Source organism: Cupressus sempervirens, chromosome 2, assembly GCF_028749045.1.
Source record: "Cupressus sempervirens isolate cs-2001-9-10 chromosome 2, ASM2874904v1, whole genome shotgun sequence".
NCBI lineage: Eukaryota > Viridiplantae > Streptophyta > Pinopsida > Cupressales > Cupressaceae > Cupressus > Cupressus sempervirens.
The window spans coordinates 599,140,891-599,275,368 of NC_143119.1; the positions used below are offsets into that span (position 1 = coordinate 599,140,891).

A 134,478-nucleotide genomic window follows, 5' to 3' on the forward strand; every position below is an offset into this window, starting at 1 on the left:
AGGAGAGAAAAGGAAAAGATCAAAATTTTGCTAAAGATGGTAAACAAGGTAAAGAAAAAATTCATTCCTTCTGATTACCAAGTTATCTTGTTGAGAAAGATGCAAAATTTGAAACAAAAGTACATGACTATGAAAGAGTATGTCGAGTAATTCTATAGATTTGACATCAGATCTAGACATGTGGATGATGATGTTGAGAAAATTACAAGGTACATAAATGGATTGAGATTCAGAATTCAAGATAAAATATGTTTTGTGGAGTTAGAAAGTATGGAAGAAGTATATCAATATACCTTGAAAGCTGAGGAGATCTTGACAAAGAAGAATGAACAAAGATAGAGAGGTAGATGTGGTAGATTCCAGAAAGGTAGAGGTAGATCTTATGGAGAAAGTGGTAAGTCTAAGAATTTTGTGTAGGATAAAGGCAAATTTGAATGCAAGAATCATGATAAAGACAAGACTGAGTGGAAAGGTAGTAGCTCATACTAAGGAGGTACTAGATCTTACCAAGGAAGGGGTAATTCTTATCCTAGAGGTGGTTTTCATGGTAATTGTTTCAGATGTGGTAAAGAAGGACATAGATCTTTTGAATGTAGATCTTCTAAAAGTGAGGAAAATAGTAGAAATGTTGTGATTCAAGAGGACATTAAGAGTTCACCAAGTGGACCTGAGGCTGGAGAAAATTTGATGGTGAGAAGAACCTTATGTAATAAGGGAAGTGATAAGGAACCTATCCTTATAAGAAGTCTTTTGAAGACCAGATGTAAGATGAATGGAAAATATTGCAAGGTGATCATTAATAGTGGAAGTTCTACAAATTTGGCATCAGAAGAGTTGTTTACAAAGTTGTAGTTGTAGAGGTTAAAACATTCCAAACCTTATCATGTTTCATGGATCAAAGATGAGAATAAGATATTGGTAAGTGAGCAATGTATTGTGAAGTTCAAAATTGGACATTACTTTTATGAAGTTTTGTGTTGTATTATGCCTATGGATTGTTGTCATATTTTTTTGGGTAGACCTTGGCAATATGATAGATATGATGTGCATGATGGATGATTGAATCAATATACTCTTTGGTTAAATAGGAAGAAACAAACATTGTTGCCTTTGATTGAAAATCCAAATGAGGTTAGTTATACTACAATAAAATTTTGCATGGTTAATGGAAAGCAATTTGAAAAGGAAGTAAAGAAGAATCAAGTTTGTTTTGCTATAGTTCCTAGAGGACCAAGTGTTAGTAGTAATGACCAAGCAACAAAAGTTGGTATGAAAGAAAAAATTGCTGAATTTCTGAATGAATATAAAGATATTATTTTTGATGATATTCCTAATGGTTTACTAGCACCTAAAAAGAATGGAGAATGGAGAATGTGTACTAATTCTAGAGTTATTAACAAAATCACAATGAAATATAGGTTTCCTATGCTAAGGATGGATGACATAATGGATTGTTTGGGTGGAGCAAAGTATTTTACCAAGATTGATTTGAAGAGTGGCTATCATCGTATCAAAATTAGAGAAGGTGATGAATGGAAAACTACTTTCAAGACAAAAGATGGTTTGTATGAATGGTTGGTTATGCCTTTTTGTTTGACTAATGCACCTAGTACTTTCATGATGTTGATGAATGAAGTTTCAAAAAGATTCTTGGGTAAGTTTGTGATTGCTTATTTAGATGATATTCTAATATTTAGTAAGACTAAGGAAGAACATCTTGAGCACATTAGACAAGTATTATAGAGGTTGAAAGAGGAAAAGTTGTTGATTAATCTGAAAAAGTGTTCTTTTATGCAAGAGCAAATTGTGTATTTTGGATTTTTGATTTTAGCTGATGGATTGAAGATGGATCCTAAGAAGGTTAAAGCATTTTTGGAGTGTTCTACACCTAAGAATGTGGGTGAGGTAAGATCATTTCATTGTTTGGCTAGTTTTTTAAAAAAGTGTATACAAAATTTAAGTTTTGTTTGTAATGCTATGACTGAGACAATGAGAGTAGATAAAAAGGAATTCAAGTGGACACATGGAGTTGATAAGAGTTTTGAGACTTTGAAACAAAACGTTGTTGAATTACCTATATTGGCTTTTCTTGATTTCAACAAAGTATTTCAAGTTGAATGTGACACAAGTGGTAATGTAATCGGAGTTACATTAAGTCAAGAAGGTAAGCCTATTGCTTTCTTTAGTGAAAATTTGAATGATGCTAAAAGGAAGTATTTTGTGTATGATCAAGAGTTTTATGCTATTATTCAAGTATTGAAGAAGTGGATACAATATTTTATTTTTAAGGAGTTTGTGTTGTATACTAATCATAAAACTTTACAATACTTGAGAAGTCAACATAAATTGAATTAGAGACATATGAAGTGGGTTGAGCATTTGCAAAATTTTACATTTGTCATTAAGAAAAAGAGTGGAGTTACTAATAGAGTTGTTCATGCATTGAGTAGATGACATTTTTTGTTGACTCAAATGAAACTTGAAGTTCTTGGTTTTGATGAAATGAAAGAATTGTACGATGTTGATCCTGATTTTTCTGAGGCTTGGAGAGAGTGCAGAGTACCAAATCTAACCAATCACATAAGTAAGTATGATGAGTATTTTATTCAAAATGGTATGTTGTTCAAAGGAATTCAGTTGTGTATTCCTAGAAGTTCTATGAGGTGGAATTTGATTAAGGAAAAGCATAGTAGTGGACTGGCTAGACATTTTGGAATTGATAAGACATTGAGTTTGCTGAAAGAGAAATATTATTGGTGGAAAATGTATAAGGATGTTTAGAATTTTGTAAAGAGTTGTGGAGTTTGTCAAGGTGCAAAAGGAGTGAGTCAAAATACTGGTTTGTATACACCTATGACTATTCCTGAGAAACCTTAGAGTGACATTAAAATGGATTTTATTCTTGGATTACCTAAGATAGTGAAGGGGTATGATTCCATATTTGTTGTAGTGGAAAGATTTTCTAAGATGGCTCATTTCATACCATGTAAGAAGATATCAGATGTTGAACATGTTGCTGAACTTTTCTTTAAAAGAATTGTGAGACTGCATGGATTACCAAGAAGTATTATTTCTAACAGAGATAGTAAGTTTGTTGGTTATTTTTGGAAGACTTTGTGGAAGATGGATACTGAGTTAAAATTTAGTTCTACATTCCATCTGCAAACAGATGGATAGACAGAGACTATAAATAGAATCTTGGGTAATTTGTTGAGATGTTTAGTTGGAAATAAGCCAAGTAATTGGGAGATGGTATTGGCACAAGTTAAATTTGCATATAATAATATATAAATAGGAGTACAAGGAAGACACCTTTTGAGATTGTTACTGGAATGAAGCCTAGAGGAGTATTAGATTTGAGAGATATTATTGGTGAAGAAAAGAGAAGTGCTACAGGAGAAGAATTTGCTAATTTTATGGAGTCTTTACATAAGAAAGTGAAGTTGAGCATAGAACAAAGTAATAAGAAGTATAAGGAGAATGATGATCAGTCTAGGAGACATCATGATTTTCAAGTTGGTGATGAGGTAATGGTTCATTTGAAGAAAGGAAAATTTTTAGTTGGAGCATACAGTAAGTTGAAAATGAAGAAATTTGGACATTGTAAGATCTTGAAGAAATTTGACAGTGGAAATGCTTATGAAGTTGAGTTACCTGATGACATGGATATATCTCATATATTCAATATTGCTGATTTGTATAAGTATCATGAGTCAGATGATAAAGTTTTTGTATCAATGGAATATCCTAAGAAGCATATTGAAGAAGTTGAATAGATATTAGACAAGAGAATTGGTAAGAGCACAAGAAAAAAAAATTATTATAAATATCTGGTGAAGTAGAAGAATAGACCTATGGAAGATGCTTCATGGATTTCTCAATCTGAGTTGGATTAAGCTCAGGTTGTGACATCCCAATGATTTAGGAGAATATTTTCTTCCAACCTTAGTTTTTTGATGTAAGAGCATCTTGGATTACACTACTATCCTGCATGTTTTCAGTTTTTATTTTGTTGTTGAAACTGTGTTTTCTAGTTTATGGGTGCCTGTTCCAGACTATATAACTAATTTTTCATAATGAATGAAGGGTTGTGTGCTTTAGGGATTGAAGAGGGAATAGATTAATATCTATGTTCCAAGGCACAATTTTAACTCCTAATAGGTTAGGAGATATCACAATTCTCCCATAACATCAATTTCTGGCAGTTCTACACGACAGTTTTTTGTGCTCAACTTTTAGAATAGATGTGCACTTTTCCCTAATGAATTAGACTTTGTGCACTTAAGTGGTTGTAAAGGACCTAGATATATATCCACAGTTCAAACTATGAGTTCCAACTCTATCAAAGCTGGGAGATATTGCATTTTTTCTCGAACATCAATTTTAGGAAAATTAATTGCTAATGCAGGCCAACTTGTGTATTTGATGTTAGGTTTATTTTCATTTAATATTTGTTGAGGACAAACTTGTGGCTTCTCCATATTCTAGAATGATCTGTAAGCCATTTTTTCTAGTATAAATAGAGTTTTTAGTCTAGCAACTAGGGCAGTTAAGAGTTTTTAGGTTGTTTTTGAAGAGGATTTCAGAGCAGAATTGGAAAGTATGAATTTGTTGTTGATCTTTGTGTATGAATGTATTTTGTATTTGGTTGTAACCTAGAAGGTCTTATAGCTAGGAATTTATGTTGAACATTTGAAGAATCAATGAAATTATTTTACTCTTCTTCCTCCTTTGGTTGCTCTTTGTGTTTTCTTTCATTGTGTTAACTCTTGCATGGTGGTTTGGAGAGTTGGGTGTGCCCTTGGCCCTAGTTTTCCCTATCCTTCCTTGTGTTATATCAAATACTTGATTAAAATTTTAAATATATAAGAATATTGACTCTCTAAAAACCATCTAACAAGTGTCTCATCATTCCCTTAAACAAGGAGAGACTTATTACAAAACTAATGACTAAGTGTGCTGATTTTATGTTCCACCTTTTTAGCACTCCACTCAAATGCATGATGTTTCTTTATTATTAAAAATTAGATCAAACCCTTTTACCATGTTATTCTAATATTTTTAATCTTTTCAAATCATTTTGAAAATATGAATTTCATTAAGAAACCTAGAAGTTATGATCATTTTATTGAAAGTGGTTTCCTACTGCTTGAAAATGTGCCACCTTTTACTCAGTCAAATTCTAATCCATGGTGATCATAAACTATTTCAATGTAACTCAAACACTAAAAAGGGTTTTTGCACCTTATTTTCAGCTTTCAAAATCCATAAGCCATTCTTAATTTTATTAAGAATTCAGTGAGATATGTCTATTTTCTCAAACTAACTTTTGACTTTTTCGGCATTTCCTACAACTGCTAAATATTGACAAGTATCAACTTGCTTCTTCTTCTCTCTAGCGGCATGAATGACTCAAATACCTCAAAAAAAATATGTTAATCACCTCAAGATAATTATATTTCAATAATAACCACTTATCATAATAAATCATCACAATTTATCATTAACTAGCTACACATACAAATGCTAATCAATAAATTATTTATCATAGTTAATGCTTCATAAATCAAGTTAATGTATGGAAATGGCCTGTGAATACATTGAAACCATCGGGTAAAGTGTTATAGTATATAAATATAAATATGACATTTAATAGGTTCATCAATAAGTATGTAGATAAATGGGTTCAGCTCCTACCAAGATCATCAAATGCAATTTATGCAAATGATCATAGTTTCTATGTTCCATATGTTGGCTCTTGATTTAACAGTTTTGGAAATAACCAAGAAACTAGACCAATACATCTAAGGCTAGCTAATTCCTATGATGGATGCACTTAACTATAGTCTTGGACCAACTATAAGGATAAATCCTTCTTCTTCTTCAGGCTCTGTTAGACCTAGGTAGGTGGACCTCAGATTCTTTATATGGTACCAGTGTAAAGGCATACAACTAAATCTAGAAAATAGATAAAATCCCTTGATCTTCTATGTTTATGCAAGCATCCATGGATGAAATAGCTACTTAATAGAGCACATGAACCTGATAAACTAAGTGAGAGAAAATTCTTTTAATTCTTAAACACAAAGGAAAGACATTCGATTAATATTTTTATCTGAGCATAACCCAAGCATGCAACAATAGAGAACATGTATCCCTCAAATTGACCAGTCCCTTATCCATTGGGCATCAACCAAACCTTAACATGCAGATGGATACCTAAATTATACTCATATATTCATGCATGTGATCTATCTATTTGACTTGCAAACAGACATCGTTCTTCATAACAACTTTCGTACTTATTGTAAAATCCTTCTGGTGTAACCTGCAACCCTATCAATATAAACAAGCATTTACTTGGCTTCTTTGTTCCACAAAAAAAATCATCCTGATATACAACCTTAAGGGGTTACAACTGAGTTCAAGACCTTAGTTCTTAAGCACAGAACATTGCAAGTAACAGAAGCAGGAGATGAGAATCAGAATGAAACTAAGAAGGTTAAACTCTTTGCATTAATTTCATTGAAAATAATACATCATCTATATATCAAAATTTAGAACAGAACACCAAGAATGACTATATAATATGGAATGCTTCAAAAGTGATATAATATGTTGTTCATAACAAGAGAATATTGAGAAAAATTGGTATCACAATTGTGAGAAAACTCAAGAAATTGGAACCAAACTAGTCTCACAATCCACCTAAAATCTTCAAAGAATTGGAACCCTTACAATAAGTAGAAAAGGAAGATATATAGGAGAGAAAATCTTTCTAGGTCTCTAATCTAAATTTGACATGTGTCCCACTAAAAGAGTCTTCAATCCGGAGTTGTTGAAACTTAACTTCCTCATCTACTTGCACTTTGAAAACCATAAGTGATGCCAAAATATCTTATATATCCCCACTTAAAATATGAAAATATCTCATGAAGGAATATCAAGAAATCATCACAATCTCTACTGAGGCTCCAAAAATCTGATCTCAACATGCCACATTTACTTTGTCGTGAAAATCAACACTGTGTAGTTGCCAGAAAAATAATTGCTTCAACCACCTCCAAAAACATTCAATTCATCCTTACAATTGCTAGAGAAGTCAAATCAGATGAAAATATATCTAAATCTAATTGCAATTTCATCTACAACATTAAATTTGTACTTTTTCTTTGTATAATTCCTACTATAATTCTCCGGATCACTGGATAAAAATTTTGTGCCCTAGCTTTGAAACTTCATTATGCTCTGTTAATTTCTTGCAATTCTATAGTTCAAATAATGGCGAGATCGTAGATTATATTCGAGAATTGAAATCACACAAATGAGCTCTAAACCAAATTAGCTTCCAATTGCCGTTACCTCCAAATTTCAATCATCTTTAAATTTTATTCATAGATTTTCACCACATTGGGCAGTTTCGCATTCCTTAAATTTCTTACATCTTAAAATAGCGGGTAAGAGCCAATTGTTGATCTTTGAAAATTCCTACGATCACAGAATGAAAACTAGGCTGACTCACATTTCCTCTTAATATGCTAGTGGTCAACCCAATAAAATAACTCCATTTGTACCTTTCCTCTACTGTTGGTGTTTCAAATTGGGCCCACGGATGACTGAGGACATGTGTCATCAACTCGCTACCTCACTATGCATAACTTTTGAGCACCTTTCTATAGTGAGCTAGTGATAACCATTGATTTTGCTTTGATCTTGTGGCAACATTTGATACAACCCTTAAGAGAACAATGGTGGGTCCGTCACTCACTACCTCACTATGCATAACTTTCGCACATCTTTCCATAGAGAGTATTGTTGATTTTGCTTGATCTGACGATTTAGAATCATTTACATGTTCTATGCATGGGGAGTGGGTCCAAGATATTACTGTCGCTGAATTGGCTTAACATGCTAGCACACATATATATTATTTAATTTCCAATGACATCATTTTTCCTTGACTCTCTCATGTTTGTCATTTTTAGGCATGTCGCTACCTCATTATCGATGAAAATCACAAACTTCCTAGTAACGACATAGCGAGCTCTGTCGGAGTCAAATCTTTCGGCCTATAAATGCTAAGTAGGATGCCACCATGTCATTTAATCTACACAACTCATTTTTGATGAATCACTTGTTTCTCATCTCTTTTAAAAATTTTGTTACATCACAACCTTTTGACTAGTCGCTACCGGCAGGTCGCATAGATTTTTTGATAGTGACTCAGCGAGTTGTCAGAGAAACTTCAATTCTGGTGACACCATTTGTGAATTCCTCCTCATTGGTCCTTTTTGACACTGACAATCCTAGGAAATAGCACATTACCATAATGCCTTCATATTAATATAGTTTTTTTGACGTCAAACTTCACTTTTCAGCACCAGGACATAGTTCTCTGATGGTCACTACATTGCTATAGGAAACAACCTCGCAACTTTTTATAGCTAGTACGTGACATCCATTGATTCTAACAAGATCAAATGGCAAGATAATATTTTTCAAAAGGAATCAACAATGACCTTGACGTAGATGGGAAACAATATTCAGTTGTTGTTAAGACTTTTGTGCCAAAATAAGATTTAAAAGGCAAGACCTAGGGTTTTACATATTTTAAAAGATATCAAAAATACGAGACCAAAACCTAAAACTCTAGGACCTAACAAAAGAACTCACATCTAATTTTTTCACCATGATTCCAAGAAAAATTAATATGTAAAAAATCAAACCAATAGTGGCTCTATCTGGGGATGATAGACTACTTGAGTCTATGCAAGAATTCAAAATCTTTGGGAGAGAAGACCACATACTTGGTACAAGGATGACAACTTTTTTAGAGAGCATAGAGCAACACATAGAAACAAGAAACAAGAAACCTAACTGTATAGAGAGACTATTTATAGGGATTTACAAAATATACATAATGTACAAGAAAACCAAGAACCCTAAAACTATTGTTCATGGAAAACAGATACTTTTAACAAAAGTACCTCTTCAAGAATTGTCCATGAACTAGCAATTCAAGAATACCTCCAGTTAAATCCTTTAGAAAATATGAATCTTCTCCATTTTTATCACAAATGTTATATGGGCCAAACCAAATTGGGTCAAATTTACCATGCTTTTCTTTATCTTCCAATCTAGCATTCCACATCAGTACCATGTCACCTATTTCAAATTTCTTGTTACTGGCTCTTTTTTCATATAAATGTTTCATTTATGATTGCAACTTGGCATTTTGAACAACAGATTCTCTCCTCATTTCTTCTAGTTGCAACATATCATCCATTCTGAGTTGCATCTCATCAATGATATCATCTTCATACAATTGAACAAATCTATACATCTCTTTGAGATTATTTTATGGAAGTCTAGCCTGTATACCATAGACCAAATCAAATGGGGCACATCCAATGGCCTTTTTCACAGTAACCCTATCAGCCCACAGAGCTAATGGCAACTTTGAGTCCCAAGCCTTCTTGTTTTCTCCTAAGATCCTCTTGATAATTTTTAATGTACTCTTATTACTTGATTCTACCTAGCCATTCCCTAGAGGATGATAAGGAAAGGATGTATATTCTATAATGCCATATTTCCTGTAGAAATTTTTATATTCCTTTGATCTGAAACACATAGCATTATCAGTTATTATCTTCTATGGACAACCAAATCTAGTTATAATATTATTTAAAATGAAGTTGATCACCACCTTACTTGTTGCATTCTTAGTAGGGACTGCCTCAACCCCCTTGGTGAAATAATCAATGGCCACTAGGATCCAAGAATTTCCACCACTAGATTTATTTGTGATCTCACCTATAAAATCAATTCCCCATTATTGAAAAGGTGCCTGCACTTCAACTGGTCTTAGTGGTAAATTTCTAGAAATTTTCAACTTTCCCCCAAATCTTTGACAAGTATCACAAATTTTTACAAACTCATGAGTATCTCTAAAGAGTTTAGGCCACCAAAAACTAGCTCTCAAGATTTTATGGGCAATAGCTTTTACCATATAGTGACCACCAAATACACCCTCATGCATTTCTTTTAGGATCCTTTTAGATTCATTTTCATCTACACACTTCAAAAGTATCCCTTCCATATTTCTCCACCATAATTGACCCTGTACTATAACATACCTTATAGCTTGCAACTTGAGTGATCTTTTCTGGTTATCTGTTAACTCTGATGGAGATTTCATGTTTTGCAAATAATAAATTATGTCTTTGTACCAGTCAGAGATATCCATATCACAAAGATTGTCTTTGCAACTATCATCAAGCTGATTTATTTGGTTTGCCTCTAGATTAGCTTTTTTCATCAACTTAGCCAACCCTTGACCCCTTACCAATTTAGTAATCTGAATATCAATGTTAAACTCTTGTATCCTATTATTCCATCTACATCTCCTACTAGATACTTTCTATTGTGAAAAGATGTCCTTCATAGCAGTAGTAGGAAAAAAAGCAATGATAGTAGCTCCCATCAAGTAACACCTAAAAGCCTTAACTCCTTTCACTAGTGCATATGCCTATTTTTCATTCATGTCATACTTAAGCTCTACTGCTTGCAAAGACTTGTTGAAGAATGCAATAGGCTTCTCATAACCTTCTTCATTTTCCTCTAATAGTACTGCAACAACAGTGTGAAATGAGGCAAAAGAAAATATATACATTGGTTTGTCATAATCTAGAGCTCTGAGAACAGGGGCATCTTTAATAGGTTGCTTAATTTTTTGAAATGCAATACTAGGTTCACCCTCCCATTTTATCCTAGATCCCTTCTTTAGCATTCTTGATATAGGCCTACTAATCTCTACAAAATTTGTCACAAATCTCCTAAGAAAATTGATCTGTCCAAAGAATGATTGAATGCCTTTAACACCCTTGGGTTTCTTAATATTATCTATTGCTTCTACCCTTTCAGGGTCAATCCTTACTCCATGCTTGCCAACTAGATTTCCTAACAATTTTCCTTCAGTGACACCAAAGTTACATTTCCTTGGATTTAAAGATATTCCATATTTAAGGGCTCTGATAAATACTTTTTCTAGGTGCATGCAATGATCATTTTCATCCTTGGAGTAAGCAGTAAGGTCATCCTAATACACAGCCAAAAATTTGTCAATAATATCAGCAAAAGCCACATCCATAGCCCTTTGAAAAGTAGCTCCAGCATTAGTAAGCCCAAAAAGCATCTTAACATAAACATAAGTACCCCATGGAGTAGTGAAAGCAGTTTTAAACTATTCTGATTCTTTAACAACTACTTGATTATAACCTAAAAACCAATCCATCATTGACATAAGCTCTAAACCAGTGACCCTTTGCAACATGGCTTCCATATTTGGCAATCCATAATTATCTTTTAAGGAAGATAGATTGAGATTTCTCAAGTCAACACATAACCTTATGTCTCCATTTTTCTTCCTGACAGCAACTAAATTGGATACCCAAGAAGAATGTCTGATAGGCTTTATGATCCCAGCATCTCTTAACTTGATCAATTCTTCTTGCATTTTGGGAGCCAAGGTTGAGTTCATTAGCCTTTTTTTTTTCTAAAAGGCTTAGCATCTGGTTTCAAAAGGATTTCATGTTGAAAAAGATCTTCCTTATAGGCCTTCAAATCATCATATGACCATGAAAACACATGTATATATTTCCTTAGCGGGTTTATTAAATCTTTTCTAATTTTAGGAGGCAATTTCTTACCAATATATACCTTTTTAGGTGTTTCCTAAGTTCCCAAGTTCACCTCCTCTAAATCCTTGGCACTATATCCATTAGTTTCCATTTGTGACCTATCTTGGTTATCAACAATGGTTTCTAAAAAAACCAGACCCTTTGGAATTTTATTTGTCTTCAATTGCACAACTTCCTGCCCAAAAATTGTATCTTTTCCATTTACATTTTCTACATAAGCTGCACAATCAATTTCTTGTCCTGACAACATATGCTAATAATTCAAAAATCTTAGAATATCTTTATCATCTTGAAACACTTGCTAGTTCTGAACATTATTAGGGATAGAAGGTCTAGTTTGAATCTCAATTTTAGACACACCAACAAATGTGATATCATCAGGTTTTATTGCTATATTTTTTAGTAAATCTACCATTTTATTATTTTTCCTATCCTTCCAAATTATTCCAAATGCATCAAAACATTCAATCATGTCCCACACTGCATTTCTATACTATTTCAATCTTTTATTCTTTGATACAAGCATTTCTTACTTGGGATACCACCAATTCAGAATCTCCTACAACATGTAAACACTTTATCCCATGCTTATGAGCTAATCTAAGACCTAACAATGAAGCCTCATACTATGCTATATTGTTAGTACAAGGGAAACTTAAAGTAAAGGAAAATGTATATGTTACCTTGCTAGAGATATCAACAAAATGCCTGCACCAAATCCCTCTTTGCAACATGCACCATCAAAAAATGTAGTCCATAGATCACCCTTGTCTATTTTTGTGTCAACTTCCACTTCTAACTGAGACTTATGCTTAGATTTCCTCAAAGTCAAAACCTAAGCTCTGAATGCATTAATATTTGTATCCACAAAATTTGTCATGTTTTCATCTTCCTCTATCATGTATATACTCTTAGGTTCCCTATTTTCTTTTATCAAGTTTCCCTCAATATTAAAAGTAGCAAATGAAAAATCACACTGTAGACTCCCACCTATAGCAGCACTCCACTTTCTTGATAACAGCATGCCATATTGAGGTGGAATATCAACAACCAATACACTCATAGTAAGCTCTTTGTCAGGGTAGGTTGTTAATCTATATGGAAAAGAGTTTATAGTGCCTATAACTATCACTTCTCTTTTATCCATAGCACAACATCTTCCTTAAGTAGTATCCACCTTTAAGCCTAATTCCTTCATTATTTCAAAAGGCATCACAGTGTTGGAAGCACAAGAATCAATCATGTAGTTTTTTAATGTTTTTCCATTTACTAAAATGCTCAAGAAAAATGGTTCAACATTTCCCAAACACTGATTTACAAAATTATCTAAAAACATTTGAGGAATTTGAGAGTCAACTCCTTCAGCTTCATTTTTCTTTACTTCTTCTTTACTGCTTTCTTTGGAACTGTGATTTTCATTACAATCCTAACTTACCTTTACATCAATATTTCCCAACCATGTTATAGCTTTATTTCAATGTTTAGGGATTCTTAGCAATTCAGACAATGGAACCTTAATAGTAATTTGAGATAAAACAACAAGCATATCTATGGAAGAACCAAGAGGATCATCATTAGTCACATTCCTTTTCTCATCTTGTTTATCCAAAATGTTCAGATCATTTTGATGATTCTTATCATGTTTTGTGATGATCTTTGATACCTTCTCATCTTTTTTTCTACACATATTATTTGGAAACTCCATATCTTTAGGATTTCCTCCTTTCTTTCGTTCCCATCTTCTATTAGTAATTTTAGCCTTCACAAGAGGAGCTTCTTTGTAAACAAATCTTGGGGTGATTAGCACTATCTTTCTTAGTATTATTCATAGTATTACTAGTGCTAGCATCACCAACAGATTTGTTAAGATCTACTTTTAGTGAAGATGAAGACAAGAAAGAAACAGGTACCTTAGTAGTATTCTGTTTTGCATCATTAGATCCATCATCATCCTTAGGCATAGCTATCAACTGCTTCTTGGTAATTTCTAGGAATTTGATCTTATTGTTCATCTCAGCTATAGCAGCCTCACTTTCTACAATCTCCAATCTCTTGGCTAAAGCATCCCTTTCCTTTCTTCTCTTTTCCAATTCAATATCAGAAAGTGACATGGAATCATGGATGTGAACTGTCTTTACTAGCTCATTGATCTTAATACCAATCTCCTTTTGTTTTCCTTTGTCCTTAGCCCCTACAATAGGTTCCACATTTTTTACTCTATTGTTATCAACTTCTAGAGTAGTATAGTTCCTAATTTTCTGTATTACAAGTCCCTCTAGATTCATTTTCTGAGTTTCCAACAAATTCTGCTCTTGCCTCTTAAGCTATTCAACTTGTCCCACAATCTCAAGCTTCCAGGCACTAGCTACTATCTCATTTTTCTTCTTTAGAGCAGTGATTCGCCTAAGTAATTCTTTCTTTTCTTCATAAGCCTTCGTGATCTTTTCTTACCTTTCCTTTTCAAATCTCCTATTTATAGCTTCTTGCTCAGCAAGTTATGCTTTCAAAATTTCATTCTCATCAAGATCAGGGATAGTGAATTCAAACCCAGATGTTTTCTCATCATTAAAACTTTCAGGTTCTAAGTGTCTAGGTCTAGCCCTTTAAGGGGAATAATCTAACATGAAAGGGTTTGTGCTACACTAGAAAAGATTGTTAGTAGTCCTATCCTCAAGACCAAATGTATGTGGTTACACAACCTTTCCCTAACATATCGTTTCAAGGGTATTATAGAAATTGTCATCAGACAAAACTGGATGAGATCTCAAACCTTTGGAAAAAGGTATCTTTTCAACAGTAGAATGGTGAATGTTATCCTTCCCTACTAGTTGCTCCTATGAATAGTTTTCTTTTTGCATATAATTTCCCTTCATAGCCCAATTCAGGGGAATAATCTAACATGAAAGGGTTTGTGCTACACTAGAAAAGATTGTTAGTAGTCCTATCCTCAAGACCAAATGTATGTGGTTACACAACCTTTCCCTAACATATCGTTTCAAGGGTATTATAGAAATTTTCATCAGACAAAACTGGATGAGATCTCAAACCTTTGGAAAAAGGTATCTTTTCAACAGTAGAATGGTGAATGTTATCCTTCCCTACTAGTTGCTCCTATGAATAGTTTTCTTTTTGCATCTGATTTCCCTTCATAGCCCAATTCTGTATTCCTCTAGGAGGGAGATCAATTTGTAATTTGATTCTTGGATTTTTCCTCACATTTTCCTATTTATTTCTTTTATTCTCCATAATTTGGGACAACAATTTTCAAAAAACTGACACTGGTTAACTGTTTGAGTCATCACCCACCTTATCAGAATGGGAATAATTTTGTTGAGTGGATAATCACAATTACTTCACTTAATAGTCTCAAGTAGAATGTAAACAACTTTCAAACCCCCGGGAATCATCTCATGAAATATCTGCAACTCTACCCAACTGAAAAATAGGACTGAAATATTCAACTTATACCAAAGATTCTTGTCCTTTTAACAATGAATTACTTCACAGCTTCCCCAACGAAGTCGCCATTTTGTTGGCTCTTGATTTAACAATTTTGGAAATAACCAAGAAACTAGACCAATACATCTAGGCTAGCTAATTCCTATGATGGATGCACTTGACTGTAGTCTTAGACCAACTATAAGGATAAATCCTTCTTCTTCTTCAGGCTCTGTTAGACCTAGGCGGGTGGACCTCAGACTCTTTATATGGTACCAGTGTAAAGGCATACAACTAAATCTGGAAAATAGATAAAATCCCTTAATCTCCTATGTTTATGCAAGCATCCATGGATGAAATAGCTACTTAACAGAGCACATGAACCTGATAAACTAAGTGAGGGAAAACTCTTTTAATTCTTAAACACAAAGGAAAGATATTTGATTAAGATTTGTATCTCAGCATAACTTGGGCATGCAACAATAGAGAACATGCATCCCTCAAGCTAACCAGTCCCTTATCCATTGGGCATCAACCAAACCTTAACATGCAGATGGATACCTAAATTTTACTCATATATTCAAGCATGTGATCTATCTATTTGACTTCCAAATAGACATCAGTCTTCATAACAAGTCTTGTACTTATTGTAAAATCCTTCTGGTGTAATTTGCAACCCTATTAGTATAAACAAGAATTTACTTGGCTTCTTTGTTCCAACAGAAAATTCATCCTGATATACAAACTTAAGGGGTTGCAACTGAGTTCAAGACCTTAGTTCTTAAGCACAGAACATTGCAAGTAATAGAAGCAGGAGATGAGAATCAAAATGAAACTAAGAAGGTTAAACTCTTTGCATTAATTTCATTGAAAATAATACATCATATGTATATCAAAATTCAGAATAGAACACCAAGAATGACTATATAATATGGAATGCTTCAAAAGAGATATAATATGTTGTTCATAACAAGAGAATACTAAGAAAAATTGGTATCACAACTGTGAGAAAACTCAAGAAATTGGAACCAAACTAGTCTCGCAATCTACCTAAAATCTTCAAAGAATTGGAACCCTTACAATAAGTAGAAAAAGAAGATATATAGGAGAGAAAATCTTTTTGGGTCTCTAATATAAATTTGACATGTGTCACTCTAAAAGAGTCTTCAATCGAGAGTTGTTGAAACTGAACTTCCTCATCTACCTACACTTTGAAAACCATAAATGATGCCAAAATATCTTATATATCCCCACTTAAAATATGCAAATATCTCATGAAGGAATATCAAGAAATCATCACAATCTCTACTGAGGCTCCAAAAATCTAATCTCAACATGCCACATTTTCTTTTCTATGAAAATCAACACTGTGCAGTTGCCAAAAAAAATAATTGCTTCAACCACCTCCAAAAACATTCAATTCATCCTTACAATTACTGGAGAAGTCAAATTAGATGAAAATATATCTAAATCTAATTGCAATTTCATCTACAACATTAAATTTGCACTTATTCTCTATATAATTCCCGTTGCAACTCTTTGGATCACTAGATAAAAAAATTTTGCCCTGGCTCTAAAACTTCATTATGCTCTATTAATTTCTTGCAATTCTATAGTTCAAATAATGGCTAGATCATAGATTATATTGAGCATTGAAATCACACGAACGAGCTCTGAACCAAATTAACTTCCAATAGCCATTACCTCCAGATTGCAATCAGCTTTAAATTTTATCTATAGATTTTCACCACATTGGGCGGTTTCGCATTCCTTAAATTTCTTGCATCTTAAAATAGCAGGTAAGCGCCAATCGTTGATCTTTGAAAACTCCTACGATCACAGAATGAAAACTGGGCAAACTCACATTTCCTCTTAACACGCTAGCAATCAACCCAATAAAATAACTCCATTTGTACCTTTCCTCTTGTTGGTGTTTGAAAACGTTACCCATTTCCAATTACCCTAATGAGAACAAGATGCATCTAGGGGCAACTAACTCCCATTATCAACACATCCATTCAGACACCAGGCCAACTATAAGGCATGACCCTTCTTCTTCTTCAGGCTCTGCAAAACCTAGGCGGGTAGACCTATAGATTCTTTATATGGTACCAGTTCTCAAAGCATACACTGAATCTATTATGAAGCAGATAAAAAACCCCTAAATCTTCTACACTCAACCAGGAATCACAAACATGAAATAGCTAAGAACATAACTCATGAAACTGGAAAGCTAAGTGCGGGTTAACATTGAATAGCTTTCAACATAAAAGGGAAAATTGATTTAATATGTTGATATCAGCAAGACCCAAGTATGAGCAACAGAACTTAATGATCCTATCTTTGACCAGTGCCTTATCTATTGGGCAATTAAATGAATCATAACCATACATCTCCTGGAATCCTTAGACATATCTCTACATCAAGATCCTTGATCTATCTTTCACCTTGTGAATAGACATTTGCTACAGAATGAATCTCATACTCAGAAAATCCTATCATGAAATCTGCAAACCCTGTGACAAATATCAAGCAATTACATGGTTCTTTGTTCCATAAGCAAGACATTTTAACCACATACATTTCAAAATGTAATGCAACCTAATTCATGCTCTTTGATCACAAATTAGAAGAAATAACAGAGCCATAATCAGGAGACAAGATTCAAACTGAACTACAAACTTTTGCTGCACTTTATCTGTTTTCCTTGAAAGCAAATACATGAAATGTACAGAAAATAACTCGTAGATCACCTAACAGAAAAGAACTATCTACCTAAAACTTAAAATGCTGTTCAATACAAGAAGAAATGCTGAAGAATGGTTTCTCAGTGCAAAAACTGGAACCCCTACAATGGAAGCAAGAAAGAAAGATATAGAAGAGAAAGAATTCTCGGATCTGTTCTGAAGATGACAAGTGTCCACTTGAAATTCAATCTTCTGTAACTGAATAACTTCTTCCTTCCATCTCCCATTCTGATTTGATTTTGTTTCATCATTAATCTGTAACAAACTTGCAAAATATCCTTGCCTAATGATGAAAACCCTTTACTTGCCAAAATATCTGACTTCCCCATGAAAAAGCCAGTGAAAATGAGTTTTTACTGAGTAAATCTGAACAAATTCGACCCTAACTGCATTTCCATTGCCTTCTACTGATATCCAGGTCACTATCTTGACAAAAAAATCAAAACTGAACTTCATGGTTTGAAAATGGTTGCAATTCAGGTACCTGATAGAAAACCTTGTGTAGCTCAAACTGACTGATACCTGTGCAAAAACCAACTCCAGAATTGAAAAGTTCGTCTTCTCCCGATTCCGACGATATATAATATCGCCTATCTGGCCTCTCGAAAACCTCCAGAATCTTATTTCAAAAAAAAGGTCCTCTGCTAGAAGGTTCATGCTTGCAACTTTGATTTTTTATAAAATTTTTAAAAAATCTAAAGTATAAACTTTAGAAAATTTCCCATTAAATTTTAAAACTTGACGTGGGCATTTCCAACAAAAATAATAATAAAATATTATTATTTTTAATTTTTCTATATTTCCCTCACCCTTTTAATCCGTGGTCAACAGCTGTTGACCAAGCGCCACGTGTCACTTGCTGATTCGCTGATGGCATTACATGCGGGACCCACATAACACTTTAAACCTTGCCATATTTTGGGGTTTTCCGGTGACCTCGCTATCTCGCTAGCCGGATTTTTCAAGATTTTCCGGCTGGCGAAGTAGCGAGGCGCCGAATTCTTGAGTTTTCCGACTGCCTCAAATCATGCTGACGTCACCAACTTAGACTGCGCATTTGTTTAAAATTATACTTATCTTCCAACTGACCGAATGAATGGGACCCACCCTCTGACTTGCGGCTTCTCACAAGCCTCTACCTTCAATTCATAATGTGTATTGTGTTCATTTCTATTTGAACTGTTAAAACTTATTTTCCCAGCCAATGTGGGATTTAATGGCCTGGAAGTCTCTTTTAAAACGTAGGGTCTCTGTGGCGTGGCACGGCTTCTTTGACTTGCATGGCTTGAACTCCAAAAAATTGTGGGCTCTTTCCTTGCAATGAATGGCGACTTTCTCTATAAAACTTACGAATTTTGCTTGAATAAGCATCTCCAAGTTATGCGTGGCCATTTTCTTGTTTGATAATGCTCTCTTCTGTGGTTTGGCTGTGGTTGGAATCGGCTTCCTTATTCCTTTTTTTTAAAAAAAATGTTGAAGAAGCTCCCCAGTGTGCGGCTTTTTTACCCTTTTAAAACTATTGCAAACACCAAATACCGTGGAAAGGTTCTTAATGCTAGTGCAAAAACTTGAATCACTCCTGTAGGTGCTCCCTCCCTTGTACAACGTTTCCAGCCAGGGGAGATCATCTGGCGCTTCCATTACTCACTGCCCTCCAACACTGAATAGCTGGGACGTGACAATGAAATGGAGAAACTAGAGCACAACTTGTGTTTCACGTAACCCATAAAAAAAATGAAGCTGATCATCAATAGTTTTAGCATATGAACATATTTTCAGAATCATGCACTTGTATCCAAACCTGCCAATATATTTTTTAAAAGTAACAAGATTCAAAATGGCACCGTTTTCTTCTGGCTGTGGAGAGCTCTGCTTCTTCAAATAATACACCTTAGCAATCAAATTGCATGAGAAAAATCATAATGTTCTCTAAGAGATTGCTCAAAAAGCATCCATTGAAATGCAAGTGATCTTAAAAAGTGATGCTTATTTGTTCTTCAAAAAATGGAAATATAAAAGTTCAGTCCAAGGTTTTTTTTTTTAAAATCTCAATTTTGTCCCACAAAACTAAATGATCAGGAATATCAAACTGCTCTATTCATGTGCCTGAGCTCTTCTTTATCATGCCTGTGACTTCTTCCATTGGCTGCTATCTCATGTGCTGACTGCTCCTTTCAATGCTATTACTTTACTACTTGCTGCCTGCTCTGCCATGGGTTCTCCTGTATAAAACTCTACATCTTATCTTAGCCACATGACTGAACAGGTACCTCTTACTCTCCACTTTATCATACACCCATTTATTTCAAATTCTAAGTTCAAAGGATATCATAAAACAAAATTCCGTACAACACCAATCAACTTTAACTTAGAGATTTATGTTCACCTGGGACATAATTCCTATGAGAGTATAATTATGAGCCATTATCCTTATATTATATTGGAATATAATATAATTTTCTCTTATGTTAGCTTATAACCTTTGATAGAATTTCAAAAAATTTTTTTGCAAATGATACGGCAATTCTCAATATAGAACATAGGGATTTAATTTTTTATACTAGCTTGTAATCTTTTTCGAGCCATTCATTGATGCTCACCTATGAAGAAATGAAGATGATGTCTAGGGGTATTAGAGGCTTCAAAACACTTTCACATGTTCTTTAACATCTCATGTATCTATTTTGATTATTAAATTTGAGTATCACTTCTTGCCTGCAAACTATGAATTTGTATCTGGAGGCCTGCCAGCTGGGCTTTAAAAATGACTCAATCAAATAGTCAGGCCACAAAAATTGGCACGAGTGTTCAATCCTACACACTCTATCATATTGCAAATTTTCAGCCCATTATGAACTCTCAGTCAGGATATTTTAATTGCCGAACATCCATACTTCAACTAACCTGCAGGCAAACAATGTTAAAAAACATAAACTGGGCTCGGGTTCGCCATTATAAATTGGGGTTATTGATCACTTGGGCTTCTAAAAACCTGGATATAGGTTCTTTGCCATGGAGAGAAAATGATTTCATGTTTTGGGCTCATGACGAATCACAGGGCACATTTGGCGAATTTCCAAAAATAGGCAGTTGGAAATTTTAACTGGCAAATGTGTCAAAAAGTGATTTTTGGCAAATGTACGGACATAAGAAAGTATGCAAATGGATTCATCATGACTTAAGAACTGGCATACTTCAAGGATTTCTAGGACACAACACAATGGTACAATCCATTTAGGCTAGCCAATCACACAATCAAAGTTATAACATGCCGAACAGGGGTACGGATCAATCTGGATACCGTAGCCGTAACAAAACAATGCAAACTGGGTTTTTGATCATGTTAGCAAATTGATCAAATGGATTCGACATGATCTCAAAATTGGAACATATGAAGTGTCTTACCCCTAGAACACAATACAAAAAGGATTTTTTCATTTGGGTCAACTGGGTCAAAGGTATGATTGGTCGAACAGGGCTTCCCAGAATTGTGATCAACTAGTTAAATGCACAAAACAGTAAATGACCAACTTTGCGGGGTGCAAAACCTAGTCAAACAGATTCAAAAAGACTTGAAAATTGAAACATAGGTTCTTTGTTATACACACTAAACATCCCCAAAGTGACTAGTCATGACACAGTCCTGGGTAAAAGATATTCAGATGCAAACTAGGCCTCTGATCGCTATTTGACACTTGGTAGAATTGCAAATTTTGTTACTAGCTCAAAATGGGACTTCACAGAATGATTTGGGATGGCAAAATAACATTGTGGATCATATGCATATGTCAAATGAAAGGTGTTAAGCCACTCAAACACCATCTAGGCCTCAAGCTACCAACTGACCACATGCATAAAAGGCACTTTAGGACATGATTTTCCAAAATTTTCAAAATGTGACTAAAAATGAAGCATGCAATTTTTAGTCCCAACAGTGGCTCTGTCTGGGGATGCATGCCCCTTGCGGGCATGGCAAGATTTCAGATCTCTGGGAGAAGCAGACCACACATTTGGACAGCAAAACTTCTCTCGAACAGCTTATTGAAAGCAAGGAAACAACTACAACTACCAAGACTATGTACACACGATGGCGCCGGGCCATCGAACTTCAGCAGAATTGTTTACCTCTGTCATAAACATGATTCTCATCTGATCTTTCATGAGGTAAATTGAATTTTCTGCTCCTATCAGTCTCACCAATCAGATTATCATTCTGAATCAACTCATTTAGCAAAACTGAATCTAAACCTTGACTTTCACAATGCAAATAAAAACTATATTCATCTTCAACCGTTAGCTCATTATGAAAGTTCTGATCAGCATGCTCAAAAATGTCAGACTGAAACTGAAAACCTTCTCTAACAAATGACTCGTGCATGCTATCATTTTCGAATATGAAGGCTTCATATTCAACTTGGGGAAAGGGATCACACATACCTTGAAAATATGTTTCTTTATGCATAACCGGATGATATTCAAATGAACATTCTGACTTGTACTCACATATATCATCAATGTCAGAATCTGAAGCTAATCCACAACCTTCAAATGGTTCTTCACAATCAGCGAACAGATTAGTCTTTACATCAGAGAGTTCATCATAAAAATCATAACAAGGTATAGGTAGATTTTCAATAACCGTCTCATCAAACACCTTGTCATTTACCTCCTCAGATGCAACATAATCATTAGTTTCACTATCAAACTCGAAAGAAGAACATTCTGATCTCTCACAGCAGTAAGACAAAGTATCATCATTAAACTTATTCTCTGCTAAATTTGAAACTTCCATGTGTTCTTCAAAAAGAGGATTGATAACTCCATGCAAAGCGCCTTTGTAGACATTAGGACAAGTAATGTGCTGATCAACATCAAACTTCTCACCATATAACAGATTAGTGAAAACTTTAAAACCATTTCTAACATCACTGTCATGGACACTTTCAGCATATGAAGAAGAAAAATCAAAATCATATGAAGACTCAACATCCACTCCGTCAACGAAGCATGTAGAATACAAATCAAAGTTACTTTCCTTGTCTCCATATAGGTGATTACAATGTTTTGCAAGCAAATCATCATTTATCTTGCCAATAGGTGTTGATGCATTAATCTTAGGATCAATCACGTACTGATCATCACTGCACTCATCCTCAAGACACTCTTCTACACAATTAGGTAATACGTCTTTATGGATAACCTCTTTGTCTTCATATTGTGTAGACACATTTTCTTCATAACTTTCAATCAAAAACTGGTTTACACAATTCTGAAATGGAAACTCAATTTCAGATTTAGAAATAGTACTCATACCTTTACTGACATACGAGCACTCACTTCCGTCATTGCTCTCTTCTTCCCAATCAGCATCTGATTCACATGAAGACGGATACACACTAGCACTATCCTCTTCTTGACTTGAGTAATAACTCTCATCATCAGCTTCATATGACACCTCTTGATAATATATTGGATCAGCAACATCATTATCACTTGGAAGACAACTCTCAGCTTTATCATACTCACATTGATATGATTGTCTTTCAACTTCAGATTTAATAACGTTCTCAACATGATGCAATCTCTCAATGAGATAATTCATTTCTTGCCTATCCTGTTGGTCAAGAGAATGCATCTCTACCACTGAAACATTATCCACATATGAGCTTAGTTCTTCTGACTGTGACTGAGATACATATGATTTACATTCTTTATATTGTGTCATCTTGCCATGACATGTCGGATCAGAAATTTCACCTTTATCACTTGATAGATCACTTCTGGTTTCTTCCTCCTCATACTGAGGTGAATACCTTTCCTCTTCCTAATTCATTACGTTTTCAACATAATGCAAATTATCAATGGGAAAATGAATGGCCGGATTTATATCTTGCATGGATGACTCATCAAGTGAATCAATTCTATCATTTGCTATTGTGGTGCCATAAACATGTGCATTCACTTCAGCACGAATGGAATCATTTCCTTTTTGCAACAAAGAGATTTCATGTTCACATGTTTTTATGTCTGAGGCTTCAACAAAACTATTCACAACAGTAGGAGTGCTTATTTGCTGATCTAAAATCAAACACTCCTTATGACATTGGATTGTGCTTTGCACCTCATATTGCCAGCCAATATTTCTAGAGAAGTGACTTCGAGTTAAGCCATATTTTATGTTATTCTCAATCTCTATAGCTGTCATGAATGCATGATGTAAAGTCTTGGGTCTTTTATCTCTCAACAGATAGTTCATCTTCCTATCAAATGCACCGAGATAAACCACTAAACACATTTGATCATCCGGCTTGTAACTTTCAGGAAATTCACTCAAAATCTTTGCAAATCTGATATTAAATTCAGGAACTAACTCACCATTCCTAATTTCAATTTTCAAAAACTTATCAAAATATTCAGAGATGCTTACTCTTTCCCCGAACTGCATCATGAAGGCTGACATTAATTCATCACAAGATGAAATTGAACATGCTGGTAAAAAAGAAAACCAGTCCCTAGCATCATTTTCTAAAGTCTGAACAAACAATTTCATCTGAATGTCTTCATGAGCAATTTCAAAATCACCAACCAAGTCACTAAACAACTGAACATGATGACTGGCTGAATTTTCATGGTTCCCACCAAACTTAGGCAAATACTTTCTGAGGTTACAAGGCATAGTATTCGGGAAACCATGAATACTATTAAAATTCAATGGCATATACCTCCTGGTAGAAACAGATCTAAAACTTTCACTAACAGGCTGCATATTAGATGAGATAAAACTTAACATTCTTCAAAGTCAAGACTCATTCACCATTAAACACTTCCAGAATTTATTAATTGCAGCAGATCTGGAGTTCTTTCTACCAATTCAAAACTTCAAATACACTTCACAACTTCAAAACAACAATTGAAACTCGTTCTAATGAAGTGCATAAAACTTATCAAATCATTCTCCTCTTCTTAGTGCTAAAACTTCACTTGATGGAGAACACATATGTGGAACTCACTTTCATTGAAAAGAAATCATATGAAAGCATAAAATACCTCAAGTGTTGCTGCATGAAACCATTGATCTGCTGATTGGCCTGGTGCTAATCTAAATTCTTTACACCATTGATCAAACCTTACAGAGTCGCCATCTCCTTGAGGAGAATTAAATGACATCACTGCTGTGATTCATCTTTATCATTACAAATTTTTATAACAGCAAATCAAACAACACTTACTAGTCAGAAACTTATAATAGATCTCTCTTCTGCTTGCAAATTCACCTAATTTTCAGATCTGCTTGATTCCATTGAAAACTCTTGAAAACAATTTATAAATCACTGATCTACAATGATTTAGAGATCCTTTAAGTAGAGTCGCCACTCACTATTGTGAGAAAGATTTGAAACAATGATTTATAACATGGCAGATCTGAACTGACAATTCAACTTGAAAATTTTGAAAGTCACCAAACACCTTGAAGAGAGACATACTTTTGATCACAATTCTGACTCTGAAATTACAACAGCACTTTGAAAACAAGGTCTGGTTGAATTGATTGAAAATAAAACTTGAGGAGAGCACAATCTGAACTCAACCAATAAGTCACTGTTGCAAGTGGATAAAACATACTGGGGTGCATGATTTGGAGTAAGAAAACTGGAAAGAACATCAGAGAACTTACTGCTGAAAATTTTTAATGCACTTCTCCTGCTGTATTGAATTTCGTCTTTTCAAATTCTCAAGGTTTGTCTTGAATCTGATCCAATACACTCCCCAGCAGAGTCGCCATTTTGTTGGTGTTTGAAAACGTTACCCATTTCCAATTACCCTAATGAGAACAAGATGCATCTAGGGGCAGCTAACTCCCATTATCAACACATCCATTCAGACACCAGGCCAACTATAAGGCATGACCCTTCTTCTTCTTCAGGCTCTGCAAAACCTAGGCGGGTAGACCTATAGATTCTTTATATGGTACCAGTTGTCAAAGCATACACTGAATCTATTATGAAGCAGATAAAAAACCCCTAAATCTTCTACACTCAACCAGGAATCACAAACATGAAATAGCTAAGAACATAACTCATGAAACTGGAAAGCTAAGTGCGGGTTAACATTGAATAGCTTTCAACATAAAAGGGAAAATTGATTTAATATGTTGATATCAGCAAGACCCAAGTATGAGCAACAGAACTTAATGATCCTATCTTTGACCAGTGCCTTATCTATTGGGCAATTAAATGAATCATAACCATACATCTCCTGGAATCCTTAGACATATCTCTACATCAAGATCCTTGATCTATCTTTCACCTTGTGAATAGACATTTGCTACAGAATGAATCTCATACTCAGAAAATCCTATCATGAAATCTGCAAACCCTGTGACAAATATCAAGCAATTACATGGTTCTTTGTTCCATAAGCAAGACATTTTAACCACATACATTTCAAAATGTAATGCAACCTAATTCATGCTCTTTGATCACAAATTAGAAGAAATAACAGAGCCATAATCAGGAGACAAGATTCAAACTGAACTACAAACTTTTGCTGCACTTTATCTGTTTTCCTTGAAATCAAATACATGAAATGTACAGAAAATAACTCGTAGATCACCTAACAGAAAAGAACTATCTACCTAAAACTTAAAATGCTGTTCAATACAAGAAGAAATGCTGAAGAATGGTTTCTCAGTGCAAAAACTGGAACCCCTACAATGGAAGCAAGAAAGAAAGATATAGAAGAGAAAGAATTCTCGGATCTGTTCTGAAGATGACAAGTGTCCACTTGAAATTCAATCTTCTGTAACTGAATAACTTCTTCCTTCCATCTCCCATTCTGATTTGATTTTGTTTCATCATTAATCTGTAACAAACTTGCAAAATATCCTTGCCTAATGATGAAAACCCTTTACTTGCCAAAATATCTGACTTCCCCATGAAAAAGCCAGTGAAAATGAGTTTTTACTGAGTAAATCTGAACAAATTCGACCCTAACTGCATTTCCATTGCCTTCTACTGATATCCAGGTCACTATCTTGACAAAAAAATCAAAACTGAACTTCATGGTTTGAAAATGGTTGCAATTCAGGTACCTGATAGAAAACCTTGTGTAGCTCAAACTGACTGATACCTGTGCAAAAACCAACTCCAGAATTGAAAAGTTCGTCTTCTCCCGATTCCGACGATATATAATATCGCCTATCTGGCCTCTCGAAAACCTCCAGAATCTTATTTCAAAAAAAAGGTCCTCTGCTAGAAGGTTCATGCTTGCAACTTTGATTTTTTATAAAATTTTTAAAAAATCTAAAGTATAAACTTTAGAAAATTTCCCATTAAATTTTAAAACTTGACGTGGGCATTTCCAACAAAAATAATAATAAAATATTATTATTTTTAATTTTTCTATATTTCCCTCACCCTTTTAATCCGTGGTCAACAGCTGTTGACCAAGCGCCACGTGTCACTTGCTGATTCGCTGATGGCATTACATGCGGGACCCACATAACACTTTAAACCTTGCCATATTTTGGGGTTTTCCGATGACCTCGCTATCTCGCTAGCCGGATTTTTCAAGATTTTCCGGCTGGCGAAGTAGCGAGGCGCCGAATTCTTGAGTTTTCCGACTGCCTCAAATCATGCTGACGTCACCAACTTAGACTGCGCATTTGTTTAAAATTATACTTATCTTCCAACTGACCGAATGAATGGGACCCACCCTCTGACTTGCGGCTTCTCACAAGCCTCTACCTTCAATTCATAATGTGTATTGTGTTCATTTCTATTTGAACTGTTAAAACTTATTTTCCCAGCCAATGTGGGATTTAATGGCCTGGAAGTCTCTTTTAAAACGTAGGGTCTCTGTGGCGTGGCACGGCTTCTTTGACTTGCATGGCTTGAACTCCAAAAAATTGTGGGCTCTTTCCTTGCAATGAATGGCGACTTTCTCTATAAAACTTACGAATTTTGCTTGAATAAGCATCTCCAAGTTATGCGTGGCCATTTTCTTGTTTGATAATGCTCTCTTCTGTGGTTTGGCTGTGGTTGGAATCGGCTTCCTTATTCCTTTTTTTTAAAAAAAATGTTGAAGAAGCTCCCCAGTGTGCGGCTTTTTTACCCTTTTAAAACTATTGCAAACACCAAATACCGTGGAAAGGTTCTTAATGCTAGTGCAAAAACTTGAATCACTCCTGTAGGTGCTCCCTCCCTTGTACAACGTTTCCAGCCAGGGGAGATCATCTGGCGCTTCCATTACTCACTGCCCTCCAACACTGAATAGCTGGGACGTGACAATGAAATGGAGAAACTAGAGCACAACTTGTGTTTCACGTAACCCATAAAAAAAATGAAGCTGATCATCAATAGTTTTAGCATATGAACATATTTTCAGAATCATGCACTTGTATCCAAACCTGCCAATATATTTTTTAAAAGTAACAAGATTCAAAATGGCACCGTTTTCTTCTGGCTGTGGAGAGCTCTGCTTCTTCAAATAATACACCTTAGCAATCAAATTGCATGAGAAAAATCATAATGTTCTCTAAGAGATTGCTCAAAAAGCATCCATTGAAATGCAAGTGATCTTAAAAAGTGATGCTTATTTGTTCTTCAAAAAATGGAAATATAAAAGTTCAGTCCAAGGTTTTTTTTTTTAAAATCTCAATTTTGTCCCACAAAACTAAATGATCAGGAATATCAAACTGCTCTATTCATGTGCCTGAGCTCTTCTTTATCATGCCTGTGACTTCTTCCATTGGCTGCTATCTCATGTGCTGACTGCTCCTTTCAATGCTATTACTTTACTACTTGCTGCCTGCTCTGCCATGGGTTCTCCTGTATAAAACTCTACATCTTATCTTAGCCACATGACTGAACAGGTACCTCTTACTCTCCACTTTATCATACACCCATTTATTTCAAATTCTAAGTTCAAAGGATATCATAAAACAAAATTCCGTACAACACCAATCAACTTTAACTTAGAGATTTATGTTCACCTGGGACATAATTCCTATGAGAGTATAATTATGAGCCATTATCCTTATATTATATTGGAATATAATATAATTTTCTCTTATGTTAGCTTATAACCTTTGATAGAATTTCAAAAAAAAATTTTGCAAATGATACGGCAATTCTCAATATAGAACATAGGGATTTAATTTTTTATACTAGCTTGTAATCTTTTTCGAGCCATTCATTGATGCTCACCTATGAAGAAATGAAGATGATGTCTGGGGGTATTAGAGGCTTCAAAACACTTTCACATGTTCTTTAACATCTCATGTATCTATTTTGATTATTAAATTTGAGTATCACTTCTTGCCTGCAAACTATGAATTTGTATCTGGAGGCCTGCCAGCTGGGCTTTAAAAATGACTCAATCAAATAGTCAGGCCACAAAAATTGGCACGAGTGTTCAATCCTACACACTCTATCATATTGCAAATTTTCAGCCCATGATGAACTCTCAGTCAGGATATTTTAATTGCCGAACATCCATACTTCAACTAACCTGCAAGCAAACAATGTTAAAAAACATAAACTGGGCTCGGGTTCGCCATTATAAATTGGGGTTATTGATCACTTGGGCTTCTAAAAACCTGGATATAGGTTCTTTTCCATGGAGAGAAAATGATTTCATGTTTTGGGCTCATGACGAATCACAGGGCACATTTGGCGAATTTCCAAAAATAGGCAGTTGGAAATTTTAACTGGCAAATGTGTCAAAAAGTGATTTTTGGCAAATGTACGGACATAAGAAAGTATGCAAATGGATTCATCATGACTTAAGAACTGGCATACTTCAAGGATTTCTAGGACACAACACAATGGTACAATCCATTTAGGCTAGCCAATCACACGATCAAAATTATAACATGCCGAACAGGGGTACGGATCAATCTGGATACCGTAGCCGTAACAAAACAATGCAAACTGGGTTTTTGATCATGTTAGCAAATTGATCAAATGGATTCGACATGATCTCAAAATTGGAACATATGAAGTGTCTTACCCCTAGAACACAATGCATAAAAGATTTTTTCATTTGGGTCAACTGGGTCAAAGGTATGATTGGTCGAACAGGGCTTCCCAGAATTGTGATCAACTAGTTAAATGCACAAAACAGTAAATGACCAACTTTGCGGGGTGCAAAACCTAGTCAAACGGATTCAAAAAGACTTGAAAATTGAAACATAGGTTCTTTGTTATACACACTAAACATCCCCAAAGTGACTAGTCATGACACAGTCCTGGGTAAAAGATATTCAGATGCAAACTAGGCCTCTGATCGCTATTTGACACTTGGTAGAATTGCAAATTTTGTTACTAGCTCAAAATGGGACTTCACAGAATGATTCGGGATGGCAAAATAACATTGTGGATCATATGCATATGTCAAATGAAAGGTGTTAAGCCACTCAAACACCATCTAGGCCTCAAGCTACCAACTGACCACATGCATAAAAGGCACTTTAGGACATGATTTTCCAAAATTTTCAAAATGTGACTAAAAATGAAGCATGCAATTTTTAGTCCCAACACCTCTATTGTTGGCATTTCAAACTAGGCCCACGGATGACTAAGGACACATGTCATCAACTCGCTGCCTCACTATACATAACTTTTGAGCACCTTTCTATAGCGAGCTAGCGATAACCATTGATTTTGCTTTGATCTTATGGCAAACATTTGATACAACCCTTAAGAGAATAATGGTGGGTCCCTCACTCGCTACCTCGCTATACATAACTTTTGCACATCTTTCCATAGCGAGTTAGCAAGTATCATCAATTTTGCTTGATCTGACGATTTAGAATCATTTACATGTTCTATGCATGGGAAGTGGGTCCAAGATACTGATGTCGCTAAGCTAGCTTAACATGATGGAACACATATATATTATTTAATTGCCAATGACATCATTTTTCTTTGACTCTACTGTGTTTGTCATTTTCAGGCATGTTGCTACCTCGCTACCAGTGAAAATCACAAACTTCTTGGTAGTGACATAGCGAGCTCCGGCGGAGTCAAAACATTCAGCCTATAAATGCTAAGTAGGATGTCACCGTGTCATTTAATCTGCACAACTCATTTCTAACGAATCACTTGTTTGGGGCCCATCTTTTTTAAAATTTCCATTACATCACAACCTTCTGACTAGTCACTACCTCGCTACTGGCAGGTCACATAGATTTTCTGATAGCGACTTAGCGAGTCGTCAGAGAAACTTTAATTCTGGTGACACCATTTGTGAATTCCTCCTTGTGCGTCCTTTCTAACACTAAAAATCCTTTGAGATAGCATGTGACCATAATTCCTTCATATTAATACAATTTTTTTGGTGCCAGACTTCACTTTTAAGCACTAGGACATAGTTCTCTGATGGTCACTACATCGCTATAGGAAACAACCTCGCAAATTTTTATAGTGAGTACGTGACATCCGTTGATTCTAACAAGATCCAACAGTGGGATAAGATTTTCAAACGAACTCAAAAATGACCTTGACATAGGTAGGAAAGAATATTTAGTTGTTGTTAAGACTTTCATGCCAAAATAATATTTAAAAGGCATGACCTAGGGTTTTACAGATTTTAAAAGATATCAAAAATACAAGACCAAAACCTAAAACCTTAGGACCTAACAAAAGAACTCAGATCTGATTTTTTCACCATGATTCTAAGAAAAATAAATATGTAAAAAATTAGACCAACACCATACATGTATTGCAGAGATGTCATTTTCCCAGACAAAAATGGGTAATGATCTATTCATAATTTTCTATAGTAATAGGTTTAAGAAGCCACCAGCCTCAAACCCATGGAGGATGAATTTGGAAAATCTTACATTTCTTGAAGTGTATTTTGATGTGAAGTTTTTAAAATCCCTGATAGAATCATACAATCATGAAACCAAATATTTTCCTAACAAGGATGAGAGCATATTATGCACACTTCATTGTCCTTTCATCAAAGCTTTTGATCTTGAAGGGAAGATGAGTGTGGAAGCAAACATCTAGGACTTCTAGGAGAAATTTGAGAGGAATTTCAAGTTTTATACTGGTAGGGTGATGATCCATCACATTCCTTATGAGCTGAAATTAGTAGGAGACATCCTAAAGAAACTAGATAATATGCTCATGTGAAAAAGTTCTATATATATATAACACAATCAATGATTTGCACAAGGTACTTGGGAGTGATGGTTCTGATATGGTGTATGGAGGACCTTACCTCATGGCCCTAAATATTCTAGATCCTTTTATAAACATTGAATATGATTATGTTAAATACATCATTGAGAAGACAAAAGAATAGATTGTTATTGCCTAGAGGGGAGAATTTAGGAATTTTAAATTACCTGCTTATCATTGTTAATGCATCTCATCTTGTACAAGAACATTGGATACTTTAGCACTAATTTCATTCATTATATGCCATACCTTGATGGAGATTTTCCAATGCAACTCTAGATAAGGGTATGGGATAGGCACTACCCTTATTCTAATTTTGTTTCATTTTTCAATAATTTCAACTCTATTGTCATGAAGATATTATGAACCCAATAGGACATAATTCCCAAAATTGTGAGAAGAGTGTTGAGGCTTGTAGTGTTAAAGGATGATGCCAAGTTAGATCATAACTAGGGAGATACCTTTTTATTTCAAGAGATTTTAGTCATAAGAGTTTATGCATGCCCCCTACCCCCACACATATTGCCTAGATATATACCTAATAGGTTGGGGATAATGGAGTTCTTATGGAAGTTTGTTATGATGGATAGGGAGTACTTAGGCCATAAATTGCACAAAGAGACCTTACTATGTATATTTTATAAGATTGGAGATTTTGTTAGAAATAGATAATACTGAGAGGGGAGGGTGAATTAATATTTTCAATCTTTTTTCCCACAACTAAATATTATTAATTACTTTACCACATGCATAATAAAATAAACCAACAATGCTAAATAGTAAAAACAACCATACATAGGGAGAGCTCATAACACCATATTTTGTTAACTAGGGAAACCCTGACCTAGGGAAAACCTCAGTGGAGATGAAACCCACTAGATGATTCACTGTATAAAGGATCTGATTAAGGATATTGACCTTGTTAGGAGTCTATGAAGAATGTATAGTGTCTTGAGCCCCTATTAGGAGACTAGGCCTTGTTAGAAGCCTCAATCTTGTTAGGAGTTGGTGGATCATACATAAATGTGTGCAAGAAGATCCCATTGCCCTAACATGCAACTATACAATGAGTTCTTCAATAGAATAGGTATACATATAATATGAGATCACTTTTTGTATTTCATAATACTTCTGATTATCAATTCTTCATACAAGAGTGACTATGCACATATCAATTTGCATCATATATCGCATAACATTGCTTTCCATTACATATCATAATATTGCATTGCCTTGTTAACTCCGCAATTGAAGTTCTTTACTTATATCAAACATATCAATATATTCTTCCTTAGTTAGCTCACATATCATGCTTAGAGTCATCTCATCAAGATTTAGTAATCAAAACAAGTCTACAAGTCGTACAAGTCAATTTGTTGACATGCTTTGTTATGCACTGTAAGACAATTGCATCAATATTTCCTCCATAACTTGAACTAGGTTTCTCGTACGGACATGCACACTGGTATGCATCATCAAGATGATTTCATGCATCTAGGGTCAACTATGCAAGAGAATATTCTAAGGAAATATTCTGCTATAAACAAATCTTGTCATGTTGTTGTAACATTGTCCAATACTTAGACATTTTTTCTTCACAAATAAACATGACTAAACTGCAAAACATATGTTGTCATAAATGAAAACCACATATCTCACCTAATTTGATTAATTGGTCATATTGCCAAGAATCTCCCCCTTTGGCATTGAAGGCAACATTTTGGAAAAATTGGCTAAGTCCCAAACATGTTGTCATACCAATCAAAGTAAATAACCATAACACAGTAAAAACATTGTATTCATGTTTTGAAAAGATTACATCCCTTATAACTCTAATTACAAAGCTTTCTTAAAGAAAAACTTACTACTATACTTCAAAATACAACTATATAACTTACAATTAAAATTTTTCTTATTTCTCCCCCTTTGACATCAATGACAAAGGTGCCAATAAAAAGAAAATCATGTCAAAATCTGGAAGCTAAATCAAAACAATCACTGAAGTTAGTCTTCAACTACGCAAGATGTTTCTTCCAACTATCTTTCAGTGCATCAAACACACTGATTAATACACATAGAGCATATGCAGCTAACTCTCCTACATTTAAATCTATAGCCACAAACATTTCATATGAGGACTTGGCTACCAAGCATTCCTCCAACTGATTTTGTAATAATGTAATCTATAGGTATAAATGGTCCCTTAAAAGAGTAAATATTTTTCAAAACTTTCTCCTTTTTTTCTTATATTTCATGGATGCTATCATGAAGTGCTTACATTGTATGCTCAATAGTTTCTAACTTCTGATTATGTTTCAAAAAGTTATTAGTGAGTGTTTGAAGCTCTATTTGTGCTTGAATTGAAGCCACATTGGTAAGTGTTGTAAACTCATTATCAAAGGTTTTGCACAAATTTTTTGCTCTCTATTGGATTTCTGTAGGTGTATCAATAGGACTTACTATCTTCTCCAACCTATCCAAAACTGAAGTTAAAGTCTTCTCGATAGACTTGACAAATTTCTTCTTTTCTAGAAATTTAATTAAAGAAGATATAAGATTGTGTGCCTCATCTTTTTCATCTAACTATACTACTATTTTTCTGACCACTGTTGCTTGTAATAGAAATAGATAATACTAAGAGGGGGGTGAATCAATATTTTCAATCTTTTTGCCCACAACTAAATATTATTAATTACTTTGCCACATGCATAAGAAAATAAATCAACAATGTTGAACAGTAAAAACAATCATACATAGAAAGAGCTTATAACACCATATTTTGTTACCTACGAAAATCCTGGCCAAGGGAAAACCCCGGTGGGGATGAAACCCACTAGATGACTCACTATATAAAGGACCTAGTTAAGGATATTGACCCTATTAGGAGTTTATGAAGAATGTATAGTGTCTCAAGTCCTTGTTAGGAGACTAGGCCTTGTTAGAAGACTCAACCCTTTTAGAAGTTGCTTCAACCCTATTAGGATTTGGTGGATCATATACAAATGTGTGCAAGAAGAGCCCACTACCCTAACATGCAACTATACAATAAGTTCTTCAAGAGAACAGCTTTACATATAATATCGGATCACTTGTTATACTTTGCAATGCTTCTAGTTGTCAGTTCTTCATACAAGAGTGACTGCGTACATATCAATTTGTATGATGTCTCACATAACATTGCTTCACATTACATATCATAATATCGCATTGCCTTGTTAACTTCACAATTAAAGTTTTTTATTTATATCAAACATATCAATAAATTCTTCCTTAGTCAGCTCACATATCATCCTTAGAGTTGTCTCATCAAGACTTAGTAATCAAAATAATTATGCAAATCATACAAGTCAATTTTCTGACATGCTCTATTTTGTAGTATGAGATAATTGCATAAATATTTCCTCCATAACTTGATCTAGGTTTCTCGTACGGACGTGCGCATTGGTATGAATCATCAAGATGATGTCATGAATCTAGGATTAACAGCACAAGAGAATATTCCAAGGGAATATTTTTCTATGAACAAATCTTGTCATATTGCTATAACATTGTCCAATACTTAGAGGATTTTCCTTTACAAATAAACATGACTAAACTACAAAACATATGTTGGCATAAATGAAAACCACATATCTCACCTATTTTAATTGATTGGTCATATTGCCAACAAATTTTAGTTTTGGGAAAGATTTTCTTGACTAGTTTCATGAGTTTTGAAGACATTTCAATTTGTCTTCTGTGCCCTATAAAATATATGATCCTAAGAGTGTGATCAGGAATGATTTGAAAGAAATCAAAAACTATACACTCCCAAAAACTAAATAATTACCTCAAGAAGATATAATCATCAATAATATGATTGAGAGTGATGTGGAGGATAGGTTGAGAAAGTTTGAGGATATCTAGAGGGTAGTGTTATATCAAAAAGTTGTGCTTCGACTAGATCCTAAAATTCAATCACTTCAAGTAACATGGAAACACTCCTAAGGTAGTGGGTGTACCAAAGGTAGGAATTAATATCTAGGTTATAGGTTGATTCCTTATGATGCTTCACCTATTTTCTTCTTCAAACATGAAATTAAACTCAAAAGGGAAAGGGATGGAAGGAAAACTGAAATTAAAACCTTAGGCTAAGGTGATGCACGAAACATTAAGATGGGAATGTTGTTGAGAAAAAACAAGGGAGCTTTCTTGAATGGTTAAGGGTGTCACAATATTGATCTTAAAATACATTCATACATAAATATTTCACAAGAAGGAAAAACTTTGGACAAGATGCTAAAGGGAACGATAGCATTCACAGTTCAACAGAACTTGAAAGAAAGAAAAAATGTCATGACTTGCAACCTGTATGAAGATTCCAAACTTCGCTTGCAGATAAGGACTAAGACACAAAATTAGGGACTTGAAAATGAATCACAAGAGTATATCATATTAGTAACTTATACTGTAAAAATTAACACAATAAGGGCCTAAATAATTTCTTTATTCAAGCCTCCAAGGTAGTTCAACCACATTTCATCCAATGATTACAAGTAAATGTGTAGAAAAGTATGAAGGACTCCCAAGAGATCATGATAGGATTACTTTTTGCAAAAAAATCCAATTGCTAATACAAATTTACAACTACCTTTTATAGAGTTCAGGCATAACTTAGATATTACATTGAGTTCAAACTCTAACTAGGTAGAGTTGAGAATACAGAGGAGAAATAACTATTGAGGAGAGGAAATCATGACTAGATGTATATCCCCATACCAAAAATCTAACCTTTACGTAAAAATTTGGCTCTGAATGGATAGAAATGATGACCATAACCATTCTGATTGGGAACATGGATCAACAAGTGGCAGGAGGAAGAAAACTACATTAAACAAGCATGGAGAACACCCAAAAAGTGGTTGTAAGCAATCAAGTACCTATTCAATATTAAAGAGCTTCTTTCTCTTTGTTCTTAATATGTCGAATTAGCTAAGTCATAAAGTCAACTACAATCAACTATCAAACTTTTCCACATGGCCCAATAATATTTCAGTATTCTACCATCCTGGCAAGCTTCCTATCTTCTTGTTGACTATTAACTACCCCTATTTGTGCACCTTATTTCTTTCATTAACTATATGACCTCATGAAATTGTGACTACCCATTATTTCATACTTATCATTGTGTCGTGACCTACCTTTTCTTTATTCCCTTAACTACAATGACCCTATGACATCATAACTCTTCGCATCCTTGCATTAACTAAGGATTCAAAATTTATTTTATCTATGATGTTGTAAATACTGAACCATCCCCTTTGTCACCTTTTAGGCCTTTTCTTTTGTGACCACGCAAGTACCTCTTTCAAGACTTCACAAGGTTGTGGCTTGTCTTAACTAATAAAAAAATTTCTTTGCGATCATGGGAGTGAAGGGTCCCTCATGTTCAATTAACTTAGTTTATGGTTCACGACCTATCCTTACTAGATTTCCTTTAACATCATGATTGAGTGATAAACATATTTTGCTTTCATTCTTACTACATGGCATGGTCACGATGTGATTACATCTTATAATTATCAACCATATGACCATGCAGTCAAGTATCTTTTAATTTCTCTTGCCAGGTTACAATGTGGTTTGATTTTCTTCTTCTTAACATCACAACAGAGTGATCATTCTATCGTTCCTTTATGCTAACTATTTTTTTGGGTCATTGAATTCATAGCTCTCATCCTTTTTGATAGTGGACTAGGTGAACAAACATTTTATGCACTTTACAATAATGACCATTAGGTTGCAACTTATTCTTGTTATTACTTAACTAACATTGCAACTACATAATTTAATACTTTCTTAACCTTTTCATCTGGTCACAATCTAAGAATTGAATACTTAACTAAATGACTAAGTGAAGAAAGAACTTTTAGCTTCATAACTACTTTCACTAGGTTGCCCTTAACCTTGAAGCTTTATCTTCTGAGGCCCCAACCATGCAACATGACCATTCACCCAATCACTGTCAAAACCTAACATATCTTCTTATTGAGGTGACCACACAACCAAGGCCTTCATTGACTACTTCACTTAGTCAAAGTTTAAGAAGAGCTTAAGTGTTTAACCCTTACAACTTAGTGACCAAAGGAAAATTAGCTACTTTGATTGGTCATGCCATTTGATGTTGTGGTTTGATGAAGAGCTTTGGTCGTATGACTAACTTAGTCGCCTAATCACACACTTAAAATATTAACTTTTAACTTTTAGGTTTAACCATGTGAGCAATTGACCAAGGTAATTGTACCATCATCCCCTAACCATGAGTTAAGCTTAACTCCCTATGAAGCTACAAAAGCATATGAGTATGAATTGTTATGGTTAAACATCATGTAGTCATGACCTAAATCTATTGAAGCTTGAAGCTTCCTATGAACATGTGACTGAATGTGAAAATGACCATGTCACACCTTCACAACCCCCCCAGATAGTTAAGCCATAAACTATAGTGACCAAGCATTAAAGGGAAGTCATTTGGTCACAACTTGAAACATTCATAGGGAAAATTCTTTATAATAACAAAATATTAAGCCTTACGGATATAAAAGAAAAGAATAGAGTTTTTACGTATCCCTACCATGCATGCATGGCAATTAATGAATGATTCAAAGGATGTAGGCACAACCACCACCCTGGGTTCTTTATAAGATTGGTCAACACCTCAAAAGTGAAACTCATGCTTACACTACCTCTCTTCACATGCACCTAGTTAGGAACAATTGTCAATAGTTCCACAAATTTGCATAGAGAGAAAATAATTGGTAACATCTTTGGCCACTTCTATGATATGGATGCCTGCTAGACATCAAACTAGTATCCTAAACTGCCCATTAGGCTATGGAGTCCTTCCAAGGGCATGGGATGTGAGCAATTGTTTTGCTCATCCCTTAAAAGGCTTGAGAACTCTTTATTGAAAATAGGAAAACTAAAATAAAACAAACCCATGCTAGAACAATGCTTAGGGAACAAAAACTACAAACTAGAGTAACAACACTTATTGGAAGCACAAAACCTAACCTATTTACACACAAGAGAAAAACTTATAGTTCATACCTCAAAGCAAGGCTTGAGGTGTATCTCATTCACTGATATAGGAAAAACATCTGCATTCACTATTGAAAGCTGGAATGCATTTTTCTCTTTGCACTTTATGATAATGAATGGACCACTCTAGAAAGTATCAAATTTAGAATGTTTTCCTGGCTTGCTCTTGAACTCATCCCATTTGAGCACTAGATCTCCAACTTTAAAAGCACTTGACTATACCTTTCTATCAAAAGCCCTCTTAGTCTACAACTCTTGATTCTCCATGGCTTGCATTACTCTATCTTTAATTTCTTCCAATTCCAAAAGTTGGGCATAGCTTACTGCCATAGGATTGCTTGGCTCAAATAGGATCAACTCACTGGAAAGATCCAGTGCTAGCAGTTCAATATTTCTATATATATTGGTCATTGTGCTTCTCTCCCATAGACCAACATATAAGGAGAATTTCCAATCACTCTTTTAGGAGTGATCCTGTCAACCCATAAGGCAGTCTTCAACCTCAAATGCTAGTCATGTTGATTATCCAACAAGGTTCTTTTGATAATTCTTATCAGATTCTTATTTCCATTCCCCTACATATAGTAATTGGAGGAACTGTTAAGGTAAATACCATTCTTTACTACCCAATTACTTATCCTCAACCCTATAAAAGCAAGGGCATCATCTGATATGATAGAATCAGGTATTCCAAATCTACAAATAGTATCTTCATAGAAATTGAGCAGCGTTGATTCATTAGCCTCTTTCAAGGCTACTGCTTCTATCTAACAGGTAAAATAGTTTGCAGCAGTTAGGATCCAATTATGTCCTACACTTGAGGGTGGATTGATGGCTCCAATGAAATATATTTCCCACTTCATAAAGGGTTGTTGTACTTGAATGGGTCACAATGGTAAAGCGAGCAACCTTTTCTTTCTAACGAACATGGCACAATTAACACATTTTCTTACCCAAGCATGGGTATCCTTAAAAAAAACTTGGTCAATAATATCCAACCCTCATAACTTTAAATTTTATTTTCTTAGGTGAATAATGACCTCCTAAAGGTCCATCATGAAACTGAAATAGGAATTGGTTAATCTGATCATTATCTATGCACCTCAACAACATACCATTGTGATATTTTCTAAATAGAACATTGTTGATTAGCACATAAGAGACAGATTGAAGTACAAATAACTCCTCTTTGCTTTGTCTAGATTAGGTGGGCATTCTCCAATCTATAGAAAGTGAGTGATCTCCTTCAACCAGCTTGTTGATTGATTATTTGTACCTTATCCATGGATAACTAGAATTGTTTTTACTATCTCCTTATTTTCTATGATAGTTACTTCGGCAATCTATTCACAAAGGCCCTTCCCACTAACCATCTTACTAACTTGGATATCCATGTCATATTCCATTACTTTTGTTATCCACTTGGCTCTCCTTTCATTCAAGTCCTTACTGAGTAAGAACTCCTTGACACTAGGGTGGGTTACCATGATATGCACCTTGCTATCAGACAGCATATGCCTAAATTTATTCAAACCTTTTACCAAGGTCAACACATGCTTCTAAAAAAAACTATATCTCTACTCATAATCATTCAGTCCTTTACTAAAGAAGGCAATAGGCTATTTAAAGCCTTCTGAATTCTGTTGTACCGAAATTGTAGAAATAACATCATGGCTGCCACAAGCATACAGTATGAATTTTTTCTTGAAATCAAGATTTTCTAGCTTTGGTACCAATGCCAAGGCCTCTTTTATTTCCTAAAAACTGCTCCTCCCTTCCTTAGTCTAGCTGAAAATTGCATTCTTCTCAACATTTCTATCAGCAACCTCAATAGAGTGGCTTAGGTAGGAAGCATCTAACAAAATTTATTCTTGTTAAGATTATACCAAAGATAGAAATAACATTTACATGCAAATATAAAAATAATAAATAATAAATCGCACAGAAGAGAACACAAGACACTAAGATTTAACATGGTTCACCCAAACCCTGGGCTATGTCCACCAAATAGCAAGTCCAATATTATTATGAACCAGTGATTACAACCTAATTACAATATGTAATCCCTTACAACTCAATACCACCACAAGAAGGAATTTTCACATAACACATAATGAAAGATACCTAACCCTAAGCCCTTTTATACAAGTATTTTTTCCACTTTAGGGTTACATGTCAGCCATATGTCGGCCACAATGTCGACCACAACCCAAAATTTTTTTGAGATGATGCCCCAAACCCCAAAGAATTATAAAATATGTATAGTACTTCCCTAATTAGTCACCACAAAATATAAATTCTCTCACTTGGGAAATGATTAGGCTCCACACTAAACAATAATCTCCCACTTGGAGACTGATCCTATAGCAATATCACTACTGCATGGGGCTCCCACTAGATCAAACCACCCTAGACTTAGTTGTTCTTTTATTCTATTTAATCTAGAAGACCAACCGAAGTTGAAGAGGAGTTCAACTTCTCCCTTATCACTACCATGGAAAACATATCTATTGGATTGTCATCTATATGTCTCTTGTCCAACTTTAATTGTCCATCATCCAAAACTGAATGAATGAAATGCTACCGCAATTGTATGTGTTTACTCTTTGAATGCAGAGAAAATTTCTTTGCAAGATGAATGGCACTCTAATTGTCTATAAAAAAAATATCCCTCTGATTGTGTCCCAATTCTTCCAAGAAGAAATGAAGCCATATCATCTCCTTGGTTACCTCTATAGTAGCAATATACTCTTTCTTTGTAGTTGATAAAGCATTCACCTTCTATAACCTAGAAACCATCTCACTATTGCCCCACCAACAATAAATACATAACCTATAGTACTTCGCCTAGTATCAATATCCCCTACCAAATCTGATTCAACATATCCCTATAGATCAATAGTAGAGCCCCCAAAATGTAGACACTTATTGGATGTTCCTTTTAAATATCTGAGAATCCATTTAACTACTTTTCAATGCTCAAGCCCTAGATGACTCATATACTTGCCAATGACCACCACTACATGTGCAATATCTGGCCTTGTACATACCATAGCATACATCAAGCTTCCTATAATTGAAGAATAAGGTACCTTAAATATCTTATCCTACTCTTCTTGTGTCATTGGACACATCTCCTTGGTCAACTTCAATTGACCAGGTAAAGGCATGCTAATAGCTTTAGCATTTTCCATAGAGAAACATTGCAACCCTTTTGCAATATAATCAACCTAAGATATTGCCAATTTTCTATTCTTCCTACCTTTACAAATCTTCATACCAAGGATTTATTTTTCTACCCACAAATCCTTCATAGAAAATGAGCATGCTAACTATTCTTTTAACCCCTTAATGTGATCCATGTTAGATCCAGCTACAAGCATAGCATCAACATATAAACATAAAATAATATATTTTTCATCATCCAACCTCTGAAAGTAAACACAATGATCTGAATGACACCTAATATATCCATTCTCATGCATAAAACTATCAAATTTCAGATACCATTGTCAAGGTGCTTGCTTCAAGCCATATAAACTTTTCTTCAATTTGCACACTAAGTTCTCCTTACCTTTGAGCTCAAATCCCTGTGGCTATGCCATATATATCTCTTCATCCAAATCACCATGAAGGAAAGTTGTTTTAACATCAAGCTACTCCAAATGTAAATCTTCAATAGCCATAACACTTAAAACAATGCAAATAGAAGTCATTTTTATAATAGCAGAAAATATCTCATCAAAATCAATTTATTTTTTATGTGCAAATCCTTTTACAACTAACTTGGCATTAAATATTTTCTTACCTCCATCCTATTCTTTCAAGTTGTAAACCCATTTATTCTATAAAGCCCATTTACTTGTAGGCAACTTGCACAAATCCCAAGTCTTTATTTTCAACAAGGAGTCCATTTTGTCTTCCATAGAAGACTCCCACTAAATCTTAGTATCCACTTACATAGCTTCAACACAAAATTCAGGATCACCAATATATGTTCGTAAAATAAAGTATAAAGAAGGAGAAAATCTTTCTAGAGGTGTATTTAGCCTTGTTGACCATCTAACATTCACTAGAGTGCATGATATTTGTTATTGTGGTTGTTGTAAATCATGAGGAATTATTGGAACATCATATTTCAAAGCATTATTCAGCATTGCATAATTATCTTCTTTCTTCTCATGTTGTTGTAACAGATATTTGTACAACACTTTTGCATTGAATATGAAATCCCTACTTATTACAATTTTATGATATTTAAAATCCCAAATCCTATAGCCAAATTCATCAATGTCATATCCAAAAAATACACATTTCTTTGACTCAGCTTCTAGCTTGGCTCTATTTTCAGAATCTATATGAGCAAATGCTTCACAACTGAAGGTTTTGAGAAAAGAGTAACTCACCTTTTTACTAGTCCATGCTTACTATTGAATACCACAATCCAAATGAGTAGAGGGACCTCTATTAATCAAATATACAATAGAATTGATAGTCTCCACCCACATGTTTAAAGGAAACCCTGCATGTAACCTCATGCTCCTTACATACTCCAATAGTTTTGTTCATGCATTCAGCCACTCCATTTTCCTGTGGAGTCCTTGGAATAATTTTTTGTCTATGAATACCATTAGTGGAGTAATAATCTTCAAATTCATGACTACAATACTCACTACCATTATCAAATTTGAGACATTTTACTTTCTTACCAATCTCATTTTCAACCTAGCATTTCCATTTCTTAAAAGTTTAAAATAGATCATATTTCTATCTAATGAAATAAATTCATACTTTTCTAGTTGCATCATTAATAAATTTAATATAATAATGAGAGACACCAAGGAAAGATACATGAGCTGGTCCCCATACTTCTGTAACCATAAGCTCTAATCTCTCACTTTTCTTTTCCTTCCCACTCTTCACAAAACTCACTCTCTTTTATTTTCCATATACACTAGTTTCATAGAAATCAATATTAACACATTCCAGACCTAGTAAAACTTTTTTGAATTAAGTACTTTCATACCTTCCTCACTCATGTGGCCAAGTCTGTTGTGCCACAGTGTTGTATCAAAATTTACAACAACTCTTTGTTCTCCCTGCTAAACTGTAGCAAGTGTTTCTGAATATTTATTTTTCTCTGAAACAATTAAAGTAGAAGGAACAATATGATCTGCACAAAGATATAAGGTTCCTACTTTCACATATTTTTCTACTACAAGGGAAATTTTTGAAACCTTCCAATTTTTATCATTAAAAGTAACTATACAACCCTCATCACCGAGATACCCTACTAAAATTAAATTCCTACTTAGCCTTAGAACATGTCTTACCTCAAGTAGTATCTAATGATTCTCATTTTGCAACTTAATATTAACTTTTCTCTTTCCAAAAATCTGACATGGTTCATTATACCCCGAATAAAAAAGCCCAAAAGAAATGAAACACCAGAATCTAAAACCCATGAATCACTTTCTAAAGAAAGAAGCAAAGCATCCTCTTTGGATTTGTTACTTACCATATTTGCCTCTTGTTCCATTATGGTTTATCTCCTTCATTGTTCTTTTGAGTCCAACAACTTTTCTTTGTATGCCCTAGTTTACCATAGTACCTGCAATCTCTCAGTCCTCTAGATTGAGACCTCTTTCTCTGACTTTCCTCTTGATTTCTCATGATTTACTAAATTGTTTCCTCTCTCGGTCATTCTACCTCTACATTGTGTGTTTAAAGCACTTCTTGATGTAGATCCATTGGAGGTTTTTCTATGATTTTTCTCACTCAAAATAACACCAATCACATCATCATATTTTAGGGTATTAGATCCAGAAACAGAATTACTCACAACTATTACCAAGCCATTCCAACTTTCAAGCAAAGAATACAAAATCAAGATAGCCCTAATTTTTTCATCAAAATTAATACCCACACAAGATAGTTGACTAGTAATAGTATTAAACTCATTTAAATGATCAACAATAGATCCACCTTATGCCATCTTCATATTAAATAAACGCTTCATGAGAAATACCTTATTTGAAGCAGAGAGTTTTTCATACAATTTCATTAGGGTTTCCATCAACTCTTCCATCATCTTCACTATTGTAATGTTAAATATCACCGATGGTGCTAGGGATAACCAAATGCTTTCAAATGCCTTCCTCTCTAAATTCTCTCAATTATCATTTTTCATAGTTCCCTATTTCTTGGATTTTCCTCCCAACGGCTTTCATAAATCCTTTTGATAAAGATAGTCTTCCATTTGTATCTTCTATAATTGAAAGTTCTACCCATTAAAGTTATCCACCTTCAACTTACCCTCATATGTCATCGCTCCCACTCAATTGTGAGAATCCCACTCAACTATGAGACTTTCCTACAGAGAATAGCTAAAAAACAACCCCACTCTAATACCACTTGTTAAAATTAAATTGTAAATAGAAATAACAATTACATGCAAATATAAATAATATCAGGAAATAATAAATCACACAGAAGAGAACACAAGACACCAAGATTTAATGTGGTTCACCCAAACCCTAGGCTATGTCCACCAAATAGCAAGTCCAATATTAGTAATTACAATCCATAATCCCTTATAGCTCAATATAGCCGAAAGAAGTAATTTTTGCATCACACATAATGAAAGCTACCTGACCCTAAGCCTTTTTATACAAGTATTTTTCCCACTTTAGGGTTACAACATGTTAGCAATATGTTGGCCACAACCCAAATTAGTATGTATAGTACTTTCCTAATTAGTCACCACAAACTAAAAATTCTTCCTATGAAGCTTTGTAGGCCTCTCTTATGATGGGGTAAGGGTAGCTCCAAGATAACCATGACTCATTCTAGGTCTACTGTTATACCTTTCTTGGACACTTGATGAAGGGTGCTCCCCTTAATACCATAAACCATAACAGAAAACAAAGAAACAATAGCAAATATGAAAACAAAATATGGACTTCTTATTATTGCCGCAAATGCAAAATTATATAATTATCAATTACAATATTCTAACCAAAATGGGTGCCTTCATTATAGTAATCTACAAGACAGTGCTGCAAATTATCACCAAGAGTTGTCATAGACAATGTTTGGGCCTTTCTTAAATAGGCAATTTTATGCCGCCAAGGAAGGTTCTAGAAAATGAAACTTAATACCTAGGGCTGACAAACCCTAACAATACATATTTATAGAGTCATCCAAATAAATCTTTGACAATTATTTTAGATATTTCAGGTAGTCCAACTTCAGAAGGTCATAACTCCTGAATCGTTACTCTGATTGGCTATTATAACCACTTTTCAAAAATTCTAGCTCCTTATCTACATGCTCAGAATAGATCTAGTGCCCTTCCAATGAGTTCTCAAACCTCATCTAAGCACTCTAAGGCCTCTAATGGTGAACCTAAAGATTTTTCTACAAATTTCACCGCCAAAAATCCGCAATAACTTATCTGATACTTAAGATGGAGCAATGAGATTTTTATTGTAGGCTTATAACTCTAAAATGAACCTTCATATAGAAAATGAGAGCATTCCAAGCTCATATGACAAACTTACTAAAATAGAAAGTTCCCATAAATAGTAACCACCCTATCTACCAGTCCTTATTAAAAATAGAAATGATTGAACAAAAAATATTTTTGGGTGATGCAAGATTGGTCTTACACCCAAGATGCTCTTGCATTAGCACCACATAGCCCAATAGCTTATCTTCATGCACAACAAATACACATTTCTTAGGATTTAGGGATATACCAAACTCCTTGCATCTTTTGAAAATTTGTGTAAGATGACCAATATGAGCTATGACATATTTTGAATAGACTGTGAAATCATCAAGATAGACAAACATGAACTTGTACATCAGATTATGAAAAGCCATGTCCATTGCCTTTTTAAATGTTTCCCCTGCATTAGATAAACCAAAAGGAATCCTTCTATATGCCATTGTACCCCATATAGTGATAAATGTAGTCTTATGTTGATCCTCATCCTTAACCAGAACTTGATTATATCCTGAGTAGCCATCCAGGAGTGAAAAATGCCTTGAACTAGAAACACATTGGAGTATCTACTCCATGGATGGTAAAGGGTGATGGTCCTTCAATGATGCTCTATTGAGATCTCTGAAATCAACACACAACCTTATTTCCCCATTCTTGTTTCTAAATAGGACAAGGTTTGAGACCTAGCTGGTAGGTTTGATAGGAAAATTTATTCCACTCTCAATAAGTTTGAACACTTTCTTTTGCATTAAAGGTTCAAGCTCTGGGTTGACTAGTCTTTGCTTCTATCTGATAGGCTTGGAGTTCAACTCTAAATCAATGGTGTGTTGGGCAAGCTATGTATCAAATCCCTTAAGATCTATGTACTCCCATGCAAAGATTTTATTAAACACTTTGAAAAGATGGACATAAGATTGCCTTTCTTCAACAACAATCACTTTTAAGTTTTTTCCCTTTGCAATCTCAAGATCCTCATAATGATCGTGTTGGACCAGCAAGTTGGTTTTATTCATTTTGACTTGATCATCTATGTTGAAGATCGATTCAAGGGTAACTAATCCCTTAGGCAACTTATTTGATCTTAGCTATATAATCTGAGCACCATATTGTTGTTCCAATAGCAAGAAGCTCAAAATTTGCTCATCGTTGTCAAACACTTACCAATTAACATCATTGCCAGGTATGGAAGGCATGACTACAACTTTGATATGTTGTTGTACCTTTTCCTTGATGATTTTCTTAGCTATGTAAAATTGTGCTCATATAGTAGCCAACCTATCAGCATGCCAATTTAATTTTTTGGGGATAGCAATAAGGTTGAAAGCATCAAAAATTTTAATTTCATTCCAAACTATGTGCTTGTGGTTCCTTAGTATGTCATTTTTGGTCATATGTAACCCTATAATCTAGTTGACAATTAATTCACTATCCTCAAATACTTTCAAACATTTGACAGCTCTTAATCTACCCCATTCTAGGCCCTAAATTAAGCCCTTGTGATATTTAGTTATGTTATTTGTGCATGCAAAGTTGCATAGTATTTATCTCCTTGAGGGGATACCAACATGGCTCTTCCATCTGAACCATTCTTACTTCTAGAGCCATCAAAATATAGCTCCCAAATCTTATCTTGTTCATCATCAAGCTCATTTGGATGTTTAACAATGTTCGGTATAACTAACCCAACCTCTTGGAATACATAATTTCCCAAACTAGCATTTAAAATGGTGTTCTCTTGATTTCTCAAAGTATCTTATGTTGCCCACTCATCAAGGAGTATATCAAGAATGTTCTCTACTTGGGTGCTTGTTTCTAAGATAGCATGGATTTCATCTTGATCAAATGCAACACAATTAGCATTGATTACATTGGGTATATATGGCTCAATATGATTCTTTGCAAGTCCTTCTGACTTGATGGTCACTTTGGTCCAATAATGGGTTCTAAACAACATGTGAGACCAATTTGAGGAAATATATCCTCCTATTTTTGCTATAAGCTCCCTTGACAAACATAGGGAAAAGTACAAAAGAAGGTCAATTACAAAAATATCTTGGGGAATGGAAAAATTAGAACATGCATGGAGTCTCAAACTAGCATCCTTAATGACTCCTAAAGTCTTTACAGTGGAGCCATCCAACTACACTACCCTCTTCTCTAAAGTTTGATAAACCACCCAACTGATCAACTATTTTCTTTGGCATTACAAAGATGGTAGCTCCACTGAAATGTACCTTCCTCTGATTTTATATGATATTTCAAGCCTCTAATCAGATTTTTAAAATCAAACAACCAATATTTCAAAGATCCACCAATTTCTCAATAAACCCCAAATCGGGTATGCCCGAAATAGTGCCAAAAACTTCACAGCTTCACATATTATTAATAGATCTAAAAGTGAAAATTTTTATAGAAATTTCAGCAGCATAACAGCCTACAAAATGAAATTTCTAGATCTGTATAACATTTACACAATAGCTCCCAAATGGAGGGCAAAAAAAATGCTCATCGGGCTCCCAAAAATAACACAAAATAGCCCAGAAACACCACAAAACACTACTAATCTATCACAGAAGTTTAACTATGATCCAATAAATATATTCAACTCTATTTTAACATCTAAAAGTCTAAAATATAGAATCAACCCAAACTGATATGAAATACTCAACCGGAAACACCAAACTCTTACAAAAAAAACACACCCAAAAACCCACAAATTTGCACTGTTCAGCACAAGGGCAAACTCTACATGAGCTTGCACATGGAATGGCTTTAAACTCCTATCCTTAGCCTTCCTAGAAAATTTAAAACTCCCATCCTTGGGTCTCCTTCTCCACAGGTTTGGCAGCCTCTGAAGAACAACAAAGCAATAAGCAAAAATCAAGTGCAGGAATAAGCCCAAAATGCCTCCAAATCCCTTAAAAGAGGGCATAACCCTAACTCACATCCAAGAGGGGTTAATAAAACATATTTTAATAATAATTTTTATTTATTAGTCCATTGGTTTCCAAAGATTAGCCCCTTTTTCCGAAACTTCACCTTTTTGAGCCTGCCTGCCTTAGCAAAGATTATTATTTTTAATTATTTGAAAAGGGGACATGACATCCACCATCTACCATGTAGTTATGCACCAATTTATCTCCAATGATTAAATATAAGTAAAAGGGAGGTGGTTTCATGTTCTTACCTTGAATTTTATTGTTGTCTGGAGAGATGACCTCTGGAACAGTATATGTCAAGACCACCTTGGGGTTTTTATCAACCATTAAAGCATGATCCCCCTTGTCAGATAGAGCTTTCTTCAGCAAATCAATCTGACCTAGCATAGCCAAATAATTCCACATAGACATTGTGACAATTTTCATTTTCATGTTATCCACTATGTTGTAAGGCATGGCTGGAATTATCTTGGGATGTGCCTTGACCTCAGCCTAATTTGATTGCAGTTGTGGCTTCTCTTTACCTAGTTTTGTAGGATTATTTTGCAATACATGTGCTTGAGTGGATGGTACACTATTGGTTGTAGGCTCCTCTATTTTATTTGTAGCATGTCCTCCTTCCAAAGCTCTTTTCTTTGCTCTGGTATGCACTACAATTTGTGCATCCCCGTTCACCCCACAAAAATCCTCTCTTTTCCAATTCAAAAGCAATGTCAAACAGACTTGGATCATGTTGTTATTTAGTTGCATCTCCAGCTACTTCTAGTTGTGCACTTGCAATACTCTAGACCATTAATGCTTGGTGGATGACTCCACTAAAGCATGTTGTCTAATTATGTGGTTGATTACATGGATAACAACATTCATATTTATCATCTAGGTTATTTTGAGTTGGTACCAAGTCCCTAACAACATTCAAAGGTACTGGTACAAATATTTGAAAAGGCCTAGGGTTGATATTATGTTTGTTCCCTTGATAGTTATTCTGATAGGGTGGCCTTGCACCTAGAATTTTTTGTTGTGGTCCCCCTATCTATTATTGGTAATATGGGTTTCCACCTTGATCTTGTTGTTGGTAAGGCGGTCGACCTTGGTATTGTTGCTTCTTGATGCTTACCAGCTCATTTCCTATGGTCTGCAAGATGTTCTCCATCTTCTACTGACTCTTTTTAATCTCTTGCAATTTTTGTGATAGTCTTCTAGCCATAGAATCATCAGTTGTAGCCACTAGTAATATTAGGATAGAAGATAATGGTGTAAAAGGAGGAATGATTAGGGGTGTATTTGACTAGATATCTGGAAAAATAGGGATTGGAGACCTTAGTGCTATTTTCCTAGCCTATATTAGGCAATTCTCTACTCTCACAGCTAAGTCATATGATAGATGTAGTGAGACTCCTCCCATAGATTGTATTAAGACTGATATATCATTGTTTAGGATCTTTAAATAATACAAAAAGGTATATTTCAAGAGGATCTAAGCTAGATTGGAATTCTAGTCCAAGTCCTTTGGAGTCTCACGTTGAAATCAATCATCTATTCTTGGGGGGCTCTTTTTATAGTAGTCAGCTCCTCCACCAAGGACAAATGATTTGACTTATCTTCAAATTATCTACTCAAAGTATCCCCCAATGCATCTAATGAATTAGTCAAACCCACAATGAGACTTTAAAACCACTATAGAGCTTTCCCTTTGAACAAGGTCGCAAGCATCTTCACAACAACGTCCTCTTCAATAACATGATGCACACTACAAAATGTTCCAGCATCCCTGATATGCTCGAAATTTTTTTTTGGCCTTCTCCAATGAAGTCTGGGAAATTTTCCAAAGCAGCTAGAGGAATATCATGGTGCTGAGTAAAATCCAGTGGATTTCCTTGATTGAAAGGAATAAAAGCATATTGCCTCACCATTGCTATTTGAAAAATTCTCCTCCTTGGAACAATGACTTGTCTTATTGAAATGACCGTACTAGCTAGAATGGATGTAGAAGATGCAACAAAGGATCTTGAATGGATTGAAGAAGATCTTGAAGACAAACTTCTTCACTTGTTTGAATTCTTGAATCTTTGATCTCCATTGGAGGAATGCTTGAATGCAAGTGCTTAAGTGCTAGTATGTGAGTGCTTGTGAATTATTGTAGTGATATCATATGAAATAGATGATAAATGGACAAAATTGATCAAATGAAAGGGTTTATATAGAGATCAAAATTGACTAACTCTCACAGGCTAACCTACCTAGGAATTAACATCACAAAGGTATCTAGACATGAGACTCGAATAAAATACCCAAAATAGGGCACAATCAGGGGCACACTATGACCCTAATTGGTTAGGGGTGCACTTCACCTTCAAAAACCACGGGCTTGATTTTCTAGGATCCCTTCAGGATCCTAGAAGCAATCCTAGATCCCAGAAAACATGCATAGAGTTTGAGATATAGTTATTTTGATGTGGAGAGAAGATTCCAAGTGGATAAATAAAGGGAAGAGAGGATCTAGGAGGATTGATCCTACCTCAAAATTAACACTATCAAAATAAGAGCTTTAAAGAGGTTCTGTTAGGTTTTACCCCAATTCCACCAAGACAAAGGACACAAAATGGAAGAAAGAAGGAAAGGTGCAAGGAGATTGGTGATCTCGCATTAAATAAGTGCTAAACCTTCAATATTGGAGTAGGTCCAATTTAAGATGGTACACTATTAAATTGGCAAAAAAAGTTAAGTCTAAGGAAAGCTAACAAACTTAGTGCAAGATGTTAAATCAACACTGGCAGATACTAGAATTTTTTTTTTTTAAATCCAAGATATCAAGCTACTTAGAGTCTATGAAGGATTTGGAGAAAAATAAAGATGAGGCACAAAAGAAATTTGAGAATCTAAGAAGAAAGCTTGATCCAATATCAAGTTCAATAACTATATCCAGTAAATAAGTGAAGATCTTAAAAAAAGTCAAATAACTATAGGTAGAGCTATATAGTGAGATGATGAACTTACTTGAACTTCAGGAATATCTATCCCCTATCATGGAGGTTATGAAAATAAATTTAAAGACAAAAAAGAAAGCATTGGCATTACCAAGTGTAGATTCAATTGACAAATTAGATGACATAGGACCTAAGATGCAAGAACTATTTATTTCGTTGAGTCACTTTAAGAAGACATGGGAGACATCACTAGAGTCGACAAAGGATAATTACAAGATTATCATTGACAGATTGTAAATTAAAAATTATATAGTATTAAATATTACACCTTTGGCATTGTTGTCAAAGGGGGGGTAGTTCATAGATCATATGATGTGAAGAGAAAGGGAGAATAGTAATTCAAGATCTAGAGATTAAAATCAAGATCAGATTTGGGAGACACATAGAGACTAAATGAGAAAAAAGATAAGTGAAGAGATCAATTAGAAAGATAATCTCAGAGGTCAAAAAATAGAATGGTGTGTATGAACTAAGGGGGAGTTCAAGCTCAGTGATCGCAGAGGTATTGCCATAAATGCCAAAGGGGGAGATTGTTGAGATTATTGGTATTCAAAGATTATTGGCATTGGGAGATTATTGGCATTACCTAATTGGACAAGGAGTGATCTATAGTATCCAAAAGGTTGATTGGTAAAGGCACAGGATGATTGGTAAGGGAAGGACATAAGGAAACCTTTAATGATCAACAATCACTAAGTGATTATTAGTCACTAGAAGGAAGTATTTAGAGGATTTGCAACCAATCAAGGAAGATGTCAAATCAAGAAAGCTGATCACATTGAATAATGTGAAATTTATAAAGTGAATGGAAAGTGAAAAGGTGTAAGGTTACATTGATAAAGGAAAAACATTTTTCCCAATCCAAGTAGAAGGCAGGTAAATCGAGATGAAGGCCAAACCAATCTGATTAAATCATTGAGATATGTGAGCTACATGAGAAGATGTAATGAAAAATCAAAAGTTCAAATGAAGAGTCAGGATTAAGACAAAAAAAAGAAAGGTTATTAAGAGGCAAGTTCTATAAAGAAACAAGAAAAGGATAGTAAGAGAGACGAAAAGAACAAGTGTTACAAGAAGGGGTAGTAAGAGAGAAAAGCTTGAAGTAGTAAGAGACAATCACTAAGTGATTATCAGTCACTATAAGGAAGTATTTAGAGGATATGCAACCAGTCAAGGAAGAAGTCAAATCAAGAAAGGTGATCACATTGAATAATGTGAAATTTATAAAGCAAATGGAAAGAGAAAAGGTGTAAGGTTACAATCCAAGTAGAAGTCAAGTAAATCAAGATGAAGGCCAACCCAGTCAGATCAAATCATTGAGATATGTGAGATACATGAGAAGATGTAACAGAAAATCAAAAGTTCAAATGAAAAGTCAGGACTAAGACAAAAAAAGAGAAAGGTTATTAAGAGGCAAGTTGTGTAAAGAAACAAGAAAGAAATAGTAAGAGAGAAGAAAAGAACAAGTTCTACAAGAAGGGGTAGTAAGAGACAAAAGCTTGAAGTAGTAAGAGACAAAAGCTAGCAAATGTAGTTGAGAAAATAAGAAAGTGTGATCAAGGAATAGAGCAGAGAAGTGCATGCAAAGAAGTGGAAGAAGATTAGAGAGTTAACTGGATCTGATAGACATAATAACTATCATAACCAAATCAGAGGTTTAGTTGTTTCCTAAAAATTACAATAGGTAAATCCCTAAATTGGGCGAGCCCCAATATGTTATATTTGTAAATCCCCTAATAGGGTAGACTCTTAAAAGATTTTTGTAAATCCTTTAACAAGGTAGATCTTAATAGATCTATTTGTACTTCTAACAAGGTACAAAGTCACTCCCAACAAGGTGAACCCCTAGAAATAGTAATTGTATTCTTCTAACAGGAAAACTCATTTACTGCAATAGTAAAGCTTTGTGGGTATCATCCCCACTGCGGTTTTTACCTTCTAACAAGGGTTTCCACATAACCAAAATCATTGTTTCATTTGTTATGAATGTGTGGTGATTTGATCTTATTTTTCTTTATTTGTACATTTTAGCAACATATTTTACTATTTGGAAGTAAGTAATTTAGTTTTAAAGAATGATCATTAAAGTTTACAGATATTTGATTGTACGGATTCACCTTGTCACCCCCCAATCCCCCTACCATCACTCCCCTCCAACCTCCCTTCCTGAAAATACCTATAAATCATAACAACATTTCATACCATGCTCTTAGAGCTTTCTTCAAACCATATAAATATTTCTTCAACTTGCAAACCATATCTTGATCCTTGAATAGAGTAAATTCATATAGTTTCTCTATGTAGACTTCTTCCAATGCACCATTCAAAAAGGAAGAATTCACATTCATCTAATAAACTTCTAATTTCTTGTAACTTGCATATGATATTAAGATGTATGCTCCTTCAATTCTATGTATTAATCAAAAGCTTCACCATAATCCAAACCTTCTTCTTGAGCATAACCTTTACACACCAATATTTCTTTGTTTCTGACAACTTTGTCATTCTCATTTAATTTTTTTCCTAAAGACCCACTTTGTACCAATCACATTCTTGTTCTTTGGTCTAAGAACCAAAGTCCAAGTATTATTCTTATTAACAGGATCAAGTTCTTCTTCGATGGCTTTCACTCAATCATCAATTTTCAAAGCTTCATTAACTTTTCTTAGTTCCATCTAAGAAATCAAGCATGCACTCTTCTCTAAGTTTCCTTCTTGTTTCTACACCTGTATTATTATCTCTAATGATCTTATTCTCAAAGTGATTCAACCTAACATATGTCATGTCCTCATTTTAATATAAGATTTTAATAATTGAATATAATGTTAAATTAATAAGTAGTCAATAATGACGATATTAAATTAATAAGTGCTCATAATTTAAATAAAATAATTAATAATGATAATTAGTGTAATGATATATAACCAATACCTATATATATATGAAGTAATATAACTAAGTGACCTATTCTAAGTGTGTGTGTGTGTGTGTGTGTGTGTGTGTGTGTGTGTGTGTGTGTGTGTGTGTGTGTGTAAAGTCGAATCAAATACATTACCAAAAGCGACTAAATGAACAGTTGTGAACTTTCACCCACACACATATACTAGAGGAAAACAATGTTACCAAGAGATTATTGGAGATTTTATTTATTTAGAATAATAGGAATTAGGTCATCACAACATGCCATGGAGATATTGTTTTAGGTATCTTCTTCTTCTTCTCCATTCGCACCTCTGCATTTTCTTCATTGTTATGCAAAATAGTTTATTGCACTTCTAGTTGGATAAATATCATGTCCTTTCTTGTCTTTTTTTCATAGTTGTTTTAATCATCATTCCCTTGAGATGTATCTGAAAATTTATCAACCTTTACATTGGCACTTTCAATCATCTTGCTAGTTCACTTATTCCAACATGTATGTGTCTTCCTCTTGATAGAGTAGCCTAGGAAAATTCCTTCATCACTTTTTGCATCAAAATTTCTAGTGAGATCATCTCTCTTGATATAACATCTACTACTAAAGATTTTGAGATAATTCACACTAGGAGTACGACCATACCATAATTCATAAGGCATCATACCAATTCACTTTTTGGCTTGTAGGTGGTTCAATGTATAGAGTGTAGTATGTTAGAGTAATTAGATATTTCCTAATTAACTATAGTTGCTTAAGCTAAACTTTAGGCATGTAATAATTAATTCTTTTATTAATTATTTTGATGCAACCTAAGTTAGACTTTTTTAGGGTTTCCATCTCCTTTATAAGGATGATCTCGCATTGTAAACATTAACTGAGATTGTTTCATTTTTTATAATAGCAATCTATTTTTTTGTTCATCAAGAATGTCTCATCTATGGATCTAACAATTCAAGTCTCTGTAGCTTTTTGCATCTCTCTTCTATGACAGATGTTTGCATGCAAATGATTCTTGGGAGCTGTGGGGTTGATCTTTCATCAACTTCAACATGGTATCAGAGCTCCAAATCGCAATACCCTTGTTTTGTTCTTTAGAGATTTGGCATCTTTTTCAGATCTGAGCTTTCAACGATTTTTTTATTGGATCTGGGGGGTTGCTGATTTTTGAGACACTTTGAGCAAAAATAGACATCGTTGTTGAGCTCAGAGCACTTGAAAACTCTCATTTCTATAAAAAAAAAAAATACATCCAGTTTGGGTGCTATTAAAATTTGAGGCCTTTTTTTTGTACCCAAACTATTTTAACCTAGGCATGCAAATCAAGGTGGTGAAATTTTTATCAAAAAGTTCTTTTTGTCTCTCCAAAAAACAATCTTTGTTGCAAAATCACATGTAGTGAAGGGCTCTTGAGTATGCAGCAAGCAATTTGTTTAAAAAAGAGATCCTTTTTTAAAGGACTGGGCACGTTTATCTAATACCTTGGCTAGCGCATATCTAACAGTACAATCTGTCACCTTGGGCCATGATTTGCTTGTGATTTGGAGGTGAAGCTAATTTGTTTTGTGAGACCACTAGTTTTCCTTGGCATATTTTTTTGGCGTCATGGGCACTCGGATGGCCAATCAATGGCTATATTTTTGGGCTCAAATGCCAATTTTTTTAGCACAATTATTGATAGCAATTTTTTAGTGATTGGCCATCAAATTTGGAGCTCCCGCGTTGTTTGGCTTGTTTGCTCCCATCACTAGTGCATTACCCTAGGGTCCCATGGGGGGGGCTTGGGCTCTATATTTAAAGAGTTGGAGGTCCCATGATAATATTTTGGGAGGGCTAAAGCTTAATTTCGAATCTTTTCCTATTAACTAAGAGCCACTTGGCAAGAACCTATCCTTCATTTTTTCTCCAAATTAAAATCATCCTACCAAAAATTCTAAAAACAACAATTTATATTTTTAATATTTCTTTCAATTTAAGAGCTAATTTTTTTAAGCAAATTTAAATGTCATGCCCATGAGACCGCTCCCCTTTAAATGTTCCTTAAAAAGTTCACCGGCACCCGCTCTATTTTTAAGCAAGTGGGTGCCCATGGGACCCCAGCCTTAGTTTTCGAGATTGCATCTTCCATGACACCCGTGATTGGTGGCGTGATTTTTGGAAAACCCAACTCCTGTCCATGTCATGTTTCAATGGTGTGTTTGTGAATAAAAAAGAATGAGTTTGTGCTCAAAGTTCTGAAACCCATCGGACATGATTTTCTTTTTTGATAGTGGTTTTTGGCATCAATGGTTGTTTTTATATGTGAGTTGGCTGCTACATTTCTTTATGCTAGCCTTCTCTTTCACTAGGGTACATCTCTGATTGTTGCATTCGAGATTGGCCTTTTGGTGGGAGTCGGGTGCTAACAGGTTTGAACAATGGGAGCTGTGGGTTTGGATCGCGTTTGGCATCGTTGCAGCATCTCCCTTCCAACCTCTCCAAGGCACGGGGCCTGGACCCTCCCCTCACTCCTTTAGTAGGTAAATGGCCAGCAGTGTAGTCCATAGGTCAGGGGAAGCATCATATCCCAGGCCACCCCATGCTGATGCTTGGTCCACTTGCGCCACCAATTTCCAGGAATTGAAAGGTTGTTTGTACCAATTTATGGTGGAAGGCGTGGAGGCTGAAGTCATGGGTGAAAATCACTGCATATTTCCATTCCTGTGATTTGATTAAGAGATTAATATGATTTTTTGAAACTGCACCTTTTGGGATGGGTTCACTGCTGGTTAATGAGCCTGTTTTTTGCTTTGTAGCGAGCCGCACACACCTCTTTTCGTGCCCACATTAGTGAATTCTGTGCCTCGTCAATCCATGCAACGACACAAAGTGCTACCTTGGATCCCACATGTAACTTTTTTTGGGTTAGTCCATTGGTTTCTAGCCCTTGGCGATTCACGTTTTTCTCCATTAATGGTAGGAAAGTGTGTTTTATTTGGATATGGATGTAACAAAACATCAAATAGATGAGTAAATGGAATATTCAATTCAATATGTGCCTCACAAATAATAAAGAAATAAAGATCTTTGTCATGAAAAAATTCTACAAGAGAAATTGAGGAAGTGAGATCAGAAGGAAAAAATTATATTATATAAATGAGTTCAACCCTGCTTGTGATCAACTCCAAAAAACATACATGGGAGCCAACATTTCTTGGAGGGCTAAAATTCTTATTGCTCAGCTAAGAACCAACTCTCACCAACTTTGTTGTGAGACCGGACGTTGGAAGAGGCCAAAGGAGGCTTGGGAAGAGAGAATTTGTAGATTTTGCAATTCTGGGAAAGTGGAAACTGAACAGCACTTTATTTTAGAATGTGAAGCCTACAAGAGTATTAGAGATAAATTTGCGGACACTATATGTGACAGTTCTTGGCATAACCTATTCAACGAAGAGTACATTGAGCAATTGGGTGGACTCATCATCATCCTACACAAGCAACGAACATTGTTACTTAAGTCTGCTTGAGTTGTCTTGCTGTCCCATAGGCTATTTTTAGCCTCGTGGACATTAAATTTTTATCTATCTATCTATCTTTGGTAAATCGTGCGATTTATTTTGTGAAACACAGCCCCAATCACAAGCCATTGATTGGCAGAATTTTGTTATGCAAAGTGATCATCGTTTTTGGCCTTCTTCAATACGGTAGTTGGTGCATTTTTTAAATGCCCAAGTCAGGACATTTGAGGCTCTCCAATCAGCATACGTTTTGTTTTTAGGCACATTTTTCATTCCATCAAGCTCTATCGAGATGTGATTGGCAGTTGTGGACTAGTCATTACCTTTGTCCTCTTTATGTACATGTATATTTTGATGGAGTGTAATATCTCAACGATCAAAGGCTCCAATTGTTTTGGTGGTTGTTTGCCATTAACATGTGCCTTGATTATGTTATGGGTTGGTTTGAATTTTTTTCAAGGAAAAGGTTATTTGTTTTTGTTAAAACAAATGTTTTTTGGTACATGCTAATTGGCCACCAATTTTTAATCCAACACCGGCCCTTTGTTTGTCGACGAATTATTGTTCCGACATACTGGATGTTTTATTTTTCAACATCAGGGACCATTTTTTAGGCTTTTTTTTTTGCCTTGACGGTCATTATCATGTCAAATTTGGGCTTGTCACTTGCTAATGTCAACGGCATCAGCATTGCATCAACATTTCTGTCACCTCCTCATGCTCTGTTTGGACCTACCTTCGCGTTTTTTCTCATATCTCGAGCATACGGACTTTGTTTTCTGAAAACGAGATATCGTCAAAAAGCTGGTTCTGTGCCTATCATAATGGTACATGTGATTTTCACTTTTGATGCTTTTTTGAAGGTTTTTTCTATTGTCAAAATTAGGTGTTCCATTTTGCACTCTTGAAAACATATTTTGAGCATTTGATCTCCGATTTGAGAATTATTTATATTGTTAGAAAGGCCTTTTCGAGCTCTTTCTAGTGATGCTGATTGTTTTTCTAGATTCTACTCCAAACACATTATATTCAATCTTCTGTATTTTTGCATTCTTGTTGATAACTTGGTTGTTTCAGATCCAGGGATCGATTTCGTTGTTTCAAATGATTCGTCATGACTTGTACCATCTATTGTATTAGTCTTATGTCTCTTCTGGTCTATTTAGACATCATTTGTATGCATTCTTGCAAACGCACTAAGATAAAATGTCATACTCCATCTATATTTTCATTGCAATTATTTGTCTTTGTTTGCCTTTTGATTCAAGCAATGTCATCTGAGGACACTCATACAAGTTACTGTATTCTTGGAATTCACCATATCTTGTGCCTTATTGTACATGCACTATTCTAATAAAGTGCCATGGAAGGTTTATGTTTTGTCTTTGTTTATCATCTTCCTTTGTCTAGTGAGTGTCCCTTCCATGACATTAGCCTCATGAAATGTCTAAGATTGATCACCTCAATACACACATGTACTCTTTTGTGCATCTTGATCGTAGTTCCTTCACATGCAGTTCTTTTGGTCCACTTTTCCAGTTTCTTGTCACCTCACCCTTGTCTGCATTAAGGGGGGTTCTTCTATTGTTTTTCAAGCTTTCTTAGTTCGATTGATCAGCTCTTCAAGCTTTGGTGTTTCATGCCAATTGTATTTTTGAGTTTAGTTGTTTGCCTTTATGTGCCTCCTGATTTGATGCAGATTACAATCTTCTCTACCTAATCAAGTTCTATTTCAGTGGAGGATCTTCAGATCAATAGTTACTTTTGACAAAGCTTTGCAACTTCTACATGCTTCAATGGTGTTCTTCATGATCTTTTGTTCCTATCTTCTAGGACATTCCCTAATTTGGAGGCTTCTTCAGTCCTTCACTAATTTATTTTAATATGTTTTCCATCTTTTTTTGGAGTGGGGTTTTTCCTATGCGATTTTCTCTATTTCTTCTCTTTTCAAAGATTTGATTGTGCATGAGTACCTCATCAAGCCTTGTTTGTTGGTGCCCAAAATCTACTTTTAGTAGTTTTTAAGTTTTTAGCTACTCTCTAAGTTTATCTTAAAGGGGGATGTTAGAGTAATTAGAAATTTTCTAATTAACTCTAATTACTTAAGCTAAACTTTAAGCATCCAATAATTAATTCTTTTATTAATTATTTTGATGCAACTTAAGTTACTTTTTTAGGGTTTCAATCTCCTTTATAAAGACGATCTCTCATTGTAAACATTAACTGAGATTGATTCATTGTTGATAATAGCAATCTATTTTTGTGTTCATCAAGAATGTCTCATCTATTGATCTGGCAATTCAAGCCTCCATAGTTTTTTGCTTCTCTCTTCTATGAAATGTGTTTGCATGCAGGTGATTCTTGGGAGCTGTGGGGTTGATCTTTCATCAAGTTCAACACAGTACTTATAGCTTCTCTCCAAAAAAAACTGTAATATCCTTTGCAACATTAGCAATTGGTTTATTTGTCATTTCTTCTATACCATTTTGTTGAGGAGTCCTCAGAGCTAACATTTGTCTCTTGATTCCTTTCCTATTGCAATAGTCAATGAATTCTCAAAAAGTGTACTCACCCTCTATCGGATATTAAGCATTTCAAGATCTTTCCACTTTAAGGATTTTGAGCATATTAAAAGATTATGAATTTTCTCTCAAGAAAGTAACCATGTCATTCTAAAATACTCGTCAATAAAAAACATGATATACTTATCACCATGATGACTTCTAGTTCTTATTGGCCCACAAAGATTTGTATGTACTAAATATAAAATATTCTCGGATGAATAATATTTTTCTATTGAAAGTAATACTTGTCAACTTACCCAATTGGCAATCCTTGCATATAACATTGCCTGGTTTTACTAAAGAAGGTAACTCTCTAACTATATTACTATTTGTTATCTTAATCAAGCTATCAAAGTCCACATGTTAACATCTTCTATGTCATAACCAACTATCCTCAATCTTTGCAACCAAACAACTATTAATAGTAGTACCAAATGGAATAAGTTACCTCTTGTCCATCTCTCGATAGCAAACAAATATTCTGGAATTCCTAGAATTTTGTACATACCTCCTTTAAACTCTAAACATTATTCTTTGTCATTTAATTGAAGAACACTTAGAAAATTATGCTTGATACCTTCAACAAAATAGACATCACCAGCATTATTCTTTCGATTCAAAGAAATAGATCCGTTACCTTGGACCATGTAGGAACATTATTGTCAATTTAGACGATTATAAAAACACTCAAGATTATGTTTAAATTATTTAGTCTAAACATATATCTGCCTACTATAGATCCCATGCATATCAAAGTAGGAACACAATGCAATGAATAAAATTGCATGACCGTTCCATTTTGCCTTACATATTAAGTCTACTTTCATTAAAATATTATGAAGGTAATAACTAGCTAACAAATTATATATTCTTGCATACATTTGTTCCATGACACCATTAAATCTACAAGGGCCAGCCTGACCAAAGTTACTTTTCCAGTTGCAAGTGTAAGCCTTCAACTCTTAAAATCTAAATCTCAAAATCATAAATCGATGACAACTAACCAATTGTTGTGAGCTAATCTATGCACATTTGTGCTTATTTAAATGTTACATTGTATTTTAAAATATTCATTCATTTATTTCGAATAGTATGGTGAGATCATCTAGGAAGATGCTAGGGTGCCCCAAACGAATTGTTATGCAGCATTTATGAGATAATTCTACCGGAATTATTACTTCTACCAGAATTATTACCACATCATCCTACGTCCCTGATCAAACTCTATAATAGTTGCAGCCTAGAGACGAAAGAAAGCCTAATGGATGTCAATATTTAAATCATATAAACTTTTTCTTAATGTTTTTGTTTTAAATAAATGCCGTTTATGCTTTAGCTGTGGCCTTAGCCTGGAACAGAAACTTCCATAAAAATGCCTCTATGACTGTGAACCAATTCAAGTACCTTAATCATTTTTTCAAATCAATTAACACAATAGTATGGAAAAAAGTTAAAATCAGCATAAGAAAATTGGTAGAAGGATCATCGACAAGCAACTCTGCTCCTCAAATTGGAGGTCGTAACTAATTATCCTCAAGCATCTTCTACAATATCAAAAATAAAATTATTTTCATTCCAAATATTCCCAATGAAAGCATATAAACATCAAATACATTTGCCACCAATCAAAACTTTTATTTTTGAAGTTCAAATAAAAAGAAACTGTGTCCAGATAATTTCATCAACGTCCATCACAATGTTCTGCATGGATGGCAGCACTTAACACATTTGAAGCATCCCGCGCAAGAACATTTACAGCAAGATGAGCTAGGAATTTTACAAGGCGATTTGCATGAGAACTTTGGACAAGAGGGCCTCCAACTTACGAAGAAGTTGCAAGTGCAGCAAGAAGTTTCTGGCTGACGTGATCGCTCCTTCAGATAACAGCAGCATGCTAAAGTAGATTGATCTTTTATGCTGTAAGAAAAAATGAACAAATAAATGCTTCTTGCAGCAGCATGACAAAAACGTCAGAGAATAAGGGAAGAAACATCACTCCATTCCTCTCTCTTCCACTAACTGCCTGCTACAACATTCTCTTTGGAACATTGAATTAAATCATATGCCACAACATTTCAATGACAATGTAAAGATTGTTCAACTCGCCTAAAGTGCAGTACACAATTCAGACTAAGGCATTCAAAGAAAAAAAAACACCATATGATATGTGAAGCAGAAAAGAACTCACTGTTGAAAATGAGAATTGGGTTCTAGGACTGCAAGCTTTGAAGTTTCTAACCATGCAATCAGTGGAACATAAATGATTATGCAGTGTCCACAGAAAGCAACAAAAATGTACCATTTTAAGATTCCTATTACTTTACCTATATAGAGAAGGGAATAAGTTTGCTACCCTGGTAGATTGATCAGTGGTTACATTAGCCTTATAGGAAGTATTATTCAAACTAAGAATTAAGAAGAGAGAAGTAGCAAGTGCAAAAAGTAAAAAGAATAATTCCTGTAGCTGGAAAAGAAAAACGGCTGAAAATTTCACCCCCTCTACTAGTTGTAGGAAATGATACAATTCTCAAATCATGGTGCTGATTTTGGAAAATAAATACTTCACCAGGATAAAGAAAATTAAAGATCTAAAAATGTGACAATTTTAACAATGACTGCTTCACTCTCATCAAGTAGTGAAAAGTAACTTTGCTAAGACGGTCAAAAGGTGGTGTTATATGCCTTGAAAGAATTTTACTACCATGTTATAAATAAGAATACATGGCCATCAAGCTTTGGAGAGGAAAAATCATACTCTCCGCAATTAATGTAATAAATAAAAAATCCAAGATATCCATGTTTCAGGGTTTACATGTCTTTGTACAGGCAGCTTGATCAAATATACTATATTTCAATTATCCACTTCAAAGAGATGCCAAAAAGAATCACAAAAGAGCATCCCTACATGTAAAAAATCAATCCAGAACTCATGCAAATATCTTCTAAAACTACGATTCCAGGTATCAAATTACAAAAGGTGGGTTTTACATTTTAGACACCGTTAATTTACCTAGCTAAGACAATAGTTTACAACTCCACTTGGACCAATTTAGCTAGCCCATGAGGCATGAGTCCATTAACATTCAACAGTAGCTTGATTCAGAAATGAAGAAAACTTTTGTTTTAAACCTTAATAGAGCAGCAAAGAAAATTTAAAGCTCAGTTTCCATATGTATAAATTAAAGCCAGAAATTAAGGGTAAACAGAAAAAGCTGTACAAAATAAAATAATTAATCAACAAACCTTCTCATCATGTATATTATGGTGAGGAGTGTTATATAAGATGACAATGTTTCAATCAACAGCATAGATATGTACGTAGAAGTAAGCCTTGTAAATGATGGGGTACACATGACTATGATGCCTGCATGAAGTACCATGAAATTGTTTACAAACATCTTAGGAGGCCTGTGATTTGATTTCTAAGCACAAATATCTGGCACGACAAAACAACCAATGTCTTCATATGTGCTCAATCTGAAAATTGGTTTCAACTTTCAAGAGGTAAATGGAAACACAAACAGAATGCTATTACTCTTGCACACTTAAAAATATATATATTGATTTGGGCATTTGATGCGGATGTTCATAGTCATAAGAAATGTTGGAAGCTTAATCTGGAATTGCATCCCAGGAACTGCACTAAGGTTGTGTCTCTTCTTTGAAAGCAAGAAGATGCGGAAAAGGATAAATGTGGATGATAAGATGTACTTTCATGCATAGAGAGGAGTGTTTGTGTAGGGAAATGCTACACGAGAACACACCAAACTCATTCATAACAAGAGTCAGATAAAGAAGATACGGAATGAACAATATGGAAGAAGACCAATCAGGTTGTGGACAATAATAGCAAAGGTTTTTCAAGGGAAATGAAGCTCCACTCAAGATGTGAGGTTATGAAAGGGAACAGTTGCCACAGCCTTGGGACCAAGTCTGCCTCATGATCATGAGGTATTTTACTCTTGAAGGGTGGTTCAAGGTTTGCAATTTCTACCACATACCCCCTCCAATCATTTTAGAGATCACTAAATTATCTCTTTTCCATTTTTCCTGCTTAATTCTCTTGAATGCTTTGTTTTGGATGTTAAAAAGAGTGCTCGAACCTAGGGTAAGAAACCTTTCATGTTGCATCAGGGTCTTATATTTAGCCGGTTCTACAATTTCTACTTGGCCCTCTGCCCACCTCGACCAATCATTGTTTATGACACCTCTGTTCCAGTCTCCCCCTCCTGCTAATATCATTGGCATGCCAGGTCCTAGTAGGAAAAAAGTATTCATCAACTAGGAGCCCTTAATATTGCCTACGCCCTGCTTATTTTGAAGTGTTCAATTCTGATGTTCCCACCTGACACACATGGACTCAAGGTAAAGAGCCCATCACACTAAGAAAAATCAAACCTTTTGTTCATGAGATGGTCGGTGAGGAGGAGGATGTGGAGGAGGAGCATAGTAACCCTCAGGAGTCTAACAAATTGGCTACCAGGATTGCAAGAAAAGGTGATTACCTGCTTCTTGATTATGGCTTGGAGGGTGAAAACACTGATCAGGAGGACAGAAGGGCTAAGGAGGAAGGGAAAGGAAAGGAAATGGAAGGTGTTCACTCTCAAGCTGATACTCTTGGTAGTTCTAATAAGCCTACCACCCACAGCTCCACCCATGTCTCAGACAGTATGAAAGAGAAGCCCATTGACCCTACTGGGTGCATGATGTCTGCTGAAGAAAATATCAACCCTACCAATCCTAAACTGGGTTATGAAGGTTGTGTTAAAATATGCAAGCTCTGGCCAATCTGAAGAGTGAAGTGAAATTTTGAAAACCAAATTGTTGGAGGTGGAAAGAAAGATGGAGAGTGTTTCCAAGTTTAATCTTCAGTTTATGCATACTTCTGCTACCTCCTTGTGCGTACTGCAGTGGAAGATCCTTGGAAAAGATGGAGAAGGAAACTACAAGGACTTATTCAAGTTTCCTATGGGCAACTGGAGTCATGTGCTGTACCAGTCAGGCATATCTCCTTGCAATGTTTAACTTCTGGCTGAATATGGTTTCTACAACTTGTCGCCCTGTGGGGTTTCCAAAAAAGAGAAATTTTTTGAATTGGTCTTTAACCCTGGGTTCTATGCCCTGGGAGAACACTTGATAGTATTTTATGTTGTGTTTATATATAGAAATAGGTTCATTTGAATATTGTTATTATCAGTAATATGATGGTGAGCTGGTTGTATATAGGTTATTTGGCCACTTTGTCTGTAGTTGTTTACCAGTTACTTCTCTAGGTAGTCAATGTTTCTCTACTGTTATGCATTATTAGTTTTTACACCCTCGGACTGTGGTTTTGTAAGGGCCAGCACCATTGATTTTGCTGCTGATTAATATCAAGAACGATTCTTTTTCTAATTGTGGTTCACAAGTAAATCTGATTTCTAGGGAGTTGATACATTGGAATCGAGTTTATTGCAATAATCATCCTTATCCATACTCACTAGGTCAGATAGAGCAGGGAGTAGAAATATAAGTCGCAAACAATGCAAACACAATTTGTGGAAACTTTTGAGTTCATTGAAGAGGCTGTGGTAGATGATGCCCCCCTTCATAGATGTGGGTTTAGCATTTGGCAGTCTATTAATGTAGGAGAGAGATTTTATCTGCATAAGAACAGCCAATGAATACAACTTGACCAAAGATCGAAAAAGTTCTCCTTAACCAATGTTAATCAAACCATGAGTTAATCTTAAATATTTTGAGAAAGAAAGTAAATAAATTGTTGAATATAAATCTTACTCTATCATGTCTACTAACAAAGAACAAAAAGAAAATCAAAGATTTGTTACTTCAAGGAAGTTTTCCAAGAGACCATGGAAATGACACCAAAGAGAGCAACAAAACAAGAGATCCAGTTAATACTAGATTTCCCCCTTTCCTTATTGGTCTCTGATGGCAATCACTTACAGAGGTAAAGGTGATAAAAAAATAACCTCTAAGCTTTGTTAGATTGGGGCGCAATATGATCCTAACACTTCTCATGTAGTTCTTCTGTTGTTATAGATTCTACTTCCTAGAAGACAAGTTTTACAGAGACAAAGTCTTAAATAAGATAGCTATTAAAAATATGTGCCCTCTCCTGCCGATTTATGACATGATAGGTGTTCTTCCAACTTACCAAGCACTTCACAAAGCTAGACTTGAAATATGGGTTTTAGAAGGTGACAATAAAGGAGGGTATCTGAAAAACAACCTTCAAGTATATCATACTGTTGAGAATTGGTGAGTCTTGGTAAGGACTAAAATATTCAAGTCCGAGTCAGAATTAGTGAACCTACAGCCTTGAGTCACAGACTCGGCCTACTTCGTAATGGACAAATCTTGTGAGTTTGACAAAACTCACAAGGTTTAGCAGACTCATAAGTCTTGGCTGCCACGGATAAGTCTTTGAAACAAGCAGCGAATCAACTCAACTTTTTTGTAAAAAATGTTGACATATTTTGTACCTTTTTAAATTGCTCAGTTCTTGTGATGCTCATGCCTTAACACGATGGCTTATATAAATGGTCTGTGCAAGGATCATACTCCTTTCATGAGATTGATAAATAAGTTCCATTACAACACAATAAGCTATTATGCTTTCATTTGAAAATAGCCAGGGCGGTTGTATTATTGTACATGTGACAAAGAATTGTGTGCACTTATGGTTAAAAATGCAAGTATTGTCCAATGGGCAAAGAAACCAAATTGCACAGATCAACAAGCACCCCAATATTTCGAAACACAATCTAGATTATAAAAAGAAACAACTTACAAATGGATGGATAACTTGTAACAGTTTCATTTGGTTATCAATTATAAACAAGCTGCAGCTGAGAAGTCAATTGATATTTAGACTAGACTCTAAACTACCTTTAGCTTCAGCTTTGGTCACATTGACTTGTCCATAAAGTACAGGATAACAAGTATGCGCACAATACAAATTTTTTAGAGATTTATCTGCATGAGAATGGAGAGCGGGATGCAGATTTTGAGCATAAAGAATAACATTAACTCCATGAAAGTATGTTCTAAAAGTCAGTAAAGCTTTGTGTTTGAAGAAAATAAGTTATTCAACTAGTGAAAGAGGTCCATACTTAAAATTTGCTGATCACTTCGGTCTAACAAAGATTTTGGGATACTTGCAGAGGTAGCAAAAAGGACAAAAATATGGTGTAAAAGGGTGTATTTGATGTAGGAGCATCCTTGGGTTGTTGGCAATCTTGCATCACCCAAAAATATATTTGTTGTTTTCTGTCTTACAGTTACCGGTCTAACAGTTTGTATTGACAAACACTTGTTTGTTATTTCTAGATTCTAGGAGCTTGGCTTCAAATTGAGGACATATCATGGATCATTACCCTAAGTGCGCATAATCCTATGTGACAGCTGGCAGAAGTTATGCTTCATCTTCTCGAGTGATTTTTCCTTTGTTGCTCGACATGCGATGCCTAGTATTTAATTCGGCATGGTTCTATATTTAAAATTAGCTTACATGCTCTTAGATCTAGGTAGTTGGTTAACGTGTGGACCTATACCTAAAGCCGCATAATGTTATCTCATACATTATGTATTTAGTCGTTAATTATTTGTGGGTCAGTCTCATAATGTAATGCAAGTTTCCTATATTTGAAGATTGTGAACTCTAAGCTGACCTATGTGTCCTGATGGCTGTCCATGTAATGTCCATGAGTCTCAATAGGTAGTAGCATGGAAGTATCATTCAAGAAGATACTTAGAGGAAGCTTAGATAGCAAACTTTGGTCTATAATCTGGAATGTAATTAGTCGTAACCAGGAAGGCCCTACAGCCTGGCATATGGAATATTTTATCATGCGATTTGTCTTATGAATCAATGGAATGTATGGTGAACGTTTGATGTAATTGAAGATTTGTTGATAATAAAGTGGTTTCTTGCAATTATATCTTGTGAACTTCTGATGTATTGTATTTGTTGGGGGCTTGGTCATCTCCTTTGGGAATCCACCTGCCTTGTACTGCATCAAATGGTATCAGAGCAAGGCTGATTTTATTGATTTTATTAGAGTGAGGTTTGATCAGATTGATCTTATCGGAGCTGGTTGTTGATCTTGTTGGTGACTGATCAGGGTTGTTGGATTTGATAGTTGCTGATCTGATCTTGTTTAAGCTTGAAGAGCTCGTGGAGACTTGAAATCCTTGATTGTAAGGTGGCAGATTGAAGTTTTTGCTCACAATTGCAGAGGACCTGTTCAAGTTTTGTTTGGAATCTTGTTAGAGACTTGTTGATCCTTGTTGGTGTACAGATCGCCGAAGTTTGAGGGAGTTGCACCTTGTTGTAAGTCAATATGCACCTATAGAAGAATGAACCCTAAGAGCTTGGAGAACATGTTTGAAGAATTCAAGGTTGAGATGAGGAATGAAGATTCGAAATGTCTTAAATGGCTTGAGAAGAAACCCTGAAGCTGAAGAAGAATATGTTGAAGCCGCTGAAGATGTTGAAGTACTTAAATAAGAGATCCCTGTAGAAGAAGAAAGATTGTTGAAGGCTATGGCACAAGTTGGTAAGAATCATAGAATGAAGTTTCTAATTATGATGGTTCTTTAGATCCTGAGGAGTTGATAGATTGGATTTATGAACTTGAGGATTATTTGGAGCTTGAAAATATTGTAGATCCACTGAGAGTTAGGTTAGCCCAAACTAAGTTGAAAGGTCATACTGCCTTGTGGTGGAAAGAATTGCAAAAGGATAGAGAAGATAATGATGAGCCTAAGATTGCTAGATGGAAACCCATGGTTTCTAGATTGAAGGCTATATTCATCCTTGAAGACTATGAACTTGAATTGTTTAAGAAATTACAGAGCTTAAAGAAAAAAGATATGTATGTGAAGGCTTATATTGAAGAATATTACGAATAACAAATTATATCTGGACGTCATGAATCTTCTAAGGAAAAGGTTGCAAGGTATGTTAATGGTTTAAAATTCAATAGTCAGGATGAATTGAGTATGTTGAAACTTAGTTCAATTCAAGATGCTTAGCAATATGCATTAAACGCTAAAGAAAAGTTAGGAAGAAAGCAAGGTAAGCAAGTTACTAAAGTTGATAAGGGTAAGCAACTTGTTTCTGAAAAGAAGTCTGTTTTCAGAGGTACTTGTTTAAAATGTGGTAAGGATGGACACCGAGCTTTTGAATGTTTAAGTGTGAACTTGGTAGTACAGGAAGAACAGAAAGTGGAATCTTCTAATGTTGATTTGGCTTCACCAAAAGTTGGAGAATCTCTTTTGATGAGGAGAATCATGTTGGCTAAGCATGATGTTGACCCAATGAGATGAAGGAATTTATTCATAACTATTTGTAAGTCTAGAGGTAAATGTTGTAAAGCTATTATGGATGGAGGTAATACTAATAATCTTGTTTTTGAAGAAATGGTTAGGAAACTTGGTTTGCAAAGATTAAAACATTCTACTCCTTATGGTATCAATTGGTTTCAAGATGATCATTGGGTGTAGGTTAACGAACAATGTCTTGTTAATTTCAATATTGGACCTTTTAAAGGTGAAGTTTAATGTGATGTAGTAGACATGAGTGCTTGTCATGTTTTACTTGGTAGACCCTGGCAATTTAATAAAGGAGCTATGCAGGATTGCAGAAAGAATACTGTTACAATTAAAAAGGATGGCAAGAAATTTGTTTTGATTCTTTTGAAAGATGAAGAACCTATCAAAGCAAAGAACTTAAGTGTTTTTAAGACTTTCAGTTTGAAGATAGCAAACCTTGCAATTGAGGTTCCTACTACTGAAAGACGGTTATCTGATCTTGTGATTAAGAGTATAGGTTAAAAAAAGAAATTCCTAATCAAATGAAGGCATGTAGCAGGTATGATTCATCATGGCAGTTGTAGTAGCAATAGCAGATCTGAGATTACTAATGATACAGTTGGTTGTGGCAATAAGTTTGGACAGACTTCTATGTTGACTGATGAAGAGGATTTGTGGATTAAGAATGGGCATGGGATTAATGTTTTGAATTATTTTAGATGTTCTTAAGTCCTTATGGAACATCTTTTGTCACCTTGGGTGTTTGAGGCAAGAGCATCCTTGGGTTGTTGGCAATCTTGCATCACCCAAAAATATATTTGTTGTTTTTTGTTTGCAGTTACCTATCTAACAACTTGTATTGGCAAACACTTGTTTTCTATTTCCAGATTCCACAAGCTTGGCTTCATATTGAGAACATATCATGGATCATTACCCTAAGTGTACATAATCCTATGTGATAGCTAGCGAAAGTTATGCTTCATCTCCTTTGGTGTTGTTTTCCTTTGTTGCTCTTCATTCGATGCCTAGTATTTAATTTGATGTGGTCCTACATTTAAGAGTTGGCTTACACACTCTTGGATCTAGATAGTTGGTTAACATGTGGACCTATACGTGAGGCCGAACAGTGTTATCTCATGCATTATGTATTTAGTCGTTAATTATTTGTGGGTCAGTCCTATAATGTAATGTATGTTTCCTATTATTAGAGATTGTGAACTCTAAGCCAACCTATGTGTCTTGATGGCTATATATGTAATGTCCTTGAGTCTTAGTAGGTAGTAGCATGGAAGTATCATTCAAGAAGATATTTAGAGGAAGCTTGGATAGAGAACTTTGGTCTGTAATCTGGAATGTAATTGGTCGTAACCAGGAAGGTCTTACAACATGGCATTAAGTATATTTTATCATGCAAGTTGTCTTATGAAACAATGGAATGTATGGTGAACATTTGATGTAATTGAAGATCTATTGATAATAAAGTGGTTTCTTGCAATTATATCTTGTTACTTCTGTTGTGTTGTATTTGTTGAAGGCTTGGTCATCTCCTTTGGGGATCCACCTACCTTGTACTGCATCAATATTGTATGTAGCAAAAGCTAGTCAAGCAATATAAAGTTGAGATTGCATAATCCACTAATAGCTTTTTATAAACCAAGGGATAACATTGCCATACATTTTCAAGGAAGCTTCTCTATGTCAAGAATAGAATGCATGATAATTTCTTTGTTATTGTAGACCATTTTACACAAAATATGTACATACACGAGAATTGTTAACGACCACGACACGAAATTTTTTTTTTTTCCATTAATGTTTGGGTTCACTTTAAATTGCCTAGTTCTATTGTTTTAGATAGAGTCAAAATTTGACCACCCATTCAGAGGTAGGCATAAGGTTGAGGAGGTCCATTATATATTATTCAAAGGTAGATGGCGAGACTGAATTAGTCTTTACTTATGCAATGTGTGACTCCATACGAAGCTTAAGCCACTGATGTATGGTCCATTTGAGATTGTTAAGTGGACATAAATGTCATCATTTTAAACCTACCTTGTTACATGAAGATATATTCCACTGTTGACATTGCAAACTTGAACCCGTTTGGACATTTTACGCTATATAAAGAAGAAAGTAACAGCTACCTTCCACTGAAAATTTTGCGTCAAATGCTCAAGAAGAACCACACAAAGTGTTAGTGTAGGTATCAATTTTCCTCTTATGTAAGTCTATCCTACACTCCAGTTAATCTTGCTTAGAAAAAATAAAATGATTATCAATGTGAGTAGTGTGAGGTGTTTAACATCTTCCATGGGAGTTGCACTTATTTTTTAGACTATTTGGTGTTTGCTTATCATTAGTTGCATTTGTCACCTCCTACCTCTCATTTGACTTATATACTCAGTTTCAAATCTTGTGTCAAAATCCATCACTTGTGCATCTTGTAGCTTCATTTTGTTATGCTTTCCTAATGTTTTTTTGCTTACTGAGAATTTGCATTATTCTCTTTGCTGTTTTAACTCTATAATTCTATTTCAATTTCTGTAGTCTTTTATATTTACAGTTTTACAGTTGCTATTTCTCACACTAGATCTTGAGTTATCATTTGTCTTGCAGAATCTAACACAAAAATTATTTGGAAAAAAAATGATGAGGGCAACAAGAAAGGGAGAGCGGAAAAATTGACATACCAGACTTAACAGACAGAAAACTAAATCTGGTGTATCAATTTCTGGCATGTTAAGACTTATATTAATGGAATACAAATGGAATATCTATCCTAATTAGATAAAGCTGACACTAGACCATTTTTATTAAAAAAATATAAATTTTCATCTAAGAAATTTTAAAAAAATTGTTACCACGTCTTTCTCAACAAAACAGACAGAAAATGTTCTTGCTTAGCCAGCATTTGTATCTTACTCAAAATCTTATCTTCATAAGGAATTATTTATTGGGATATATATGATTTCATTTTTCATGAATTCATTTATAAAATTGGATAGCTTGCAATCTCCATGTAGCAAAGCAAACAGTTGTAGATGACTTCAATTAGGAAACTGAATGAGGAATCGGCAAGGCTCTCTGGTTACAACTTTAAAACAGCAAGCATTAATAAAGAAGGATGAAATTGTTAACTTGTGCATTAACTGATCTGAATATAAAGAAAGAATTGCACAGTTTACCTGGGCAATTAAGTAGTGAGGTAACTACAAAATTTTTGCCAGGTTGGATACATGTTAAGGTTGCTCTGACTCCTTCAGTGATCTAGTTACCAAGTTCAATGTTGCAATTCTTAGAGAGAGACAGGCGACAGATCTATTCATCTCTGAATACTCTCATATCTTGAACCCTGTTTTTATTATATTCCTATAGGCTATTAGCTATTAATCCTGGTTATAAATCAAAAAATTTCCCTTCTTTATTCATTTGCAGACATTGATAATTATCAATTAATCAAATTTCTAAACATAACATGAAGCTCAACGTTTTTGGTAGAGTTTTAAGGGGCTATTTGTAGAATAAATATTATTAACTTATTATGTTTGGCAACTTAAGATAGAACAATATGATGAGAAGGGGCAAACTTTATGTTTTGTAACTTCTTTAAAATAATAAGTCTTGCCTTGCTCCAACTATGCTTTCTTCTTTAGAAGCTCAAGATTTTTTAGATCTGCTTCTTAAGTTCTACAAACCTGTGTAAATCTTTACTAGTACATAAGTGTTCTCTGTATGAAGAGGTCTTATCTAAAGAATCTTTGGGAGGGCAAACTAATGCCAGTATTATTGAATTCCGTAAGATCTATATTAGAAACAGACTTGAAGGTTGGCGAATCAATAGTAAAACTCTTTAGAATAATGTTGCAAATAAAGTTATTATGGAGGTGCTTGCCAAAAGATTGGGATGAAATTGCCAGGAATGTAATGAATGCATAAGCATTGTTTGTCTAAGGTAAATTCATTCCAGTGAACCTCAAGCCTGCTTAGGAAACCATTGAAACAGTCAATATTTAGTGTAGAAGGCACCTTTCTTTTAAATTAATTTTGATAAGCATGTAGTAGTATCAAGTGGAAGTCATTAATATGCCAACTTTCCTGTGTTTTTGTCCAATGATTCCACCTGCTGCCAAGACACTATGTCAAAAAATTTCTCAAGGTTCAAGTTAGTAGCCAGTTATCTCCTTATCAGACATCTATTCAAAATGGGTGTACTTACTTTAGCTCCTTCAGTGAAGACTCTGGCTGTTGATGCTTGGCTTTCTTAATTATATGGTACATGACTAAAAAATAGTACAATACCAAATCAGGAGATTTGCTTTACAGGATTGGTAGGAGTCTGAGACTTATAGTGTGCATTTTATTTATAGACAAAATTTAAATTTACCAAATCTGGGATTCACTTTACTGGATTGCTTTGACTCTTAGTGTGCATTATATTAGTGCCAAGGTCATCTGTTCAAATTAACTTAGCGATCAATGAAACAATCTTGGTGAAATATGTTGTCAGTAAAAAGTATTATAGCCGACGGTAGAATTGGTATCTGAAAGGGCACGTGACAATTGAGTCACCCCTTCGGGAAAGTATATGCACATCGCTCGAATGGACTATTGAATCATCATTGTAATTGGAATTGCATATTTGCTTATATGAATAAAGTCTTTGTTCTTTGTTACATCTTAATCTATTAATGCAATAAGTATCCATTTACCCTGTACAGTAAACATTTGGCGTTGTTGCTAATCGAACCTGGTATACAAGAGCTGTTATGAAGATTAATGTCGAATCTGCTCGATAAGGATAGGAATAAAATAAAAGACAAAGATGATATATGCACAACACAAGAAGCATTAATTTTAACATAATAGACAAAGCGCAAACAGAAGTTTCAGCAGCTTACCGATGGACACCAAGGGGGTGAAGGAGCACTAACAAAGGGAGTGCATTCACCTAGTAGACCAAGTGCCAAGGACTTGCTTGAAGAAATGCACCAGGGATTGAATTTGGTAGAAGAGACAAGGGAGGAGTTCCTAAACTTGTATACGCCAAGGGTAGAGAATCCGAACGGAAGGGAAGGAACCCGCACGGCTCGAAGTGCCAAAGGAGCACAAGCGTGGGGTTGAACTCTTCGGTCTTGATATACCTAACAAATGGACACAGGTAGAGAATCAAACAACTTCGCTTGAAAAAGATCTCTTCACACCGAGTAACGCAGTTGTCCAAAGTAGGTCAGTTGTCCAAAGTAGAGCAGTTGTGCAGAACAATGCAGGTATTAAGAACAACGCAGGTACTCAGAACAACGCGAGTGCGTAGCAAGTACAATAGATTCAGAAGAAATTAACAATGGCAAGACCAAAGGAAAAACTATCAAAGTTTAATGGCGATGGGACGGCCGATCCAATCCAACACTGTAAAACATGTGAAACAACCTGGACGGCGAACGGTGTAATGGACCAGGATGATTGGGTCCAACAAATTCTGGCGACCATACAAGGAGTAGTGATTGATTGGTTTTCGGATGCCAATCCGTAGAAGTTAACTTCATGGCCAGACATTAGGAAAGAATTCATAGCACAGTTCCGACTATTGAGGGATGACAATGCGAGAGTAGTGGAAATCTATAGTACTAAGCAGGCAAAAAATAAAACAATCTGTGTATATGCAGGGAGGCTGACTGAAAAGGTGGTTTGTTGAAGGGCTACAACCAACACTGAAGAAGAAGATGAAAATTGTACCTCCAGCATCATACATGGATGCATATAACCGAGCAATGGACCTAGAGAGTGAGCAGAAAATGAGCAAAAAGGAAAAAAAAATCATCGGACTCAGATGATTCATCCTCCAAAAGCAGCGACGGCGACAAGGAGTCAAGTAAGAAGGTTCCAGCACTACAAAAGGACATGTTACAAATGATGAAGGAATTCAAAAACATAAAAAAGAATCCTGGCCCAACGAGAGAAGGGGAACTGTGGTGTATGAATTGTAAGGAGGGCCACACAAAGGGCTCCTATTTGAAAAAATAATTTTGCAATATCTGCCAAATTGCGGGAAATTCCACCAAGGAATGCTCGTTCAATATGAAAAAGAAGGGACATCAGCAAGTATTACTAATGCAAAAAGTATCCACCTTGAGAGCAAGAACGAATACGAACAATGATGCAACCTCAGAAGGGTACCGTAACAACTGACGGGGACGAGGCAGTAACAATAATAATAATAATAACAATAATGGGGGCCAAAGCCAAATACAATGTGATTCGAGCGGACGACCGATGATACAATGGTGGGCGTGCAACCTCTAGGTACACTTCGCCAGAGACTGTACCACGAAGGGAACACCACAGCTATTGTGCAAATGATGTGGTCCTGGAGACCATGAGGATTCAAAATACCCCAAGCCCGAGCTGAACTTGTTAGATATAGAAACATGTGATGATGAGGAGACATTAGCCATCACTCGCACGCAAGCGAAAATGTATCCAAAATCGGAGGAGGAAAAGAAAAGGTTGCAGCAAGCACGAGCAGAATTAGAAAAAGAAATGGAGGCTAAAAAATCGCAATCAAAGGACACTGCTAGCACCTCAAAGAGGAACCTGGCAAAACAAAATATTATACGGTAGGTAAACAGAGGTCCCTATGAAGCTGAATGACCTTCTTACAATGCCTCAGCTACGAAATGCAATCCTAAACATGACACCACTTTCGAAGGCAATAGAAGAGCCAAGAAAAGACGCACAAGGTGGACACAGCACGACCATGGCAGACCCAATGCTAATTGCACTCACTACGGGAAGACACCTTGCAGTAGTAGAGATGGGTATTCTAGGAACCATACAAACACAATTGTAGATGGAGGGTCAGGAGTGAATGTACTATCAGAAGACGTATGGAAGAAGTTAGGGCAACCTACATTATGGCCACCTACATTTCATCTGCTCACTATCGATTGGTACAAAATCGAGCCTTTAGGGACTCTGATGGCGCAACCTGTAACCATTGGTACATAGCCATTTTTATTGGATTTCGTGGTTATACCATTAAAAAGAAAAGGGTACAATGCCATCCTCAGTCAGGGCTGGCTAGTACAGGTGAAAGTAAAACATGATTGGAAACGGAATGCCCTGTCCATCGAAAGTAGAGGTCGGAGATTTATAATTGACCTACATACACAAATGGTAGGAGAGGAGGTAGCATCGTCGGATTCCGAAGGCGAATGCAGAGGAGACGACGAATGGAAGAAACGAATGGAGCCTAATGAAGAAGGTATCCTCAGACTAGAAGGAGGGTCCAACGATGATGACCTAGATTTGGTGAACGGCTTAGTCCATTGGCAAATGGAGGACTATGAGCTCTTTCCAAGCTGTAACATGTTAGGGGTCGAGGATGGAAATAAAAGGAGAGGAGAATGAATTCTTAAAGGAGTATAGAGAAGTGAAGGAAGGAGAAGCGCAGATAGATGAAACACTTGCCCATACGTTTAGTGAAGACAAACCTATTAAATACAAAAAACCTACAATAAAGACGATGAACTTAGGGGACGAAGCTAACCCGAAGAATATATTTGTGGGAGATGACTAGAATCCAGTCCTGAAAGTGGCAACATTTAAAATATTTATCGAATATAAGGACGTGTTCACGTGGACGTATAAGGATTTGAAAGGAATACCGCCGGAATTATGCGTCTATAGTATACCACTGATAGGAGCACTACGCATATGAAAGCGATCGTACAAGATGAACAAAATTATGTCACACAGGTCACTGATGAGATCAACCGAATGCTTGAAGCAAGCATTATTTTTAGGGTGCAAATGAGTGAGTAGGTATCACCGATTGTGATATCTCTGACGGACATCACTCAGATAAGGATATGTGTGGACTTTCAATGCCTAAATCCAATAACAATCAAAGATCCGTTCCCGATACCATTCATCGATAGTATTTTGGAAGAAGTCGTAGGGCACAAAATCTATTCAATTATAGATGAATTCTCTGGATATGACCAAATATCCATTGCGGAAGAGGATAGGCTTAAAACAACCTTCATAGTAGAAGATGGAGTATATTCCTACAATAGAATGTTGTTGGGACTGTGCAATGCCTCGACAACATTTCAAATAATTATCTTGCATATCTTCAATAAGATGTCAGTCGAAAACTTCAAGGCAACTTTGAACAATTGCTCAATTTTTAGTACAGAGGACAAGCATCTGATCGCACTCAGGGAATGCATGGAAAGATGCAGACGAGCAAGACCGGCACTAAACTCGAAGAAGTGCAGATTCATGTTACCACAGGGGAAGCTATTGGGAGACATACTATGCAAAGCAGGATTAAAGACGGATCCTGACAAAATCTAGGTAATCTTGGAAATGACACAGGCAACGGATGTAACGGAGGTAAAATCATTCCTTGGACACATTGGATACTATCGAAGGTTCATTAGGAATTTTGCGAATGTATCCTATCTGCTCAACAAACTAACCTACAAGGGCAAACCCTACAAATGGGAAGCAGAGCAAAATGAAGCCTTCAAAGGACTAAAAACAAGATTAGCCACAGTGCCTATCTTGGCTTATCCAAACTGGAACAAGGAGTTCCATGCCCATTTTGACACATCCAAATACGCAATTGGAGCAACATTGGCACAGACGGGTGATCACGGATTGGATCATCCAGTGTACTTTGCGAGTAGGTTACTATCTAAAGCAGAGAAAAATTATAGTACAACAAAGCAAGAGGCTCTTGGAATGGTGTATGTCATACAAAAGTTTAGATATTATCTACTGGCGACTCCATTCGTATTTTATGTAAATCATCAAGCACTGTTATATCTTGTAAACAAGTCGATCATCCAAGGACGGATAAGCAGATGGCTATTACTGTTATAGGAGTTTACATTCAAAATTGTGGTATGGACTAGGAAATGCCATGTAAGCGCGGACCATTTATCAAGGATCACATCAATAGAACTGTCGAAGGGAGTCAACAACGATTTTCTTAACACACAATTATTCCAGAGTGTCGTACTACCATCTTGGTACACAAGTATCGAGGAATATCTTTTGACAGGGCAATTTCCTAGGGAAATGCCGCCAAACAAGAGGAGGAAACTGGTGCTGAAGAGTCGAGCGCTTCAATTCATTAACAGGTTGTTGTATAAGATAGGATCCGACCAAATTTTACAATGATGTGTTCTAGAGGAAGAAATCCTGAAGGTGTTGAAGGAAGCACATAAAGGATCTACAAGAGGACATATGGGGTTGGATACAATTGCGTGGAAGATACTTCTAGCAGGGTTATGGTGGCCAACCATGCACAACAACGCTAGGGCGTGGGTTGTTGTGTGCGATACGTGTCAGAGGGTTGGGAAACCATTGAAGAGGGATTTCATGCCTCTAAACCCTTCACACGCACAGGAATTATTCGAATGCTAGGGGTTGGACTTTGTCGGACCCCTCAAGGTAAGTAAAACCTAGAGATGCAGGTACATTGTGGTAGCGACAGAGTACCTTACCAAGTGGGTAGAGGAGCAAGCCCTATGAGACATCTCTGGAGTAAGCATAGCAAGATTCATCTATGAGCAAATCATCACAAGGTACAGAATCCCGCTAGAGTTGACAAGCAACCGTGGGGGACATTTCGTTAATCACATCATCAAACTACTGACCACAGAGTTCATGATATACCATTCTCTATCAAGCTTGTACTATCCGAGAGCAAACGAACAAGCAGAAGCCACGAACAAAATCTTGGTTGTATTAATCTAGAAGTCCTACGTAGTTGAAGGCGAGGATTGGGAGGAAAAACTGTCATCAGCATTATGGGCATACTATACCTTGTACAAAGTCACCACAGGACACACCCCATTCCAGCTAATGTATGGTCAAGAAGTCGTGGTACCAACAGAATTCATGTTACCAAGTCTGCGAATAGCGACCAAAAATAAGTTGGGAGATATGGAAAGTCTTAGGGAAAGATTGCACAACCTAAATAAACTTGACAAACGACGATTACAAGCACAGTGTGCTACCAGAGTTTCACAATTCAAATGTAAGGCATGGCACGACAAGCACCTAAAGCTCAACCAATGTCAACCGAGTCAATCGGTATTAAAGTATAATGGGTGCAACGAGATAAAATCAAGCAAATTCAAGGTGAAATGGGTAGGGCCATATAAAATTCGTGAAGTGGGCGACAACGGAGCAATAAGGTTATGGACATTGGATGGAAAGGTGACAAATGCAATAAATGGGTCGAATTTAAAAATCTACCATGAAAGAAAGCTCCCAGGAGAGAATGAGAACCAGACAAACAACTTGAAGCAGTATGAAAATATAGTAATGGTAAATAGTAGATAATAGTAATATTTTTATAGATGTAATAATAATAAATAATAATAGACGAAAATGCAAAAAAAAAGAGAGCAAAGTAGACCCACATTAAAGTTATAGATTAAAGCAAGCAAATGGTGGAGGAAAAACGAGACCATATGGTCAACTAACAGCAAAAGGAAAGAGCATATAAGCACCGTACGACTTGCAAACCTATCATATATATCATACTACCATACGGTCTAGAGGAAAAAATTCATGAGCTTAACACACCGTACACAATGGAAGAACACATCCATATTATATAGTTTAGGGAGTAGCCAAAAGGGGAAAAAACATATATGCACCGCACGGTTTAAGGGAGAAGAGTACCGTACAAAAATTAAAATATGATCACTGTATGGAAGAAGGAAAAAAGGAGAGGTTAATACCTTACAGTACAGTGTACGGACTTGGAGACAAGGAAAGATACAAATGCATACACCATACAGCCAGCAAACTTAGCAAAGCAATATTGTGTACCATACGAGCAAGAGCACAAAGGAAAAGAACACATACTGTATGGTCTGTATGGCCAGCAAGCATATGAACTAGTTACCACTGTATGGACCTGGAAGAGAGCAATAGCCCCACCATGCAGCCCTCTTGTGGATCAGAAACAGAAAAGCCTACGAATTCTTGTTGAGCAGGAATAGAATACTGTACGGCCGAGCAAAGCAGAAGACCACCATACGACCAAATAGAGGAAGGCAAGAACAATTTATGTGGTCGTACAGTCGTATGGCAAGGAGGAAAGTAGTTATAAAAAGGTCATACAACCTAGAAGAATGAGGAGTGTTTTATCTATTTGAAAAACAGCAACCCAGTTCTGCAACAAGAAAACACCGTACAGACTAAAGGAAATAAGACCAACGTATGAACAAGAGCAAGGAGATAGCTACACTGTACAAAAGGAAATGGGAAGCCTAGCACGTGTCGTACGATGTACGTATGTAATAGAGTGATATATAGTGAAGGAAAAAGACTACCATAGGATTGGCGCAATAGCATCAGAATACAGGACATCCTGTACAGCAGCAAGAACAAGAAAGGTTGTACATAGCACATGAGCAAAGAGGAGTTGTACAGAAGCAAAAGAGCCCTCGACATAAGTGGTAACAAAGTGTGAGCAATTGACCTAACGTTTTTAATCCTCTTCACACAAAAAGACAAAGGAAGTGATAGTAATGCAGTCAGCTGGAAAGAGGGCTTGGAAAAAGAAGCTAAAGGAAGATTCAGCTACGAGTACAACTGTGAAGACCTTGACATCAGGAGTGCGTGTTGCAAGAGGCACAAGCACAGGAGCAAATAAAAAGAAAGGCAAGCAAACAGCACAGCCAACTACAATCGATCATCTCACAACATAGAATGTCTTGTTTGAGGGCTTGAATGGAGCAAAATGCAAGAAATGGTGGTAGGAGACACCTGATAACCATCTTGTGAAGAACAGCATTCAGAAGGCACAGGTGGAATGGGCAATACAAATGCCTGTATTTTACATTCGAGATTACAAAGCTTTCCTGCGCACAATGATAGAGACGTACGATAGGTTCTCTTGAACCAATTCATTCATCTATCTTGGGTGCCCTTGTAATTTCATTCAGCGCACCAGACTTCACATGGATATTTGGAATACCTGGAGATGCACAGGGTGGAAGGAAAATCGACAAGCTGAAAAATTTGAGTCAAGAGGTGAAGGCGCAACTAATACAGCTGGTATGCAGAGATTTGACACAAACAGAGAAAGAAGCCCTCATGGATAAGTTGAAGGGTAGAGGATTGAAAAAGTCCAATATTCAAGAAGGGCACTGGCAATGTCTAATGGACTTAGTAAAAGTCGACTTACAGGGTTGAGCCACAAATCTGACATTTCATTTCCACAAGTCGCAATGATGAACTGGATCATACAGGGGATAGTGTATGATTGGGTTGCACTATTGGCAAAAAGGATGTACGAATTCATGACACTACAGGATAAGACATTCTATATGCTGCATTACGCAGTTGGGTTATTCTTGGAGGCCACAACGTGGATGATTCCCCATGATAGGCTGGAAGCCAAGCCTCGGCCACTCGCACCAAGTGAGTCCCCTATTATGCAATGGAGACATCCAGATATACTTGGCAGCAAGACCACATTCGGGCAGAAGCGACCGAGACAGGATGGAGGAGATACTAATAGTAGTCGACAAGAGACTTCTTCTAACGAGAGTGGACCGATGGAGAGGAGAAAGAAGATGACAAGATGGAAATGATCATAGCAACACCACTACTATTTCTATGACCCGTACTTTCAACAACGTATTTGGTTCCGGTGAGTAAGGCACATATCCCAGGGTTTGGTCAGTTCAGGTAGCTAATGATGATGACTCCAGCTACCGTTGTGGTTCAACCAACTACAAAGACACCGCCCATCCTGGAGGCCATAGCCGTAGTGGGGACAGAGTCACATTCGTCATCGATGACAATAGCTATATCGAAGGAAGGGATGGGGTTACCTGAAGGGGTTGTCCGAGCGGCTTTTCCAGTTGTACCAGAGATAGGGGTTGAGATAATTATACCCCGATGATGAGATAAACACTCAGGAGGGAGTGATGGAGACAAAGACGAGTGAGGGTTTGAGAACACCTGGTGTTCACTTGGATGTAGTGGGCTCGGATGCAGTGGTTACAATAGATGCAGCATTGTTTGCAACACCAATAGCTAAGGAGCCAAGTAGGGCAAGTAAATCTGAAAGTTGAGCATGTACTTGAAAACGAGGTTTAACCGCACACCAGCACCACAAGCATCAGGCATTCTCACACTTGTTCGGGAAGTAGCCCCAAAAGGAGATCCTGGAGGCACACAAACACAGATGGAGGAGAGTCACCCAATGCAGATTGATGAGATACCACACTTCTCCACGGATAGCACTACCGAGCGGATGGTAGAAGTAGTGAAGACGGCTATGGGTACCCAGCAGTCTACACTGGGACCAAAGACATCGATGGGAGAGGATGTGCAGACATTTCTCACTGATGTAGTAACTCAGGCTCACTGAGTGGTGATCTCTATGCAGACACATGCATTGGATTCAATGGTAAAGGAGTTGGAGCACATCATATCCTTCATGAGAGTAGGGGCTCAACTGCCTTTTCAAACTATTTTGAGGAGCACAGGTGGCCTAGAGTAAAGACTTCAAAGATGTGCTAGGATTGGTGTTACATCCCAATTTTTGAACTAATTTAAAATATAGCCATTGTGGTTCACATGAAGTCAATTGACAGTTAAATTTTTTATAATCCTACGAAATGGTAAAATGGTTAGTCGTTATAATTTCATGTGAAGATAACATGCTAGTTGATTATTTATCACGAATCATGGAATTAAATAGACAGTTAGCTGTTATGATTATTTATGATTAAATAACTTGTTTGGTAATATGATTTAACTACGGAGAATTTCCTTGCAAGAAGCACGTCGAAGGGATGGAAGCATTGTCAAAAAAGGATTTGAGCTCAGAAGCATCACTATCACTAGGCAAATAGGTATGAATCATGAATCACCATGGTTGAGGACCTAGCAACTTAAACATTAGGATACAATCGACGAAACTGCATGAGCTATTAAATAAATAATTTAAAATATAAAATAATTTAATTAAAATATAATATGTACCTCAAAGGATTTTAAATGATCTTTTATCTTATTATATATATATATGCCTATGTACGTACACATAAATATAAAGTGACACCATAATATAATGATGCCACTTCACAAATATATCTACGTGTATGTAAATAAATATAAACCGTAATATTTATTTTCTATTTATCACCTTCAAATCTTCTTCCAACCTTTTTATTCTTTTTCTTGTTTAAAAACCAAATTAAACAGTTGGCATTTTTCATTGGCATTCAAAGAGCCAAGATATTCTTTATGTTATGGAAGCCTGGAAGTCACGTCTTTTCCTTTTTATTGAAGTCGTGAGTGAGGGGTGGATATCATTTTCAAGAACCCGACTACCTTATTCAAGAACGGCTCCCTTTTTTTCCATTCCCGACTTCTCCATTATTCTGCCTTTCCTTTGTTCATAGTTCCAGCTTTACACCCATTCGAACCTTTGCAAATTCAGCTCTTTGTAGAATATAAACGCTGCCATTCTTGTACATGTTGCCGCATATTTCCACCTTGCTGAAGTTGAAGTCACCTTTAGATACTGCGATATCAATTGAAGAACAAATAAACAAGCATCTAGCAAGGCTCAGAGATTTCCAGAATTTATACCAGATCATGCAGTTGATCATTTTCCAAATATTGCTATAATCTCTTTAACAACTATTAATGCATTTTGATTTCCATAGCAGTAAATTGCAGATTATACTCATTCATACTTAAACAACCTTAGGAAGTTGTTCCTATAAATCATAGCAAAGTGTCCAAGATATGGAATCATGAATTATTTTTGCCATTGGAAATCAGAATCAAATGACTTTTATTTCTACAAGTCCTAAAGAATATAATCTCTCAAATAACAGATTATGAAATGCTGAAAGTATACAATCAATCATGTTCCAAGCATTGTTGTATATTTCTTATCAATTGCTACCGGTTTCCGTTTTCCATAACAGCTGAACTGTAGTTATAAACATTGGATAGAACCTCTTGAGAAAGAGCTATTTAAGATGCAATAGAATCATGATTTAAATATACAATTTGGAAATCAAAATCAATGATATTTCTACTAGTTTTTAAGAACATATTCTTTCAAGTCACAGTTTGTGATAAGCTGGAAACATATAATATTATTTTATCAATTAAGGATCAATAGAAAGAGCTGGTTGCTCTGAGATTAAAACACCTGGGACTCACCTAGCTTTATAGCCAAGGAAAAGGGTGACGAGGTGAGAGAAAAGAATCTGCAATTACATGAAACAGAGTCAAATGTGACATAACAATATTTATTATTTTTAAAAGGACTAATTTAATAACTCGTACTTGATCATGTTTATTGTATTCTCCTAATGTCAAATCGAGTGGTGTGATTATATACCAGGATGCTCAATGGATGACAAGGTGTTCCATGTCTATTCCAGGTAAGGAGGGTCTTTCTCATTAGAGATTGTGTGGGGATAAGTTATGGTCCAAGGTTGGGTGGTTAAGCCCCTAACAATGTTTTCCCTCTCCACAAGATGTCGGACGTGCATTAGATAAAGATAAGCTACGCATTCAAACGTTTGTCGCAAATAGGAATTTTTATTTTTATGACATATATTCAAATAGAAGGTAAGATTAATTGAGTTATATCATCGTTACAGTTATTTTTTTAAATAAAAGCAACTCTTATCATCAACATAATTGGCAACCAATTAGATCGGTTGATCTTCTAACTGAACATGGAATATATTTATTTGCGAGAGATAGATTTATCTGATGGATTTATTTATAAGAATAATGATTAAGAGCATATCTTCTAATCTTATGTTGTTGCCACAGTTAAGCAATCGGAAGAAAAGGAATGATACAATAGTATTGACGCCCCAAATGATACAGTGGTATCTAAAGCCCTAAATGATCCAATGGTAATTGATTGGTATCTAATGCCCTAAATGATACAGTGGTATTTGATGCCCTAAATGATCCAATGGTATTTGATGCTCTAACTGATACAGTGGTATGTGATGCCCTAAAAGATCTAGTGGTATGTGATGCCCTAATTGATATAGTGGTATTTAATGGTAATCATCATTTGATTTTGATATAGTGGTATTAGATGGTAGTCCTCTTTTGATATTGATATAGTGGTATTTGTGGACTAACCTGGGAGTTTGCAGATGCATCCCTAGATTGATTTCGTTTTTGAAATCCATGGTATGTAGAGTTTAATTTTCTATAATATACTCATTGGTGGTGTTTTCAATTCTTAGTTATGAAATTTTGTTTAACTGTTTTTAACCGTTAATCTCATTCATGTGAATGAAATTGATTTAACTGTCTTCCTATGAAAATGAAGTAATAACTGTATTTCCTTGATATGTTAAGTTGTTAGTTAAGACCTGAATAAAGTGGATATTACAATTGGGCCACTACCAAAGAGTTAGGTATGGAGAGCTGCATAGAAGCTTTGACTCAGGAGATAGTTCGGATATACCAAGATGCTTATTATGCCCTTCAGAGGAGCCAAGCAGACCAGGTAGCGACGAAGAGGGCTCGGGAGGAGTCAACTACCAGGTTAGCAGCAATAGAGGTGGATCTAGCTACAGAGAAGGCAACTCGAGAGTTAGAGAGAGCAGCCTGGAAATCCAAGAGAACAACATTTATGGCTCAACAGGATGAGGCCAAGCGAGAGAAGAGTCAGCTACAGCAAGAGGCAACGGAGGAGACAGAGCTTGGAGAGATTGCCAAGATGATGCAAATAGCCTTGGAAATTCAGATGGAGGCCGAAGCAGATTTGGAGACTCGGAACAAGCAAGTGCGAGAGTTACAAGCAGAATTGAACGAGCGTAGAGCACAGACGTCTACCACACCAAGGATGCGTGTTTCTTCTTAGTTGTGAACTTTGATGTAATTAGTGGATTAGTTGTTTGAGTCATTTTTTTTTTGAGTCATGATGTATAAGTTATCTATTTTTTTTGTCCGGAGATGACTTTACTTTTGGGGTGGGATGATGTTGTCAGTAAAATGTATTATAGCCGATGAGTAGAATTGGTATCAGAAAGGGTGCATGACGATTGAGTCACCCCTCTAGGAAAGTATATGTACATCGTTTGAATGGACTATTGGATCATCATTGTAACTGGGATTGCATATTTGCTTATATGAATAAAATATAAGTGTTCTATGTTACATCTTAATCTATTAATGCGATAAGTATCCGTTTACCCTGTTCGCTAAAATTTTATAGATGCCTTGTGCAGCTTCAGCCACTAATGTTCAGTGTTTTCAAGCTAGCTTTTGGATCACCTCAAATCTATATTGTGTTGGATCAAATCCTATAGCATGTGCATTCCAAAATAAATGTGATGAGACATCTTGGGATTCCCCTTAGAGTTAATATCTCCAGCATGGATTAGACAAGTGCAAGCACTTGAAAAAATCCAAAATGCTATCACAAGGAAATGTCACTTATTAATAAACTTAGCATTGGCTCATAAATTTGGTAGCTGTTTGTGTTTCCTATTAATCATGTTGGTTTCCTAGTTGCTTAATTGTTACATGCTAAAAAGGATTCGTAGAAATAACCTTTCAGAAAATCACAAGGTAGAAAAGGATTAAGTTGTTGATGCATGAAATTCTTGATTATAGGCTACAAGATTATAGAAGAAAACAAGAAACTCCTAGTGTACATTTTTTTAGTGATGTGGTTATCTGTGTCAAGTAAGTATAGTGGTCAGTGAAAAGTTCTCAGTGAATTAGAGATGCCTTGTGCAGTTTTAGGCACTAAAGGTTAGCAATCTTAAAACTAGCTTCTAATTCATTGGCTCCAATCATAAACTGTATTAGATCAAGCCTAAATACCATGGGAATTTCAGATTTAACATCTCCTCAATGAATTTAGTACTTGCATGGACTCGAAACAAAACCTAAAATGCTATCAAAAGGAAACCTTATATGTAAACTTACCAAGGGATCCTGAATTTGGCAGCTGACATTGTGTATTAATTTTCAACTTAGTTTCCTATTGACTTAAGTTATTACAATCTAGAAAGGATCCTTAGAAATTGGTGATTACCTTTCAAGAAGATCACGAGATAGAAGAAAATTACCCTTAATCTCTTGGGACATACACACTGCACAGTGCACATAAAGGACAGTTGCATTTCCAACCTTGTTGAGCTGACATCATAAAGCCTGATTTTCTTAACAGAATAAATTGTTGAAATCATCATGGAAGAGCTAATTTGATAGAAATAATCGCATACCAGATATAATCAGTTAATAACATATTTGAAACTGAGGTTATGTCTGTGTGTACCCTTTCTCTCCTCTGTGTTGTATAAGGAATCTTTCAGATCTTAAAGCCTGCAAACATATTGGGAGGACAATCGCAACAGCTTCCCAAATTTTCATCTCATCTCAATTGAAACCAGTACGCATCAAACATGGATGGTGTTTGGATGATAGCACCATCTAGTGCTTCTGATTAGGGCTGTCTCTCTTGATTCACGAATATTAATGATCGTGTTTGTGTAACAGTTGAAATTAGGGTGATTAGAACTCCTGTATGTTCTGTATTGGGATCAAGGGTTTAGTTTTACATTTGTTAGTTGTTTTTGCTATGTACAGGGAATGCGTCTCCTTGTGAGACAGCCTGTTTAGTGTGTTTAATTATAAGCATATTAGTAATGTCAAAAGTGAATTGCAGGTAGTAGAGTTCTGTACAAATAAGGTTCATTATACAGCTTGTTCTTGGAAAGGACTTGTATATGATGCTGTAACCTATTTTTGAAATAACAAAAACTATACAGTAAAAATCATTTCTCCATCTCATGGTCTCGTCCATTTTTATCAATTGTACCACACTGACACGAAAGACATGTGATGAAGAGCTTATGAGAAAGAGTTGCCTGAATGGTGAGGAAGAACTTATAATAAAGAAGTCTACAGACTCTTTGGAAAAGGAATTTGAGGGCCTGGTGTGCTGCAAATTCATGCTTAACCACTGGAAATTGACTAAAATTAATGCTTGAAGCACTAAACTTCTGCTTAGGGTTTGTTTGAAATGCATAAAAAACTACAATGGAACTGGAACTTGTCAGCAATGTCTGGCAAATAAGCCAGTTGCATTGGAAATGCCCTGCATCACGAAAATCTCATTAAAATTTTATGGTTTTATTTGTTGGCCATGGATATTTCCAAAATTAAATTCAACTTCTGCCTGGGGAGTGGGAAATCAGCATCAAAGTCAAAAGCAGATAAAAATTGCTGAAGTGTGCCTGAAAGAGCAATTCTAAATCTGGTGGGCATAGAAGTACAATCTACACTAGTCAGGAAAAGCTTGCTGTTATATGAAGCCACAAAGTCTTTTGTTTGCTGCTGCCTGTCCACTGTGGGGTAACGATTAGAAAAAAATTATGAAGGGACCAAAACAATAAGTTTTTAAATCTAGATTCTAATAGATTGGCTAGATGAGTTGACTACAAAAACTGTTTGAAGACTTTAGGATCAGTGAGCTCTCAAATTCAAGCCTAAGTACTGATTTTTGACGAGTCATATGTAATTTTTGGAAAATTTGTATCAAGTGTGAGCATAGATGAAGTGATCAAACAAGTGTGTAAAGCATTTATCCACCTACAGGTCTTAGGTTTGAAACAAAGGAATCCGCAAGTAAAATATGTCAAAAAACCGCATTTTACAATTTCCATGTATTGCATATAGAGTTGGCAGCATGAATTTAGCAAAGAAACAAAAGTCCTGTGTTCCACTATTATTATCTACTATTTTGCTTGAGAATGGACATACTACACAGAAAACATAATTATTTTCAAAGACCTTTTGTGAATTGGTTGAGAACCAACCTACACCTAAGAACTACAAAAATTATGAACATGGAAACATGCTTATTTTCAGCGCTCTTTGTGAATTGGTTGATAACCAACCTACACTAAGTACTGATGCTGCTAAGTTGCTTGAGTTTCAAAAATGAGATAAGAGGGCTCTTGCACTGCTAAAGTCTTATTGTTCTTCACGAGTCATTATTCACATGACAGCCACTTGGTCCCAAGCTTGGAAAGCACTTAAAAGAATTATATAACAAACAGCTTGCATAAAACTGATTTGTCATTAGAATTGCTAAACATTACACTCCATGATGATGAAGACGTTTCAGAATGCATCTCTTGTGGAATACAGTACCAAGGGTGGTGAAACTGATGACGATATGTTGATCTCTAGTGTTTTGGTTGCACTTAATTTCAATGACATTAACTTCTTGGATATGTTCAAACTTTGTGATAATAAGGCAACGTGTGATTCAATCTATGAATTATTTACTCAACATGAGCGACAATTTGCACACCAGAGTGTTAAAAGCTACAGATGATGTTTATTTCATAAAAGCAAGTAAACAACAAAGTGGAGAATAATTGGCCCATTAATGGGCTTCTCAGGCTCATCCTCCTTCAGTTAAGGCAGTGTCATGGACTCCAGCAGATAAAGGATGGACAAAAGTCAACTTCAATGGAGCCTCATAAAGCAATTCGGGCCACTCTGGAGCTGGGTTTGTAGCTCAGGATTGGACTGGTAGTATTTTATTGTTGAGAGCAAGGAGATTACTGAATGGAACTAACAAGGAGCCAGAGGTTCAAGCAGCTCTTGCCACAATCAAAATGGAAAAACTGTAGCAAGTGTCCAAACTTCATTTGGAAGGCAATTCATTAGTTATTAGTAACACCATTGTCAAAGATGAGTCAGGAGTTTGGTACCTCGATAAGTATATACAACAAATTAAACTTCTTCTGGAGTCTTTTGAAGAAATTAAAGTATCTTAAGTGCTGAGAGAAGGGGACGATTGCAGATACCATGTCGGAATGTGGGTATTTCTTTGAGATAACAAGGTAAAGTGAAGCTAATATAAGATTTTAGGGACACTGATGGGAAGGAGCTTTGGTTGGTTTAACCATATTGGTCATTCAGATGTGTTCGTCTTAGACTATGGGCCTTTATCAGTTAGAAGTATTTGAAGCCCAAAAGGAGGTGTTATTATAGGCATCCAATTCTAAATTCAAATTTATATGAACCTGCCTATTTAAAGCTTGTATTACCGAAGACAATAATGAAAGGTAATGTCTTCATTCGATGGAGGGTAGGTGGAAGTAGGCACAGAATTATTAGGAGTTGCATTTCCATTAAATCCGCACATTGGAAGCTCGACGTGGAGGAAGTGCAGTGTGTATTGGTAATTGCAATAGAAGCTTGAGGAGATAGGATGTAATCCCATGGGCAGTTTATATGTTACCATTTACTTCCAGTTTTACCATCATTTCTATTTGGAATTTGGAGTCTGGATTTCAAGGTTCCAGGTGCTGAACTGGGAGACATGGAAGAAAACTTTTATCTGCATACTCTTAAACAGTTGCAGGCGTTTAGGGGAAAGCTGAAATTGAAGAATTTGAAGGGGGTCTTCATGATTAAAGACCCCAGATTCTAGCAATGTGTTGAAGTGTTTTTGCATGAGGAATTTCTAAAAACTGACTACTGCTTCAAGACAAACATTGACATCTCTTCGGCCTTCTTTGCATTGGCACTCCAATTAGGATCTAAAGAGGAGGTATTGAGGGTAATGCAGGTTCGTGTTAAGCCCCACTTAGATAGAGGGATGATTCCAATCCTTGCAATGGTGGAACCTGGAGTGGGTCTGAGGTCTGAGAATGGTCACTACAGAGCTGTGGAAGTTACCACTGCGAATTGCAGAGGCAAAGGGAGGATGGGAAATGCTGCTCGAGTTCTTGCAGGCTTGGGAGGAGGAGAAGCAAAATCTAGAGTTGGACAAAAGGAGAGCTAAAAGAGCCCACCTGGACACAAAAGGTGGATTGTATATTCTTGAACAGTCGAAAGGTCCAATCTACAAAGACAAGCACTGCATTCACAAGGATTTGCTAATATCTGATTAATTTTGTAGTGTTTGGCCTTTTTGGTTCCCATTTGTATTCGCACAATTTTGTTAATGAGGGGCTTGCGTATCAGTTGTTTGTAGATGATTAGCAGGGTTAGGGTGTAGTATGCAGATTTTGTACTGGTAAGGGCTCATATCAGTTGACAGTGATAACCCATTTTGTATGACAGGGCAGTAGTGAAAATGAACTATGTTAATGTTAGTAGTCGATGATGTAGTAGTAGACAGGGTTTAGATCAAGATCAATTGGTTTCAGTATTGTCATGGACAGCTATGTATAAATTGTCATCATTAATAAAAAATCATAATTATCACTGCTCAAAAAAAAAAGATGAGTATAAGTACGTAGAAAAGAAGCTTTTAACATTTCCCCCAGTCTTTCAAACTTGAGTAATCTTCCCAGCATCCTTATTGGACTAAGTACAATTACAAATGTGATCATTTGGGACATCATATACTAAATATCATTCTAAATAAAAAAATCCTCTAGACATAAAGAGAAGATAAAGGTGCAAAAGTTGTTGAGCCCAGTGGAAATTCCTCCGATACAAAGATATCATGGCCTGATCAAGAAGCATCTTTCTTTGCCAAAGTCTTTAGTCCAAAGGGTTCTAAAAATGTCTTCTAAGATGTTTCAACAATCCAATCTTCAGTTAGCTGCAAGATTTTGGGCAAGGATGAAGATTTGTGTGGCAATTTGTTTTTGTTTCTGTCTCAAATTCTCATTTTCTTTATTGGTGTCATTGATGAGAAGGAGACCAGTTATCTGGAATAATTGTACCACCCGAACTTCTAACCTCTCAACCAATATAAAAGGAAGATAGTGCTTTGGTTTTTAATCTTTTGATCAATTTTCAAGTACTGTATATGTTACAAGCTAGAGTTGCCTTTGCACCAAAAGATCGACCTGTCAATGCCCGATACAACCACTAGGCTTATAGAACACAGGAGGCAATTAAGCCATGTCACAAATCCCGAAGGGGAACATTGGCAATTAGTCCAACAATCCCCCCTCAGCATTACCCGAGGAGATTCGAACCTATGACCAAACTCTGATACCATTTGTTACAAGCTAGAGTTGTCGTTGCACCAAAAGATCGACCTGTCAATGCCCGATACAACCACTAGGCTTATAGAACATAGGAGGTGGTTAAGACATGTCACGAATCCCAAAGGGGAACGTTGGTAGTTAGTCCAACAATATATTGATAGGGGGTTATAAGCGCAAGAGAATGTTTACGAAGCAATCTTTAAGTTATTTAACATCAAGTAAGATGTTTCAAACACAAGGTATAGAATTATCATTTAGATAAGGATCAATGTGACTGAGTATTCCCGTGATGATGATCATAGTGTAGAAAGGTATAGATGATCAAATGGATGAGTAATTCTAGGATGATGCTCATCTTGGTGTTAATAGTATTAGAAAAGTGCATGGATTACTGCAAGCACAATGCACAGAAGGTCAAGATGTGGCTGCTATAGACATATCAACGCAAGTTGTTCAGTGTAGTGTACAAAAGGCTAGTTTGCAGGTTGTGACAGATGTTGTTGGATAGATTCACAATCATGGTGCTCCAAATCATATTTCAGTCCACTTGGGATCAGGAAAGCTTTGATGTATCTTGTGATCCTATATTTAAATCTATATTTGTTAGTTGTTTGTGATGTGTATAGGCCATTCATCTCCTAGTGAGACACCCCCTTAGTGTGTTTGTTTATTTTATTGCTTTGTTAGTAGTTTAGTAATGCTAGAGGGTAGTTCTAGGTAGTTGAGTCCTATGCAAATAAATTCTGTTATATAACATGCTCTTATTGAGTATTTATATACAACGATGTAACCTGTTTTTTAAATAATATAAAATATGGTATGCATGTTCCTCTATCTCATAGTTTTGCCCCATTTTTACCACCACAGGCATCTTCACAAGAGCTCTGTCATCAATGAGACAAATAAAAACGCCTTTCTAAAATTAACAAGGCATGAGTGGTGTTGATAAGATAAATTAAGTTAATTCATTGAAAGGACGAACATACCTAAAGGGATCTCTCTTATTTTTTAGATGATCGAATTTTATGTTAACATTCATAATCTGTGTACAATCATGTTAAAGCGAAATTCAGCATGTATTGACGATGGCATCAATTGGATAAGGAGGATTTACACCATATGGACTATTTTGACCAAACAATTCTTTGAATATGGACCTTGAAGGAGACTCAAAATTTTGGAATAGAAAAAACATAAGACATGTATATACACGATTCAAAATATATTATAATAAGTTTACGTATGAAACTTATCTTTCAAACATGTAGATACCCCAGATTTATCATTGACTTTCATCTTTATTAATTTCCGACAAATTAATTAAACAGGTAATTATTTAATTTATTATCCACACAATTAACCACTCTAACACCTTCCCATAATCAATTAATTAATTACACTTTATATTATTCCTTCCTATTCCTATTTCTCCCATTAAGGTTAATTTATTAAATCAACTTAATTTAAATAACTTTAGCTTCCAACTATGCCAATTTAATCTATAATTAGTTAATTAATTAAGATAAATAAATCCCTGTTAGCGCTTCTTCTAATTTAATAATCCACGCCATCCTCAAAGTTTGTCCTTTAATCGTCGCCCTTTGATCCACCTTCATGAATTAAAAAATAAGTGATCTATCACTAACATGTGTCCTCCCTCCTCCCCTACTCCTGCATGTGTGATTATGCCAGCTTATCTGACTCCTTGCATACAAATGTGAGTACGCTAACTTGGAGGTGTTAATGAACAGAGGATCTCTGATACTAATAGTATCATAGAACTCTGATTGCAATATATAACTGATAGAATGAATGGTACTAAAGAGTATAACAATTACAGTAGTGAGCAACTCAAACTAATTGTGATATATATCAGACCTAATAATAGTAAACCTTTTATATATGATAATGACCTCTGGATACCGATGGCTGTAGAAGGAGTTAATTCTCAGAGCAGACTTCACTGGTTCTTATTTATTATTTGCACAGGCTGATGAAGGACATTGCCACTTTGATTGATAGCGTTTTCTCAACGGCTGATACATATAAATAAGGGGAGGAGAGTCATGTCCCTACATGGACAATACTCTCATAAACTGTTGTTAATAAAACGATTAACATGCCCGATAGTCGTGAACTATTTAGATGGACTTTACACAAATTGTGTGTGTGTGTGTATGTGTGTGTGTGTCAGATATAAGATAGAATATGAATTCCTTTAGAAATGAATAACAGTTTACTATATATATATACAGTCACAAATTCATATACTGAATATAATGAGTTCTTCACTTCTACTTAAGCTACATTTTATCACTCCATCTTAGCGAGGGAGAAGTGAAACAAAATTTCTCATATCCTTGAAATACAAACTGGTATCAACTTCAATGATACTAATCCAAGGAACAGATTATCTGACTTTAACACAATAGTGACTTGTCAAATAATTGTAATCACAATGTCATGAACTCCATCATGACAAGTATTATGATTTTGGCACTCCGGGACAACAACTAAATGTAGTCTAATCATAATACGTTCGTTATCAATGACTTCCGGATATTTGGAGCAACAACATAATTTGTCATGATAACAGGGCTACTATTTGTAAGATTGTCACTTACAATGATTACCTTCTGAATATACATGTCAATGAAACATCATCACCTTTCATTACATATCTAATGCAACTATAAAATAGAAGCATAAACACACATTAATGTAAACTGGATTGCTTCACTAAGGACTCACCTAGGCTTCTCTTCTAGTCTACTAGGGTTCCCCTTTGTCACCCTAACCTGAAGAAGATTGCTATCTTATCCTCCACGCTTCCCTATCCAGCTACACCAATGTTTCTACAACTTGCATCCATTATAGAGACATTCCAACTTGTTCTCTAAACTCACAATTTCAACATAAATGGTCATTCTACCTTCAACTTGGAGTGAGGGACTCAACTTGAGGGATTTTATGCTTTCCCTATCCTCCTAGTCTCAAAATCCATAGGTTTCACTATAAATTCCTTCAAATTTGGCAAAACTGTCCTAATTAGGCCTAGTTGAATTAGGCCTCCAAACCTGGTTTTTGGACTATAACTCCAAATTTTCCTTAACAAAGTGGAAAACTAATTACCAATATGAATACCCTTTTGGAAGTACTTCAAGATTTTGTAGGTCACTGGTTCTCAACTTATCTGTACACCCCTTCGCTACTTTTATGCCTAAAAATAAAGGTCTCAAGCATTTCATATCAGAACTTACTAGGGTCTAATGAAACACTTAGCAAATCTTGTCTTGGAAACTTCTCCTCACACACATAGCTTCCTCATACATCCCTCCTACAACTCTTAGACTGAACTTTCTAGCACATTCAATCTATCAAAAACAACTTGCTAGCACTGTGATCGCCTAGCCATGCATCAAAAGCTTGCCTAGGGCATCACTTGAAAATAGCAAATGGGCTTGTCCAGACTTCTCCTTTGCTATATACCCCGTACAATGACTCCACTTCCATATCCCTCAAGTCCATGATGATTCCACTGTGAGGGTTCATGGGGGAGCCATTTTTCACAAAACTGTCAACGCAAGAGCAGCAACCTGTCTATTTACAAAAGATTTTCTAACTATAAACAAATGAACTCCTATCAACTTGAAATCTAAATCAAAATGCACAGTAAGGACATGAACTACAAAGATCAAGAAGAAATAGAAGTTCTTCAATCCATTAAAGTGCTTGTGCAATCAAAAACACCAAAACTATCAATTCTGGAATAGTATTTTTGTGGTTTTTAGTTTCAATATTCACTTACTACAACATCCAACCCTTGGAATGGGTCTCCTTCATGGTTTTACAGATTTTCTCAGAGGTTTCAGAGAGTTATCCTAACTATCAACTCCATCCTCACAACATGAAACTTTCTTGTCACAATGTTGTCATGCAACTTTGCAAAGTTGCTGACAACATTTTGCATTTTCTAACAACTTTGACATTTAGCACTTGGAACTTTCCAAATAGGTCCACTATGACCTCTTTATGATGTCTAAGCATGATTTAGCCTTCAGAGCATCAACTCACATGATTTAGACCACTTGGACCTAATTGACAACTTTTGCAACAATTGACAATTTTTTGACATCTTTCCCAACTTTGTACCAAATGACAACCTATGACCTTCAACCTATGAAAAAAGATGTAAAAACACCATAGAAGACAAATTAAACTCAAAACCAAACTTTCCCTAGACTACTAGGGTATAAGACCCATAACTCTAATCTTGCTTCCTAAAAACCTTAACGCAAAGAAAGCAAAAACATCTAGAATGGATTGAGCCTAGTCAAATCCATCTAAGAGCAAACTCACATGACTTTCCAAGGTCCAAACACACCAAACTGACTTGGCTAAGGTTAGTACAAGCCAAAAATCAAAATGTGGAACTAGGGCTAGGAGCTAGCCTAGGTGCTCCTGCACCACACATATAACAAAATTTCAAATTAATTTCAAATTTTATAATTACAACTCAATCATACAAGTTCTCCTCTAAAATATTCCAAATTGAGCTTGGCAAGAAGTTTTGTAAGAAGATTTGTTGTCTGCTCATTTGTACTTATGTATTCTAGTTTGATAACATCTCAATCTACCATATTCCTACTGTAATGATAAGGTATTTCAATATGCTTAGATTGATTGTGGAAAACTGGATTTGCCGAGGCTTGATACAGCTTCAATTATCGTAGTAGATGATTGTGGGCTTCAAAGGTTTCTTGAATAATCCAACTAGCAATTTTCTCAACCATACTACTCTGGCTCCCATGGAAGAGGCTATATATTCTACTTCAGTGGAGCTTAAAGAAACTGATGATTGTTTTCTACTGAACCAAGAAATCATTGCTGACCCAAGACTGAAACAACATCCTGTGGTACTTTTACAATCAATATAGTTGCCTACCCAATCAGAATTTGAATAACCATGAAGATTGATTTCAATTTGATCATAATTGAGAGCCATACCAAGTGAACCTTGTAAGTATCGTCAAATGTACTTAGCTTCCATAAGATGTATCTTTTCTAGTTCACACATGAATTGACTTAATGTATTAGTTGCATAACAGATATCAGGATGAGTGTTAACCAAGTACATCAGTGACCCAATAATCTACCAATAGTTAAGTAGGATCAGTAAGTTCACATTCAACTCCATCATTCTTTAGTTTACGTTGATATGCTTCCATAGGAGTAGTATAGGTTTACAATCCATCATTCTAAACTTCGTTAAAATATGTATTTTCCTTGATTTAAGAAAATGCATTTATCCTTTTGCCAAACTTCTAGACCTAGGAAGTAATGAAAAAGTCCTAGGTCTTTCATGTTGAATTCAATTTTGTTAGTTCCTGTTTGCATTTAGCTATAAGATGTTATTCACCTATTATTAGTAAATCATCAACATATAATACAATAATAATCATATCATCTTCAATTCATTTGAAGTAAATATTAGGATCAGCTTCATTTTTGGAATACCTTAATTTTGAGAGATAGTTGTCTATTCTTTTGTACCATGCCCTGGGTGCTTGTTTAAGACCATACAGTGCTTTCTTTAGTTTACAAACATGATAATTTTTGTCATTAATGATAAACCCTTCTAGTTGCTCAATATATACTTCTTCAACTTCACCATTTAGAAATGTTGTTTTGACATCCATTTGATGTATCTTCCACCCTTTGGATGTTGCAATTGCTATGATCGTCCTAACAAATGTGTACTGCGCAATTGGAGCAAATGTTTCTTCATAATCTATTCCTTCCTTTTGAGAGAATCCACGAGCTACAAATCTAGCTTTGTATTTTTCAATGCTACCATCTGGTGCATTCTTGATTTTGTATAGCCATTTAGAAGAGATGACTAATTTATCTTTGGGTTTGGGTACAACATCCCACACATCATTTTTTAGTATGGATTGGTATTCTTCAACCATTGCATCTTTACAAGATTTGCATGATAATGCTTCTTCGACATTTGTAGTCTCTATTTCGATGAGTTCAGAAAGTAGAGCTACATAGCATGGATGATTCCTTATTCTTTTTTTTTCTCTAACTACTTCATTAGGTTTTTTATGATTTTTTTCTATCATTTTTCTGGCCCAAAGTAGTCTCTTTTTATTGTTAGGATTTTTAGTATTCTCTGAATTTGAAATAGAAGGTGTAATATGTTCAGTATCATTCTCCCTCTCATTCTCTACTGAGGGATTCTTATCTAGTTCAGTAGTAGGTTCTGAGAGGGATTCTTATCTAGTTCAGTAGTAGGTTCTTAGTATGATTCATCAATGTTCTTGGAGAGATTAAAGGCAATGTATGATTCTCTACTAAGGGATGATTCTCTATTGAGGGATTCTCATCTAATTCCTTTAGAAATGAATAATAGTTTACAATAAATGTATATATGTATATATATACATGTGTGTGTGTGTATACAGTCACAAATTCATATACTGAATATAACGAGTTCTTCACTTCTACTAAAGCTACATTTTAACAGGAGGCATCCTAACTTTCCACATCAACTCATTCAGCATTCCCACATGTGAACATGCTAACTTAAGCACTTCAACTTAGAGGCATGCTAATCCTCTACCTCATACATTGACCTTGTTTCATCTTGCCTCCTTGCTTCCAAGTGTGAGCATGCTTGGCCTTCCACCTCACATGCCATTTGCTTTCTTCCATTTAGACTCCCAAATTGATAAAATCTTGTGCATTGATCAAGAACCATCTTTTCCCTTATCACGCATGTCACAATGCTAAGCATTCAATCCGTGTATCTCAAATCCTAGCCCTACCTTCAATCCTACATCTTGGCCCTCCATTTTCCTTCTAGAAAACCTATTTAATGGAGGCATGCCACTCCATTTCAGCATCCACTTTCATGGTAATATTATGTCATTTTCTTGATCAATCCACTCACTTGCACCCTCATGTAGTCTATTTAAGTAGCACAGTGCAAAGAGTGTCCATATTTATCCATTAGAGCATATATAAAAAGGTATATATCATATTTTGTTTGTTTTGATCTTGCATTTTGCTCATTTCAAATGAGTTATGTATATGTGCTATCAATCCATTTGTATAAAGTTCATTCAAAATACCCACAATACATATTATACTTTGTTTACCCATGAAAATCTGAAAACTTTTTAAGTTTCTCATACACTCCTTTATTAATCACACATAGTTTATAGCCTCTATTTTTCCTAGATAAGTGGGGGTTCTATAAGGGCTCCCACCCTTGAATAATAGGAAGAAATACATAGTTTCCCATATATATGTAAAAAATAGAAACTCCATAGTCAATGTCCAGAAAACCATCACCTCAACCTAACAAAGCATCAACCCAAAGCATTAATAGGACCTAAGAGGTTTATCCTAATACAAAACACAAAACCCAAAACTAAACCCTACAATTACCATGGCAACAACAACACGACATAACAAAGACAATAAAACAACCATATAATGCCTTCACGAACACAACAAGAACAAGAAGCATTGTGATCATCCCATCCTCATAACACTCTCCAACACCTCTAGAGACTCTTCCGCATTGTTCCCTAAAACTAACACTTTGTGGCGGCATACCATTCACTTACCTACCATCTTCAAGACCAGCAAATGAGAGGACTCTAAACCTATAACAAATCTCCCTTCGTAGACAAGCCATGTGTAGCATGGGTCCTCAAAGATGAGGTAAAATGTGATTGTTTTGATTTGCAACCTTCCCCTATGATGGTGGACATGGAGGACTATCATCAAGTGACCAATATCAATACAGAAAGCATGTAGGATAGCCATCTCATACCTTAACATATTCTCCTTGTATCCATGCACATGCAATTGGTGGAGGTTAAGCCTTCCCCCATTATCACCTAGGATTTATATTCATTTCCCTCTTCTAGTCCTTGAAAAAAAATGAGAATATTCAGGCAAAAGTTATTGCAGCAGCCATAGGCTTAGATATGCATCTAGGCCTAAGTGTTAGAATTGTTATAAAATCTTGACAAATGGTTTCTTTTGAATGCGTTCTTTCTATTAATCATTACTTGTTGAGGACATCTTTTATGAGTTCAATCACATCAAGGTATTAGAAAGGCACCATATAACCAGTGGTTTGGAATCAATTCATTCGCCATCACCATATCATCTTGTTGCTCCTAAGAGTGCCCTACCATTATAACCACCTAAAACATTTAACACACAACACCACTAACAAACCTTCACCACCATACCACATGAACAATTACCATCAAGACTTATTATACACCACAATTATAATAAATAACCACCTTCCTATGCCACCACCTTACGAATAAAAACATTTCACTGTAACACTCTCCAATCAAACTCCCATCATTGTTGCATGTCACCTTTCAATGAATTTAATGTTGAATCTCGCAACATTCCCTAAATAGACCACCATCATTAATGATCAATCCAAATCAAATGTTTAAGAGGTGTCATGGAATAACAAGTATATAAATCTATTGAGATAGTTTAAAGTCAGTAATTTATCTAGATTAAGGGTTTTGAGTTATGGCTATAACCCTGATCGACTAAGTTCAAATCCCTTCAGTGACTAGATAATTTGCAACACTTCAATTGTTGTCTATAATGAGCAATTTGATTGATTCCAATTATTGTTTCCTTACTAACCCTTCGTCAGCATATCTATTCATTTTCCAACTCAAGCTACTCCCATTGTTCCTAGCATTACTCACTATTATCAAATCAACTTCCATTATCAAATTCAACTTCTTCTCTAATGGAGCACCTCAACCCACGAGGAAATTTTGACATTCTCCCCCATTATTGGTGCCTATACCCAAGAAGAGGATCCACCATAAATCAAGTCTACTACAAATCGTATATTGCAAAATCTCTATCTCCCTAACTAGGGCTACCCTCAACAACCCCATCTAAATTGAATGTGATGAAACCCTCCAGGGTGGAGACCAAAATCCTTAAATCCTTCTTGCATTATTCCAAATTCCTTTCATCATTTATGTTCCTTTGATTAATGTCACTTTACATTTGAATTGGGATACTGTTGATGCCAGTTTTATACCACTACATAACATATAGCAATTGAATACTTGATATAGAATACCAAACACTCAACCCTCTCTTGAAAAGAAAGTACTCATGAAGAACATGAGAACACTCCAAGGTTCCTTACACTTGTGGATACTAACTCAGTTATACTAATGTGATTTGTTGGTTAATCACATAGGCGGACTTACGTTGTTCTTTCAAGGATGTCGTAACTTTTGTTGTGATGGTGATGAAATCTAGCTTTGCAATGTATACTAACTTGACTAACTCAATTTACTTTTCCAATTTATCTCACTTCCAACTTTGCTCTTCAAAAACTCCAACTATTGAACTACTTGCTGCTTTACTTCTACTCCTATGAGTGGAAAGATTAGCAGATGGACGGGGATCAAATCTGAAGAAAGCTTGCCAACGGCGCTACCTCCATAGATGCAATGACTCAACAGAAAAAAGACTAGATTACCACACAAGGCTTCCTAACAAGCCGCTAGGATGCTAGTGGCCTAGTTTATGGATCCCTATCAAACATCCACTAATATCACCATACAACTATCCATCTATTCTTACTCTTGCTTAACAACTTTCTTGAAATAAAATCTACTTTAACAACTTCAATGGAATTTAACTTTAACTATTGGAAGTAGAAACCATGCAATAACACCAAGTGTTCTTAATCACCATGCAAGACACAACAATGATAAGAGAAGCAATTTTGGTATTATCTAAGCAACAATTTTCTTCAACCTTTCACAAATGAGGGCAAATGACCTTATATAGGGGCCAAAAATACAACCAACGGTAGAGATTAAGAGGCAAAATCAACGATCTAGATCAAATCCCAGAAACCCTAACTAGGGTTGCCAACCCATCGGCCAATGAGAAGACACCACCTCATCAATGGACCAATGAAAAAAGGAAAAAGTGGCAACCAATGAGAAGGCACCAAAATGGTAGCCAATCAAAATCAGACACCTATCCTACCCAAGAAGAAAGGAGAATTTGCCACTTGGGCTTATCAAATGATCCTCTAATATAATTCTACCCTTTTCTTTCATCTTCTTAGCCAAGGCAATGCACTTGCTTAGCCTGTCATTGACTTCCTTCATGGGAGGGCAAAGCGTGTGCTTCATCTTGGACTCAACTGAATTCATCATTTGCTTGCTACTTGCAGTGTCTTCTCATGATCCTTCTCATATTCTTTCGCATATCTAATAAAGGCATTAAGGGAGGCAAGGGTGCCCAAATGCCTCTTCCTAATGGCAACCTTCCCCAACTCATCCAATCTCAATCCAAACTCTGTCTCATTAACGTTCTCCTCTTTAATATCTTCAAAATCAAGTGCAACCCCAACATCGCTCATCATGGTTGAAATGGAAGTGTCATTTCGTATCCCTTCAAGTATCCTCAATCTAATGGTCAAGGCAACATACCAAGACTCCACCATTCTCCTTCCTCCTTCAGCCACCAACTTGGTTCTTCCCAAATATCTCTCCAGTAGCCCAATAACTGCCCGTAGCCTAAGAATGGCTAAGTCCTTAACTGGAAGAAAATCCTTCCACTCCCCTTCAAATGTTCTGAATTTGTCTCTAATAGCCACAAATGACCTAAATGTCAAGATAAAAGCAAGAAATTTTGCCCATCTTGAATTATCACTGATCCAATCTTTGATTTCGTACAACTGAGCCAATATCTCTTCTATGTTGCTCCCGCTGTCATATGGAAGAGTTGCCTAATGCAATTGTTGGATAGGCTGGCAGTCTTTCCAATACTTGTTTTCGGCCTCCAATTTTACAATCCTCTCATTTGCCTTCCTCAAACTTTCTCTAATTAAAACCATGCCTTCCTGGATCTCCTCACAATCCATGTCATTCGTGATTCTTCCCAAATCATGCTCTACTATCTCATACTCCTGGGCTACAATCTCATCCACTGCCTTGCTAACATTTGGTATAGCAATCTGAACTTTTCAATGACCCTCATCATCACTCCTGATTACCTTTGCCACCGTTTTTGCAATTTGTTCATGTTTCTCACTATCTTCCTTTTCCACTAACCCCTAAATATCTTCAACTGTTTGAACAATCACGACCTCGCCTCTTGGCATAAGCATTTGCCTTAACCATAGTGGTGCAGTGCATCTCCCCAAATCTGAATTCGGTTCGACTAGCAAAGCATCACTAATAGCCTCAAGTGTCTAGCTTACTTCCTCAATATCAATTGGCCTATCCTATTCTTCACTAGTGACTGTCATATCATCTCCATGCTGGTTCTCTGAGAGAGGAGAGTATTCGGTACTATCACTATAACCACTTGATTCTAAATTAGAGCTCACCTCACTTGTATTGACTTCTTGGCTCCTAGCCTCAATTATGCTCTCCCTTGACGATGTTGCATTCTGTCTCTTTGCTGGAGGCTCCTGACGCTCTTTACTTTTCTCAACTCCAAATTTCTCTTCTTGCTCTTAACTGCTCTTTGTTGTTGGCTACTGCCCCCACCCTTCTATTTGACTGACTCCGGTAGACCTTCTTTCTTTGGTTTCATCATCTCATAAGTAAGGCGTACCTTCTAACTTTGTAATTTCCTTGACTTCTCATTGTACCATGACTCAATGTGTAGATCAACTGTCCTTGTAACTGCCTCTAAGGAAGGATCCTGATGATCATCCCAAGTCACTGGACCCAATTATGTTCCATCCATTATATCATAATCTTCCCTTAGCACATTTTCATCATCTTCTAACTGATCGGGAATATCAAGGCCTCACCATCTGATTACCCTCATCATGCCCGCTAACAATCTTGAGAAAGCTAGCTTCCTCACATGAAAGTCATCTTGTGCATTGGCCCAAAAATCTTCAATAGTAGGAGTATGTTTGAATGTGTTTTCATGAGATGCCTTGATAAGACCATTAGGATCGAATCCCTGTCTTGCTCTATACCATCCTAGATGATACCGTTCTAACTCCTTCTCCACAGCTACAAAGGCGACAAGATTGGTGCGCAAGTATCATTGCCTATTCCAAATGAGAAGGTAATCCCTGTCTCACCTTTAAGTTTCATCATCTTGTCATAATGCTCAAGTTGTTTGGTCGGCTCCATCAAAGTTATTCTATTGGGTGGGTACCTTGAAAGTCTCTTGGGACAAACTGTACTTCCTACTACTCTAATATATGTGAATTGTGGAAATTGGATGAACCAACTCCCATACTTCTTAACTTTTTCTTCCACTTCCAATGGGAGCCTCCTAGCAGGTGTCCCTTGTAATATCATTACCATCTTCATGGCAAAGGCGTCATAAAACATCTTGTAATCTTTGGTGTTGTGCAAATGAAGTTGTGGATAGCACTCATGCACCAAACGTTGCCCTGACCCATTGCCAATCACTCCTAAGGCCTCAAGTCCAAAATCTTCATATAGTCTCGCAATCAAATAGAAAAGATAGGACCTCATGTAGAATTGCTTTTGAATTTGTATTGCCCTTAGTTGCAACTCTAAATTTTCACTTATAATTCTAGCCCAATCAAATTTTCTCTTTCCATTTTCAATTTCATCAATAAAATAGTACATCCATTCTCGAATTGCATACCTTAAGCCACGCCCATGATTCCGCTAAGAAGCACAATAAGGTCGCCATACTCTGATTTGAAATCCGACTTGGTAACTCCCTTCTTGGCTTCATGTAACCAATTCTACTTTAGATGAATGAAGTAGGCATCATGATCATCCTGAAAGAACTTGGTTGTTTGATCCATCATTACCACTATCATGCCTTTATGCTAGAGAATATTGAATACTTCTTCGGCCACTTATTCGCTAATGTTAGCCAACACTCTCTTCCATTCATCAAAAACGATGGACTTGATCACAATATCAAACCGGGATGCACACTTCATTACCAATTCTAGACAAGGCAAGGTAGGAGGGGAAGCCGTCGTGTGTACAATTCTGCTCTTGTAGATCTTCTTTGCCATGGAGGATTGTCCCTCCTTCAACTGTACCATGTTCACTGTGCCGATATTGGTGTCACTTATTTGCCTCACTTTTGAGAAGAAGGTGGTCTTAGACATCATGTCTTCCTTGTCTTTTTTGGTATTTGTTCCCTTTGAGTTCTTGCTTGTACTAACATCCACCATCCTAAACACTTATTTCTGCCTCTTCGTTCTAAATGATATGGATTACACTTATAAATCTCCCAACTTCTTTCTATTGATGGAATCTAACTTATTTCTGTCTTTCCAAATCCTATCTCTACACTTATAATCGCCTCTCCAGCCTAGGGGTGGGACTACCACTTATTTCTACCTCTTTGTTACCTTAGGATGAACTACACTTATATCTCCCAATCTCAATCCTAGGGTGGTCTAGCTTATTTCTGACTCTCCAAGTGTCTCATCATGAAATCTACACTTATACCTCCCAACTTCAGCCTATCAATGGAGATGATGAAGTGGTGAATGAGTAGTGCAAGAAGAAGATAAGGGAAACGAACCAAGCAAGAACAAAGAATAAAATCTACCTTTAAAACCAATCTTCACTTGTAAAGATGAACGAAAATCTTACCTTAAAATCTGCCTTCTACCAACAATCGGGCCCCTTCAATTTCAGATCTAATCTCAGAAATTTCAGTCCTCCAAAATGTGATGCCCTAGCAAATGTATTACTTGCAAAAATCTGCTCCTTTCACCACATTTCGACCTCTTTGCCAACATCGCCCAACTAGAAGGAAAATTGCTGCCTTAGGGCAGAAAAGTCTGCTCCAAATCAGAATTTGTCCTAAATTCACCCACACTTGCAAAAATCAAACCCCAAAGCACCTTGTCTCTCCACCAAACGAAATCTCCCCAGCTGAAGGAAAAAAATCGCTTCCCTAGGAGGAAAATTAGACCTCCAAAATCGTCCAATCTTGCCTAAAATCAGATCTTCACCCACAAATTTGTCTAAGGCAAGAATTTACCTAGCCTCTAGGAAGAAATTCACTCCCCAAAAATGGAAATCCTCAACCCAAAATTGCTACTAAAGGAGAAATTTGCCCAACAGAAGAAATTGCTCAACTCCAAGCAAGAGGAGTGGAAATGGAATGGGAAATAAGAGGGGGCAAGCCCCTTCTTATATCCTCCTATTGACCTCCAGAGTGGGCTGACCTGCTTGGAGGGAAACAAAAACTTAAGTTAAACCCCCCAAAATGGCTCAATTTTAAATAAAACATGAAAATAACTAAGCCCCATCGCGAAATTGACACTTTTAATTGCCAGTTTGACCCTTTCAATTGCCAGTTTGACCCAGAATTGCAAAATAGAAATAAGGTAAGTCTAGGAGATGTCAAAATTTTCATTTAACAATATTTTGGTAGTTAAAATATCATTAAAATCAAATCTAGTAAGCCAAAAATCAATTTTCAATTCCAAATTACCAATTTTCTTTAACATTTGTAAAATCCTCTAGGTAAAATTTCAACCAAATTAATGAGATTTTGCAATTTAATCCAATTTCAATTTTGCAATACAATTCTAATTTTTTTAATAAAATAAATCCTTTTCTTGGCAATCAAAATTCAAACTCTAAAGTCAATTTCACTACCAAAATTTCTTTTCACTGAAAATTTTTTAAGATTTTCCAAAACGGCTAAATCTAAAATTCAATTTGAAAATGTTCAAGCTTGTTCAATTAAATCAAATTTTCAAAATCCGTATAAGTCCAAAATTTGCAAATTTATCTTGCCAAATATCGATTCAGCCATCGAAAAAATGTTGTTGTTCAAACCTGTTAGGCCTAAGGATGAAATTACATGTTCCCGAACATCTAGTGTCGCACCAAGTGAAAACAAACCAAATCCCTTCCTGACCTGAAGCATCTAAGGTGTAAAATCGCCAATTGGAAAACCTCTGGACAACTCCAAATTTTGCTAAGGCAATCGAAAAATTCCCAACACCCACGAAAATTGCCAAGGCTTGTCCGAAAAAGGGGGTCCCCAAAAAATTTTGGGGCTATGGTGTGAAAACCTCACAACAGATATCTTGTCATTTGTTACTTGCAAGAAGGATTTTTTTTAATTTGCTTTGTCCTTAAAGACTATTGTTTACTTGCCCATAAGTTTTAGCAAGATGGCCTATTCATCAGCAAAACGAGCCAACAAACTAGGTCCATACATACTACTAAAACGTAGTCATCGATGATCTTTCAACAAAACACTCATCTTAACAAACATGTAAATGCTAGATGGGTTTCCACCAACCTAGCAAGTCCAAAGAAGATAGTTTTGCAACCTTCACAATATACTGTGTTGGATTCGGTTCTTATTTGTTAACCTATAATATCACTCTCGAATTTTGAAACTTCGAGGACACCCAATTTTCTCTTGCATAGTCGTTGTTACTTGTTGAGTTTTTGTATAGATGTCAGATTTGTATGTCCATATGGTTATCATCCTAAAGGTCTATGAATGTTGCTCACAATCCATAATCATGGGTATAGGGATGTCATAGGGGCACACAAATGTGTTTGATTTGATTACCAATGCAAAAGGGACTTTTTATTAGTTTGGATTCGTGGAATTGTCTTTGGCAATAGTCCTTGGTATGTTTAGGCTTCATGTAGGACAGTAGCCCTTTAGTAAATCATATGACTAGGAAAGTTGCATGAGAAGTCCAAAATTCCCATGCAATTGCAAAATAGTGTGTGAAGTTGAAATTCCCTCACACGCACCAAAATTGAATTTTTTTGGATAAAAGATCAATCTAAGTCAGTTGTTAATCATCAAAACTCCTTTCATGCTATAATACCACTTGGTGAGATACAAGTCTTCAACTACACTGTGTTGGATTCATTTTTTATTTGTTAACCTATACTATCACTCTTGGATTTTGAAACTTCGAGGACACCCAATTTTCTCTTGCATAGTCATTGTTACTTGTTGAGTTTTTGTATAGATGTCAAATTTGTATGTCCACATGGTTATCATCCTAAAGGTCTATGAATGTTGCTCACAATCCATAATCATGGGTATAGGGATGTCACAGGGGCACACAAAATGTGTTTGATTTGATTATCAATGCAAAAGGGGCTTTTTGTTAGTTTGGATTCGTGGAATTGTCTTTGACAATAGTCCTTGGTACGTTTAGGCTTCATGTCAAACAATAGCCCTTTAAGAAATCATATGACTAGGATTGTTGCATGAGAAGTCCGAAATTCCCATGCAATTGCAAAATAGTGTGTGAAGTTGAAAATTCCGCCACACGCACCAAAATTGGATTTTTTTGATAAAAGACCAATCTAAGTCAGTTGCTAATCATCAAAACTCCTTTCATGCTATAAAACCACTTGGTGAGATACAAGTCTTCAACCACTACAATGTAAATCTAAAAATTGTATGCAAATGTGAAATTGTAACATCCCGTTTTCCCGGGGTCTTACCCGTTTTCCCGGGGTCTTAATTAACAACTAACATACTCAAAGGAATACAATTACTACTTTAATTTCATAGGAAGACAATTATATTAGTCATGTTCATGTGAAAGGGATGGACGGTTAAAACTAGTTAAACAAAATTTCTTAACTAAGAACTTAAAACACCATCAATGAATTTAATATAGAAAATAATATCCACGTACCTTGGAATTTGAATCGATAAATCATTGCAGGGATGCTTCTACAACCACCCAAGTTAGTCCACAAACACCACTATAACAATATCAAATAACAAAATTCCTTCCAATACCACTATATCAAAATCTAATGATGATTATCATTAATTACCACTATATAAAATTAGGGCATTACATACCACTATAGCAATTAGGGCATCGATTACCATTGGTTCATTTAGGGCTTCAATTACCATTGTATCAATTAGGGCTTCTGATACCACTGATTCAATTAGGGCTTCCAATACCACTGTATCATTTAGGGTTCCATTTACCACTGAATCAATTAGAGCTTCAGATATCACTGTATCATTCCTTTCCTTCTAATTACTTAACTGTGGCAATAACTAAAGATTAGAAATATGCTCATATTCGATATTCATACAAATGAAAAACAATCCATAAATCTCTCTCGCATCTAGGTGTAAAATAACTGTAACGATGAAATAACTCAATTAATCTTACCTTCTTGCATATAGATCATAAAAGTGATAATACCTATTTCCGACAAACAATTGAATGTATAGCTTATCTTTGTCTGTTGTACGTCTGACAACATTGGGAGAGGTGAAACATTGTCAAGGGCTTAACCACACAACCTTGGACCTTATCTTATTCCTCACACAATCTCTAACGAGAAAGTCCCTCCCTACCTGGAGTAGACAGGGATCATCTATCATTTACTGAGCATCCTGATATTTAAACACACCACTAGACTTGACAGCAGGAGTTACAATAACAGGATTATGCATGAGCTATCAAATAATTCATATTAAAAATGATAAAGATTGTTATGTCATAACTGATACTACTTTTCATGTTATTACAGATTCCTTTCTCTCACCCCTTCACCCTTCTCCTTGGCCATATAGCCGGGTGAATCCCAAGTGTTCTGAATTCTCAGAACAACCAGTTCTGTCAATTATACAAGAACACATTCATCCAGCATTTCACAATCTGTGACTACATGATTATGTTCTTTAAAGATTCCAGAATTGATTATAATATCCAGTGGCATAATAATTTATGCATCCATACTATGGTTACTTGGTTATCACTTGCCATAAACAAGGCTAAATTAAAGAAGTTCAATCTGTAAATTCAAACAAGATATCAAACTGAATCTTGCTGCATAGATTCACTGCTTAATATGCTTGTGATTAGAAAGATTATGTTGTTGAGACTACTTGAAAAATATCATTGGATAGGATAATTCATTCTAGATTTTATTGCATTTGGAAAAAACGCTTCCATAAGGGTTGTATCTAATTTATTATGAAAGTCTAAAGATGAGGATTGATAACAAAGGACATGAAGTATGTAGCAAAAACTCATATTGCGACTTTGAAATAAAACTAGGAGAAAAGAGTCTTGTGAGCCTAACTGGCTGTTATGGAAGTCATTAAAATGATATTGAAAATAAGAAGAAAGCTCTTCATAAATCTCATGTTTTATTCAGCAAGTCAAATAACATGAATATAAGAAGGAAGTTACTGTTCCTAGCCAGCTGCTATAGAATTGCATTTTAACCTTTGGAAGGATAATTCATGACCTGAAATGTATCACTGGATATGCTAAAATTCTTGCAACCCAAATTTAGAATTTGTCCTCCTTTAATTGCAGGCGTCCCAAATGTAGATCCCTCCAAGCTGGGTTCTTACGGCAGGATTTGCTATTGTATTGGACACTCAGGCTGGTAGCATAAAATGAAACCTTGGCTCACGGCTCTTGTGGATTCGAATACTAGAGAGGTTATTACAGCAAGGTTCGAAGTGTAAAGGAAGGTTGATGGTAACACAAATGCTAAGTTGAATGCCTTAATACAGCAAGGTAGATGAAAATATATAGAAAAGTGCTGGATCCCAAGACTGAATCAAATATAAAAGCAATCTCATTGGAAGTTGGGTGCCCAAAAGCACTATAACAACCAAGATGCTTCACCCTAGTAAACAATTACTAGTTTTCAATAAACAACTTTTACTCCTCCCAATAAGTTAAAGTTACCAATCTAATAAAACATTGATGGTAAAATGCAATTACCATTGTTGGTGAGACCTTTAAGTTATCTACAAAGAATATCAGGATTAATTTAAAACACAAGATTTACAAGGTTGATAGCAACTTAATCCAAATTTACTTGACATGCACAAGGCGTCCAAAGTTTCTTGCAATTGTGCAATTGCACTGGAAGTCCAAAGTTCACCTCACAAGCACAAGAACTTCAAAGTTCCCCTGCAATTATGAAAGCCCCACTACATGTATTTGGCAGGTTTTCACCTTTGTTTTCGCATAAGAAAAATATGTTCATTGTATTGATTTTGAATGGATTTCTGAAGTGTCTATTAATCATCTCTACATGTTAAAAGCAATTTAAAGTGTGCAATATATAATCAATTCAAGCTATGAAATATTGTCAAAGGTGCCTATTTTGTTGCATAGCTCCTCAAGGGAATTTCAATCCCATTTAAAAACCAATTTTATTTGAATTCATGACCTTGTAGGGAAGGTTATTATGTCATTTCTAAGGATCTAAACTGTGCTATATGTTGTGATGCGGTTTAAAAGAACATACTTATTTTCTATGGTTTTAAGGGGTTTGATCTATGTGTTATGTAGACATCCGCACCAAGAGTTCACAGTAGGGTTATAGACAGTGTACATAGGGTGCACACACCTAGGGTAAAACCCAGGTGCACGGAGTGCATGTACGTCCTGGGTGCAGGGACGTCGTGCACCCGCACTCCGCCACCGTCGCCCGAGCAACAGTGCACTACGGTCGCACCAATCGAAGCACCCATCAAGAACATGTTGGACACGGGTGCGCGAGTACCTCGACGGACGATGTGTGGGGGTGTGTCTAGTGCCCAAGTAAAAAAGTCAAAAACTTTAAAGTTTTTTTATATTTTTTATTTATTGTTTTTTACATGGGAACCCTAAGTGGGTGTCGTTTTTTACATTTTTGTTATTGACATTTTGTAGTTTGTACTCACTTTGATATGGCCATGATACATTATTTCATTTCATTGTTTCGTGCTACTCTACTCATTGTAATCATGGGCATCTTTATGATATATCATATTTGAACAATGAATTTTGAATCTTTCATCTTTGTCATTTGATAGTCAATGACTGACTTACCTGATACAATGTATGATTTATATTTTTCATTTATCATTATGTTTAATGTTATTAATGTTACAACTTACTATGAGTATGTTACTAAGTTAATGGTCATTGGTAATGGTTATGAAGTTTCAAGTTTGAAGTTTGAACATATGGTTCATGAACGGTGTTTCAATTTTCTATATTCAACTATATTTGGTATGTTCTATTGAAGTATCATTTCATAATTAGCATTTCAACTCATATATGTATACCATGCAACCTCCCCCCCCCGCCCGCACCCTCGCCACCACACCCCCACCGTTTCCCCACCAGCCCCAAATTGCAGCCCTTTTTTTCCCACACTCAAAACTCATCCCGACGTCCCCCCCGTCCCAATGTAACATTGGTTATAAACAAGAAGAATAAGTAAATTGTATGCTAATTCAAAGACCCTGTAGTTGTAGCTACATACAAAGAATCTTAAAACATGAGAAAAACACAATTACAAAGATTGTTGAAACACTAAGTGGCTTGTGGGCAAAGACGTTCTAGAAATTACAGAAGTTTATATGAGTTTTGGACATGCATATGGGCAAACATTTGCTGCAAAGTGTTGATTTTTCACGAGAATGCTATCTTTAAAATTGCTCATTTGGACCAAATTTAATAGTAAGAGCCAAGTCGTTATTATTCCTTCAATAAGACTTATTAATTTCAAAATTAAGATATATGAGTCTTGGCCTTCCTCTGATTTTGTCTTATATGGCCATATTGGAAGGGCATCTTTTTGACTTTTAATTTTAACAAAAATCTCTATATGTATGATAGTTCAACTTGTAGTGGATTGGAAACCAAAGATATTTGATTCTCATGATACAATTCAATTTATTTTCTCTTATTTCCCATTTGGTGTTAGTTTTCCAATTGAATCTTGTTATCTTGTAATTTTCATATGCAAAAAACAAGTGTAATAAATTTGATGGGCATTTCCCATCACTACAAATTTACAGATGGCATGCTCTTTTGTGCGATCCACCTGAATACTTCAGTGCAATTTTAACATGAAATACCGTCTTGCACTACAATTGTAGGAATAGTTCCTTTGGCTCCAACCTATGCATGGAATAAGGTGGTTGTGGATTATTCCTTTCACTGTTTGCAGTTTCTCTCTTTGAAGGATTGCACCTTCTTGTGTGTTGGTTGTGATTATCTGAGTCAAGAAAAATAACGGTTTTATATCAAAGTTGTCAACTCATCAAATGATGCTTGGCGAACAAAATTGACAGGATCATGCTCTCTTTCTCTCTCTCACCTTTCTGTTGCATTTTCATGTTACATCAGTTAGATTAGGTTTAGTCTAGGTTTCAATTTTGTACAAAGTGATAGACTTTGTGTGAATTGTAAATCTGAAACTTTATTATACATAGCAATTAATGAATCAAGTTTTGTTAACATGCATGATTTTCTTTATATGTGAGGGATTGTTAATAGCTACTATATCTACTCCTTGAGACTGTACGTACACAGCAGCAACCAGTAAGCAAGTCGCGAGACAAACAGAAAATGACAAGTGACTTGAATGGGTCAACCAAACCACTCCAAGTTTTTAAGAACCTTTCAACCCAAAAATACATATAGAAGACTCTTGGGGTTAACACCTTCCAAATAGGGAGCAATTTTTGTTGTTGGCATGTCAAAACACACTTCAACAGGTAGTTTCCAGTAGATGTGTAAAGCTACAAAGAGAAATTAGAAACTGATTCTCAATATTTTTCAATCTGCTTTTACTAAGGGAGATTGCTTTATAGTTTATACAGGAAAAAGGGATAACAGCCTAGGCATATTGGTTTTAAAAAATTTCCTAACAAACCCAAAGATTGTGTATCCCATTGACTGGTCCAATGTCCAACTGTGCCTGGCAGCAAAGCCTATTTTTAACTCCACCAGCTAAATTTTTTCAAGCTTATGTCCATCCAACATTTGCATCATTTAACTATTCACTGATTATCTTTGTATAACCCTCTAGTTATGTCTTAACTTTTTGTAATTGCAAATTAAAAATGGGCACATAACCTTATGCCTTATGGCATCCCTTAACCTTTTTTTAATTACAATTATCCATTTTTTTAATAAATTTTAAATCTATGTAATTTTAATTTTGTCTAGCTATTTGCCAGGGTGGCAAACTGAATCTTATACCTGGTCCCAGATCGTCAACAAGTCAGAGTAATGTGTGTCCTAGACCTGCAAACTTTATGATAAGTATACATCCATGTTATACATAGAAACCCTACAAAATAAAGAAAATGCAATCACAGATGGGGATTATGATCATGGGAGGTCAACTTACATTATCCAAAAATCTTTTTGAAAAAAAAGAATAAAATTATAGAAATAAAGCGAAGCATGGAAACAGCAACACGAGAACATCTGCTAGAACATTTATTTAGAACTCATAGAATATGTTCAGTAGATGGGATCCAAAAGAATTACTCTATAATCTTCAAGCTGCGAAATGACTTCCGAACTTGCTCATTCCTGTTGACAAAGAAAAGACACCATTGATATCACATACAATTTATAAAAGAAAAAGAGCTATGCATACATTTGCCCATAAAAACTACATCTTTAACAAAAGGTTCCCAAGTTGAAAGGTCATACGATTGAAGTAAAGGATCTGGATGTGTGTGAATAAATTCGTCAACCCTGCCAAAATAAAGAAAGGTATTTTTTATGAGCAATCAAATCATGACACAGATGTGAAGATTAATTGAACTTTATTAAAAGCTGTAAGTTCTTTTATACATGAATGAAATCTTCTAATAAAAAGCTTTTTCAATAAAAACCTCAAAATGAATCAGGAATAGAAAGAAAAAAAAATTCAACAATGAAAACAAATATACCAAACTTACTCTTTGCAGCATCTGGAAGCTGGGGGAAGACCTTCAAGTGACCTCAACTCTTCCTGTTTTAAAAAACACTAATTTTGTTTTATCCATTCTTTCATGAAATTCTTAGAAGAGTTAGCCACCATTAAAAATCATAAATTGTATACTAATTCAATTAGACAAACTTTAATATAACAATTATATCTATAAAGTTATATTTACTTATAACTGCAGTCATAGTGTAGTCTACCCTCCACAACTTGATATTACATAAATGATAACTCTGGGTTTCACATCCTGACTCCTAACAACATCCTCCTTGGTGTCATATATTTGCCAAAAATCAACTTTGGGCATGAAACCGGACATTTCAATGACTATACTATTGTTTGATCACACATATTGTCATCCTCTGTAAAATAGTTAGATGACCATATATGTGCATGCAATAAAAACTCTCTACTATCCAAAAATGAACATCTAATTTGCTATATTTTTTACAAAAGGAAAAGAAATAAAAATAACAAAACAGTAAAGAAACCATAATCAATATTCTTACCACCTAGGAAAAGTCAAGGTAAGAAACAAGGGAATAATCAGTATCTTTAGTGAATGAATCATGCCTAATCTGAATGATTTCTTGAAAACGTTGCACAAATGGGTCATTATATCAAAAAAAACAAAAATTACAGACAAGGCTTGGAGAGATGTTTAATAGGATAAACTATAACTCTGAGATTGGAAAAACAAAAAAGAGCCTCATCCTAATCAATTGTTATGAAATAACTTGCACAAAGAATAATATAATAGGAAATATGCTGCAAATACGTGATAATAATATGCCATGTCAAGGAGGCAACCTCCTAAACAACTTCAAGTGGGTGAACATATTTACTCAGTATTTGATGATATGGTGGTTTGAAGAAACATCTTAACCTTGTTTCTAATCTTAACTATGTAAGGACACACTCCCTCTGTAGACTTAGAAACATCAGTACTTATCCAAATACTCTTCATTGCTTGAATACCGATAAGGCGAGCATTTCCATCCTTAAAAGGCCTTATGCACAATGCATATAGGTAATATGGAAGGCTTGAATTGCCACACCATGAAAGCTGTCATTGTTTTCAGTCTTGACTGTCCTGGGAGGCAAAAGCTACTAATGTATTGAATAAAATACATATGATGCAGAATCCTGATATGATTAGAACTCACTTCTACGTACAGAATGTGATATGTAAAAATTAGATGTGAATTGACAAAAAGACATGGTGTGCTTGCATTCAGTAATATGTAGAGATACTAAAAAGAACAGCTGTACCGTGATCCTTACAATACAGATTGCAAGATATAGTTATCATTGTGTTATCAATTTAACCCTCCGTTTCAAGGATCAGTCTCATAAGGGGAGTTTAAGCATCCTTTGAGAAATGAATGATCGGCAGATGATAATTCTTTGAGCTTAAGGGCTAGACCTTATAATTGCTTATCTTAATTATTCTGGATTGATGTTAAACATCTTCAATTTCCTAGAAAATAATAATGTTTTGCACATACCTTGTGATTTTTGTAAAACATATTTCATCAATTAAGAATTAAACATAAAATGACATAAAAATTGTTTTTAGCAGAAAGGATTAATTAAGAAACTCTTAGGCTTCAATCAAATCATTATTTTGTATAAAATTATAACCGTGTCATATAATAGAATATGGACACAATTCTGATCTTTTTAAGCATTTATTTGAAAATGAAACACATATGACATCCTCCAGAAAAATAAAAGTTAGCCATGCAAACATAAGAAGCTATATAAAGCACCACGTTGCATTAAATCACAAATAACTTGAAAGTTGAAGAAGTTTTGCTACTAGATACCTTGACAATATAATGATCCAAGTATACATTGCACGAATCTTCTCTGCAACAATGGTTGTATTTTATTTCAAAATTAAAAAGAGATGTTTTTTACACATTAGAGACCATAGCAATTAAAAATTCAAATTGGCAAATGAATCACAACAATTTATACCACGATAGTGTGATCTCAATCAGGAATCCATGTAAAAGATTTTACTACTAGTGAGGACAGTATTAAAGAAACCAACTCTAATAAACTACTACACTCAGAAATACTATGCCTAGCATAACTTCAGAAAAGAGAAACCAAACAGTAACTCAACGGAATTGCTCATTTAAGACATTTCTATCAGGTGAGACAGAGAACACGCCTCAAATTAAAATCACTAATATCATCTCCGAATGCTGGCATAATAATACACCAGAGCACCCAAGAGGAGATTTTGTTTTGCAACTACATTTTGTTGGATCTCTAGGTGTTTGGAAATCAGAATGTGAAAGATGCTAGATGGAATGAATCTTCTTACTTACCAATTCCATTTGTCAACTGATGCTTCCACAAGATCCCTTCCAAGGGCATCTCCAAACCACAATCTCAAACCTTGTGGACAATGTGGACTGAGTCTCATTTACGAATTCCACATTTAAATTAAAACCAGCGAGATTTGAGAACAGACACAAAAGTACCATAACCAACATATATCAAGCCCGTGAATGTTAAAGATGCTAGATGGAATGAATCTTCTTATTTACCAATTCCATTTGTCAATTGAAGCTTCCACAAGATCTTTTCCAAGGGCATTTCCAAACCACAATCTCAAACCTTGAGGGCAATGTGGACGAAGTCGCATTTATGAATTCCATTTTTAACTTAAAACCAGCGAGATTCGAGAACTGACACACAAGCACCATAACCAGCACATATCAAGCCCGTGAACAGCACAACTAAAGTTAACTAGAACTGTTACCATCTTCTAAGGTTCAAACCCACGAAGCTTGCATGATTATCTTTATGCAAATGTTGTGGCGTTAAGAAGTGGATGTTTTACATATAATATCAAGCTCTGGTAGACAACAAAGAATTTGAAAACCATAACAACAACAATAAAGGAAATCTCTCTCAACTGAGAACAATTCATTTAAGCATATCCTGAAATCAGCGTAACAACAAAACAGGAGTCCCAGCTGAACCATATTCAAATTAATGCGCTAGCTTGAATAAAGAATTTAAGGATTACAAATGGGATTGGATGTGGTATGTAGGACAAGTACTTAACATGAAGTACAAATAGTTAGGATGTAATATAAAGGACAAATTTCAAACAAAAAAAAGGAAAAGCATATTAGAGCATTACAAAGAGATAGCAAGTAGTACATACTTCTAACAATGAAATCTCTTGGTCCAAGTGCTTCAATTCTGCCTGTTTTCTGTACTTTCCATGTATATCAGGATGCCGAGGTGGGGTTTTGGGCTTGGGTAAAGGCAAGGGCTGTCCCCTTCTAGATGTAGATGCAATCTCCACATCACCACTCCTCTCACCTCCCGCCTGCATTCTCTTCTCTTCTACTGTACTGTTCTACAGATAAATCTCTGTATCCAACCCAAAATGAAAAGGTTTACAAAGGAGACCTGAAACTTATCATATAACAGCAATTTCAGACTCCGAAAAAATTGCTGAGTCTATATTTAAACCACTTTTAACTGGATTCTGCAATCAGTTATGGGCGCTTCTGTACACGGCGTACTGGTAAGCCACGTTAGCCCAAGCAAAATTAAAAATCCTGACGAGGACATGTCTCTGCCAGATTGACAGAATTCCCAGGCAAGTGGCGGACAGTCGAGTCAGTCTGTAATGCCTGCTGCATAATTCCGCGCATGGGTGAGTTGGTATTCAAAAGAAGTGAAAAACGTAAATAAATTCCACTTGTGTAGGCTAGTTTTACAAATGGCTTCAATACCCCCCTGAAAAACACCTGAGATTCTGTGATATTGAAGCTTCAATCATGAGTCTTTTTAGGTCAATGATATGAGGCGTACCCAGTATACAAATTTGAGGTTAGACAATGTTTTTTTGTAGGAAGTGAAGTCAGTAAATGCAGAGAAAAAAGACAGAGATACCATAAATGTGATTCAGTGGGGACGTTGTCTAGCATGGATCCTCGTGAAGCTGTGACAGACATATTATTGTAATTTATATGTCCACAAATTGCGAGAATCTTGCTTCTATTCGACACTTTTGGGGGATTCCCCCTGCCTTTCTCTCATTTAGCGAGGAAGTACACACGAGTGCCATCCGTGGGAACTTTGGGAAGTGGAAATTTTATCGTCTACCAATTTTCATTTGCTGATTTGTCGTTTGCCGGGTACTAAATGGATTTTTTTTTGTTTTTAAGCTTTCATGGAGGTGGGAGCACATGACAGTGTTATCATATGCAGTTCTCTTCTTTTCTGTTTTAGGTGCTACTATGTTTTGTTTTGTTTTGTTTTTAATTTTTTTTAACTCTCCATTTAGGGCCCGGCAAACCATAAATCAGCAAATAATTACTATTTAGGTTAGGGGATCAAATTTTGACTATGGGGTCTCACCGTCTAGCTTTTTCATCTTTTCATTCAACAACGTTTGGATTTATTAGGTTTTTAAGTCTATATTGACTGGTTTTTAGAACCTAGTCAATATTATCGTAAGTCTTTTCTTTCCTTTGTAAAATTTAGCCTAGTCAATATTAGTCATAAGTCTTTTGTTTGCTTTGTAAAATTCAACTAGATAGGAAGACTTTTGAACCACATTTAGTTAAGGGTGGTTCTTATGGGAGTTTTAAGTTTTTTAATTTTATTTTATTTTGTTGATGAGGGTTCGGACCTAGGAGGCAACCTAATGAGGCACGAAGTCTACAAGCTACCAACCATCGAAGGCCACCACTGAAATAATTTAGGAACCTGATACGGGCCCACTCGTGCCTGAAACCTCTTCGGCTTAGAGTCAAGGACTGAGGGGCATCCATGTCATCAAAATCACCCAGGGCACGATCTCAATCTCATCCCTTATGGTGTCAGAGCCTTGCACTCAACAAGACTTGGTCCCTAGTGGGCTCATTGTGAGTCATTCAACTTCACCAATAGACTAAGGACCCATTGACAAGTTTATAATTTTGAGGAAGAGATCTAATGAAAAAATGTCTTCTTAGTGATTGTTTTGTTTAGAATCTTAGATACCTTTTTATGAATTTTAAAATCTCCTATATCAAAAGGGGAAGGAATATCATGGTAGACATATTGTTACATGTGAGTTCTTCATTTAATGTTATGGATTGTGGGAGTTCTATGAAGATTATTGAGAAATGGACACACAACTCGAGTGTGATTTAATTCATGATGGCAACTCTCGGTAATATAATTCAATGAGATGGTCATCCCTCACACGTTTGAGGTGGAGGTGATATTCATCAATCTTTGTGAGAGGACATATTGCATTGGCGTAGGCTAAGCTCCTAATAGAAATGCACGTAAGACAAAACTATTATGATTTTCTTCTTCATATATTTGCAAATGCAACTTTTTTTGGCAATTTTTTTTGTTTTCTAACATAAATCATGCAGACCATGAAGAATTCATGCTGAAGGAATATCATGGTGGACATATTGTCACATGTGAGTTCTCCGTTTAATGTTATGGATTGTGGGAGTTCTATGAAGATTATCGAGAAATAGACACACAATTTGAGTGTGATTTAATTTATGATGGCATCTCTTGGTAATATAATTCAATGAGATGCTCACCCCTCACACGTTTGACATGGAGGTAATATTCATCAATCTTTGTAAGAGGACACATTGCATTGGCATAAGCTAAGCTCCTGACATAAATGCACGTAAGACAAAAATATTATGATTTTATTTTTCATATATATTTGAAAATGCAACATTTTTTTTTGCAATTGTTTTTTGTTTTCTACCATAAATCATGCAGATCATGAAGAATTCATGTTGAAATTTTCATAAAACCCATTATGTTTTCCAAATTTTGAAAATTTGTTGATGGTGCATTCTCTCGAGAGCTTAGTTGTGTCCCATTACATCTGTGTGGTTATAGCCCATTAGACGGTATAAAGGCAAAAGGAATGATGGAAGCCAATCTTACTCCAATTTGTGTGGAGTAACAACAATGTTTCTTGGGTAAAATTAATCCCATATGTTTGAAGGGCATTTTCAAAATGCATGACCCTATGTTTTTGTTGTGTATTGATCTTATTTTGAGGCATTTATGAAATTCAAACATCATTATCACTCAAATATAGATAACGCTTCTATGGGAACTTTGGGAAGTGGAAAATTTATCTTCTACCGATTTTTACTTGTTGATTCGTCATTTATCGAGTACTAAATGGATTTTTTTGTTTTAAAGATTTCATGGAGGAAGGAGCACATGACAGAGTGTTATTATATGCAATTGTCTTTTCTTTTCTATTTTAGGTGCTACTATTCTGATTTTTTTGTTATTTTTACTATCCATTTACTACCTGACAAAAGATGAATTAGTAAATGATTACTATTTAGGTTAGGAGCTCAACTATGGTGTCTTTATTAGCATGAATGTTGACGGTATTCCTATGGTGGGGTGGGGGGGTATCCTAGTAGTTTAGAGACATGATTTAGAGGTTGTGTGTTGCATTCATGATAGAGTTTGTCATTCATGTCAATGTATTAGTTGTTCTGTGAAAACTGACAAAGCAACAAACAAAGTTTGGCTTCGTGTAGTTCGAGGATTGAAGATCATCTTATGTACATTTGAGATAGTGTTCTAGAGTATGTCTAGATGCTACAATTAAGAGCGTGTATGAATATATGAAGCAAAGTTATGATGAATTTAGTGAAGGCAGCTTTCAAATAAATTTTCTAGAAAGTGGGTATTGTTGTTTGAATTGTATCTCCTAATAGAGATGGAATCTAGTTAAGTGGACTTGGACAAAGGTAGAAGACATGTTGAAGATGTTGAGGTTAATCATGCACATTCAGATGATCAATGAGTGAAGAGTTATGAAGATTGTGAGTCGACAGATTTCTTGTAATTGTAAAAAAGATGTAATATTATAATGTAACGTGTAATGCAATATCTTAAGTTGGTCCTATATTATAATTGTAAATTGGGAAAGCCTCAAGGCCGACTCAATAACTTATTCTAGGACTTGGTATAAAGAAAAGGGCATTTCCTTGGTTGTGAAGTGTGATATACAACCATTTCTATTTGATTTATTGTGTGAGCTTACATCTAAATATCTTATGGATTAGAGAAGTAATTAGTGCAATTAAGGGATGGTGATCTTACAAGGAACTATATTTAGCAAAGAAGTTGTTGTTGGAAAGTTGTTGATGTACATTTGTATTATTCAATGAGGATAGTACTAAAGTTGTTTGGATAGTGGGTCCATCTATCTTTCTATCAACTCCTAACAGGGTTGGAATCTCCTAATAGGGTCCATCCTTTCACAAGAAACGTTTATATAAGTACATCATCTTGTGGGTACCGACCCCACTAGGATTTTTCCTCTAATTAGAGTTTCCCTAATTAATAGATCTAGTGTTATTGTGTATGATTATCTTTCTATGGTTGTTGTATATACTGTTTACATGCTTCATAATTAATAAAGATATTGAGAGTTTCTTTAATCACATAATTGATTCACCCCTTCCCCCCCTTCATTATCTTGGTGGACTTTACTTTCTAACAATTGGTATCAGAGCATCAAGTCCTTTAAGGAAAAGCTTAATATATTAAGGATATCTATGGTGCATTGTAGGAAAGAAAGTCTAAAGTTTGATGGAGTTAACTATGATAGTTGGAAGGAAATGATGAAGACAAATTTGTTATCATGGGTTCAGTTTAGTAGTTGATTACTAAAATTTAGAAGGATGTGATTGAAGAAGACAAGCTTGAAGGTTGTGATGAAGCTCAAAAAGATGTATTCATGTTCAATATGCTTGCTAGAGAGGCATTACTATAAGCTCTTCCTAAAAGTAAATTCGCTTGGGTAAAATCTTTGAGACTTGCTCTTGAAAATTGGAAAGCTTTGCAAAGTAGATTTGAAAGTGATGATCATGCTCAGAAGGTTAAATTACAAAATTGGATATGCTTATATCAAGATTGTAAAATGATGGAAGATGAATCTATCAAAAGTTATTTTGGTAGAACAACAGAAATTAATGCAAGAATTAAGACTTGTGAAGGAGATAAATTTGAAGATGAAGTTATTTGGAAGATATTGAAGACTTCGACTCCTTCATATAGACAAACAACACAAATGATTGAATAAGTTATCTCCTTAACATCTAATTTTACAAGAGAGACTCTTCTTCGGAGATTACACTAAGCAAAAATGTGGATGAGATAGAGTGGAGAATTGCCTAGAGTTGAAACTACTTTCAACACATTAAGTACTCAACCTATGTTGACAAGTAGTACAAGTGGAGATTATGCCAATAGTAGTTGAACAAAAGTTGAAGAAGGTAAGAAGATTGAGGAAGTACTTGCCCTACTTATGAAGAGAGAACCTAAAGGTAATAAAATCTTTAAATTTTGGACTTATAATGAACTTGGTCATTATTCTTCAAAATGTCCTAAGAGAGCAAATAAGTATAAGAAGCCCTATAAATAAAGAATGTCTAAGGATTTCCCTTTTGAAAATGATGAGGGATTTAATGATAGACTAGAAGAATTCTTGAGTGAAAGTGATAATGGGAATGATGAGATAGGATTTGTTGCCATTAAAGAAGAAAGCCCTGAAAAAGAAGAAGCTGGAGAAGAAAAAATATTAGTATCACAAGTTGAGAAGAAGTCTGATTGGATTTTTTATAGTGGTTATTCCCATCACATGACTAAATATATGAATATTTTTGTTGAATTAAATAGCTATGATGGAGGAAATGTTAGAGTTGGAAATAATGTAGCCTATCATATAAAAGGAAAATGATCTATAACACTTGATGGAAAGACTAACATTGATAATGTTTACTTTGTGGATGGTTTGAAATATAATCGTTTGGGTGTCAGATAACTAGTAGACAAGGGATATCAGTTTTAGTTTACAGAGAAGACTTGCATTATCAAAGACAAAGATGGTATATTGATTGGTACTAGTACAAGGACAAGAGGTAGTTTATTTTAATTGAATCCCTACTTAAATGACATGTTTAGTTGCTAAGGTGGATGATATTTGGTTGTGGCATTAGATATTTTGTTATATCAACTTTGATAACATTGTGAAGGCACTACATTTGCAGTTAGAGATTTGCCTAAGATTTTAAAACCTATTTACATGATGTGTATAGAATGTGTAATGGAAAAACAAAACAAAATTTCATTTACAAGTAATAAATTTACTACTTCAATGAAGTTGGAGATTGTGCACACATATTTGAGTGATCCTACACAGACGAGCATTTGATGGTGAAAGGTACTTTATGATTCTTGTTGATGATTTCACTAGAATGATGTGGGTAGCATTTCTTAGAGAAAAATATGAAGCTTTTGATAAATTTGAAAGATATTTAAGAGTAGAGTTGAGAATGAATCTAGTTTGAAGATCAAATACTTGAGATCTAATAGAGGAGGAGAGTTTACTTCAAATGAATTTAATAATTGTTGTGAAGATAAAGGTATAAAGAGACATCTTTCATCCCCTAAGACACTGGAACACAATGGGGTTTACAAAGGAGGAACATAACATTGATAAAGGAAGCTATGAGTGCTAATTATGGCATGTTAATCAACCACACTTCAACATGATTCTTATATGAAGAATCATTTCGGAATGAACATTGGATTGTTCATGTAAAACAACCCAACAAGCTAATCTATTGCCTCCTAATTGGAATGATTATGTTATTGCTCTCAAATTGAGAAGCTAGCAACTAGACATCTAGAATGAAGGGTTTTAAGCTATATGAGATGTAGTATTAAGCTAGATGAGATGCAAGTATTAATCTAAGAAAAGGAGGGAATGATTAATCTAAATGAATGCATAAATAATCTATATGAAAGCAATATGCAAATGTAAGCTAAGAATGCAAGAGTGCTTGAGTCAACATTTCAACATGAGTTTGATGCAAATCAATTGTCAACCTCTGTAATGAGAGATTGAGAGCTTCTTAAATAGAATACAGGAATTGATCAACGGTCAAGATCAAATAGAATGGACAGTTGAGATCTAGAGAAGATTCAATCAAAATAGAAGGTTTCCTTATGAAAAGGAAGTTAAATGATTTGCTTTTGAGTGGAATAAGGAGTTAATTGATTTAATTCCATCTTTTATTTTAGTCCACTCAGAGTTTCCATTTCTAAACTAAAGGGAAGATTTGGAGTATATATTTAATTTAATAAAATAGAATATGACCTCATAAATGGATATTCTTAATTAATTGAATAATTAAAATCAATAATTAAAATGAGGATATATTTCATTAAATTAAATACATTTAATTCCTTGATGTGTATTTTAGTAAAAGGGGTAATTTTAATTTAACCAAAGTGCTAGGACTTATAATTTAATTAAATTGATTAATAGGTTTACCTTTTCTAATTTGATTAAACTTAGGAATTAATTAGAGTATGTAATTAATGCAAACTAGGGATTTTATGCATTTGACACTTAGCTCGAGTAGAGATTATTAGAATCAAAATTGCCTAGTAAAATAGGACTTAGGATTGAGCAAATAGACCAAAATTGGTTTAACATGGCAATGTGCCAATTTTGGGGTATTACATTTGCCCCTCTTTGAATGAATGTGTGAGTAGTGCATTGAGTCAAAGAAATTAAAAGTATGGAGCATATACCAAAAGATGAGATTGGTTCCAAAATTGATGAAAATAGACTAATCGATAAGCTTTTTATAAGGTTATCTCCAAAATGAAGCTTAACCTTAGGGAATCCAGATAGAACACCTAGATACTGAAATTGGTAAGCTTTTTAAGGTTATCTCCAAAATGAAGCTTAACCTTAGGGAATCCAGATAAAACACCGATAGAACAAAGATTGTCAAACTTCACATAATTGTTCCCAAAATGAGACTCAATTCTTAGAAGTCAGGGTTATATTGTCTTGATACCTATCCATTAGAAGATGACAAGATTAATCATTGTTGGTGTAAATAAGTATTTACTTATTACACTTACTTAAGTTTTACTTAGCTTAATGCATTATTTAATTATTTTGCATTATTTTATTATTATTTTAGGTGAGACACTTAGGAGTTTGTGTACTCTCATTGAGTTACACAACTCTAATTATGCACATGGTGTCTATAACATAGGAGTATGCATCATTCACTGAGTTGTCATGATGACAACACAGTTATCTGCACTCCTCATTTAACACATGTTGTCTACACCACTGATTTGTGTGCTACACCATTGTAGGCTTATCCTCACATCATTGCACTTAATCTCGTGCTCAATGGAGGATAATCCATATCTGGTGGACATGTGCCTAGTTGTATGACATATCATGATGCTGACTTCTATGCATTCTAGAAGCTCTCTTGAGGCCTTTATATTTAGGCACTCCTAGTGTACTCTCATCCAGTTATTGAATGAATATCGTCATTCTGATCATACTCTATCTATTTTGGTCTACTGTGTGCTTGTGTTGAGTTCTTTAGTTCTTGGGTGAATTCTGGCCTAAGCCAACTTCTTACAATCATGATTCATAGAATTACCCCCAGAACAAGGCTTAATCCTTAGGAGTCAGGATTAGACTATCTCGATACCTACAATTGAATAGTGATCAAAAGCAAGAGCTTAGAATTGTCCCCAGAATGAGGCTTAATTATCAGCAAGAGTTAGGATTATCTCCAGAATGAAGCTTAATCCTTAACAAGCATTTGGAATTATCTCCTGAATGGAGCTTAATCCCCCATAGTCCAAATAGAACACCTGAATACTAGTCCATGAAAGAGATAACAAGACCTATCATGTGTAGTAGAAGCATCCCCAAAATGAGTCTTGATCCTTAGGAGTTATGGTTAGACTGTCATGATACCTATCCATCAAACTCTGACAAGGATTGTTATAAGATTGATCAACTGATCAAAAGATGAGATAGATGAGCAAAATAAAAGGAACAAAGATGTGTCGAGTGATGAGATGCCCCGAGTGATAAGGACATAAAATTCAGATTGAGTTGAAACCAGTTTTAGAAGATTCAGTGATGTAATCATCCTACCCCCTTCGAGACTGAAATCAAAAGATGACACACCAAAATAGTGATGCAGAGAAGTAGATCCAATGATACTAAATAAATTGAAGATTCAAAAGAATATATAATAGATCAAAAGAGTCTGAAGAAATTTTAGAGTCAATTCGAAATGATTCTGAGGTCTAGAAGACCAAGTTTGACCAAGATTGACTAGGGTTTACCTAAGTTGACTTTTTGGAAAAAAATTGGAAAATTTGAAGAAAATGTGATTTGAAAAGATTTCAAGATTCACAAAGTATTAGAAGTATAGACTACACAAGCATTCGATCGTGTTGGCCCAAAATTTTAAAATGTGATTTTGAGTTGTTTACGTGTGTCAAATTTTGAATTTGATCCCTAAAATGGGTTAACAGCAGCCAAAATAGCCAAAAGGGTGATTAATCAAACATTTTTGTAGTCATGAAGAAACATGATACTTTGAAGAAATTGACAACCTCTTATCACGAAGGATGCAAGTAAATCAGTGATTGAACCATGTGCTTATGCAATGCAACCCTACGCTAGATACAACCCTAGGTCTAGCTACCAAGCTCATAAAATTATCATCACCAAGTATTTAGCTAAATCCAAAAATGTCATAAAATCCCCACTAACATTGCAATCATGGAAATATGAATATGACACATTTTCTAGTTTTGTTAGGATTAAATGAAAGCATTCAAGGCACAAGAAGCCAGAATGACTAGAACATTTTTCCCTTTTGATATAGCAAGTGAATATTATCAAAGCATAAATGCTAGGATGACTGGAATTTTTCTTGCATGAAGACACACTAGACACACAAGAGATCCTTCTTATGCTAAGTAATCAATAAGTATTATGTCTACAATGACCTTGCGTTCGTAACCTGAGGTAGAAGTGTGTTAAGTATACTCGCAGTAACCCATGGGCTCACTTAATAGGATGAGTATTAGTATTTACTATAGCATAGAGAATTCACTCAAACAAGCAAGGAAAAGAACCAACTTTACTAAAGTATCTATATGAAAGGACTCAAGGTACACACAACCATCCAATATGAGATAGAGGCTCTTATAGTGGACACCCCTTTTATATGGATGCTTCAGATCATTGGAACTGGACCAACAAATAGAAAGCAAAGAAAAGATCATGCCCCTAATCCTCACTGCTCTAGTCAAAAGAGACACCATTGAGTGGCTCAAAGAGACATGATAAAGTGAAAGCAAAACAAACAAAGAAAATCTCAGCATATCCCAAACAAGTTCATTGTTTTGAATCCATTTTTGGTGTTATAGGATTAATGCCAAGTGTCAATGGTCAAAACATATATGAAAAAAATCTCTATAGTAGGGTGATGATAGTAGACACACATAGTTAGAACAATTGGTGCTTGAAGTCAAAGAGGAACCTTTAGTAAGAAGAACCTTAGTGGAAAATTGAGCAACAATATACAGATGCAATTAGAACAATTGGTGATTAACGCGAAAGAGATTGTCCATGAGAGGAATCTCAAAAGTGACACAAGTGATAGTAGGTAGATGTAGTTAGAACAACTTGTGACTAACGTGAGAGAGATTGCCTGTGAGAGGAATCTCAAAAAATGACACAAGCAACAATTAATCAACCACACTTCAACATGATCCTTATATGAAGAATCATTTTGAAATGAACATTGGGTTGTTCATTCAGAACAACTTGACAAGCTGATCTATTGCCTCCTAACTAGAATGATTATGCTATTTCTCTCAAACTGAGAAGCTAGCAATCTAACATCTAGAATGAAGGGTTTTAAGCTAGATGAGATGCATTATTAAGCTAGATGAGATGCAAGCATTAATCTAAGAAAAGGAAAGAACAACTAATCTAAATGAATGCACAATTAATCTATATGAAAGAAATATGGAAATGTATGTGAAAAACGCAAGTGCTTGAGTCAACAATTTAGCATAAGTTCGATTCAAATCAATTGTCAACCTTTGCAATGAGGGATTGAGAGCTTCTTAAATACAATCCAAGAATTGATCAATGGTCAAGATCAAATAGAATGGATGGTTGAGATCTAGAGAAGATTCAGTCAGAATAGAAAGTTTCCTTATGAAAAGGAAGTTAACTGATTTGCTTTTGAGTGGAATAAGGAGTTAACTGATTTAATTCCTTTTCTGATTTTAGTCCACTCAGAGTTTCCATTTATGAATTGAAGAGAAGATTTGGAGAATATATATAATTTAATAAAATAGAATATGGCCTCATAAATGGATATTCTTAATTAATTGAATAATTAAACTCAATAATTAAAATGAGGATATATTTCATTAAATTAAATACATTTAATTCCTTGATGTATATTTTAGCAAAAGGGCTAATTTTAATTTAATCAAAGTGCTAGGACTTATAATTAAATTAAATTGATTAATAGGTTTACCTTTGCTAATTTGATTAAACTTAAGAATTAAATAGAATACGTAATTAATGTAGATTAGGAATTAAATAGAGTACACACATTATATAACTTTTGAGTAGTTGATGTAGAGATTGCATCAATCTAGTGGTAGCAAAGTGCTATTTTTTTATCTAGACTGGATGCTCGATGCTTCCTCTATGTTAGAGTATCTATTTTTGAGTTGAGTCATAAAAGAGTCTTGATAACTAGTATTTAATAGAGTCTTTGAGCACTTGATCTTATTGTAGATTGTACGTAGAGAATTGACATAATGATACCTTTGTCATTGATGTCAATGGAGGAGAGATAGTACATGAAAAACATCATATGAAAGATTACCATTTAAGATGAGTACAATATACTTGATATGTCCTATGAGAAGTGGGGAAGAGATATGTATGTTTGGGAGAGAATAACATATAATTGTATAGTAATTAATGTCAATAGGGAAGTAATGTTCTTGAGAGATTTATGTTGATTGATGAAAAGGATTTGAAAAGATCCCTATGTAAGGGGGAGATTAACACATTCCTTGTGCATGATGGTTACATTACTAATGACTTTCATGGACATCATGAATAGGGGATTAGATGCAGTGGAGACATTTGGCATTCATAGAACTTATATTTTTTTCATCTATGTTTCCATCAATGCCAAAGGGGGAGATTGTTAGCATGAATGTTGATAGTATTCCTATGGGGGAGTATCTTAATAGTATTGGAGACATGATTCAGAGGTTATATATTGCATTCATGATAGAATTTGTCTTTATGTAGTTTGAGGATTGAGTATCATCTTATGTGAACTTGGGACAATGTTCTAGAGTAGGTCTAGATGCTATAGAAAGAGTGTATATAGAAATATGAAGACTGGATAGAGTTACGATGAATTTAGTGAAGGCAACATTCAGATAGAGTTTTTGGAAAGTGGGTATTGTTGTTTGGATTATATCTTCTAATAGAGATGGAATCTAGTTAAGTGGACTTGGATAGAGGTAGAAGACATGCTGAAGATGTTGAGGTTAATTACACATATTTAGATGATCAACGAGTGAATATTTATAAATATTGTGAGTTGATAGATCACTTGTAATTATGAAAAAGATGCAATATTATAATGTAACATGTAAGTCCTATATTATAATTAGAAATTGGGAAAGCCTCAAGGCCAACTCAATAACCTATTCTATGACTTAGCATAAAGGAAAGGTCATTTCCTTGGATATGAAGTGTGATATGTAGTCATATCTATTTGATGTATTATGTGATCTTACATGTGAATATCTTTTGGACCAAAGAAGTGATTGGTGCAATTGAGGCATGGTGAGCTTACAAGGAACTACATTTGGAATTTTTATTATTATTGGATGGTTGTTGATGTACACTTTTATTATTCAACGAGAATAGTACTAAAGCTATTTGGGTAGTGGGTCCATCTATCTTCCTATCAACTCCTAATAGGGTTAGCATAACTCCTAACAAGGTTAGAATCTCCTAATAGGGATTCAAAGTCTCCTAATAGGGACTCATCTGTACTGGTTGTATTTCATTGACTCCTAATAGGGTCCATCCTTTCACAAGGAACTTTTATATTAGTACAAACCATCTTGTGGGTACCATCTCCACCAACATTTTCCCTTTGATCAAGGATTTCCCTAGTTAACAAATCTGGTGTTGTTGTGTATGGTTATCTAACTATGGTTGGTGTATGCATTGTTTACATACTTTAGAATTAATAAGGATATTGAGAGTTATTTTAATTGTATAATTGATTCACCCCCACCCCCTAGGCCTAGTTATGTTGGTGGACTTTACTTTCTAGCAGTCTCATTGTCTATCATTTTCATTTTTTCAATCAACAACATTTTGATTTATTAGGTTTTTAATTCTATTTAATATTGACTAGTTTTTAGCATAAGTATTTTGTCTCTTTTGTAAAATCCAACTAGATAGTGAGATGCCTTATGAAGAAATGTTTTTTAGTTATTAGATTATTTGGAATTCTTTTGTTCAAAATAGGAAGTCCTACTTTTTAATATTGCATCTAAATTTGCTCCATCAACTTAGAAATGTTATATGCCACTTGTCAAATATCTAAGTTTAGATTTTTCCAACCTTTAAATTTTGAAGCTAAAACTTTCAAAACAAAATTTATGGGATAAGTAACTTTAAATTGTGCCTAAACAATCCCAATAGCTTCAACTCTATTTTTTAAGAAGATCCCTTAATGAGTTCAAAAGGGAAAATTTGACTCTCCTGGCTTTTGGCTAGCTATCCCCTAGCTCTGTTGGTCTTTTGTTATTGGCAGTGTGTTTCTTTATGGGGTTTTAGGAGCCCAGCAAAACTTGTTTTTGTGGCTATTGTTGTCTTGTTTAATATGTTGCCACTTTGGTCACCTTTTGTTTGGTGACTTGTTTCACCATTGTCAACTCTTATTAGGTTTCAGGCTCCCTTCAAAACCTGTTTGTGTAGCTAATTAGTACTGTGTTATATGTGATGCCACTCTGGTCACTATGTTCTATTTGGTGACCCGTTCTTCCTTACATCTGTAGTTTTGTTTAGTTGAGCTTCATTGAAAATTCTTGAATTGTAAAGGGTTTTAGGGTCCCTTCAAATCCTGTTTATCTTATCAAAAACTTTAAATTGTACCTAAACAATCCCAATAGCTTCAACTCTATTTTTTAAGAAGATCCCTTAATGAGACCCAACCTAAATCAATCTATTAGTCACACCTCGTATGTAGTTATCTACATTTTTCTAGTTCCAAGTGTTTTGTTGTAATAAAACAAAGTAAATTTGGGCAATGTGTTGATCCTTTGGAGCACCAAGTTTTTAAGGAGTCTTGGGAATCTTTGGATCAAGGATGGATATAAGTTAACTTTTATGGCTCGTCAAGACATAATCTAGGTCCTCTTGGAGTTGGCTTTATAGCTAGAGATTGGAAATGTGGTATTTTAACAATTAGAGCTTCTTGTCTTTGTTATGGGACAAATAACTAATCTAAAGTTCCATAATGTTGATGGCTAAAAAAATTAATGTTTTGCAACTACACTTTAGAAGGTAATTATTTAATTATCATTAATGTTATAATAAAAGGGGAAACATGTGTATGGAATATATATATATATACATATCTTACATACACACATACACACACTATGTATATATATCATACACACACACACACATATATACACACATACATAAATATTTATGTATGTTTGTATTTATGTGTGTGTGTGTTTATATATCTATGTGTATGTACACACACACACACACACACACACACATATACATATATACACATACATACATACATATATATGTGTGTGTGTG

At 35.4% G+C, this 134,478-nt stretch overlaps 1 protein-coding gene across 3 annotated transcripts; it reads right to left on the bottom strand.

The window, feature by feature from the left end:
- Positions 1–63,066: 63,066 nt before the first annotated feature.
- On the bottom strand, positions 63,067–120,959 carry LOC149574821 (guanine nucleotide-binding protein subunit gamma 3-like). Of its 3 annotated transcripts, none has more exons than XM_089814658.1 (6): positions 120,615–120,958; positions 119,875–120,355; positions 116,659–116,711; positions 116,408–116,452; positions 116,240–116,284; positions 63,067–63,484 (listed from the first exon to the last, which is right to left on the bottom strand). In XM_089814658.1, the coding sequence occupies exons 2-6, from the start codon at positions 120,046–120,048 to the stop codon at positions 63,259–63,261; spliced, it is 543 nt and encodes a 180-aa protein (XP_089670784.1). In that variant the 5' UTR covers positions 120,049–120,355; positions 120,615–120,958; the 3' UTR covers positions 63,067–63,258. The 3 variants fall into 3 exon arrangements, with proteins under 3 accessions (XP_089670784.1, XP_089670783.1, XP_089670785.1); XM_089814659.1 differs by adding an exon at positions 86,111–86,157 and having other exon boundaries at positions 63,347–63,484; positions 119,875–120,959; XM_089814657.1 differs by having other exon boundaries at positions 119,875–120,958.
- Between the last annotated feature and the right edge of the window lie 13,519 nt (positions 120,960–134,478).

Bases quoted from the DNA above. Each gene is read 5' to 3' on its own strand.
- LOC149574821 (XM_089814658.1), bottom strand. From the start codon at position 120,048: ATGCAGGCGGGAGGTGAGAGGAGTGGTGATGTGGAGATTGCATCTACA. The intron at 116,453-116,658 runs GTAAGTTTGGTA...TTATTTTGGCAG, and splicing joins GCTTCCAGATGCTGCAAAGA to GGTTGACGAATTTATTCACA. The intron at 63,485-116,239 runs GTAATTCTTTTG...TTTTTCTTACAG, and splicing joins CGCAGCTTGAAGATTATAGA to CATAAAAGATCAATCTACTT.